Here is a 121,109-nt window from a genome sequence, read left to right as displayed (position 1 = left end):
CCCCCGGGGCCGTCCCGGCTTCGAGTCCCGCGCCGGGCGGCTCACCTGGCCGGGCCGGGCCGGGCCGGGCGGCGGTAGACTTTGCCTCCAGCCTCTATAAAAGGTAACGGCGGCGTGAGTCAGAGCCGCCTCCTCCTCCCCGCCCGCTCTCACGTACGCGCGCCCGGCCGGGCGGGCAGGCACGGAGCCGCCGCCGGCCGTCCCGCACCCGCGCACTTGCCGGAGATGAGCCGCGCCGCGCTGCGGGTCTCCCTCCTGCTCCTGGCCGTCCTGGGCCGCCCCGGCGCCGGCAGCGATCACGACCAGGAGGACGGCGGCGAGGACCCCCCGCACTCCCGGGAGAAAGGTGAGGAGGGGGTTCCCCCGTGTGTGGGGCGCCCCGATGCATGGGGCATGCTGCTGCTGGGTTTGGGGGTCCCGTATGCGTGGGGCACCTTGGTGCACGGTGCACCCCGTGCGGGGTTTGGGGTCTCTGGTGCCTGGGTACCCTAATGCATGGAGCACCCCAATACTGAGTTTGGGGTCCCTGATGCATGGGGTGCCCTCGTGCATGGTGTTTCCCTGCTGGCTGGGTTTGGGGTCGTTGATGCATGGGGCACCCCAGTGCATGGGGTGCTGGATTTGGGATTCCTAATGCTTTGGGGGAGGTCCCCGATGCTGGGGAGCTCTCCCCTTGCTTGGTTTGGGGGGGCTGCTGTACCTCCTGCTGCACCCTTGTTAGGGACCCAGGTGTGCCCCAGTGTGGGGTGCCTCTGTGGGGCTGTGCCCCCCCAGCATCGCCCAACTGCGGGAGCTGCCCCCCCCCCCAGCACGTCCCTGCCTTTGTCCCCGCTCCCGCCAACTCCTCTGCGGCCCGACCCCTGCCCAGGGGCTGGGGGCCCCTGCTTTGTTTGCAGCCCTTTTCCCCCACTAAGTCCTTTTTGCATCAGATTAGGGGGTCACGGCTGTGGGGTGGCCGGGGCTGTGCAGCAAGCAGTGTCTTGCCGGGACTGCCCGGAGGGTCCAGCCGCAGACCCCAGCGTGGCGGGATGGCAGCCGGACCCCTTTGTCCTGCAGCATGGCCTCTCCCCAGCGGGGTCCGCTGTGCCTGGCCTTGCATCCACGTTGTCCCCCCACAGCCCAGCGAGGACAGGGTCCGGCCCCACTGTGGAGTTGGTGGGGGTCTGCCCCATGGCTGACAGTGGGGAATGGGGGACATGCGTGAACTCAGGGCTGGGTGGTGGTGTGTGCCCCCCCACCCTGAGAGCTGTCTCGCTGGCTGCTTGGGGGCTTTCAGGTTTCAGGGTCGCTGTTTTGGGGGAAAAGTCCCAGGTCTTTGTCTTAGTCCCTTTTCTGACTGGGGACTGTGGCGCTGCCAGCGCTCAACAAGGATTTTGGGGCAGTGACTTGTGTTTGCTCGCGTGGGGCTGAGCGTTGCACTGGGACGTTCCCGTTGCTGGCTACGCTCCTCGTCCCAGCTTTGCCCGTGGGTTTGTTTCCCGGGCTCAGCCTCATAGCGTGTCCTTGGTTTTGCCTCTAGCAGTTGCCCTGACCTGTGCCAGGACAGCTGCCTTGTGGTACGGACCGGCAATTGTTTGGTGCAAGGAGCTGCTTTTGTTATTGCAATGAATCACATTTCTTACCAGAGCCGCTCTTGCTGGGCTGAGCACTGGACAGAGATGAGGATGCAGATGGTCCTTGCCACAGAGATGAAGTAACCCAGGCCACAGGGCGGGGGGGCGTCAGGCATTCAGCATACCGGTGTGGTGCGCTGGCAGCAAGCGGCTGGGCACTGCGTGGGGTTTGGGATGGGTGGGTGGGGAGATTGGGATGGAGATGGGAAAAGGAGGTGAGGGGTGGGAGGTGGCAGGGAGGTAGTTAGGGAACAGGCAGCCTGGACCATGCTGTACTGCTGTTAGAGGCTGAAGGTCTGGCTGGTGTCCCGTGAGGGAGCAGGTCTCGGCTGGGACCCACCACGGCTCCCGCCAGGCGCTACAAGCTGCATGTCTGGGCACCACTGCCACGTGATGTGTTGGCTCCCTCTTCCTCGAGGCTTGTGCACGGGGTGGGGCTGGTGGCCCCCCAGCCCTGGGCACTCAGCAGAAGCCGGGGGATTGTCACTGAGGCTTTGCCATGGGGCTGCTCTCTGAGGAGCCTCTGGCTTGCCCGGTGACGAGTCCTGCGTTATGGGCGTCTTGGGGAAACAGTAGCTCCCTTTCTCACTGCAGCCTGTTTCCTCTCTCCCTCCCATTCAGACCTGTCCTGCTCTCCGTGTCCTCTTCTTGCTCCTTCCCTGATGCTCTTTTCCTCCAGCTGAGCCCAATTCTCTTGCTTAATACCCCTTATTCATCTCATTCCCTAGCTGCAAGCACTGATGTGTCCCTGGGATTTCCCCATTTTTATCCCTTCTGCTGGGATGGCCCTTTCTCTGCATCACTCTGTGATTGTTTCCTCTTTCCCCTGGTACTTGCTGGGGCAATTGGGTTCACAGGGAGCAGGAATGTGCCCTGGAGTAAAGCCTGCCCTATGCCTTCCTCCACTCAAACCCTTGCCCCTCTGGGGGGGAGATGGCCTCTTGGTCCCCGCAGTCTTCCCCCAGGAGCACAAAGAACAGTCCCTGTGCTACCAGTGGCAGATTAAAGGCTGATCCCAAAGGCTTGCGGTGGGTCAGAGTTTATAAACAGAAAGGGGCTTTAATGCAGCCGATCTTGGGAGGGATCAGTGCCCCCATGGGCAGCGCACGAGGTAGTGTCCTGGGCTGAAAGGACACGGGGTATGTGTCTGGATGGAGAAACCAGGGCTGTGCTGGCAGAGGTAAGGCTAGGATGGCACAGCCCTCCTCTAGAGAGGCTCCTCGTGGGGCTTGGCAGAAGGATGCTCAGCTTGTGCACCCTGCTGCACAACCTCGTGCCTGTGCTGTGCTTGCCACAGACTGGCCTGGGGAGCTGGCTGTGAGCACAGTGGCACAGCCCAGATACTGTGATCAGGTTATTGCTTTCAAGGGCCATGGTGCTTGGATGTGTTTTGTAGGCTGGGACCTGGCTGCTGTGGCTGGTCCCTGCTTTGGGACCTGCATGCTGTGCATCTCTGCATGTCCTGGTACCTTCTGGCTCACTGAGCATCAGGAATAACGCCCCATTTTCACTCTTGTCTGGGCTGTGAGCTCCACTGGTCCCCCCACAGCCTGGGACTGATCTGCAGACAGGGGTTTCTTCCTCGGGGACACAGCCAGGTGGTCCTGCCCTGGCATCCCCTGTGAATCAGCCTGATCCCACAGGGCTCTGACCTGGGTCTGGCCCAGGGCTGGGTCCCCAGCAGGGAGAGGAGGCTCTGGCAGGATCCCAGTGCTCCCTGTGGATGAGCACAGGGCATCGTGTGCCCAGCTGGTAAGAGAGCAGGATGTCTGAGCTAGAAGTGAGCCCGCTGCCCTGCCTGCCACACGCAAGCCGTCGAAATTCTGCTGGAGTTTAAGGCGAGCAGGCAGCACTGATGGCCACGTTGCTGCCAGGCAGCATCCACGCTGTGAACAGCACACGCATTTCAGTGTTGTGAGGTGCCCTGCAGCAGCTTCAGGCTCTGTATCCCTGAAAAGCTGATGGGGACAGACATATAGGGGAGACCTTCTGGTCTCCCTCCGTATTGCCTAGCTCTGCTGAGGGGTACCTCTTGCTCTGTGCAAATGATCCTGAGTCCCTTGGGTGCATGGTCCATCCCTATGTCCCCATGGTGAGGTCTCCCGGGAGCAGCCTGCTGCATCGGTGCTTTTCCTATGTGGGATTAGCAGCGACCCACAGTTGTACTGGCTCCTCACCCTGCCAAAAGCTGCTCCTACCCTTCCTGCCGGGCTGCAGGACATGCCGAGCAGCACGCTGGTAATGGCAGCGTCTGCTTGAACTCGGCAGGAAAGTGTTGTTGGATGGTGTTGGATGTCAAGGAGGGAAGGGAGCTGGCACTTGCGGCAGCGCCGGTATCCCAAAATGGGAGGGCCAAGAGGGAGTGAGAAACGGGGAGAAAGCACAAGGGAGGGAGGGAGTGAAAGGGGGAAATTCAGCTGGATCGCAGGCTGCTGGGGGAAGGGGGGTGGCGTTTTGTGCTCAGCTGGACTGGAGGGGCTCTGTGTGGCTGAGCACAGAGGCTTTCTCGCCTGCAAGGGCAGGCAGCCCCTGTGGTACCCTACTACATTTTCCTGCCGGGATCCCTGCAAGGAGTCGTCTTCTTGCATGTTATCTCCTGGTGTGCTCATTGCAGCAGCAAGGTTGGTTCACCCCCATGTTTTTGGGAGTGCTTTGCAGTCCCTGCCGGGGCTGTGGGTACTCAGAGGTAGGGCAGGGCAGGCAAGGAGCTGCAGCACCCACTGCCGAGCTGCAGCCACGTCTGTTGTGGTGAGCGGCAGCAGTTCAGCAGAAAGGAGACCTGGTACCACGCAGCTTTCTGAGGGAGAAGACATGGTCTGGTGGGGAATGTGGGAGGCAGGCTGAAATTATGCAAATTGACATTTGGGCAGGGCAGTGGGTTAATGTTCATGGCAAAGGGCTGTGAAATTGTGAATGCCTCCACGTGGAAGGGACTGGAGTATTGCAGGGCTTCTCCAAGCCGTGCTGAGGCCGGGGCAGATGCCGAGAGCCTGACCGAGCACCAGGGCTGGGCTTGCCTTGATGCTGTCTTGCAGGGCTCAGTGCACGTGCCAAGGGGGCCCAACCCTGCGCAGCTGGGCTTGCAAGGTGCCTCCCCGAGTGGGTGGCCTGGCTGTGGCATAGCTGCGCCCAGATCCATGGGACGGGGAAACACACTCGGGTGGCTTCAGTGCGTGGATAAGTGCTCATGGGTCCTCTTGGCTCTGATGCCAAGAGACCCCCGGGGAAGTCTGTTGTGTTGGGATGGGCTGGACAGACTCCTGGGTGCAGCTGAAGCCTTCGGGGTGCTCAAAGCTGCTGAGCTGAGCTGGCAGGAGGCTGCGAGGAGGGTCCGGACCCCCTTGGTTGTGGGAACAGACGGGCACAGGGGGACGTGCGAGCCTGGGGTGGATGGCATGGTGCTGACACAGCAGGGCAGGTGCCAACACGATGCTATTACTCAATCTACGATATGATGTTTGAGTTGCTTTCTGTCAAGGCAGAGTCCCTGGAGGTGAGCAGAAAGCGGGGTGCTGGGGCAGGCCATGCCGGTTGAGGCATGTGCAGTGAGCCAAGGCACCGCATGCCAGCCTCGGGCTGCTGTGCCTTACCTGTGCCAGGACTGCCCCAATGTGAGTGCCTCTTGGGGGGCCTCCCCATGCTGATGGGCACCTGCAAGAGGGGAATCCTGCCTAGGAAGCAGCAAACATGGCTCTTGTGTGCAAGCCATGACCACCTTGTGCAGATGGTGCCAGGTGGGGCAGGAGAGTGGGGACAGGGTGGGGGAAAGATATATGCAGTGTTTCCAGAAGAGCATCGGTGTAATCTGGATTTTGGTGCATAATCAGTGTCTGGGGAGCAGGTAATTTTTGTTTGAGCAAGGTGGGCAGGATGCATCTCAGCTTGCTGCAGCACAGCTGGGTGCATCCCAGGGCAGTGCCATGCAAGCAGGCATGGAGAGGGCACTGCAGCCTGTCTCAGGGCACACGTGTTCCTGCCTGATGCAGGCAGCCATGGCTTGCCCAGCCCTCTGCTTGCTGCCCTTTCTTCATATGCCTTTGGGAGTACCCCATGCCTGGGCAAGTGACTCCCAAGCATTGCTCCTGAGCATCAGAAGCACTGCAGAGATGAGTCACCGGAGATGCCGGAGGGATCCCCAAGGGCTGTTCCCATCTCTGCAGCTCCGGGTGCCCCTAAGTACCCTCCAGCCCTTCCCAGCCTGGTTTTGCTGTGGCCATCCACTCTCCAGGGTGGCAGCTGCACTGAAGGCCATCAGCAGCGCCTATGCCTGAATCCTTGCTGAGAGGAGGGCAGGATCCCACTGGGCTTGGGGCCTCGCATAGGACATCTGAGCCTGGGAAAGTGTGCCTCTTCCTTTCTCACCCGTGAGCTGGAATCTGCTCCTATTAATAGCAAGTGGCTGTCGATAGCCGTTGTCAGCGGCAGGGATGGGGACTGGAGCAGCGCCTGCTGAGCCCCTCCTGCGTCCCAGCCAGGCTGGCAGGCGTTTGGCCCCTCCAAGAGACAGAGATGGTATCGGGGCTGGACTGCACCTGCTAAATGCTTCTCCACATCCTCGCACCCTGGGCAGCTGATGCCAGCGGGTGTAGATGCTGTCCCTTGCTGCTGCGTGCATGCACCCCTTCACCCCAAGCCTGTCCCAGCCTGGCACCCTCCACTCCTGCCCTCGTGGGCTGGGATGTGCCAACAGCCTGTCTGCAATGACGAGCATGCTGGTAAGGACAAGCCAGAGGAGGAGCCCCTGAATTACCTGTCATGCCAGTCAGGGCAGGGGCATAATCTGTATGGGCCATGTTCCTCTGCTTGGGGCAAATCCAAGCCCCACATCCCTTTGCCTGGGGCTGGTTGCATGTAGAAGGGCTGGTGAAAGCCAAGGTGTTTGGTTGTGGGTATCTGAGAAGAGGCTCTGGGGCACCTCTAAGACCAGCTCCAGTGATGTGCTGCGAGCCTGGGCTTTGCTGGCAGCTCTGGAGGAGAGTGATGGTGCGAGGGCCGATGTGTGGAGCACTGTTGTACCCTCAGGACGTGCCCCAGGAGGGCTTTGTTCCCTCTAGATCTGCACACCGGGGACACCCCCAGCCGTGGGAGGCTCAGGGCACACCACTGCCCTGCCGTGGCCACTGTGTGCCCTATGGGTGACATGGGACGTGCAGGGGTCCTGGCATGGGCTCCCCCATCCTCTCCTGCTTTTCCTTGGGAAAGGGTTTGTGGGTGGTAGGACCCTTATGCAGCTCTGCGTGGGAATTTGGGTGAGTTGGTGCAGGGGGCTGCCAGGAGCTGGGTGTTTGGTCTGGCACATTTTCCTGTGGCAGTCTGCCCCCATGGCAGGGGCACTTGCTGATGGGGAGCACCAAAACCTTGTCTTTGCTCCCTCTGCTGTGAGTCCTGGGGGATCCCTGGCTGCTCTTGCTTGCAGAGCCTGAGCAGGGAAGCTGCAGACCTGCCTCATTAAGTGCTTTGTCTTGGGACAGTGGGAGGTTTTGGCTGCTCCTGAGTAGCTGCAAGAGCACTGGTACAGCTGCTCAGTGACGGAAGCCAATATCTCTGATTTTTCCATTATAAGGATGACAACAGAGCGTCAAGCCCTGGGGTTTTCCCTCTGGCCAACAACTGCAGGAGACCTGACCCTGCTCAGAGGAGGCAGTGCCCTCTAGGAGCATCCCCCTCACAGAGGGAGGAGTGGGAAAGTAAAGGCAGGGACGGGGATTGAAGGCAGTGGGAGCCCAGAGACTCCTGCCAGGTCTGGGAGTGCTGCCTGGCAGAGGTGTGTTTGCTGCCAACCTTTCCCTTCCATTCATGTGGTTTTTTCTCTTTTTTTTTTTTTTCTTTTTCCCCAAGGTCCTGGTCACAGTCACTGGAGCTATGAAGGTAAATACCCTGCAGTTACTCCTGCTTTTTTCCTACCACCTGGCAGATTCTGGGCCTGAGCCATCCGTGGTTAATGATTATAGGGCTCCTGTGCGCACTCCACGGCTCACCCTTCCCTCCTGCCTGACCCTGATGCTTCAGCGGTGCCCATACCTGGGCATGGGTGGGCTGAAGAGCCGGGGGTTGCTCTGATTTGAGCAGGAAGCAGTGGCTCCGCTGGGGGTTTCCCCAGCCCCCTGGGTGCAGGGGAATGCCCCTCCGGGCAGGGTTCCTCCCTGAAAGGGAGCTTCCCTGATCCTCTGCCAAGCAGGGAAGCAGGCTGGGCTCTCCAGGCTGGACTTGCAGCCCGTCCTGGGACTTTGACCTGCCCAGGGATTAGCCTGTGTCCTCACCTCTGTCCTCTGTCACTCTCCCTCCATATCCTGCCTGGCCCTGCCCTCCTATCGTAGCTTGGGGGGCTTTTCCACAGCACCCGTGATGGGCATCACTGCAGTGCTAGCACAAATGCATCCCTTCCTTACTGCTGCAGTGGTGGACCAGGCCCCAGCACCATCACTCTGCCTGGTACCAGGAGCTGGCTTGGACCTGCTTAATGCCCAGCTCCATCTTTATGGGGCTCCTGCAAGGGGGTGCGCTGAGGATGAGCCTGGGTTTGCAATGGCCCAAGGCATGCTAGAAGCAGTCCCCTGCAGTGCAAGGGGAGGCTTCTGGGGCATCAGCCATGCTTACCCCAGCTATGGCACTGAGAAGAGGTGACAGTTTAACCAGCCGCCCCAACTGTGTGAGCTGGCCCTTTGCAGGGCTGTACCAGTGCAGTTAACAGCTGGGAACCCATCAGACCTGTGGCTGTGGGCTCATGTGATCCCAGTGGCACTGTGGTACCTTGCCTGAGTAGCAGCACGGGCTAAGTGGTGGGTCCATACCTGCCAGAGGCCAGGCTCTGCAAGGCAGCAAGCGTGTGATGAGCTGCAGAGCAGCAGCTCCTTGGCTTGCCAAGTCCACTTGTAAATGATCTTCTCGTGCTCTTCCCAAACACCCCAAAAATAGACTTTCCTGGCAGCTCACCATGCTCTGAGACCTTTCCTGATACAGCTGCATGGAATCACACGGTGGCACAGAGCTGTTCCCAAGCTAACTTGATGGAAACTAACCTTACATGCATAGCTTATTCCCTGGCCAGTGCCTGTCCCCTTCCCCACCACCCACCAAACCTCCTTTCTGGCGGGCTCCTTGCCCAGGCGGTCTCACTGGCTCTCCCTCCCTTCCTCCTTGTACCAGACCGGGAGCACTGGGGTGTGGACTACCCAGACTGCGCGGGCGCCATGCAGTCACCCATCAACATCGACACGGCCAAGACCACCTTCAGCTCCCAGCTGCGGCCGATCCAGCTCTCTGGCTACAGCCTGCCTGCCAAGGAGAAGCTCAAGCTGAGGAACAACGGGCACACAGGTGGGTGCAAAGGCACAGGCAGAGCCTGCTCAGCCTCTCCTGGTAGGACCAGACTTCTCTGACACCCTTCCCCTGGGCTCTGGGAAGGAGATTCTCTTGCAGGCTGCAGTCATGTCACCTTCAAGGCCAAAAAGGAAGCATCAGGCTGTTGAGCCTTTACAAGTCCATGTGCTTTCCTGTCTGGAGGGGAGAAACCAAGAGATGGAGGACTCGCCGCTCACTGGCTTTGGGAGCTGGCTCCAGGAATTTGTTAAAACACGTTTCCTTTAAAAATGTACCCCTGGTATTTCTGATGGAGGTTTGCAGCCACTGGTTCCTCCCCTGCATTTCACTTTCAAAGGATTAGTCGGTCTCTGATGTGACTTAGCCTTTAAGGTACCTATCCCTCAGTCTTTTAGGACACAACATTGGCCAACTTCTTTAAGTCTGTGCTTCAGGATGCTATCTCAAGATCTTAAGAAATTTTTATAGGTCTTTTTTTTCCCTTCTCCAATTTTAGAACGTTTTTTGGAAAGTCTGGATACAACTTATTTGCATTATTTTAGTATCGGTCTCACCATGCCAGATATGGAGGAAAAACTCCTCTCCCTCCCGCTCACCACCCCACAGCTGAGGATGGTGGTTCCTGGTTGCTACCAGCTTTTTCTGGGAGTAAGCTGTTTTGTGCACACTGGTGTCTGCCAGTCCCCGAGCTAAGAAAAGTTGGTGGAGAAAGGGACTTAAGAACTCGCTGATGGTGTGATAAAGCACCTCCTTCCCCTGGCAGCTAGCAAGATGGAGCTGACCTGTGTATACAGCAAACTCAAGAGGTCAAACTCGCTGTGCATGGTCAGATCAGCCACGCGGTGCATGCACAGAGCTTTATATTATGGACTCCTGCCCTAGCATGCCTGCAGAGTTAAACTAGTTGAGCTCAGTAGTTGCTATTTTAGACACCCTGGCATCTGGTGTTGCTTGCTGTTTAGAAAAGCAGTCAGAGCATTTTCATTGCAGGGAAGGGGGGGTGAAGTAGTTTATCACATGCTTATAAGATGCCTTTTTTCATTCTGGCAACTACTGGTCTGCTTTATTAAAGCCATAAATAAATAAAAAGTTGAAAGTCCAGTAAGATATTTGTATAGTTACTCCTTTTTGTCATATAAAGTGTAAACACTGTATAAGCTTTTTCAAAGGCCTGAAAATGACTCAGGTAGCTAGTAGAAGGAATGCGATGATTTAGATATACAAAAGAAATGTAAAAACAGACAAATACCCAGGGAGGGAGCAGTCTCCCACTTCCCATATTGGAGTTTTGTGTCTCTGAACCCAGTGGCAGGGAACACAGGAGAGGACAAATGACTCATCACAGCCCTGTTATGTGGTTAATCCTGAATCTGTGCCTGAGCTCGGTGATGTGACTAAGGGACACTTCACCTACAAAGAAGGAGGAGGGAAAAGAGTTGATATTAAAAATGAGGAAAAGGTGCTTAGAAGGATAGGACAGCCTTTCTCAGGGTCCAGGGGTGCTCCTAATATTTTTGTTGCATGTCCAGGTAACTCAGCTTTTAGATTTACCGCACTGCTGCATGAGTCCAAGATAGCTGGCTAAACCACATTAAAGTAAAAGGCAAAACCAAGTATGTATTTACCATATCCAAAGAGGCAAAATTTTAGCTCTAAATGCTTTCAGAAGATTCAGTGCTTCAGTGCTACCAGCTCCAGTGCTGTCAGGACACTCACAGGCTGCATTATTTGAAAGGTCCCAGCTCGCCAAGCGCTGCAGCTCTCTCTATCCAACTGCCCTGCTCTCATAGGTATTCACCACTCTGACAATATCTTTCTCCATGAATTTTGCCCATGTCCAATTTTGTCTCTTTATATTATTCTCACTTAATGAATAAATTGTTGGATAACATTCGGCTTTGAGCTAGCCCCTGGGAGTCTCTGCAGAGGGGCTCTTCACTTTCCAGTGTTTTCATAGCAGCTGTTTTTGAAGCTGATGTATTTACTGGGGTGTCCTACAACCTGAAGTGGAAAGTTGAACCCTGCTGCATTGGCACAGCTCTGAATATTGACTTGCCCATAGCCTCATGAAAGATGGAAAGCAAGTTTGTTTGTTGTGACCGATTTCCACAAGCCCATGGTCACTCTTTCCCTTGAGACATCTCTGTGTACCTGTGGGATGGGATGGGCTTTGTGTTTTGCTGACCGACCCCTTCCTTCTGCCTCTGCAGTCCTCCTCGAGCTGCCGGAGTCGCTGGCCATCACTGGCGGCTATGCCCAGCAGTACCGAGCTGTGCAGCTGCACCTGCACTGGGGCTCCCCGTCGGGACCCGGCTCAGAGCACACCGTCAACGGGCGCCGCTTTGCTGCGGAGGTAAGGAGCCCTCGTGGCGGTGGATGCATTCTCTCCCCTCCCAGTGCTGGGCAGGCATGGAGCTGGAGTGCTGTCTTGCTCCTAGCCCATGGCCCTGGTTGTCACTGGATGAATGCTGTAACCCCTGGCCAGGATCCCTGCTCCCTGGGGCAGCTCTGCACAGCAGAGTTCAGTGTAGGAGGCCATGCTTTGGTGCTGAGACAGACTCATGCTGCAGCCTGCAGTGCAGAGGCGAGGAGACCACCCACCAGGACACTCTGCCCACAGGTGGGCTGGTGCTGGCTGCATCTGGGTGCTGCAGCCTCGTCCTGGGCTGATGGAGCAGGAGCTGCGGCGGTCCGCGGGCTGGGGGAGCCAGCTCCCTGGGCAGCTGTGAGCAGCCTGCTTTGGGAGCTGCAGGGACTGTTTACTCTGTACACACTGTCCTCTGGCTCTGCCAGCTCCCATCTGGTTTTATCCCTCCTTCTCTAGCTGCTGTCCTCAAACTGAGCCTGGCTCTGCAGCACGACCCCCCCGGTATCTAGGGCAGAGTGCTGGTTTGCTGTCCCTGACAGAAGTTTGTGCAGGCAGACCTTCATGCTTGCTGCTTTGCAGCAGCACATTTTCTCAGTCCCACCAGCATATTCCCCTCCTAGGAGGGGTGCTCGACATGGGTGCGTGTCTTTCCCGGCCCTTGCTCTGGCAGGCTGGAGCTGTGTGGGGGTGAGAACTTCCCGGAGGTGCCCATCCTGCATTGGGATTGCATGTTTCCCTTCCAGATCCACGTGGTCCACTACAACACCAAGTACGAGAGCTTTAAGGAGGCAATGGTCCACCCAGATGGCCTGGCTGTACTGGGAGCCTTCCTGGAGGTGAGTCCCATAGATCGGCCCTGGGCGAGAAGGAGTAGCAGGGGGAAGGTGGGACTGGGGTGGGCAGAGTCAGGCAAAGTTTTGGGGACTGGCAAAGGTGCAAATGCTCCTGGGGAGAAGGGGAGAGAGAGGGCAGCCCAAAGAGCAGAGCAGCCCTGGTATGAGGAAGGGGTCACTGGGATAAGGTGCCTCTCACAGGGAAAGATACCTCCCCACTGCACTGCCATCACCAGCTGGTCTCCATTCAGCCCGTCCTTGTCATTACTGCGGGGTTTCTGTGTTGCAGGTTGGGCCAAGGGAGAACCCATACTATCAGGAAATACTTGAGCATCTGCATGAAATCCAAAGAGAAGGTAAGACCCTGTCCCACCTAGTACCTGTCTCAGGGGCTGCAGCCCAGCAGAGAAACCTGCTGCGCAGCAGAGAGGCTGCAGCAGGCATTTGCCATGTGTATGTGAGAAGGGGAGCATTGCACAGAAACAGCTCTCCGAGGTGCCCTCTGCTTGCACGTGTTTTCCCCTGCCTCCAGGGCAAACCCACTGCTCTTTCTCCAGTGCACCAGTGGCAGCAGCGTGGACCCTGGCGCACGCAGTGCCAGGCTGCCTGTGATCTCCATGGTGGCCCTGCCTGTTGCCCTCCAAGGGGTTGCCCTGGTCTCACTCCCATTGTGTTTCTTCTCCCAGGCGAGGAAGTCTTGGTGCCTGGATTCAACATTGCAGGTCTGCTGCCTGCTAACCTGAAACTCTACTTCCACTACAACGGCTCTCTGACCACCCCTCCCTGCTACCAGACGGTGAAGTGGACAGTCTTCAACCAGACCATGCTGCTTTCTCCTGACCAGGTCCGTCAGGGCAATGAGCCCTGTGCTGGGTCTTGCCCAGCCTCTCCCCGCAAGCGTGCACCGTCCATGCTGGCCCCCTGGGGCTCGCCTGGTTCCCGCAGGCGGGATGCACCCTGCTCTGCTCATGCCACTCTCCTTCCAGATGTCAACGCTGGTGATGAGCCTGAGAAACGACAACAGCAAACCCCTGCAGAACAACTACCGGCTGGCGCAGAACCTGCATGGGCGACAGGTGCTGGCGAGTTTCCAGACCACCCTCCTTTCAACGAGGCAGCTGCAGTTTGGTAAGGAGTGGGTGAGCGTGCTCGCAGTGGCAGGGATGCAGAGACGGGGCGAGGAGCAGGAGGCAAGGCTTTGCGGCTCTTGCAGAAATGTAGTGTTTGCATGGGTTAGCCATGCCCAGCATGTGACTTAAGGCAGCGCTGGTCTTGGGAGTCCTGCTCTCCCCCATTTCTGCACTTCTCTCACCCTGCCTGGGGAAGGTGGGTTCCTAGGAACTATTGTATCCTTGGTCTTGCAGAAATAACAGTAGCAGGACTAGGGGATGTATGGTCAAGGGCAAACAGCCAGGTCCTAGCATCCCAGCTAGCCGCCTCATCCCCAAACACAATAGCTAAATTCAGTAGGAGCTGCAGAGATACAGGCTGGCAGCGAGCACCCCACCACCAAACCCCGCGGGAAGGGCAGTGCAGGGGACCCCTCCTGAAGGCTGTGCTCTGCCAGTGGGGCCAGGCAGCCATCCTGGCCGGGCACACGGTCCCCTGCCTGAGGCGTCCCTGTCTGCCTGTCCGCAGTTTGTCCTTGAAGGCCTTTCTTGTGTTGGTGGTTTCCAGTGATGAGTAGAAATTCCTGTTAATCCTCAGGTGTGACTATCGGTCTGCATCACGGAATTCTTGCCCGTTGCTGCTCTCTGGGGTCAACGGGGTTTTTCTGTCCAACATCCTGTTGCTTTTCTGTTTTAACGGCACTTCCTACACCTTGTGTCAAGGTGACTAATAGAAACAGCACACAGGCTTGGTCCCAGGCCCTTGGGCAATGCCTCAGTAACCACACACCACGGTGCAAGGCACTTCCCTTCACCGTCCCACCTGCAGCCACCTCACTGCAGGCTTTTAATCACCATGGTCTTCAGCCTGGCTAGCAGTTTCCCATGTGGCACTGCATCAAATGCTTCAATGAAGTTGGGAGAGATAAAATCTACCACATTTTCTTTGTCTAGAATATCACTTATCAAAGAAGGATATCGGGTTAGGCTGGCATGCTCTATCTTTGGTAAACCTGTTAGATACTTTATCATGTTTTCCATTTACTTCCAAGCCTTTCTTTTACCACTTTCTTGCAGAAGCTGTTCCAAAGCCTCCAGCCGCTGAGGCTGGGGCAAGGGGGGAGTTCCCCAGCTCACCTTTTTTTTTTTTTTTTTGTCTGTCTGTCTTTTCTTTGCTATTTCTGTCCAACAACCCCCACGTTAACAAAGCCATGAAGCCCTTGTTCCTGGAGTGCCAGGACACTGTCCCAGTACTCCTGGATGAGGTTACTGGACCCCCACCTTGCGTGCATGGGGTTGTTGGGGTTTTCTCCCCGCCTCAGTGCTGATAACTGCCTGCTTTAGCCCTGGGACCGCTGAGTGCCAAGCTGGAGGGCTGTGGGATCACGTCTTGCTTTGCTTGCAGCTGCACCTCCTGCGCCCACGCTTGTTGATCTTTCCCCAGTCACCCCCAGTTCAGGAGAGCCGCTCCTGCCCCCGGCTGCTGGGCAAAGGCGACGGCTTCCCCACAGCAGCCGCGCAGCTGGATACAGCCTGCAGATAGTGCCACTCTGTGCGCGATACAGATGATAATGCAGCTGTTTAAAAGCCATGCTGTCACGCCGGGTAAATATTTGCCCAGCACAGCTCCCACCCAGAATGTACAGGCACCGAGCGATCCCTGTGCAGGGTACCCTGCTGGCAACGGCCAGCTGCTTTGTCCTGGGGAGCTGCTCAGCATCTCGCCGCAGGCGCCTGTCCCCATGGTCACTGCCTGGTAGACTCACCCCGTGCCCCTCTCCAGGGTCTCCTGTGGGGTTTGGTGCAGTCATGGGCTGCCGCCGTGCATGGCACCCTGCCCGCCTGCTTCCCACGTGGTGGCAGCAGCAATGGGGGAGTTTATGGCTGGGCTGAGTGAGGCTTTTGTGTGGTTCAGGGATCCCTTTTTTCTTTTTTTCCCCCCCCTTGATGCTTCTGGCATTGAGGCATTCTAGTAAGGGTTAGGCAAAAAGCTGTGAGCTGCTGGGGATCCGGCAGGCAGCTCTGCCCTGATCATGGGTGATGGGGAGTCTTGCAGGCAGCCCCACTTTGGCAGTGAGGCCTGAAGCCCTGCAGGTTGACACTTCCCTCCCAAACACCTTGGGTAACCTCTTGACTGTGCTGTCTCTCTTTCAGGTAATGATGGCGCAGCAGCAGCAGCAGCAGGTAGGTGAAGGGCTGGCCTGAAGGAGGAGAAGGTGGCTGGGGGGTGTACCTCCCTGGGGAAGGGGGATGCTGGCAGCCATGTGCTGAGCTGGGGGGCTGGCAGGCAGCCATGGTGGGTTTGCAGGGCTGCCCTAGCATCCCTGCAGCTGGCTCTCATCTTCTTGTCTTTGTCTCCTTTGCAGGACACTCCAGCTCTTCGTTTCACGCAGGTAAGTGTGCTCAGCTGAGGCTGCTGCCTTCATGCCCCCTCTGCCTTCATGTCCCCTCTGCTGGCCTGCTCCAGCCTTGCCCCATCTCCCTCTGCCAGTAGCCACAGAGGACCATCCCCAGTGTAACGTGCCTGTGCTTGGCTTGCAGGGGACCTGCTGGCCGTGCTCTTCGGGGTGCTCTTTGCCATCACAGCGCTGGCCTTCCTGCTGTATATCTATAAGCACCGCAGCCAGAATGCACGGTGAGCGATGGGGAGCTGCAGGAGGAGGGGGCACAGAGGGTAGCACAGGTCCAGGGCACGAGAAGGGGGGTTAAGGGTGGTCTCTTGGGCAGCAAGATGGGTTAGCAGGGCACCGCTGCCTGTACTAATGCTCCCCTCCTTCCTCCCCCGCCAGGCTGGACTCACCAACCAAATCCAAGGTCATCTACACCGCAGCCAGCACAGAGAACACCGTGTGAGCCGAACGCCTGTGCAACTGTCTCAGCACCACCAGTTCAGCCTGCCACCCCACCTCCCCGCACTCCCACCTTGGGTCGAGGGAGGGCCAGCGCTCCAGCAGCCCTCAGCTGCACGGGCTGCCTACACAGACTGTTTGCCTGGGGCAGCAGCATCTGGCCCCAGCAGATATTTTTGTTATAAAAAAAGGTAAAAACATATTAAAAAAATAAATAAATAAATAAAACCCTCCCATGGTGCCAGCCCTCTCTGCTGTCCTTGTGTGAAGCTGCTGGCCAGGAAAGGGCTCTGGTGAGAGGGGTATGCAGGGACCTTGTCCTGAGCGGCAGAGACAGCATTGGCCTCTGTGCCCTGGGCAGAGCTCCAGAGCAAGCAGCACAGGCCTCCTTGCACAGCCCAGCCCTGCCCTCCATCGCTCTGGGACTTCTTCCTCCTCTTATTTGTGCAAAGTGTTGGAAAAACATAGCTGCAGCTTGGTACGGCTGGAGAAAGGCAAAGCTGCAGGTGACAGAGCCACTCCTTCCTTGCTGGCCAGTCCTCAGCCAGCTCCCCTCTGGCTTTACCACAGCTGGAGCGGTCCCAGATTTACAGCTGCCTCCCACCTTTCCGGGTGGCTCCAGCCCCAGGGAGCTCTACAGCCACACCGAAACCAAGAGAAACGGGCCAGGTCTGGGAGAGGGGAGGAACCTGCAGGTCTCCAGCTCTCAGCAGCCTCCACCCGAAAGCAGTACTGGAGCCCAGCCCCTGTTAGGGCAGACAGAGCAGGAGCAAGACCTCCAGGCAACTGGGGTTTGCAACTGCCAGACCCTCCCGTGCAGTCACACCGGCACAAGCCACTGCCACCACTGCTGCAGGGTGCTGGCACCGTCCCCATGAGGGCAGCGCTGCTGGCCGCACACAGCCCCACTTGTCTGTGGTACTTCTTTTTATTAGTATAAAAGCCCACTGTGGATGAAACTGCCTTCTCAGCCCTGAGCCTGATGGCAGTTTCTCCCTCCCAGCCCTGTGGCACAGCATCAGGGCTGGTGCCTGCCTCAAAATCCCCATCAAAGTGCAGGAAAGGGCAATGATCCACTGGAATGGCCCCTTGAACCCCCTCCCCAAGCTGTGCTGGCAACAGCTGCAGGGTTGCATCTCTTCCTGAGCCCTCCACCACCCTCCATGTCTGCTGGGCCCTTTGGGTACTGGCTTTTCCCCATCCTCCTCCCATCCTGGGTGCCGTCAGTCCCCTCGGGTCCCCCAGCACCATCCTCCCTGCACTAGGATGCCGGCTTACTGCAGCTACCGCAGTCCAGCACCGGGGCCACGGCTCCCAGGGCAGCAAGGCTGGGCAAAGAGGCGGAGAAAGTAGCACCACAGGGGTCAGCCCTGATCCAGAGCACAGCAGCGCTTTGCAAAGCTGCTTACTCCACCCTGCGGTGAGGAGGCGATGCGGGACCCCCTCCCTGGCACAGGGGACGGCATATCTTCTGCGGTGGGAGGAGAAACGATGGGTTTCTTTGGGCTCAGGCCTCCGGCAGTCCAAGGTAGCATCCTTCCCAGGCAGGCTAACTGGGGATCCGCTTGTGGTGGAGCCAGCAAAGCCAGGTCCTCCAAAACTGAGCTGTTGTCCAGTGGCTCCCAAAGGGGTGCCGGAATGAGCCAGCCCCAGCCACACTGGTTGGCTGACTGCCACAGCCGGGCCCCAGCACCTACCCTGCCGGGACTGGCTGGGGTCCCCCAGTCCAGGAGAAAAGATATTGCAGAGAAGGTGATGGTCGCTCTTGCCACCGGGATGGAGGGGAGGGCAGGGGTGGCTGGGGACAGGAACATCCCACGGGGCCTCAGGATCCTGGCTGGGGGCTGGCTCCGCTCCGTAGACCTGTAGGAACCAAGAGGAGAGGGGGTCAGTTTTCACCAGACTTCATACCCCATCCACTTCCTCCAGGAGAGGCAACAACCCGACCACAGCCCCGAAACCTAGCTTCTCCTCCAGTCTGGCAGCCAAGGGGATGATGCCCTTGTTCCAGCCCCGGAGACACCCTCTCCCCATCCCAGCGCCGGTCCTGGAACCCAGAGGGACCCATAGGGTTCCCCATCCCCTTTATGGAGCAGGACTTACAGAGCAGGAAGCGCCGCAGGTTCTGGGCAGATCCCCCCGAAAGTAGGTAAGCCCAGGCAGCAGCAATGGCCATCAGCAGGTAGGAGGGCACCAGGCTGCCCACGTACAGCGGGTTGCAAAACGTCTGAGGAGAGAGGCAGAAGAGGAGAGGGATGAGCAGGCAGGAGAGGACAGGGACAGGATGGGTGGCAGTGTCACCGCCTCAGTGAGTGGGACGGGGACACCAGCTCCAGGATTCGGTTTGTGAAGGGCCAGCTGCAAGTCCCCCAAACCCAACTGCTTTGCTAGCACCAAAGGCTGTTCCCCCACTGGCACGGGGACCAGCACGCGCCCACAGCCATCCCCAAATATAGGTCCTGGCACAGAGCTCTGCTCCCAGCTACTCACCAACCCCGAAACAGCGAGGTGCATGACAACGACCACCATGATCTCCCACCAGCGCCGATGCTCACAACCGTGGAAGAAGAGGATCCCCCAGAAGGTGTGAAGGAAAATCAGCACCATGGTCATAAAAGCTGCAGGGAGCAGCAGAGGGGTGTCACCAGGGAAGCACCCACCCTGACCTGGCTGCAGGCTCAGGGAAGGATGGAGAGGAGCTAGGAAAGGGCAGTAGGGGCACTGCTGGGCCAGACTGGGAGGTGCTGGGGCAGACTCAGAGAGTGAGAGGGATGGGGGAGAGGAGCAGGGAGGGTCACAGGGGACAGAAAGAAGGGTTTGGCACAGAGAAATGTGACAGGGGACTGTAAGGGGCTCAGATGGGTAGAGGGTGCAGCACGGAGGGGATAGCATGGAGGGGAGACTCCAGCCCCCCCGGGTCTGCCGCCTCTGTAGTGGGGCAGAGACACGAGCGAAGAGTGCCGGTCGCTCACCTGAGGTCAGGAAGTAGAGCTGTGAGTCCCCGTGGATGCCCACAGTGCCAGGCCCTAACGCGTCTGCCAGCAGATTGATCATGGAGAAGGCGCCGCTCATGAGCCCAAAGCCCACGCCAGCCACTGCCGGGACAGGGACACCGTCAGGCCCTGAGCCTCCCAGGGCCACCCCAGGCACCTCTCAGCCAGCTTCGGTGTGAGAAACCTCCCCTTCCCCCCAGCACCACGCCCAGCCCTGCCCAGGCTCACCCCTGGCCCCACAGTCAGGGTGCCCTGCTCTGCGCAACACTCACCATATGCCATTTGCTGGATGGAAATGGGGGAGCAGCCGTCCTCGCTGAGGGCCACCAGCCCCTCAATGGCCTTCCTGTGGGGTGAGAGCATGCTGGAGCCCAGCACAGCCTGGCCACCTCTCGAGGCATGGTGCAGCACCAGGATGGAGCAGACGGGACTGCAGTCTCACTCTGCACCATCCCACCCTCCTGGTAACCTCCCCATCACCGAGCCGCAACACCCACCATGGAGAACATCCGCATGATGGCCCTGAACCACCGGACAAACCAAGCACGTGAAAGCCATGCAAAGCCACAGAGAAAGATTTTCCAGAGGAATGTGAGTGCCAGCCAGCCCGGCAGAGCAGGGCTGAGGGCGAGAGGGACATCGGGTGCAAAGCAAGCAGCACCCCCACATGGAAAGTGGCCCCAGTGCAGGCGTGGGAGGTGCACGCTGGGAGGGTGTACCTGATCTCCGCATTTATACTCCTAGAAGACGTTGAAAAAAAAAGGAGGGGGTGCAGGGAAGAGCTCAAAGAGCTAGAAAAATTCTTTGGGGAGAGAAACTGGGAGAGCTGGTCTTCATAATTTTTATCAGCTAGAGGTGTGGCGGGTGAGGAGGACGCCAGACGGCTCCTCAGTCCATGGAGGACAGCAGCGCTTGCAACCGGAGATCCGCAGGGCAAATGAAATGCAGTGGTTTGTGTTAGAGGCTGCTCCGCGGAGCTCTGCTACTCTGCCTGCCCGCCTCCGGCAGTGCCCTGCCGCAGGGAGCTGTGTGAGCCTGCCTACCCGGCCCCCCAGGTCTTCCCCCAGCCCCTCGCCAGTGTCCAGCCAGCCAGGAAGGCTGGGGGCTATGAGGGGTGCTGACCCCAGCATCGCCTCCCCTTGTCTGCTTCCCCAGCCCCAGAACAGTATCTGTCCATCTGAACATAGGCGGCACAAGCCCCCGCACTCCGGGCCAGCGGCTGCAGGGAGGCCGGGAGCTGCTGGGACTGTGCTGAGACTTTGCTTCAGGCCGCCCAGGGCACCAAGCACGGGGCTGGTGGCAATGTGCCACCCCACAGAGCCCCAGAACCACCTTCAGGCTGTCCCTGCTCACACAAAACCGTCCCTAAGAAAGAAACAAGACTTGCCAGGAGGCGAGGGCAGATCCCTAACCCTTCTCTGTCCCCCACACAGCAAAACGGGCATTTCCCAGTGCCTGGCTGCCCCCCAAGGTGCAGAAGCACTGCTGGTGCTACTCACCAGGGCAGAGAGGATGTGACATGTCCTGCAGCAGCCCAAATCCACAGCCTACCTGTCCCAAACTCAGGGAGATGCTACCAGCCACCTCAGCCCTGGGTCCTCCAGACCTTAGAGATGCTCTGCTCCACCACCTGCCACCCACTCGAGGTCAACATACCGATGCAGGTACCACCCGCGTGCTCCCAGCGAGGACTGAGGTGGCTTGGTGCCACGCTTGGTATCCCCCCCAGCCCAGGAGCTCCCAGCCAAAATCCGGAACCCGCCACGGCTGGGAGGACCATCCGGCAGCGCTGGAGCAGGGTGGGAGATGCCCTTACCTGAGGAGCTTGTAGTAGAGGAAGCGGAAGGCCTCCTGCAGCAGCACAGAGAACATCACCCCAAATATCAAGAGCCCCTTCTGCAACGCCTCATCCCGGGGGTCGCTGGCTTTAACGGCGATAAACCAGATGAGGGAGGAGAGCAGCAGCGACACCAGCCAGAAGAAAGCCCTGCAAGAGAGAGAGCGCCTGCTGGCACCGGTGCTGTGCTGGGACCAGCGCCAGTGCCATGCCTGTGCCCTTCGGCACTGCGCCTGCACCCCTCTGTGTTGGTACCGGCACCCGCAGCTGTGCCCTGGCCTTGCCCACTCCTCTACCAGTACCAGCGCTGTTCTGGTACCAGTGCTGGGCAGGCGGTGCCCATACTGGTACCGCTGCTGTGCCTGCACTCCTCCTCCACTGGTAACCGGAACTGGCACCAGTGCCCCCGTTGTGCCCATGCCAGTACCAGCGCCAGGCTCATATCCACACCAGTACCAGTTCCATACCCTACTGATCCCATAGCGGTACTGGTACCAGTGCCCCTGCTGCAGACATGCACCAGTACCATTACCGACCCTGCCATTACTGACACCAGTGTCCTGCCCATCATGCCCACGCCACGTGGTGACCACAATGGCACTAGTACAATACCACTACTGCTGCCCCTGTTGTGCAAAGAATGGCACCAGTACAAGTACCAGTACTGGTGCCCCTGTCATGCCCACAATGGTACCAGTACAAGTATGGATACTGGTGCCCCGTCACACTCACAAGGGTATGAGCACCAGTACTGGTGCTCCTGTCATGACCACAACCACCAGTATGAGTACTGGTGTCCCTAATGTGCCCACGATGGTACCAGTAAAAGAAAGAATACTGGTGCCCCTGTCATGCAAGCAACAGCACCAGTATGAGTACTGGTACTGGTCCTCCTGTCGTACCCACAACAGCAGCAGTACAGGTCCCCTGTTGTGCCTCTGCCAGTACCACTCATGTCTCTGTCACAACCATACTGGTACCAGTGCCCCATCACGCCCATACTGGTACCAGCGCCCCTGTCACACCTGTACTGGGACCAGTACTGAAACCCGTACCAGTGTCCTGTCACGCCCACACTGGTACCAGCACCAGCACTGGTACCAGCACGCCATTACGCCCATACTGGTACCAGCACCAGCACTGGTACCAGCATCCCTGTCACGCCCATACTGGTACCAGCACTGAAACTGCTAACAGCGTCCTGTCATGCCCATACTGGTACCAGTACTGCCACTGGTAGCAGCATCCCATCACATTCATACTCGTACCAGCACTGGCACTAGTATCCAGTGTCCCTGTCACACCCATACTGGTACCAGTACTGAAAGCAGCATCAGCACCACTGTCATGCCCATACTGGTACGAGTACTGAAACTGGTACCAGTGCCCCTGTCATGCCCATACTGGTACCAGTATCAGCACTGGTACCAGCACCCCATCACACCTATACTGGTACTGGCACTGGCACTGGTACCAGCGCCCCTGTCATGCCCACACTGGTACCGGCACTGGTACCAGTGTCCCTGTCACACCCATACCAGTACTGGTACTGGCACTGGTACCAGTGTCCTGTCACACCCATACTGGGACCAGCACCGGCACTGGTACCAGCACCCCTGTCATGCCCATACTGGGACCAGCAGCATCACTGGTACCAGTGCTCCTGTCATGCCCATACTGGTACCAGCACCGGCACTGGTACCAGTGTCCCTGTCACACCCATACTGGTGCCAGTATCGGACCTGGTACCAGCACCAGCACTGATACCAGCGCCCCTGTCACACCCATATTGGTACCAGTACTGAAAGCAGTATCAGCACCACTGTCACACCCATACTGGTACCAGTAGTGAATGTGGTACCAGTGCCCCTGTCATGCCCATACTGGTACCAGTAACAGCACTGGTACTAGCACCCCATGACACCCACACTGGTACTGGCACCGGCACTGGTACCAGTGCCCCTGTCATGCCCATACTGGTATCAGTATCAGCACTGGTACTAGCACCCCATCACACCTATACTGGTACTGGTACCAGTGCCCCTGTCATGCCCATACTGGTACTGGCACTGGTACCAGTGTCCCGTCACACCCATACCAGTACTGGTACTGGCACTGGTACCAGCGCCCCTGTCACACCCATACTGGGACCAGCACCGGCACTGGTACCAGCGCCCCTGTCACGCCCATACTGGTACCAGTAACAGCACTGGTACTAGCACCCCATGACACCCACACTGGTACTGGCACCGGCACTGGTACCAGTGCCCCTGTCATGCCCATACTGGTATCAGTATCAGCACTGGTACTAGCACCCCATCACACCTATACTGGTACTGGTACCAGTGCCCCTGTCATGCCCATACTGGTACTGGCACTGGTACCAGTGTCCCGTCACACCCATACCAGTACTGGTACTGGCACTGGTACCAGCGCCCCTGTCACACCCATACTGGGACCAGCACCGGCACTGGTACCAGCGCCCCTGTCACGCCCATACTGGGACCAGCACTGGCACTGGTACCAGTGCCCCTGTCACACCCATGCTGGTACCACCACTGGGACTGGTACCAGTGTCGCTGTCATGCCCATACTGGTGCCAGTATCGGACCTGGTACCAGCACCAGCACTGGTACCAGCGCCCCTGTCACGCCCATATTGGTACCAGTACTGAAACTGGTACCAGTGTCCCTGTCACACCCACACTGGTACCAGCACCGGCACTGGTGCCAGACCAGTACCGACAGCCGTACCAGTACCCGCTCTAGGCCCACACCAGTACGCACGGCGGCACCCGCGCCCCTCCCGGTGCCGGTGCGGGACTGACCCGGCGATGAGGATGATGATGCGCAGCGGGTCGCGGGCGATGGTGAAGAGGAAGAGGCCGAGCGCCGGCCCGAAGGCGATGAAGGTGCACCCGAAGAAGACGGCGAGCGTCATGGCGGCGGGAGCGGAAGCGGAGCGGGGCGGGGACGGGACCCGCGGCTCGGACCGGACCTACCGGCCCCGCCGCCCCCTTCCCCTCCCCCGCCCTTCCGGGGCCGCCTGACGTCACGCGTCGCCTGCGCGCGCCGCCGCCGCCGCCGGAAGGGGAGCGATGGGGCGGGGCTAGGGCCTGTCACGTGGTACGGGTGTGGGCGCGGAGGGCGACACTGGTGCTGCGGTCCGTACTGGTCTGACACTAGTGCTGGTGCTGGTCCCAGTATGGGCGTGACAGGGGCGCTGGTACCAGTGCTGGTGCTGGTACCAGGTCCGATACTGGCACCAGTATGGGCATGACAGCGACACTGGTACCATTGCCGGTGCTGGTCCCAGTATGGGCGTGACAGGGGCGCTGGTACCAGTTTCAGTACTGGTACCAGTATGGGTGTGACGGGGGCGCTGGCAGCATTGCCGTTACCGGTGCCCGTATGGGGGCCGGTAGGGTACATCCCGTCACCGGGGGTGGCTGGTCCCGTCACGGGTGGGTACAGCCTGCAGCAGGGGGCCACAGCCCGCACGGGATGGAGCCGGTCCTGTCATGGAAGGGCACGGGCTGTACCAGGGGCACGGCCCGCTCCCAGCAGGGCTCAGCCCTGTCGCCGGTGCCCTCACAGGGGCACCCAGTGAGGGGGGCCCCGCGCTGGCCCCAGGACCGGGGCAGCCAAGGGTGCCGGGGTTGGGTGAGGTGTTCTGGCTGTCCCCAAGGGTCCCCTGCTGCCTGTCAACCCGCCGTAGGCCTGCCTGGCAGCAGGGGGGCTCCTGGACCCCCTGCAGCCCCGGGGGTGTGGGGCAGGGGCCACAGGCTCCTCCTGCGCTGCCGGCTCCATGCTCACAGCTCTGGCAGCTCAGCCCCCGTGTGGGGTGCAGCACCGAGCGCTGCGTACGGGCGTACGTAGCTCCTGCAGAAATGAGGCAGCGTCGCGTGGTTATGGCCGTCCACGTTTTCCTCCGTCTGCCTTGTCCTCTGCTGGGATCAACAAATCGGTCAAATCCATTTGCAGACTGGGAGCTTTGTGCAGCGCTTGGGTTTAGGCATCCTGACCTATTCCGAAATCACCCACAGCCCTGCAAAACCCACACAGGTCGGCAACGTGGCTCTTCCCGCCCTCACCCCGGTGTCTCGGGCTGTAAATGCAGGGAGGGATGGGGGGTGGCGGTGGTCTGTGCCTGGCTCTGCACTGCTCAGCGTGTCTCGTCAAAATGTCTCTGCGATGCTCTTTGTGTGGTCCTTCCCCTCCACCGCCTAGGTCAAGGGTATAGAACAGGAGGGATTCAGAGACGAGGTGAGGCACCAGAGCGATGAGAAAACTGAAGAAGAAGGCAGAGCTGAAAGGCTGCCAGAGGTTAGTATGGTGGTTTATCAGTGGGATGGCAGCCCATGCCAGGGCTGAAAGCTCTTTAGGGAGATCTTTGGTCTCTCAGGCCAAGGTAAACAAATCCAAAGGTTGAAATTCAATGGGAGAGGTGCAAGGGGAGGGAGGGAGGAGGGGACAGGCACTGCGGTCCTCAGCGTGGGTCTGAGTGACGCATCTCGGGAGACGTGCCTCCAGGTCGAGCTCCCCTGCCAGCAGCTCCACAGTGCCCCAGCCTCCCAGGGCTTTCCCCAGCCTGCATCTGTCTGCAGGGATGTGGGGGGAAGGAGACGGGTGGGAGGATGGAGAAAATGCAGAGCTTTGCTGAACCGTGAAAGATAGGCTCATGTCTTTGGGGCAGAGCCATCACTTGGGAACAGCAGCCAGGATCCCACCGCCAAACCACAGAAAGGTCAGAGGAAAAAAAAAGGCCCTTGGACAAGGCAGGGTGTAAACAGTTAAGTTAAATGGACTGGTCCAAACCAGGAGGCAGCAGCAGTTCATGGGGAAAAACACTGGGTGTGAAAGGGCTCTTTGTCCCAGCAGGAAGGCAAAGGGTGCCTAGAGGCTGGGTGCTGGGGACGCACCCTGATAGGAGCGCAGGGCAGGCTTGTTTGCAGCACGGGGTGCAGGCTCCCGGAGAAGAGGTGGTTTTTACACTCTTGTTCCTTTGGCAGCCAGACAAGCTCCTGCCTGGAAGGTGCTTAGACCAAACAGCGGAACGGCTCAGCTGATGTGCTGCGGAAAAGCAAGGCGGACCCAAGGAGGAGCTCCAGCCCTTGCGCAGGGCCAGCTCGGTGGGCCAGGACGGCCGTGTACCGTCCTTCCTTCCAGCACGCCCAGGGCAGGAGGCAGCAGCTCACGGCAGGTCTCGCACCCTGGGAGGACAACCAGAAAATGAGCACCTCGTGCAAGGGGAGCCCTTTTCCCTGTAGGAGAAGGTCTTGGAGCCACAAACCAGAGGTGCCGAGGCAGGGGGAGGGCAGGAGGCCAGCAGCACCTGGGCAGGAAAGAGATGCAATCTCACCACGCTCCTTTCCTGAGCTGAGAGGCACGACAAATAAAGGAAAGCAGATAACGAAAGCTATCCCTGCCGGCCGCTCGCTGGGGCGATGGCCTGGCTCAGCAAGGGGCCAGCATGAATTATGTTTCCTGGCAGCATGAGGCTGTGCTTTTAGAGGGACATCCGCTGGGTAGCGTGGGACAACAGGGCTCGATGCACATCATGGAGGGGCCCAAAGCAGAGGGCAGGACTAGATCATGGCTTTGAGCATCCCCAGGGAATCCAGCCCATTCTGGTGGCAGCGATGAGCCACATCCTGCTGCTCTTCTCTTTGTGTTGGAGAAAATACAGCAAGCCAGGAGCAAACTTCCTGAATGCTTTGGGAAGTGGTTGCCTACTGCATTAATATTTGCTAGTTTATACAGCTATCCCTCAGGCAGGGATTCAGCAACTGGTAATAGGAAACACAACTAGTATGCGGGGTAAGCAGCTAACCACAGACCTGGAGAAGACCCTGATAACTAATAATGTGTGCATGCATGGTCGCACGCTTGTATGCATGCTCAGATGGCATCATGAACATGAACCATGAAGCAGACTCCATGGAGAGGTCAAAGACCTTGTGGTTACCCCAAGTAGGTAACGTGCTGGCTGTGGAAGGGGACATGTCGGTAACATATGTCTGTCACTGTGCACTTGAAGAGGATGGTCAGTTTGGACTGAGCTTGAGACGTGGAGGTTTCCTGTGCATCCCAAGGAAGTGATGGAGATGAGGGAACGCAGCCCAAACCATGTGCATTATTGCTCCCAGCCCCCCATGGCTGCAGAGGACATCCTTATGCTGGCCATACCCACCCTGGACCCACGCCCCTGCAGAGCCTCCTTGCACGAACTGGGCAGGGAGGCCCCCACCGCACCTCCCAGATCCACGTACATCCACAAGGACCAAGCACACCCATCCGTCTTGTCAAACTGCTTTAATATTTGGACATGAAGACAGGACAGAGCCAGTCAGGCTGTGCACAGATAAGACGCCCCCGAGCCACAGTCTAAGGCTGCAGGGCTTCCCTTCTCAATGAATGTGTGGATTTGGCCAAGACGCAGTTCAGCTGATGACATCCTGAGCATGCCAGTGGGGTGCATGTGTGGGGTAGGGAAGAGGGACGGGGGCTCCCCAGGGCAGCTCAGAGGTTGTTCAGCTCCAACAAGGTCTGGTCCAGAACCTGGTGGATGCCCACGTTCTCCTCTTTGGCACTGGCCAGACTCTCTGTGAATACAAGGGACACCCAGCCACGCACACAGACACAGCCCAAGTGTACCCAGGGTCAGCCAGACCCACACACACCACACCAAGCACAGACACACGCACACAGACGGACATTTCAGTATGGCGCCAGCCTCCAGCCGAGCGGGGCATCCCTGCGGAGCAGAGTCCACGAAAGCAGCCCCAGCACCGGCCGGGATGAACCCAGCCACTCCGGGACCTGCCGGGGCAGCCAGGCCAGTCAGGCCGGTCACTAGGGGCAGGCGGTCCTTGCTCTTCAGCATTTCCATCTTCCCATGGTGCCCTGTTGCTCATGGCCGGGCCCTCCACAGCGCAGGTACTATTCCCCATCCAGCCACCCGCACGTCCTGCCCGGGGGCATCACCACCGGCCCAGCTGCGAGCACGTGCACAAACCCTTGCCCAGCGAAAGAAGAGAGCCAGTGCCTGCTGCCTGGCCCAGCGGTGCTCCGTGAAGAAGAGGAGTGAGACAGCAGCCCAGGAAGGTGGGCAGAGAGGACAGCAGAGAGAGAAGGAGCAGAGCTAACGAGGCTGCAGGGACAAGCTCTGCCAGGCAGCCTGCTGCCGAGGCAGCTTCCTCCGGTGCTCACTTCCAAACGGCATCCTCCTTCCCTCTAAAGACGGGAATGGGACAAGAGCTCTGCCCACCCAGCCCCATCTCCCAGTGCTCCCTGCTGGGCTCTTCCCTGTCCCCTGCCCCAGGTTTGGGGCAGCAGGTGCTGCCGGGTCCCCAGCTCCTATCCCAGCCCTCCCAGCAGCCTGCAGGGACCCCACTCCAAGGGGATCCTCCCTGCACAGTCTGGGGTGACTGGAGTGAGGAGGAATAGGCTGGCTGCCAACTCCTGGGACAAGGGGAGGAAGGCAGCAATACAAACCACTGCATCCCTCCCCGGCAGGGCCAGGATGGTGCCGGGAGACAGCCATCACCGCATGGGCATCCAAGGACATCACAAAACCCCTCATTCCTCTCCCCTAAAAAACTAATCAGCTCCAGAGGGTCTCCCTGGCCCCCCAGGCAGGGCGGTTACCCCCAGGGGGATAAGCCAAGGCTCCACACCCCGCCTAGCCCCGGTGGGAAGCAGGCAGGGGCTCCCAGCCCTGAGCCAGCCTGGCCGAAATGGGGCAGGGAGGCTGCGCTGGGGCCGGGAGCTCTGGGCAGCTCAGTTGTTAAGTTCGGTAAGGATGACCCGCAGCTCGTTAGTGAGAACGCGGTTTTTCTCGGCCTCCTGCCGGGAGCGCTCTAGAGAAAACGGAGACATCAGCGCAGCAGAGGGGAGAGAGAGAGAAAGGCGAGTTAGTGGAAAGAGACGGTGTTCCCCAAAGCCCTCGCTGGAAATCCTGCAGCTGCCCAGCCAGCAGTGGGGACGAGCTGGGCTGGCAGGAGGAGGCAGCCACTCCTGGGGCAGGGACAGGGCTGTGGGTCCATCAATCTGGGAACTGGCTTGTAGGGCAGGGTAGGATGCTGAGGAAGGAGGAGGATCAGGGACCCGTTTAGGGATCACTGCTGAAGGGTAGGGTCAGCCCCTTCATCAAGGAAAGGTGATGCAGGAGAGATGCCAGGGCTGCGACTGCTGCTTGCAGGCAACAGCTGGGAGCAGGGATGGGGAATGGGCAGGACCAGGTCTAACCCTGCTATTTCAGGCCCAAAGAGTCATGGAGAAGATGGCACAAGATGAGGAAAGCTGTGTATGGGAGCTGGGGGGGTGGTGGGGGTCGTCCCGCAGGCCGAGGCACAAAGGGCCCCATCCTGCTCAGCCTGGCAGCGCGGGAGCAGCTTGGGGCTCAGCCACGGCCGTCCCGAGGGTCCCGCGGCTGTGAGCTGCCTGCAACCACCTCCTACCACCCCGCTGCCAGCACCCGCGTGAGACAGGCAGATGAGGGACAGAGCACCATGAAGAAAACAAAGGAGAAACCAAGGAAAGAAAATGCTTTATTGAGACCAACTCAGTAACCCAGAGGGACAGAACATAAAAGAAAAGTCATGAAATGCAAACTGAAGAGCAATGTGCAAAGGACAGAAGGGAGGCAGGGGCGAAGGAGAAGCCGGGGGTCTGGGGGCTGCCTGCCTGGGAAAGGGCTGCCTGCACAGCCGGACCCAACCCTCCATCCCCCGGGCCAAGCTTTGGCGGTGGAGGTTCCGCTTCCCCTGTGCGTGTCCTCCCCACCCCGGGCTCAGCAAGCAGCACCAGGGGGGCTTTGCTGGTGGGGATGTGGGGGGCAGGTTGCCCCCCAGCCCCGGAGCTGCGGGGTCCCCGGTGCTTGTGGTGCTGGGGAGCTGAGGAGGGAGCTGCTCAAGCGAAGGGCTCCTGGGCACAGGTCTGTTTGCCCCTAGGCAATGCTGGGGCACAAGCCTGCAACCTCATGGGCACTGTCTGCCCAGAGTGTGGGGGTCCCAGGGGCTGCTCCCCTGCCCTGCCAAATACCCCTAAGCACCTACACCTTGTCTCCCTACAAAGAGGGGTATTGTGGGAACACCCTGGGCCGGCTCCTGTCCCAAAGGAGCCGACGGACAGGCACAGGCTAGGAAGGACAGAGGAGGACAGAGCGGGCAGGGAGAGCAGTGGGACGGCCGGGCAGGCAGGCGGCTGAGCTGGGAAGGGGAGAGGCAGGCGGGGAGGGGGTGCAGTGCTGGTGCCCGGTGGGGGGCTCAGAGGGAGGTGATGTCATTAAGTGCATTGTCCAGCTCCTCGCTGATGGCTTTGTACTTCATCTTCTGCGCATACACTTCGTCTGCAGGTGGGGGGGGCGGGTGGGGGGCAGATGGTGGAGCAGGGTGGGGAGCGGGCGGCGGAGAGAGAGAAAGTGGCTGTGAGCGGGGGGCTGAGGGCAGCAGGAGCGTGCGGGCACAGGCAATGTGGATGCGGCCCTATTTCCCACCCGAGGGCAGAGCCCAGAGCCCAGCAGCTCTGCGCTCCCACACCAGACACCACGGCATCCAGCCTCCCCCCTCCCGGGACCCCTGCCCACCCCCTCACCCCGGCCAAGCCCTGTCCAGCCCCGCCAGGGGCACGTCCCAGCAACTGCTCCCCGGGAAAGAGGGACACAGGACCGGTGGGGACATTTTACCTTCTAGATCATCGATGGTTTTCTCCAGCTTTGCCACAGACCTCTCTGCAAACTCCGCTCGGGTCTCAGCCTGCGGAAGCGTGGGAGGGAGAGGGTGAGTGGTGGGGCACGATGGGGACAGTGCAAGCTGCACCGCACCCCAAATCTGCCCCGTCTGCATCTCCCGTACCACCCCCACGAGCCCTCCCCTGGGAAAGGCAAGGGACAAGGGCCTCGTGGACCCCCGCATCCTGAACTAGAGCAGGCTGATGCCCTCCACAGCAGCATCCCAAACCCAGTCACCTGCCATGCTGCACGGCTGCAGTTTTGGGAAGGGTGAGAGGACACGGGCATAACAGGGTCAAAACCCACACGGGACAGCAAACCCATGCCTGCACCGATGCAGTGCTGGCCCTGCACCCCTTACCTCCTTTAGTTTTTCCCCTAGAAGCTTGATTTCCTCCTCGTACTTGTCCTCCTTGGTGGAATACTGCAGAGACAGATGGGCACCTGTGAGCCCCAGGGAACGCCTCCAGCCGTTCTTCACCCCAGCAGGAGACCCCAGCACCCCCAGGCCCCACGCACTCTGCCCAGCCCCAGCAGCCCCGCCGGGTCCTACCTTGTCAGCCTGGGCCTCCAGGGACTTCAAGTTGTTGGTGACAATTTTCAGCTCCTCCTCTAGGTCACCACATTTACTACATCCCAAGCAGGGGCCGCCAGGAGGGGAAGCAGGGCCGAAGGGCAGGTGGAGAAGTGAGGGGGGAGCAGAAAGAGCAGGCGCAGGGAAGGAGGAAAGAAAGAGAGAGAACAAGTTGAGAGAGGAGAAAATTCAGCGCAGGTGGAGAAGGAGCAGAGCCGCTGCGAGCGGGAGCTGCTGGGACGCATCTGTTCATCCGTTCCTCGTGCCTCCTCACACGGACACCCTGTGCATCACCGCCGGCCGGGCTCCTGCCAGCCCCGCCGAGAAGGAGAGCAGGCACGGAGGGATGGAGGAGCGCGCCCAGCCTGCACCCGCCGGAGTGTGGGAGGCAAGGGCAGGTCGGTGGTGGAGGCAGCGGTGCAGAGAGGAGAGAGGTGGCTCGCACGGTTCGAGAGACAGTGACAGAGAGAGGGGGGCTGCTGCGCGTCGCCCCGTGCCCCTGCCCCAGTACCTCTTCCTCTGAGGCAATGAGGGATTTGAGGGTCTGGTCCATGGTCCGCAGCTCTTCTTCCAACTGTCTCACTCGGCTGGGGTGGATGAGGGGCACCCCGGGGGGGACAGCAGAGAACAGGGTCAAGGATGTGCTGCCAGCAGGCCGGCATCCCCCTGCCCCCAGCCTGCGAGCCCAGGGACCACCCCGATGGCAGACCCTGCCATTCCCTAGGAGGGACATCCCCATCCCCATGGCAGCCCCTTGGGGAAAGGGCTGTGCGGGACCCCCGCATGCTGCCTGCCCGGAGCCCCGCTCACCTCTCCGCCACCTCTGCCCTCTCCTCCGAGCGCTCCAGTTCTCCCTCAAGGACGACCAGCTTGCGGGCGACCTGTCGATGGCAGCAAGAGGCACGTGTTGGCCCCGCACTTGCCCCGGCTTGAGGCACAGCGCTGCGAGGAGGCGGCCCCGGGTGCTGCCGGAGGTTCAGGACTGGGGGAAGGGGACACGTGGGTGTGGGCACGCACCTCCTCATATTTACGGTCAGCCTCCTCCGCTATGTGCTTCGCCTCCTTCAGCTGCATTTCCTGGAGCTCCATCTTCTCCTCATCCTTCATGGCCCTGTTTTCGATGACCTTCATGCCTCTGAGGAAAGCCCAAGCCAGAAGATGTTACTGCCGTGGGTTGAGGTGGCACCTGCACCTCCTGCCTGCTCGCTGTACCCATCCGCCACCCCCAGAGACATGGGACATCATCCAGGGATGCTGGGACTTGCTGGCCACCCCATGCAGTAAAGTCACACCAGTGGTACACCAAGGATGCTCCTGCACACAATTAAAGCAGCGGAGCTGGCCCCAGGACCATGTTCCAGAGTGAGGAGATGTGGCTATGGTGCCTCTCAACCAGGCAGGTCCTGAACCCATCATTTTGGGGGGGAGAGTGTGTGCAGCCCAGGAGGAGACAGCCACAACCTTCACAAAAGCAGCCTGACAGGCCAGCAACCTTTACGAAATGCTAGAAAACATCCCGTGGCAAAGCCTTTTCCCATTCAGGAGTGACGCTTACTCACAGGGGGTCACCGAACCCCCGTGAACAGGGACACCTGGAGACTCTTCTCGTCTTGCTCAGATGCTGTTGCTCAAACTGGTCTTTGCCAATGGAGAGAAGAGCTCATGCAACTGTCAGGAATGCCATAACATGTCTGGGCACTCCCGTACAACCTGAGTGCCCTTGCCTGCACGGCTCCTGCCTGGGAAACCTGCTTGCCGCAAGGATGGGGCAACACACTTTGCAGGACTGTTTTTTTGAATGAGGCTGGTTCGTTCCCAAAAGCTGACTTTGGTTCCCAGGCACAGATGTCCCCTCCTGGGCTGTTGTTCAGCCCTTGAGTGTAGCAGGTTACTCTGGGGCAGAAAACAGGCTCCAAGCACCCTCTGGCTTTGGTTACAGCCTGGTATTTGTATAAAGAACAGATCAAATTTTTCAGGATTTTATGGGTGCCGTGGAAATTTCAAAGCCTTTTTAAGAATGTCTGTATCTGGGGGACTTCTCTGCATTGTGGCTTTGCTCTCTCCCTTTGGGGTGAAAACCAACGCAAACTTCATACGGTCACTTCAGAGGGACCCCACTGCGAAACCAAGGGGGCTGCCTGCAATCAACGGTGACCCAATGCCACCCCTGCTGTCCCTTCCCATCACACCTCTCGCTCTCATCAGCCGCCTTCTCAGCCTCCTCCAGCTTCTGCAGGGCGGTGGCCAGGCGCTCCTGGGCTCGGTCCAGCTCCTCCTCCACCAGCTGGATACGGCGGTTCAGAGAAGCCACTTCAGCCTCAGCCTGGGGGAGCAGAAACCCCTTGGTCACCCCATGTCTCATATATTTTTTTATATATATAAACCATTTTCAATGGTTACTTCTGCATTCGCTGTCCAGAACACCCCTTGGCACCATGCAACAAGGCAGCGCTCACTGGAATGGGATGCCCAGCCATGCATCCCCTCGCCTTTCTATAGGGACAACGGGATTTTCTCCATTCCTAGCACCCTGTTTGATGCTGGCTCCTCCTGGCCACGCAACCAGAGCCCAGCACATGCAGCCCCTCCACCACGTCCTCGCACCTCCAGCTCCAGCCCTGGAGAGGAATGCGGCGTGTTTGCCGGGGTAGGGTGGCCGGAGCAGCCATGCTGTCACAGGGATGGTATTTGGGGTTTGCAGAACAGTGAGTAAAGGGGGAGGAATGCCCTGTGCGGCTGCACTCCCGAAAAGGAGATCGGAGCTGCTTGTGGATTTCCTGTTTACGGAGGCGGCGGAGCAAGTCGGGAGCCTCTCCTGCGGGAACCCCCCCGGCCCTGCGCGACGGAGCTGAGCATGGGTCCCCCCACAGATGATGTACAGTGCAGCACCAGGGGCAGTGGAGCGAGTCGCTCTCGGTGGGATGGTGCCGGGCCAAGCTGCAGCCGCTGGGGCCCGCGGGACCAGGGCCCCCTGCTTTCCCAGGCTCCCCGTGCATGGGGCCGGGAGCTGGGGCCGGCTGGGAGCAGTGGCCCTGGCCCCTCGCCAGCCCCTTGACGCCTGGCCTGGTGCTCTTTCCATTTGGTAAAGGCCTCCTGCTCCATCGCAACCGCCGGGAAATGCTGCCTCAGCAGCTCCTGGTCCCGCTCTCCGCTGGGGGGGGCTACGGGAAGGACAAACCCCGGGTGCAAAGGGATGGGTGGCGATGAGACCTCACTGCGGGGAGCAAGCCCCGTGCACCAAGACACAGGCAGGCATGCAGCAGCCCAGGAGGTAATGTCTCCTGCTTATTCACAGGCTGGAGCAGGCCTGGCTGGCTGCAGCGCCCAGCCTTGTGCTCCAGCACTGGGAATACCCTGGGGGACATTGGCCAAGCAGGGGGACTGTGGGAGCAGCGAGGGGCTGTCACCCTGCGTGGCCCTGCTGAGCACTCACGGTCCCCCGTGGTGAGCCGGCAGGGTGGGGACGGGCACAGCCAGCACCTCTCCAAGCAGGGCAGCCCGGCAGCATTCCGGGAGGGTGGCTGGCCCCACGGCTGGCACAACAGCCACCTCTGAACCGTGAACACCCTTTTTTTCTGGACTCACCGAGAGCTCATCCCCAGCCATACCGCCCAACAGGGACCTGGGGCTGGCCCCCACGGGGCGATGCTCTGCCTGCGGTGTCTGCCTCACCCCGGTGGGAGTTTTTTTCCCAGGGAATCACCCCCAAAGTGGGTCAGAGCTTCCCGGATGGACACTTGGGAACATGAGCTCTCCAGCAGCGCCAAGTGACCGGGAACCCGATCTGCGGCTGCAGGAAGGGGCCATTTCCTCCACACACAGCCCGAGTGACAACAACCCGGGTACCGCACCCAGCTCTGCCGCTCCTGATATGGTGAGGATGTTAAAGGAGTGGGCATCGGAAAAAGAAAGAAAAAAACCCCAGCCCCAACAACAATGCAAAAGCCAAACCAGGAACAAGCTGCAGCTTGGAAATGCCGTCGCTCTGCCAGAGTGGAAATTTTGGCCTGTGGCAACACGAAGGGGTGGCTCATCCCCACGAAGGGACATGCTGGAGAGCTGAAGGCTCTGCGACTGCTGCGGCCCGGACCGCAGAGCCCGCTGGAAGCCAGACAAGAGCCTGGGCGTGGGACTTTTGAGCTGTGCACACCGCCAGCCTCCGAGGGAGGGGATCCTTTCCCAGGATCTGCCCAGACCCCGAGCAGAGCCGAGGCAGAGCTCGCCGCTGCCCCGCCAGCCGGGGAAGCCCAGGGGAGCCCCGCCGCACCGAGCATCCTTCGCAAGACCCATAGAGGAGGCAGCTGGAGGAGGCAGCCCGGGGGCAAGGACGCTGCCCGAAGCCCCCGGCCCCGGGGGCTCTCGCCAGCTGCCGTCGCACCCGGACGGCAGCACCCTCCGGGACCTGCCGGCCCCCCGCCCCCGGGGGCAGCCAGCCCGGCTTACCGGGGCGGAGGGCTGCGGGGGGGACCGGGGCCAGCCCGCGGGGAAGGAAGGATGCCGGCGGCGGGGAGGGATGCCGGCGGCGGGGCCGGAGCCGGTCGGGCGTCCCGGGGAGCTGCCGGGGCATCCCCGTGCCCCCGCCGCACCCTGCTCCCCCCCCGTCCCCGTCCTCCGGCGGCCCTTACCCGCTCCCGGGCCTGCCGCTCGGCATCGGCCTCCCGCTGCAGGTGCTCGGCGCGCTCCTCCGCCTCGTCGGCCACCTGCTGCAGGCTCTGGATCTTCTTCTTGACGGCGTCGATGGAGCTGATGCCGGCCATGGCGGGGGGCTACCGGCGGGGAGGCCGCGCCGCCGAGCCCTTTATGGGATCCGCCCGGCTGGAGCAGGAAGCGCTCAGGCAGCGGCCGCTCCCGCCGCCCGCCCTGCCTCCATCCCTTCCTGCTCCTCCTCCTCCTCCTCCTGCCACCCGCCGACCTGGGCCGCCGCTCCCCCGGGCCGGGTGCACGGTGCCCACCCCCGGCAGGGGACAGTCCCCACATCAGGAGGGGCGCACAGTGTCCGTCCCCGTCCGTCCCCCCCCCCCCCCCCCCCCGACAGGACACAGGGTCTCCCCCTGGGCAGGACTCACGGTCCTCCCCAGGCGGGGGTCACTGTTCCTACCCCCCCACACCCCCCCCAAGCAAGATGCGCAGTGGCTTCTGGGCAGGGCACACTGTCCCCCCACCCCGGGCAGGGGTGCACAGTCCCCATCGGCAGGGCACATGGCACCCCCAGACAGGGCACACAGTGCCCCCCAGGACATGGGACACAGCCCCACCCTGGCCAGGGTGCATGGTGCCCCCCGGACGGGAGTGCGCAGTCCCACTGAAATCCCCCAGAGCGATGGAGAGGAGCCCACGGAGTCCATTTCCCTGGGAAAAAAGGGGCCCAGGGAACCTGGGAGTGCCAGAGCCTGGCCCCTGTGAGCTCCCGTGGGCTCAGGAGCAGTGTACCCATGGGTGCTCCCCACGCTCTGTGCCCCATACCCCCTGCCGCAGAGCTGAGGGGGGTCATGGATTTTTGCCCTGTAGGGGCCATAGGTAAGTCAATGAGAGGCATGAGGCAGATGGGGCAGAGCCCGCTCCTGGGCACCCTCCCGGGGTACCTGGGGCTGGAGCCCCGGGGCACAGCCAGGTCCCCAGCGGCCATCCCGCTCAGCCCCTTGGCATCTGCTCCCCCAAGTGACGACCTGGCTGGCAGCCCCACAGAGACCCGTGGGGCCCACAGAGACCCCTGCACCCCCCAGCTGCCTTGGGGGCTCTGCCCTGTGGGGGAGGCCAGTCCCCCGCTCCCGGCCCTGCATCCCAGCTGGGACACACACCCTGATCCATCGGGAGGGGCCGGCGCTGGTGGCATTAAATCCTCGCTTAAGGAGCTCCGACAGCTCCCAGGCGGCCCTGGCTGCACTTTGCGCCTGCCTCCAGGGACGCCAATTCCCAGGCTGACCCCACCTTCGGCTCTGGGGCCAGGGGTCCTGGGGGGGACCCGGCCGTGCTGCCAGCAGAGCCCTGCATCCCCGTGTCCCCCTGCCAAGTGGCAGCGGAAGAGGAGGCGCTGAGGGTCCCTTGGGAGCACATGGCCTCGGGCTTGGCCTCAGTCCCGGTCGGCACTGCCCCGCTCCCAGCCAAGAGTGCTCCCAAGCCGGCGCGTGGGGCCTGGAGCTGAACCGGGGGTCCCCAGCAGCAATGGGGCAGGGGCGAGCTAGCTGCAGGCAGGCGGGGGGCAGGTTGGGGGGCAGGTTGGGGTGACTGCCACCCCGGTGCCGCGGTGGCCAGACTGGGTGCCTCCTGTTCTGGCCCCACCCAGGGATGCAGTCACTTCCCAGCACAGTCCCGTTCCCTCCCACCGGCTCGGGGAATCGCCAAATAAGAGCAAAGTCTCGGCTGGGGAGAGCAACCGGGGCGGGAACTTGGGTGAAGCTTTCGGGATCATGGCCTGGGAACGGCAGAGTTTCCCTAGGCCCTGCTGGGGTGGCCGGGGACAGGCCCCCGGCTGGGGACGCGGGGGGCTGGAGGGGGCTGCTCTGGCGAAACCTGCTGTCCCGGCTGCACCGTGCCCAGCATCCCCCGCCTGCATCCAGCCCTGGGCACCGCGGGCTGTCCTTTCTGGGGACAAGCGGTGGTGGGGCCACGGTGGCCTCGCAGAGCTGCTGGGAAGGGGCTGCCAGCACCGTAGAGCTGCTGATCAAGGGTCAGGCGCTCCCCGGTCTGTGCCACCATCTGACTCCCCTCCAAGTGCCCAGGGGGTCGCTTTGCACCCCTCAGTGCAGTCTCCGAGGGCTTCGTGCACTGCCACCCAGTGCCGGAGGCAGGGCAGTGCCAGAGCAGGGGGAGATGTATTCTTCTAAGGCATTTGTTGACATTTTTGCCGAGAGCAGGAGCCTGCCTGGATCGCTGTGACGGGCCCTGACCTTGCCAAGGGACGCTCCGTGCTCGCAGGCACGCGCTCTCCTGGCAGCCAAGGGGGGCACAGGAGTCCCGCGGTGGGCTCCGGGGGTCTACCCTGCGCTTCCTTCGCCGGAGCTGGGAGCTGCGCTGCACCTCGCCCGAGAGGAGGTGACACCAGCCCTGGCACTTAGCACTGTCAGCACGTTCAGGTCTCTGGCGTGGGGACCTGGTGATTCGCAGAGCCCCGCGCACAGCGCAGCCTGTCCAGGCTTCGGCACGGACCCAGGGTGGCGGTGCTTGTGATGGGCTCCGAGCCCTGCTTGCAGCACCCACTGCAGCCAGCCTGCCCTCCCTGACGCTGCTCCTTCACCATGCTTCCCCCTCCAGCCCTTCCCTGGAGGGGCTGGTGGCTCCCGTCCACCCGTATCTGCTGGGACAGGACTCTCCGTGCTGAAGCCTGCATATTGGCCAAGCTGCTGTGGACAGAGAACAGGGACACGCACCCTCCCTGCCCAGGACGGCGCCTCCCAGACCACTCCCAGCAGCAAACTACTCCACAACCCAAGGCCAGCGTCTGCCCCGTGCCACCGTTTGCGCATTCCTCTGAGCCCCACACTGGGGACGTCCCATCCATGCTCAGCCAGACCCCAGAGTTTGCCCTGTCCCGCACCGGCATGGATCCAGTCAGACCAGTACAGACCCCGCTACATGTGGCAGCCACCCCATCCAGCTCGATGTGCTTGCCCCATGCCAGGATAAACGTGCCCTTCCAGAGGACTGTGAATGTTTTAACTACTTGGTTTAGTATCTAACTAAACTGGGGCAGGTCTGTAGAGTCAGCAAACAATGCTGGGGAGCCCCCCAGCCGCTCCCCGGGGGCTCCGGGCTGCCCCAGGGACTTGTGTTGCCACTGCTTGTCCTTGTCTGCTCGCCCCTGTCCTTGGCGGCCTCCTTGGAGATTTGACGCATCTCCCCCATTTAGCTCCATAAACCAGCTGGGATTGAATTTTTTGTTCTCAATCCTAAAAAGCCTGGCTGTGCCCTGCTGGCCATGCTCCAGCCGGCTCCCCTTTAGCTTCTCCTCCAGTTTCCAGGGTTGGTTTTCATCAAAGAAGGACTGGCTATCAAAAGGAGGATTTATTTATAGGGTGTCAAATACCCTGTGTGGCACCGCAGGTCGTTATACCCTGTTGCTGAGCGGCTCTGTGGCCACACACAGCTGTTCCACCCTTCATCCTGGCCGGGCACAAGCCAATTTCAACACCTTCCTAACATCACCCCAGCAGGATCCATTTCCCAGGAGAAACATCAGTCACAGCACTAAATAAAACTCTTCCTGGCCTTGCCCTTCCTAGGGTACAGGGTGGCACGCTGGACCCCAAAATGACCAAGTCCCACACACACAGCCTAAGCATCCTTCCTTGCATCCAGCACTCTGGCCACGGGCAAGAGCTTTTTCCATTTCTCTACTCTTTTTCGCTTTCCTGCCACAGTTTAGCAAGTGCCACAGAGTTTTTCCTACAAGCATTGCAGAGGCACATGCCTGGGGACTGGCGACACAGCTCGGGACACTCGTCCCTGTTAGCTTTGGGGATTCAGGCAAGTGGCTGCCCACAAAGCTCCAGGCAGGACTGGCTGCCCGAGAGGTGCCCGCCGCAGCTGGCCTGGCCCCTGCACCCTGAGCAGGATCCGTCCAGTCCCTGCCCTGCATCTCAGCCTGGTTCAGCGTCAACGTCGCAGGAATGGGATCCTGACAGTCTTCCCCACGGACGCTTTCCATATAAGGCCCCCCTCTTCCTTCACCCCCCCCGAGGTCCGGTGCCTGCGCAGGGGAGGAGTTGCTCGCGCGCCTACGTACGTCTGTAGCTTTCTTCTCCGCCTGCTCCAGCTTCTCCTGGGCCTCCTTGACGGACTCGGAGTACTTCTCCACCTCATCCTCCGTGCCCTTCAGCTTCTTCTGCAGGCCCTGCTGTTCCTCCTCCAGCTGGGGAAGGGACAGAGGGCACGGGTCAGGGGGGATGGCGGTGCCCACAAGGCTAGGGGGGAATGGCCATCCTCCTCCTGGGGACACCCAGGCTGTGGGCACAGCAGGAGCACACAGACACACTCCCTCTGTCAACTTTGGGGCCATGCGTCCTTGGGGAGCCCTTATTCCCCAGGGCCAGAGCAGCCCACAGCATCCCTGAGCTCAGCGGGGGTAAAGGGGTTGTGGGCTCCCTCCCTGTGTAGGGGACTGGAGAGGTCCTGACCTGGGGACACAGCACCAGGAGGCACTGAGAAGGTCCCCATCTCTGTGTGGCTAGGGTGGGAGTAGGCTGTCCCCAAGGGCCTCCCTGGCAGAGGAACAGGGAGGTGGCACTGGGGTGTCCCGCCAAGATAAGGCATGTTTGAGGGGACCAACGCGAGTGGTCAGGGGTAACATGCTGGAGTGCTGATCCCTGGGGACAGGCACCCAGCAGGGTGAGGTCCCCAGGGGTGGGCATGCAGCAGGGTGAAGTCCCCAGGTACAGGCACCCAGTGGGGTGAGGTCCCCGGGAGTGGGGGCCCAGTGGGGTGAGGTCTCAAGGACTGGGTACCCCTAGAGCTGGGATCTGCAAGCTGGACGCCCAGCGGGACAAGTTCCCCAGGGCAGGACACCCCTAGGGCAGAGGATCCCCAGGCTGGACACCCAGCGAGATGGGGTCTCCGGGGCTGGACACCCCTAGAGCAGAGGCTCCCCGGGCTGGACACCCAGCGGGATGGGGTCCCTGGGGCTCAAGACCCTTAAGGCAGGGGTCCTCGGGCAATGCCGGAGGGGTCTGTGGGACACCCACCTGCTTGCAGCGGTCCTCCGCCTGCTTCTTGTCAGCCTCCGCCTGCTCGGCGCGGTCAATGGCGTTCTCCTTGTCCAGTTTCAGCATCTGCATCTTCTTCTTGATGGCCTCCATGGTGGCGGTGGGGCGGCGGCGGGGCGCGGGGCGGCGGCGGCGGCGGAGAGGCGCGGAGCACCGAGGGCGGCGGGAGCACCGGGGGCGGCGGGAGCACCGGCACTGAGCCCCCCGCCCCGCCGCACCGCCTAAGAGCCGGGGAGGGGCCGCGCCGGGCGGGGGCCGCCCCGGTACCTCCCCCGCCGCCCGCCAGCACCTTTTAGGGACAGGCTCGACACGGGCCGCTGCACCGAGCGGGACGGGACCGGGCGGGGGGGCGGCACCCCTGGCGGGCACCGCCGCAGCCCCGGCGCCGGGCACCCCCGGGGGCACCGGGCGAGGGAGACCCGGGACCCTGCGCTAGGGGCAGTGCGAGAGGGGCGCTCGGGAGCGCTGCGCTGGGGGCTCCCGGGGGCACCGGGTAAGGGGCACCCCGCGGCAATGCTCTAGGGGTACCCGGGGGCACCGCGTAAGGGACGCCCCGGGACGCGGCACTAGGGGTACCCTGGTGGCACTGGGCGAGGAACACCCTGGGACGTGGCACTAGGGGTGCCCTGGTGGCACTGGGCGAGGGACACTCCGGGACGCGGCACTAGGGGTGCCCCAGTGGCACTGGGCAAGGGACACCCCAGGATGCAGCACTAGGGGTACCCCGGTGGCACTGGGCAAGGGACACCCTGGGACACTGCACTAGGGGTACCCTGGTGGCACTGGGCAAGGGACACCCCGGGATGCAGCACTAGGGGTACCCCGGTGGCACTGGGCAAGGGACACCCTGGGACATGGCACTAGGGGTACCCTGGTGGCACTGGGCGAGGAACACTCCGGGACGTGGCACTAAGTGTACCTCGGTGGCACTGGGCGAGGGACACCCTGGGACACTGCACTAGGGGTGCCCTGGTGACACTGGGCAAGGGACACCCCGGGATGTGGCACTAGGGGTGCCCCAGTGGCACGGGGAGAGGGACATCCTGGTGGCACTACATTAGGGGTATCCTGGTGGCACTGGGTGAGGGACACCCCAGTGGTGCTGTGCTAGGGGTACCCCAGGGCACTGAATTAGGGACACCCTGGTGGCAGCGAGCGAGGGACACCCCAGGCCAATGTACTAGGGGGACCCCAGGGGCACTGTGCTATGGACACCTCAGGGCACTGCATTAGGGACACCCTGGTGGCACCAGGCGAGGGACACCCTGGAGCACTGTACTAGGGACACCTCAGTGGCACTGTGCTAGGGACAACACAGGCCACTGGATGAGGGACACCCCAGTGGCACTGTGCTAGGGACACCCTGGAGTGCTGCAGTAGGGGCATTTCTGGTGGCACTTCCCCAGTGGCAGCAGGCTGGGGGGGACGCCCTGTGGCCTCTCACCACGGTGGGGAACATGCCGTGTTTGGCCCTGCACTTGGGGACTGTGCTGGCAGCGCGCTCCTATTGTGCCCCAGGGACACCGCCAGCCATCCACCCCCAGGGCCTGAGACCTGCCTCTGCTCCGGCCAGAGCTGTCCCTGCACTAGAGGTTATCACACAGCTGGCACTGCCCTGGGCACAGCCCATGCCCTGTCACTGCACCCTGGGGCCTGAGGGACCCTGCTTGGTGGCACTGGCTTGAGGGCACCCCAGGGGCTGGCACAGCACTTGGGGCCACCCATGGGCTGGCACTGAAATCTTGGGGACACTCTCAGGCTGTGATTGCACTCAGGGATGCCCACGGGCTGTGATTGCAGCTGGGGACACCCATAAGCTGTGATTGCAATTGGGGACATCACAGGCTGGCGCTGCAGAGACACCCACAGGCTGTGATTGCACTCAGGGACACCCACGGGCTGTGACTGCAGTTGGGGAAACCGTGGGCTGGCACTGCCCACATGGGGAAAATCCCCTGGGAGAGAAGTGAACTGAGCCCCTGACCTCCCCATCCAGCTCCTGTGGGGCAGGAGGGCCCCAGCTCCGTGCAGGGTCCCTGGCACCCACCTCCCTGCTGCCTTGCACCCTGGTGCCACTGTCCCCAGCACCCACGGGGACACTGAGCACACGCACAGCCCATGGGGTGGCATTTCAGAGCGACACGGGGTGCGCGGGCAGCCCACCGCCCCCTCCATCTTTCTGTTCTAAATAAACTGTATTCCACAGGCAAAAAAATGCAAACCCTTCAGATCCTGGCTCCTCCAAAAATAACCCGTGCTTTAATAACGCTCGTAAATGCTTCTGGCGCATTCCCAGCTGCAGGGTGGGCTCCGGGCCGGGGGGGCTGGAAGAGCCGGCAGAGAGGCCGCGGGAGCCGTGCGGCACATGGGGAGGCTGGGATGGGACGGGGACAGGAGGGTTGCGCAGGCTCCCCCAGCCCATCGCCCCGGGGCCACATCCAGCCCTTGCCTGCTGCAACTTTTTGGCACCGGTGCTCCAAGCTGAGAGAAGTAAAAAGCTTTTAAGAGCTGGAGAAAGTGGCTTTCTAGGAGCTCTCAGCTCCGGGTTGCAGGGTGTGTAGGAGGGACGGGAGCAGCCGAGGACGGAGGGGCTGCTGGCGCCGAGGGGAAAGCAGCAGAAGAGCCGCTGCTGGACTCTGGAGAGTGGCTATTAATACTGACGAATTAGGCACATATTTGGACAGGAGAGTCAGTAACTGCCAGCACGTGGCTTCTGAGGGAAGGGGGAAGATCTGTCTCCTGTCATTCCCGGGCGAGGATGGATGGTTTTCTACGAGATGCTTCGGCCCAGAGCAACTTCATGGGCTCAGCGCATGGGGGAAAGATGACGATGTGCATGGTGCAAGCAGCCAGGCAGCTGCCCTGGAGCCAGGCAGGGCTTCAGACCTCAGATGTCCCCCCAAACACATGCAGTTTTCCCTTGCTGCCCACTCCCCTTTGCTCCAGGCATCACGGCCGTGTCCGACCAGTTGGGGCCACCCAGGTGCCCAGGCCCCCGAGTCTGCTCTCAAGGCTGTCCTCTGGGGTGACCTCTGGGACAAGGGGGTGCAGAGGCGTGTGGGTGCGCATCCCTCCCATTGCTGCCCCATGCCCAGCCCCGTCCCGGGCTAAGGTCTCTAAGGATGGGGACCCTGCCCCGTGCCCTGCTCTGGGGTCCAACTGCCCTCCCGGGGAAAGGCTTGTCCTGCTGTTCAATGGGAACTTCCCAAGTGCAACGTGTGCTGCAGCCTGTCACCCTATCCCTGGGCTCCCTGAGAAGTCAGGCTGTGGCTTCCCTGCTTGCCCGCGGCTTGGCTGGATTTGGTTCCCCATGGAGGTGCTGGTGCCTCGTGACTGTGGCATCTGTGGTCCAAGCCCCGGCGTGTGCTCACTCAAACCTCCCTGCCAAAATAACGCCTTCCTCCAGCAGAGGAGATTCAGGGGGGTCCCAGTCCCGTGTCCCTCTCCTGGTGTCTGTGCCACCTCCCCTCACCTGCACCCCAGCCTGGAGGACGTGGCGGGGGGTGCGTTTACAACCCTATACTGGGGGTGCCGGATCTCCCTTGGCCTTGGGATGCCGGGATAAGGCCAGGGCTGCTGCCACACCGCGCCCTCTTACTGTCCTTGCTCAGAGGGACCCTGTGCCCAGCTGGTACCTGGGTGAGAGCCTGGGGCCAGGTCAGGCCAGTGCAGATTGTCAAGGGACAGCTGAGAGGACTGGGATGCCTGCAAGAGCCACAAATCCACCCTGGAGCCCAGCCAGGGGTGAGTGTCCCAGGGGCAACAGCCCCTCCGCACCCCCAGGGACATGCCTGCAAGGGGGCAGGGGTCACCGGCCGGGATGCTGCGGGATGCTGCCCTCGCCGCTCGTGATGTTGGTCCCAGAGGCAAGGGACACGTGCCAGCCCGCCCGCGTCCCCGCTCCACCCCGCAGCATCCCTGCCCGCCCCGCCACCGCTCGGGCCCCCCGAACCCCCGCTGAGTGACGGGGTGGGAACAGGTGGGGACGCGCTCAGGGCAGCTGCTGCCGTGCAGGTCGGCCCCGGGGGGCTATTTCGGGGCGTGAGCTCAGCGTCGGCAGCCGGGAGAGCTCCGGCCACATTCCCTGACCCACAGCACGCCAGGCACTGCCGCTTCCCCACCAGCGGGCCACCAGTGACCAAGGGGTCCCCCACCTGCACCCCTGTAGCACCCTACCCATGGAAGTTTTCATCTGTCAGCAGGAATGGGGCCAGGAGCCTGGCTAGCCACCCCCCCCCCCAAGCCCAAATACCCCAGCAACAAAATCCCCAGGGCCCCCTCCCGCGGCAGCGGCCCCCCGGCAGCACCTGCGAGGGCCGGCACATGGCTGGCAGCGGGGGTCTGGACCGCCGGGTGCCTGGGGCTGGACGTGCCTCAAATATTTTCCGTGCTGTATAAGCACCCGTGCTACGCTCCCCCCTCCTCTGCAGAGAGGGCAGGCGCCCACGGCCCCCCTGCCCACCAGCCCTCCCTTTCTCTCCGCTGATACCCAGGCAGCAAGAAAGCAGGAAAATCATTTAATTGATGAATGCGTCTTTCCAAGGAGACATCAGCATCCCCCACCCCACCCCGGAGCCTTGGGGGGAGCTGGTTTCCTTCAATGTTTAATATGGGATGATTAAAGTATCAAAATAGTGAGAGAAGCCTCAGCGAGTGCAAAGGGGGAGTGATGGGGGTCCCGGAGCCAAGGAGGGGTGGGATGCTGGGCTGCAGGACCCCAACAAGAGCTGGGTGTTAGTTGGCAGCACACGAGCTGGGGGGGGTAATAAATGAACTTTGAAAGCTGCAGGCTCAATACTATAGAAATGGAAAAGTTACAAAAATACTGCAGATCTTGGAAAACGATGCAGGCACTTGGGAAGGAGGAGGAGGGCAGAGCTGGCTGGGGCCACGGGCGGGGGGAAACCCCGCGGGAAGGCAAAGAGCAGCTCCAGGAGTGAACCCATTGCATCCCCCCCATCCTGAGCAGAGGCACTGTGGCTTCCAGCCCTGCTGCTCCCCAGAGAGACCCAGGCTGAAGAAGATGCTCATGGAAGGGGCTCAGTGCCTCCCAGGAAAGCTGTGGAAGAAAAGGAAGAGGAGGAGGAGGAGGAGGAGGATTTAGCCAGCAATAAGGCATTGGAGGTTAAAGTAGGCTCTGTGCAAGAGCTCAGCGAGGGACCATGCTGCTCCTTGCACCCCTACGCACAGGAGAGGGCGAGCCGCCTACCTCGGCCTCTCCTGTGCAGAGGAGAAGAAAGGAGCATGAGTGGGAACGACAAAGGCACACAAATATCCCCTAAATTAGAGAGCTCCCCAGCCCCGCATCCCGGGGCTGTTGGGTGAGCCCTGAGCCGGTGCACCCCAGCTCCCACCCCAGCCTGGTCCCTCCGGGCGCTCTGGCCGTGCCCTGGGTGAGCGTGGGAAGGTGGGCTGGGAGGAGAAGCGGAGATGCTGCTGCAGCACCAGCTTGGAGTGGTGGCTGGGTTAGTACCGGCGCTCTGGGTGCGGGCAGAGCTCTGGTCTAGCCCAGGCAGCCCTCCGCTCGAGGCGGGTTGTCTTAAATAGGAGCGGGCGGGCGGGCAGCAGTCTGTGCAGTGAGCAGCGGGAGGGCGCGGGGCTCAGTTCTGCTCCTCGTCCCGCAGCTCCGAGGGCAGGAACTTGTACTGCTGCTGCCGGATCATGGCCAGCTTCTTCCGTGCTTCCTCCAGCTCCCGCTCCTTGCGCAGCATCTCCTCCTGGGCGGCGATGATCTGCCGGGAGAGAGCCCTGGGATCACATCTGCCTCTGACAGGGATGGCCGGAGCTTCTGCCATGGCAATGCTGCGCCCAGAGCCAGGCTCTTGGGCTCCTGCTTCCCCCCCGTCACGGCCACAGCCTCCCTGGGCTGGTGTGTCCCCGGGCACGAGGGCTGTTGTCCCTGTGGTGGGACCACAGTCCTCTAGAGATAATGGGGAGCAGCACAGCTCCTGGCGCTCAGCCCCCACGTGCCCTGTTCTCAGCTGCGAGCCTGTGGCCAGGAGGCAGCACTGGGACCTGTGGCACCCCATACCGGGCAGCTCTCACCCCTGAAGTGACGCTCTGCCCTTCACGTGTGCCATGGACACTGGGATGGTGTGGGCACTGCGCCAAGGAGAACCCAGAGCGTTATGCTCCTGGGAGCGTGCGCCATCACTGGCTGTGCCTGCTGCTACACGTGGCAGGATGAGGGGGAAGCCACAGTGTTCAACTGGTGCTGGGTGGGATGGGTGCACCCACAGCATTTTTGTGAGGGTCTCTGGAGACATGCCCCATGCCGGTGGGTGGCAGGACATGCTCCTGAGACAGGCACGCACAGGTTGCGGTGGCAGCCAGAGCTGCCCCTGCTCCATCAGAGCTGCCCCGTTCCTCACCTGTGCAATTCCTCCAACCATCTTCTCCTTCACCACCACCGTCTCATCGTGGTCCTGGAAGGCAGCTGCCTTCTGCGCTGCTTTCACCAGATTGTCCGACGCTCTCTTTACCGCATTGCCGGCGGCCTGCAGCAAGGGAAGAGTGGAGCAGCAGCCTAAGTCCCAGCCCGAGGGTGAAGGAACCCCTGCTCCAGGCCAGGCTGGCTGGCAGGAGAGGCAGCCAGGCGCGCTGGGAGCTGCAGGCAGGGATTCCTTTACATGGCTCGCTGCCTTGCCAGCCGCTCATGACCATTTCAGGCGCTGCTGCTCCCAGCTGGGCTCTGGCTCCTGTCTGAGCCATGGGGCAAGGACTGGGGGACAGCCCTGCTGACCCTCCCCAGCCCTTGGCCCCAAGGGACCAGCACTAGGACCTGTGTTAACCCCCCAGCGCATGGGCATTAACCTCTTGTGTGCCATGGCTTCTGAGTATTAAGGGTGCTACAAAATATGCCCCCCAAACATTAACCTCTCAAATGCCAGTGATGCAGTGCACACATTTCAGGCGTTCCTGTGCCAGTTCATCATCCCTGAACGCTGCCGGGCTCAGCAGCCCAGCATCACTCACACGCCTGGCACGCAGCTAGCGGCAAAGTCCAAGCGACCTGAAGCCTGTGCTCCGATGAGCTCGCTGTTGATGTCACGCAGGCAGAGAGAGTGAGCCCTGGGAAGCACCCATGTGCCCTCACCCCACTCCCACCCACCCCTCGAGCAGCTGCGAGGAGGCAGCTGGGGCTGGAGGAGCAGCCCGGGACTCACCTGGAGCCGCTTCATAGCCTCCGAGTCATGGTCAGCCTTCACCTTGCAGGCCACCAGGAGCTGCGCCGTGGAGGCAGCCACCTGCTTGGCGGACGAGATGAGCTTCTCTTCGCTGGCATGGCCCTGCACCGCTGCATTGGCGGCTTCGCACAGGTTGTTGGTGGCAGCAGCGACCATGCGTGCCTGTGGCGAGAGAGGCTGTCAGGCTGGGTACAGGAGCCTCCGCCAGGAGGGTATGCCCTGACTGGCCCCAAGGAGGTTGTGGGGCATGGGATGGCGACAAGCAGCTTCCAAGCCATGTCTCAGGTGGTGGGAGAAGGAGCAAGAGGCATGGCTGCTTCTTCCACCGAGAAGCGCAAGGGCAGAGCATCCTCATCTTTGCCATCTGAGCCAAGAGGAGGGACCCCCATCCCCTGTGCATGACCTTGATACTCACGGCTGAAATGAGTCCCTGGGACCACTGTCCATCATCCACGGCGTTGGCAGGGATGGCGCCCACCTGCGAGGAAGGAGAGGAGGAGTGAGGCTCACCGCCCCGTGCACCCCTTGCCATGGGGCACGAGGGCTACAAGCAGCCCCGGGAGAAGGGAGAACCCACCACAGCCCTACATTTCCCTGCTTCTTTCTCTCTTCCAGCCTTACCTTTCCTTGGGCCACTAATTCTCGCTGGGCCGCTGAGGCTGCCTTCACCAGGGCACTTGTGGCTGCAGCAATGGATTTGGCAGCTTCCAGGATCTGCTCCTCGAAGTTCAGGCTCTCGTCTGCTTGCTGCAGGGAAAAGCGAGGTGTGAGTCCCAGGCAGGGGTGCTGGGACAGACGGAGCAGAGCAGGATGATGGCTGCAGGGGGCTGAGGGGGCACATATAAAGCTGGATAAGGGCTGTGGGGTGCAGAAGGGCATGGGCTGCCCGAGGAAGGTCCAGCTGGTGATGTGGGAGGCAGCAGGAGCGCAGGAAGAGGGACTGGCTGCCGGATGGGGCTTCACATCTGGCTGAAGCACAGGCAGGAGAGCCCCAGCCCACCCCACGCTGAGGCGCAGGGGTCAGCCAAGGCTCAGCACCACTACCTTGGGCTTGGCTCTTGGTTTCAGCTGCTCCAGCTTCTTGGCTGCAGCCTCAATGGCAGCCGCTGCGCCCAGCAGCTCGTTCTCAGCGATGACAGTGGGGTCTTCTGGATCAACCCACTCCGTCCCTAGAAAAACCAGGAAGCGAGGCAGGTTAAACCTGCATGCAGCCTCATTTCTGCCTTGCCCTACCTCCTCTGTCAGCTGCTGAGCCCTCCACCCTAATCCCAGCCCTCGGTCCTGCCCCTTTGAGCAGGACCTTTCCTTACCTTTCATGGCCTCGGCTGCCTGGATGAGCTCGGTGACAGAGCTGGCCACACGCTTGGAGTAGCCTGCCAGCTGCTGCTTCAGCTCGTGAGTCGGCTTCTGCAGGATCTGTGGGGAAGGAGCAGATGTAAGCACCTGGAAAAGGGGGACCTCGTAGGTCTCTTCGGGGTGCGCTCCCCAGGGAAGGAGGGAGGGATCCCCCAGCTCCCCCACATGTGTACACATTCGGTGTTGTCTGAGATGCTTTCTCGAGTGGCCCTGGCCGGTTTCCTCCTGCCCGAGGACGGGATGAGCTTCCCCTTAGCCCTTCTGTATCCACAGCTTCTGGGACATCTTGCAGACACAAGACCCTCAGCACAAGCCTTCCTGCACTCACAGATACGCCCTCCAGGATTTCTTCCCCCCGCCCACAGCATTTTGAGCTCCAGAAGCATTTCCCCCTCACTGTCCCCATTTTGGAGATTTGTCTTCAAACACAAGCTGGGCAAAGTGGGGGACCCTGGAGCCACGTCCCAGCTCAGGAGGGCTGGCCCTGCTGGGACAAGGTGGCAGGCAGAGCCATGGGGGTCCTTCAGCGGGGTGGGAGGGACACATGCACACACCACAGCACACACGTGTGCACACACACAGGGTCTGTACGCACAAGCAGAGCTCACCGCTGGCCCGACTCGCACCGCACAGGCGGCAGCTGCCCATCAGCTAGAGCGGGTGTGAGTACATACGCACACACGCGGACCCCAGGGTCCCTGTGGACACACGCCAAGTGCCACCCCAGCACCGGGCTGGGCACGCAGACACGCCGTGAGCAAGGCTCATGCTGAGGTTAGACACCAGCAGGCACCCCAATGTCGCCTTACTCACCGGCTGACGGGGAGGGAAGGAGAAGAGAGAGAAGAAAGCAGTGAACGCCCTGGCCGGGACTCGCGGGCGCTGGGGATGGGGGGCACGGGGAGGGCAGGAGAAGGTGGGTGCTCTCCTGTGAGGGGTGAAGGGCAGCCAAGAGGAGAGGAGGTGGGAATGAAGGATCAGAGGTCCCGGGTGGGGAGCTGTGCTGCCATCATTAGCTCATACTTCAGCCTCGCAGGGCTGGGGGAGCCAGGGCACCTAGATGAGGCTCCCACGGCCGGAGGAGCCACCTACGCCCAGAGCAGCCATGGAGCCGCTCCCCTCCTCGCTCCCTTTACACCTTATTTCTCCCCACCCTGAATTGCTTCACTGCAGTTTTCAGCCACCGGATCTCTGCTTTTGGAGGGAGAGACCTATCGTTACCAAATACAAAGTCCCTGTGGACGTTCAAATTCCTTCCCCTCCCCAGTGAAATATGCAGGCTTTCCCACTCCTCTGCCAGGAGCCGTGTTTTCCATCCCGAGTCAAATAGCCCTCTTTCTTGAACTCTAACCATGCTTGTTCAGTCTCCGTGCAAGGCACTTGTTCCCATGGGGACCCAGCATACAGCAATGGACTTTCTGCTGCCGGGGAGCAAGGCAGCATCGCATCTGCCATCTCCCCTCCCCTTCCCCTACATCCTTCCTGCTCGCAGCTTTCCAGGAACCTGCTGCCCTCCGATAAATGTGACCCATGTGCTTTGCTCCTGCCTTCGCAGACCAGAGTGCTGTGGATGCTGCGGGGCCGGGGGGGGCATGGCTTCATTCTGGACTTGCATGGGGCCATCCCAGTAAAGTCACCGGAGCTGCATGTGGCTCGGAGTTTCTGAGCTGATGGCATACAGCGATGGCTGGTTTGCCCTCATAAGCGCATCCAGACTAAATGCCACATTATTAAGTTTGCTATCTGCTCCGAGAACGTGTTTAAAACTGCAAAATGGTCTCTGTCTGGAGCTGAAGGCACCCTGGAGGCTATGAGCTTACTAAGATGCACCTCCAGTGAACATTTCACGGGATGTACCAGTGTATGGTATTCAACAGATGCTGCATAGCAGCTGGACAGTTACACCCCAAATACAGGGGAATAGCATGTTGCTGTAAGTAGGCTGACCTGGGGCACTGCCACACTCAGTCATTAGCCCAATCATCTGTTAACAACAGGTCAGCCAGAGAATTTCTCCTCAGCACTCCAGCCTTGGCTGCCATGACTTACGTGTGGCTAAAGCATCTTCCACACAGACATCTGATCTATATGCAGAGCACAGAAAACTCACTGGTTGCCGTGGACCTGTACCCCAGTGGTTACCTCCTTCGGATAAAACCACCCTTTCACTTCCCCTCCGCCCAGCTTCAATGTCTGGCCATTGATTCCTGCCCAGCTCCTCTTTGTGCTGCCAGTGCTGGTTACCCTCTGCCTAAAGGGGCTTTCCCTGCAGGAAACCGCAGTCTGAGCTCCACCGCCTTGTACCTGGTGAACCTGAACGGCAGACTCTCACCAAGCCCTTCTAACCAGCTTAGTGAAACCTTGCCATGGAGCCGACTCGCCCTCAGTCTTTGTCCTGACCCCGGTTCGAGGGCTCTCGCAGCTCTGCAGGCTGGGTCTGTGTATCCCTCCAGTGCCCCTGACTCCACCTCTGTGATCTTGCTAAGGATGCAAACGCTGGAAGGACCTCACTGGAGGTCCTTTCTACCACTCTACAGTCTTAATTTGCTTCTTGTAAACTACGCTCATCTTGTAGGACAGCTAATGAAAGCAGCCAGCTGAAGTCCTTGGAAGGACTCAGATAGAGGAAGACCGGATCAAAAGAGTGCAGCTGGTACCTGCAGTCAACACCTCTGCTATCGCGGGCACTGCCCATCTCCCACACTGCTGTGACCTTAACAAGCTCTGTTTTCACACTGCCTGAAGTCTCTTACTCCCACCGCTTTTACTGGAAGCCGCTTCAGGATTTTGTTCCCATGTTGTCGAATTTCCCTCCTCCATATGTTTATGGCCAGTTAATCTCCATCTGTTGTTAGCCAAATACTTTTTTTCAGAGCCTGTTCATCTCTCTGACATCTGCTTCCACAGCAGGGGCTCGGCCATGTGCTGTGCCGGCACAGGCAGTGAAGGGAGACATGCAAAGACCTCAGCGGGAGGAGATGCAGAGCCCAGATGACTTTGGGAATTTGGGGAGCACCCTGGCATCCATGGGCAGCCTCTGCCCACCCTAGGAACCGGGGCAGGGATACTCACCACCAGCACGTGCTCCAGCAGCTCCAGGTAGCCATCAGCACACTCCTTGCCGAAGCGCAGCGCCCGCTGCCGCACGTCCCCGCTCACCTCTGGGTGGTAGGCGGCTTCCTGAAACACGGAGAGAGGGAAGCCCCGATTCACATCCAGCACCACCCCTGCCGGCACCCATGGCCACCCAGAAACCCGTGCTAGACCCACGTCCCCTGCCCGCCCCACCTTGCAGGCGCGCAGCATATCCGCGATGGCACGGCGGCTCAGGTTGGCCGTGGCGATGACATCCTCCTGTCGACATGAGTTGCCAGCAGCCACCGCTTTGGCCGTGGCCATCGTGATGCCTTTTGTCATACGGATGAAGTCCTCTGGGGTGGAGACCTTGGCAGGAGGCACGGGGGAGGAGAAGACCTGCAAGGCGAGAAGCGGCGGTGAAGCACAGGGCAGCCAGTGAGTGGGATGGCAGCCGCAGCACCGCGGCTGTACTCACTGCCAGCTCTTGGCGTATGTGCTCTATCGTGGCCTCCAGTGCCCGCGTCCCCTTCGTGGCCTCATCCTCGACGGCCTTCACTGTCTTCAGCAAGGAAGTGACGTTCGTCACCATCACCTATGGAAGGGAGAAGAGAGCCAGGTGAAGCCCCACACAAGCTCTGGGCTGCTGCTGGCACCTGTCTCTCCCTCGTGGTTTGGTCCAAAATGACCCTGTTCCCATACACTACTTGCAGCACCTCATCTTGTTCTCCCACCAATGCATGTTGTGCCCCACCTTTTATGTGCCCCTTCCTCCCCCACCTTGCCCTGACTGCCCCCCAGTTGTCCTCCTGCCCCCAGACAGGCAGAGGAGCCCCCCTGCTCTTTCTCCAGCCCCCCCTGGCCCCATCCTCTCCTTCCCATCATGCCCAGCACAGACCTTGGCAGAGTTCTTCAGCTGGTAGACAGCAGGGTCATCCCCAGCTTTGCCAGCAGCTGCCTTGGTGGCACCGATCAGATCCCCAAGTGCCTTGGCCACATCCTTCACAGCATTGATCAGGACTACCTGGGGAGAGCAAGACCAGGACAACAGCTTGGCTACAGTCACACTCAGGCTGGGGCTGGTGTGGCCCAGCGATGGGAAACTTGGGCAGCCCAAGACACACAGTATACATGTATACAGTATACAGCACAGCCAGGACAAACCAAAGCCCAGCCAGCCCTCTCCATGACACACAGAGTCCAGCCCAGAGCACCAGACAACACCTTCAACCCTCAGCCCCTTCAAGCAAGCTACAAGCAGCCTCTGTTCACTCCACACCTCCCAACCCACCTGAGTCTCTGGGTCCTCAGATCCCAGGCTGGCGGCACCCAGTTTCACCACCTCAGCCAGGCGGGTGATGGTGGACACTGAGGACTGGGCAGCCTGTGCTAATTTCTCCTGGCTGGCCGTGGCGTTCTGCACCAGCACCTTGGTGTCCTCCACCAGCGCCTTGGCTGTCTTCAAGATGCCCTCCCTGGGGAGAAGAATGGAGTCAGAGAGGACACAGCCCTCTACAGGCACACATGGTCCTTGGGGTGTAGAGAGACTATGGACCCTGCCTTCTGTATGCACAAGCTGAAGGGGAAACAGAGTCAGCGTGACCTGAACTTGCAGCTCTCCTCGGAGCTGGTCCACTGCTCAGAAAGATGGGAGACCACGGGACACAGTCTGACCCCCAGTCTCTGTCTGAGCAGAGGCTGGAGGAGGTGCCTGGGTACCTGTGGTCAGCGAAGGTCTCCGAGTTCTCCCGGTTGAGCGTTCCTGCCGTGGCAAACATGATGGTGGTGTCGAGGTCAGCAATGATGCCAGAGACAGCGCTGGCTGCTGTGATGCAGGCTTGCGTCCCGCGGTTCCCAGCCTGCAGGGCTGCCAGCACGTGAGACACCTGCGGGGTACGAGTAGGGTGACTGGGAAGCAGAGCAGGTTCAGGCAGCGCTCACCGCACACATCCTCTGACACCTCCCAGGATGGAGCCACTTCACACCAAGGAGGGGAACAGGGAATCGCATGGTCTGGACAACCCTTCTTACTTATTTTTACCCTGTACCTATCATGTTTGAGGGTCCAGGAGATATTGGACTGCTAATTTCCAAATGAATAAGGTTTGCATGATGGACATCAGAAGATTGCAGCTCATTCCTGCTTTAGCTGCTAAATGCAATTTCTGTACTTGGGCAAGCACTCATAGAAGAGCAAGTTTCCCGATGGAAAGCAATCTTGGAAAGGAAGGACCTGCAGGAGGTCCTGAGCATGTGGGCATGCGCCAGGCACTATGAACAAGTGCTTTGCTTTTCTACTCTTGCTTACAAGCCTTGCTGCTCTGTCACTGCCTTATCGACTAGCGTCTTTTAGCAATGTGTTCATCTGTTATTCAGAAGTATATTCTTTAGATTGACCGATGGACAGGACACTTTCCACCACACCAGCAAAAGATGAAGGGGAGATCAATCACCCAGCATGAGCTCCAGGCTTGGCTGGAGATGCAGCAAATGCTACACCCACCACTGCAAGAGCTGATTTGGAGACCGCTGCGCTGCCACCAGTGTGTAGATCAGTTTCCCCTGGCAGGCCATCATCGGCACGTTGGCAGGCAGCACCGGGACATCACACCCACCCACCACAGCACCAGCTGCCGTTATGGTGCCTGGAGAGGGGGATCCATCCTCCACCCCACCAGCTGGGCAGGGTGAGCGTGGCTGAGAGAGCCAGCAGAGCCCAGCAGGACCAGGGGAGAACCTAGCGTGGCAGCTCCAAGGGCACATGGCTCAATCCAGCATCCCTCCCACCTCGCCACACCATCATCCCTCTTTCGGGGCCGCTCACCTTCTCAGAAACCTTGCGCGCACTTTCTATCAGCTCCTTCTTGGTGTAGGCATCGCTGGGGCTGCACTGCAGGGCTCCAGCCTTGGTGACCAGGGCAGCGCAGCCATGACCCAGCTCCTGCACCCGGCGCTTGATGTGGGAGCCAATCTGGAGAGGAACGCGTGCATGGGAGAGCCAGCAGGGAATTAAGCTCTGCATCTGTGATACCCGCTGGGAAACGCCAGCCACCCCCACCCAGCTCCATTCTCCCAATCCTCCCACTCAGGAGGGGGAAAAAGGAAACACGGCTTTACTCCACGTTTCCACACCGTGTTGCAGGGGAGGTGTGAATGCTGCCTGTCCCCAGCTCCAACGGGAGGTTCGAGTGTCCCTGTCCTCTGCTCTCACACCCCAGCAGACCCTGCTCTGCCCCACGGCACGCTCCAGCACTCCCCCCCAAGCTCGCACCTCCTCATTCTCGGCGGTGAGCGCAGCCGGCTTCGCCTCTTGTGCCAGCTGCCCGTAGTCGTTGGTGAGCTGGTTGGCCAGTATGCCCAGCTCGTCCGGGTTGGTGGTGGATTTGGTGACCTGCAGATGGAAGAAGAACAGGAGTTGGAGGGGCCCTACGCTGGGACAGGCAAGCAAGGAGGGCGGTCGCCTGCCTGGGTGGCAGGCAGCACTTTCTGCAGTGACAGGCTTGCTTGCACCCACCATCTCCTGCACAGTCACTGCGATGGCCTTGGCTGTCTTCACCATCGTGGTCTGGTAGTCCACAAAAGTCCCCTCTGGCTCGCCCATCGGCCCCTCATCCAGCTGCAAGAGACCATCAGGAGACTCTGGCTCCAGCTCCAGCCCAAAGACCTTGTTTGTCAGGGTCTGACACTGAGTCTTCCACTCTCCCACCCCCAGCCCTGGCCCGGTCCTCTCCATGCTCCCCTCACCTGGTTGATGGCCTGGGTGATGGAGTCCACCATGCCCCCCACAACACCTGCAGCGCTGGCTGCCTCATTCAGGGTGGTGGTCAGGTCCTCCACCGCTTCCTTCATCATCTGCACGGCCTCCTCCAGAGCCTCCTGGGTGTGGGCAGCTTGCTGCAAGGACGAGCCAGAGTGAGGGAAGGCAGGCAGTGGCTCCCCTCCTGACAGGAATGCTGCACACACTTACCCGGGGTTTCGGTGTCTGGCACACGCATGTGCACCATGCAGCACCCACACGCGAAGGGGAGCACGCCGCTGACATGTGCCCCTCCTGCTCACCTTGGGGTTCCCACCCGCCTCCTTGGCCGTGTACAGCATCTGCAGGGCGGACTCGGCCAGCGTTTTGGTCTGGTCCAGGAGGTTCATCTGCTGCTGGTGGTTGGGCGTTTTGGAGGCAGCGCCGATAGCTGCCATAATGAGTGGCTCAAAGTACTGAGCCATCTGGGAGACCTAGGAAAGAGCAGCATCAGCACCAGCAGCTTCCAGCCCCGGCTGCCTTGTGCCTCTCCTCCCGCCGTGAGCTCCTCCACGCCCACCGAGCGCCTGGGCAGCAGCTCCCCATCCCCGTGGTACCTTGTGCCCCAGCTGCGAGGCCTCGGCCCGTGCCGCGCTGGCCACGGGCTCAATCAGGTTGCTGATCTCCTGGACAGCCGTAATCATCTGGTTGTGCAAAGCCTGTTGCAAAGAGAGGGCATTGCATGAGGCTACAGGAGGGCTGGGGTCACTGCGTGCCGCTGGGAGCCAGGGGGAAGGACACCTGCCCCCCGTTGAGCTTGCAGCAGCGCATCCCTGACCCACCTCCTGGGAGATATCTTCTCGGGGGGCCAGCTGCTGGCTGATGGCAGCGAGGGAGGCCTGGTCCACCTCCCGCATGCATCCGTTCAGGACTTCAATGGCCTCGTCACATTCCCGCTGTCCTGGAGCTTTGTCCCTGTGGGACAGATCGATCAGCCTAGCACCGGTAGGTGCTACGCAACCCCTTCGCTCCCAGCCTCGGCTGGTGCCGGTGAGGGGCAGGACCCCTCTCCCAGGCTTTGGGGCAACCCAGTGTCATGGAGTCCGGGCACGCCGGCACACATCCCCACCAACCCATGCCAGGGCTGCAGGAGCAGCTCCCACGCAGGACAAGAGGGTTGGCATCTTCCGTCCCATGCCTTGCCTCCTGCCACCAGCAGCGGCCAAGGAGATGATGAGCCAAAACATCCCCAGGGATGCTCGCTCAGAGCGGGGGTACCTGCCAGCAGGGACAGGGCTACAGTCAAGTGGGCAGGACTCTCCTCACCTCATGTTGGTGATCAGCTTCTTGATGGAGTCTGAGACTGTGCGAGAGTGGCCAGCCAGCACCGACCACTGCGGCGGGTCCTTGGGGTTGACAGCCAGAGAGCGGGCAGTCTGGATGAGGCCAGCAGAGCTCTCCAGCATGGTCTTGGCCGAAGAGACGATGGGCTCCATGGCTCTGCGCCCCTACACAGGGAGACGATGGGCCGGTGAGGCAAGGGACTGTGCATGGGAAGCTTCTGCCTCTCCTGCAACCCTCACTCTGGAGCAGCCCTCGAAGCCCAAGGCTTGCTGCCGCCTCCCCATCACACCCTGTCAAGGCACTAGCCCTGCACTGGGACTCCCATCCCAAGCTCAGGGGGAGGCACAGCTCCTCTCCACCCTACAGCAGCCCTTGTGACAGCCAGGCCACATCCTCCCTCCCCCTGCGGCATCCCACCTCCGGGCTGATCTGGGCAGGAACGGTGGCAAACTCCGGGTTGGAGGCAAAGGCCGTCAGGTTATCCACAGCCTCTATGAGAGGGGCAGTGGCGGCGCGGCACCGCTCCCGGTTCTCCTCATTGAACTCGCCATCCAGGGCCTGGTGTGGAGAGACCAGAGCAGTTATCCAACCCCCGCCATGCCCCAAATCCTATCCCCACCATGGTGCCCTGACAGGGAGACTGCACCTTGATGGTCTTCACCAGGTTGGCTGTGCTGTTGGCCACCTCCTTGGCTGACTGGACAAACTGGCGCTTGGCCACAGGGTTGGCGGTGCGGGAGGAGGCCAGGCGGCATGTGTTGCAGAGGGCCGAGGTGTGCTTCGCTACGATGGTGGCTGCTGACAGCACCTGTGGGGAAGAGCAGGGTAAGGCAGGAACCACCATGACTCCCCATCCCCACAGCAATCCCTTCTTGCCAGCCCCATGTGGGGCACCAGTGACCACAGGGGTCCCTCTTGGGATCCAAGAAGGATTGCCAAGGTCCTGCATGCCCATACAGCCCCCCATCTGGACTCTCACCATTGCACCAGAGCTGCCAGATGGTTCCCAGTACAGCTGATGAAGCCCAATGAGACACTAGCCATAATCTTGGCCAACTCTTGGGATGCAGCTCTTCCAACTAGCCTCACAATCCCTTTCGTGCAAGAAAATGCCCGTAACGGTGCCCCACCTCATGCTCACCTGGGACTGGGTACAGGCAGGGTCCACCAGGTTCTGGCAGGCCATCTGGATGGCTTGGTTAGCTCTGGCAAACTGAGTTGGGTCTACCAAGCCCTGTTGTCCAGCCTGGCTGTTGGGATCTGAGACCCCCACAAGGTAGGCAGCCTAGGAGCACGAGACAGGCAGTAAGAAAGAGCTTGCACATGGTGGGGAGGCTCAGAGCAGGCATGGGCTGTGGAGGAGGCTGGCAGCACTGTCCCATGGGGCCAGGCTTGGAGGGGCAGGGGAGAGGTGCGTACGGCAACTATGCACCAGGGATAACGCTCAGGGCTGGGACCGAGCGTGTCTCACCTGGGCAGCTGCCTCCGTCAGCCCGCAGAGAGCTTTGGAGGCGGCACTGATGGAGTCGCCAAACTCGGGCAGTTTGCTGTTCTTCGCGTTCTGGGAGATGCCAGCCATGGACTCGCCCAGCACCTGCAGGACACACCATGCACCGGTTATGGAGACCGTATCTTGCTGCCACAGCGCTCCCAGGCTCAGAGCTCACTGTGCTTCCTCGACAGGGGAGGAGGCACTTTTCCCTTTGCCCCCACATCCTTCCGAAACCTCCCATCCTTCCCCAAATATCCATCCCCAGCTCAGGGCTCACCTTGGAGTTCTCCATGACGCTGTCGAGGCAGTTGAAGTAGGACATATCGTTGACAGTCTGGGTGGGGTTCTCCAACAGCTCCTTCACCGTCTGCAGGAACACAGGTGTCACATCCAGGGGAAGAGTCTGTGCCCTCCACTTGCATCTCCTCTTTGCTTCCTCCTGCCCCCTCGCAGCGGGGTGCAGATCTCCCCTCCCCACCATCTCAGCACCCAGCCATCTCAGCCACTCCACTGCCTCGTCAAGATGTGGCTTCTCACCTCCAGCTCCCGCAGGGCGTTGTCGCACTCCTTCTGGCCTGGTGCCTGCTGGGTGCACATGGTGATCAGCTGGTTGATGCTGTCCGTCACGGCCCTGCCGGGAACAGGGGAGAATAACCCATGGATCAACGCCAGCTCCGCCACCCAGACCCACTGCTACAGCAAACACCTCACAGGGAGCAGTTCCTCCTACCGTGCTGCTGCTGCCAGCTGATTCTTGAGGTTGGGGGCTGCAGGGTCGGCGGATAGCGCCTTTGCAGCCAGCAGCAGCTTGCTGGAGGACATGGAGATGCTCTTCAAGTTGGACACCACCTGTGCTTGGTCTTCCTTATTCTGCAAGGAGCCAAGAAGAGTTACCTGCAGCAGGTTTCCAAGCTCCACACCCACCCTGGGTCTTCTCCGGTGGTTTTCAAGCTGAGCTGGTTCCCTTCATCTAAATCATCCACCGACAGCAAGGACATGGCAGCAATGCTTGCTGAACAAACCCAAGCCACTTTCTCCCTGCTGCTGTGGTTTTGTGCAGCCCCAGACCCCATTTCACCAGCTGCGTTGGCCACAGCCACCCTAACCACTGCTGCCCAGCCACTCTGCCTGCAGTCAGCCGCCTTCCCAGGCTCCCCAAACCTCTCACTGTACCCAGGATCCCTCAACAGGCGTTTGCTCTCACCGGGGACTGGCTGGCCATCTCCACTCCTGCCTGCAGGAACTCATTGAAGTCCTGCCCAAATTTGCCGGAGGACTTGGCCAGGTCTTGAGGGGTGCCACGAGACGCCTGCACCAGCTCGTTGGCGGACTGGTTGAGCCCGGCGGCTGCCTGGTTCAGCTGGCTCTGTGCCTCCTGGAAGCTCTTGGTGCTGGGAGGGAACTGGAAGCAGGGAGAGGGGTTAGGAGAAGCAGCGAGGAGGATGGAGATGGAGGATGGAGGTCTGGCACATGCTTGGGGATATGCTGCAGAGGAATCCAGTGGAGACAGACTGGCTCACATCCCTACAAGGCTTCCCCCTTCCCCTCCCGCCCCTGCTCAGCTCACCGAATCCGTCAGCAGCCTCTTGCTGGCCTCTCCCACCATGCGGATGGCAGCATCCACATCCCGCTGCCCCGGCAGGCAGTTGACACAGCGGCTCAGGGCCTGCGACACCGCCTTGGCCACCTGCAGAGAAGCAAAGAGTGGTCACGGTCCCCCGGCCAGCCCTATGCCCTTCCCATGGGCTGGCGGGGGTCCCCGGGGTCCCCGTTCCCCCTACCTGGGCCAGGCGCTGCTGGCTCTCTGGGTCCCCGGGCTTGGCCACTGCTTTCCGCGCCTCCTCGATGAGGTTGTTGGCTTTATCCATGACGTCGCTGGCGCACTCCAGCATGGCGCTCTGCGCCTGCGGGTCGGGGGTGCTGGCTGCCACGCCGCGGGCGGCCTGGCTGAGCGAGCGCAGGGCCTGGGCCACCTCTCGCGCAGCGATCCCTGGGGGGATGGAAAGGTCAGCAGCTGTCAGCATGGCCCCCTCCCCTCTCCCAGCCCCAGCGGGGAAGCTGGTACCTGTGTAGTTCTCATTGCCCTGGGCCACCTCTCCCAGGAGGTGAGCGATAGCAGAGCTGACGGCTTTCGTGCTGTTCCCCAGGTCCTGGGCACATCTCTCCATCTGTGGGGGGATAAGTAGGGACATGCTGATGGGCTGCACCTCCAGCTTCCATCCCCTGGGGCTCCCCCACCCCAGTGCCCATCCCACATCACCCCGCGCCACCCTTCCCCATGCCCTCACCGTCTCTCCCGGCAGAGGCTTGAGCTTGCCGTCGCGGGCAGCTGCCTTGGCTTCCTGCAAGTCCCTCTCCAGGCTCTGCACCAGACTCAGTGCAGAGTCTATCTCCAGGGGTCCGCATGCCTCCTGAGCCTGCGATGGGGGAAAAGGGAAGGTGAACAGGGCGACCACTGAGCCCACCCTGCTGGGGCAGAGACCATGACCTGCCACCAGGCCGTCCCCCCCCAGCTCTGTGTAGCCGGGGTCCCGCCGTGGGATGGGACCCAGCCTCTCACCTTCTGGGCAGCCGTGCGGAGCTCAGCCAGAGCTGCAGCCAAGTTCTTGGCACACTGGCTGAGCTGCATCGCGGAGGCTTGGTCCGTGATGGTGGGGACAGTGGCCTTGGCTGCAGCTACCATCTTCCCACCAGGCTGCCAAAACAAAAAGCAGTGAGATGGGGACAAACACGCAGCATCTCTCTGCTGCCCACGTGCAGCAGGTTTCTTAGGAGGGCCAGGCAGGGTACAAAAGCTGTAATGCCTGTGCCGGAGCTGGTGCGGGAGGCTCCGGGCAGCGCAGGTACCTGCAGGAAGTTCTGGCTGGCGGCAATGAGAGCCAGCTGGGCGCTGGGGCTGTCCGGCTGGGACTGGCTTCCTCGTACGCCCTGCACCAGCATCGGGATCTGCTCTGCCACCACCTGCCAGAGAGGGAGGGTCACTGGAGAGGCTCGGCTGGGAGGAGACAGATCTAATCCGGGACTAGTGACTGAAAGATCAGCTCCTCAGCGAGCTGCGTGAGGACCCCAAGGTCCTGCCTGCTCCCTGCGGCTGAGCACAGAGCCCCAGCACGGCTGATGGGAGAAGGGACAGGGACAGGCGGCACAGGAGACACCAGGATCAGGCCTGGGCTCTTACCTTGCAGCTCTGCACCAGCTGCTGCTGTGCGGCAGGGTTCTTGTTGGAGGACGCGGCGTGCTGTGCGGCAGCGATGGTCTGGGTGGCAGAGGCGGCGGCTTGCTTGGCTGCATGCTGGAAGGGGCAGGCATGGGTTAGCACCGGTGGCAGGGCAGCCTGTCCGTTCCCCCCCCGCCCCCCGGGCCCAGCTCCCCCTAAACTTCTCCTCCCATGCTTCTGCCTGCAACACTGAAGCACCCTCAGCACCCTCAGTGCCCGGCATCCCAAAGTGACACAGTGTGCACAAGGGAAGGGAAGGGAGCACCGGTGAGGTCTCTATAGGATGCAGCACGGACGCTGTACACGAAAAGGACTTTATCCCTCTGGGAAGTGCAGGGATGCAGTGGCTCCTGGCCAGGTCTCGCTCGCAGACCATGCCTGCTTGCCCTCCGCGGCCCCTTGCCCGATGTCTCACCTCCAGTTTATGCACGAGCTTCTTCTTGATGGCATTCTGGGCTGCGGCGTTGGTTGCCATGCGGAGCCCCTCTGCTGCCTCGCGCAGCCGCTGCTGCTGCTCCTCACTGTCTGGGTGGGCTGCGGCTCCCTGGAGAAAGCAGGAAACCCATCACTCCTTGCAGGCACCACCAGGTCCCTCGTCTGCACCGATGGCATCGGATGGGGCTGGGGGCTAAAGCCAGTGTCCATCCTCCCCCACACCACTGACCTTCGCAGCCTCCACCATCTTGGCGGTGGCATCAGCCAGGATCTTGGCCGCGCTCAGCAGCTTGCGTGAGTTCTCCAGGTCCGTCTCTCCCTCCGCGTCGGCTTTGATGGCATTGACGAGGTCGGAGGTGGCCTGGGCCAGAATACGAGCCTGCCGCACCATTTCCCCTGGGACAGAGAGGAAGGGTGGCCTGTTAGCAAGTCCCACGGGCTCTCCAGTACCTCCCCATCCACCATGCTCTACCCCAGGTGCCATCAGCTGCTCTCACCAGCATCGCCCATAGAGCTGAATATGTTCTCGGTGACGTTGAGGATGGTGTCGGTGGCCTGGTCGTAGCGCCCGATGGGCTGCCCGCCCAAGGCATGCTGCTTGATGTGCTGCAGCAGGTCATTCAGGGCCTGGGTGACGGCTGTGGCTGCCATCCCCACCTGCTTCAGGAGCTGGTCATCGTCAGTGGCCGCCTTGGAGGCCTCCACGCAGCCCTCCGCCGACTTGGCCACCAACTTGCCAGCCTCGATCAGCTGCTCCTGGCAAACTGGGGAGCTGATGGTGGGAGCCACTACCTGCAGGGGAGGAGAAAGCCTGGGCAGTGAGCGTGGTGAGCTCCTTGTAGGAGCTGTGCAGGGGACAGCTGTCCCCAACTTGTGCTCCTCCAAAGAGGATATTCAGCACTTGGGCACAGCGGCAGGGACCCCAGCCCGAGGCAGCCCATGCTTCTGGTGCCAGACCCCTAACATCCCACCTGAGGACATGTGGTCTTGGCACACCTACGACCCCACCAAGCCTTAACCTTGCTGCTTACCTTGGTGCAGGCCACGAGCTGGGAGGTGGAGAGGGCGCACTGGGTGGCAGCGGCTATCACCTGCGTCTGCAGTGCTGCGTCCTCCGTTTTCTGAGCCACGTTTTTGGCTTTGAGCACCAGCGTGGCAGCGGTGCTGGCCACCGCCTTCGCCAGCTGCATAAGCATGTCCTGGGGGGGGGACAGAGAGTGTCAGTGTGGGAGCCACGGTGGCAGGAGCACCTCTCGTGAAATATTCAGCAGGGAAACGTGAGCTCTCGGGGGCCTTTCATCCACTTTGTCTCAGCACCGGCAGCACTGAACATATGGAATGGCTGGCAACACCTTCACCCCATCTCTACTGTGTGCTACAGCCGGCGGAGAGGCTGTAACCTGGCCTTGAGCCACAGCCTGCACCACAGCACCACCACGAACACTGCCCAGAGCAGCTCGGGCAATGCTCAGCATCACCCCAAAACTCACGACCTGCTCACTGCCCACTCCCTAGGCAACAACCTGCGCCGAGGCCCTGATTGTACCACAGCAACAACCTGCTGCAAGGCACTGCCAGCACTGCCAAATGGCAAAAAAAAAGGACAAACCCCTCCGGCCAAATGGCAGGCACAAGCCGGCCACGACACAGCCACACCAGGGGCATCTGCCTGCCCACGGGCTCACCCCACCAGCAAGAGGCGAGCAGGAGATGCTGCCCACACTGGTCACCTGTACTGCAAGCATGACAGCTATTTTCTAGCTTGTTAGCGACAGGCTACATCTCTGCTGTCATTCCTGGGGCTAAAGGAGAGGTACAATGCAGCAACCAGCCTCCTCTCCCCCAGGGGCAGCAGGAAAGGCACCAGGCCGCCCTGCCAGCATGCAACAGGCACACAGCAAACTGCTTTCCCGCAGGGCATCAGACGTGAGAGCACGCTGCGGACATCAAGATTAGCTCCCGTGGCACCCTGCCAGTGAAAACTGGCAGCACCAGCGCTAGACAGCAATCGCTCGGGGCGAAGATCTTGGTATGCAGGGCAGCACTCTGCCTGCTGCGCCTGCAATCCTCCTGCCGTGTGTGTGCTCATGGTGAGCGGCCCCGCACCCTGCACCCAGCACCAGCTAAGTCTCTGGCCACCAAGCCAGAAGTGTCATGGCCTCCCCTCGCCTCCTGCAAGCCAAGACTACTCCCACTGCAATCCACCACCTTTCCAGACAGGAGGAGAGACCAGAGAGCGCATGCACCCAGCTCCAGAGTGCCCAGGCTGCTACATCTGAGCCCACGGAGGGAAGTAGATACACTCGGGTCTGGCAGCTGCAGGGCAGAGCATCCTGCTGCATGTCTGCAAATTTTCTTCCAGGTCCTAAATCCACCCCTTGGGGCTGCCCTGTCCTGGCACTGCCGCCTGGCCGAGCACAGCTTCCTGCCCTGGTGCTAGTTTTTCTGCTCCCCTCGGTTATCTTTCCAGGCTTTTCTGCTCGTGTTGAGGCTGTGTGACCATGAACAGAAATCTCTTCTTTCTGGAGTCTGTTTTGGTTTATACTACAGCTGGATCCTCCTCCCCAGCACGGTGTGCTACCTCCCTTGGGCTGGAAGAAGCAGTCGTGGGAAAGCAAGCTGGCTGGAAGTCAGCCCAGCCAAAATAAACCACCCGACAAGGCTCCAGCCACCCTGGGTCTCCAATGGGGGCAGGCAGGCAGCTCCCACAGGCAGGGAGCGGCAGGCAGGAGCCAAGGCGGCTGCAAAGGAGGACTTCCAGGGCAGCGCTCGCCCAAGCGGTGACCCGAGTGCATGGACTTCTGAGAACCAACCACCAGAAAAGCAGATGTTTGACAAGAGCCCCTCTCCAAAGAGTTCAGCTGACAGTCCCCAGAGGAGCACTCCTCACGGTGGAGAGGGCAGGGACCACCAAGCCATGCCTACAGCCCCCTTTTACCGTCTTTGGGTCAGAGGCAGGCAGGATCCAAGCACGTCGGCTTTCTGGGATCTACACGGGAATCCACAAGATAAGAGGCGTTATATCACAGCTGGTCTAGGGACAGAGATGGGCAATGGACTGTCCCCTCCCTCAGCAAAGTCACCGCCGGGCACTGGCCAAGCTTTGGCCTGGAGCAATCCTGCAAGGTCCTGTGCAAAGGCTGATGGTTTTAGGGAGCAGGCATCCCTGGGTGCCACCAGGTGCACTCACCTGGAACCGAGGGTCAGTGTCGCTCTCCCCGATCTGCTGCAGCAGCTCCCCGCTGGTCTGGCCCACGAGTCCGGCAGCCTGCAGGAGATTCTGGCGAGGCTGCAAGAAATGAGGGAAAATCAACACCAGGTTCGTGAGCAAGCCCTAAAACCTCACCCGATGGTTCCCCTTGGCTTCTACCCTCCTCTTGGCCCCACGACCCCTCCTGCTCCCCACCTCAGCGCTGGCAGGCTGTGCCGTTTTCAGCAGGTCCGAGACGGCGCTCGCCAGGTTCTTGGCTGCCTGCAGAAGCTGCCGCCCATTCCCTCCCTCATCCTCCATCAGCGCGGCCAGCAGCTTCACGCCCTTGGACATCTCCGTCAGGTTCGAAGAGATGGTGGTGACAGCACAGCCCACAGCGGTGTAGTCCGTGTCCGCTGGATCCCCTGCACAGGGAGGAGAGAAGTCAGGATGGGACGTGCTTCAAGTGATGCTCCAAGAGCAACCCTGCGCCTGTCACCGATGTGGTTCTCCTTCCTGGGAGCGGGGGGAGAGACCCTCTGGCTCCTAAGCCTGAAAGATGGTTGCATCAGCTGAGTATGGGCAGGAAAGCCTGGGGAAAGAGAGCTGCACCGTGCCATGGCTGTACCCGGAGCTATGGCAGGGACCGGTCAGCCAAGGACTAGAAGGACTGGGCTGGGCACAGGCAGGGATCTAAAGGCAGGGTGAGCTGTGGGGGCATGGCCAGCTCTACAGGCATGTTAGCAGCAGTCGGGGCTGATTTAGCTGTAGCTGGGTCAGGCTGTCTCCTCCAGTCTCTGATGGAGAGCAGGAGCCACGACTTTCAGCTAGACAAGAGAGACCAAGCCTTCTCCAGAGATGAGGCATCCCTCTTCTCCAACCCTCCACACACCTGCAGTGAGGTTGACCACCGAGGCTGTGCCAGCAGTGATAGCATCCACTTGGGAGTGGATCTCATGCTTCGACTCATCCATCTTGTTTTTGCGCCAAGCTTTGGATGCCTGAAATGGGGAGAACAGGGTCAGGAGACGGTGGTGGAGGTGGTGGGTAGCTGCACCCATGCTCACACAGAGAGATTCAGGAAAGAGGAGACAAGGAAGAAGAAAGGGAGAACTGCGACCACCCAAAACTCCCCAGCCCATCCTGACCAAGCAGCGTGACCAAGCATCCCCTCCACTCCTGCCCCCAGAGTGGGATACAACCCCACCTCTTTGCAGGCAGCAGATCTTCCCAGGAGCTGCTGAAACCTCTCCTGGGAATGTGGCCAGCCTCACCCAGCCCAGCCAACAACCTCAGCAAGGTCATCCTCCCCAGCACCCCACCTTCACCCAGCACTCACAGCATCCTGCCCGAGGGGCGGCAAGGTCTCGAAGTCATCCAGCGTGGCCTGGGCTGCGTGCACAGCCTGCATGCTGGAGTTGATGGTGCCGGTCAAGGCTTGCTGGGCTGAAGTCTGCAACACAGGGACAGATTGAGGTGCGCCGGGGCTCGAAATCTAGGCTTAAAGATTTGGCTCACGCACCGCCCTCCAACATGGTGTAACTGTTGATGACAGTGCTCTAGGCAGGCACCTCCACAAAGCAGGGTGCACCTACCAAAAGGGGGTCTCGCTTCTGCACCTCGCACTGGGAATGCCCCGTCCCACCATGGGTATAGATGAGTCTCACAGTTAACCAGCTCTTGGGGAGTGGGGAGCAGATGCAGTGGGACCTGACAAGGCTTTTACAGCAAGCCCCACAGCAGGCTGAGCGGGGCCAAAGAAAACAGCCTCCTTGTGGCCTTTTCCAAGCACTTCTCCAGCTGCAGAGAACACGGAGGCCGCCAAAGCCAGGCACAGAGCTCTGCTGCAAACCACGCACTGGTGGGGCTGGCCAGGCACAGCAGTTTGGGGCAGCTCAACCTGAAGGAGAGGCTGCAGCTGCCGGCCAGGGGAAAATGTCAGGGTGTAGCTCAAGTTTGCAGGGAGGATGCCAGCTCAGCCAGGCCAGCAAGCACATGAGGCCAGCGGCACAGAGCCCCTGCTCTTCATAGCAAGCCAACGCCTGGCCACAGACCCAAATGGATGGGTCTACACAAGCGTGAGGGGCACCTTTCAGAGTTTGTGTTCTATGGTGGGCACAGGAAGAGCTTACCAGGGGAGGCATGTGCCCTCGGTGCATCTGGCCACTGGTGATTTGCAGTTGAGGCTGTGGCATCGTGCCCACCTGGAAATTTTCTGGCCCTCCAGCCCCTGTCCGCATGATGGCTGGCAGGGCCACCGAGCCCAGCTCTGCCTTGCCTACACGGTTAAACTGCTGCTGCAAGACAGTCGACCTGAATCGGGGAGAAATACCAGGTCAAGGGATGCCCATGGCACCGGCACCAGGCTCTGCGGGAGTGCTGCCACCGAAGGACTGGCAGCCCTTCCTCCAGACACACTGTGCTGCAAGCTTGGCTGGAACCCGCTTTCCATTCAACTTCTGCTTGGCAGCTAACTTGCTCCTGTAGGACTTACTTCTTTGGAGACACGGAGTCTTCCAGCATGGTGGACTCCTCATCCCCCTCCAGTCCAAAGTGGTCTTTGCTCTTTTTCTGCAGAGGGAAAGAGAAAACGTGTGAGCCAGCACATACCTCCCAGCCTTCCCATCCTCCTGCAGCCCAGGCACCGTACCGGGGCCACAAGGTCCCCCTGCCCCGTCTCCAGCTCCCCCAGCAGCACCGTGTGCCAACGGCTGTCTGGAAGCAGCTGGAAGAGGCACCCTGCACCCCTCTCCAGAGAGGAGCCAGTTATCACTGCCTTTCTCAGCATGGCCTCACCTTTTTGAGGATGATGTCGATGTAGCCGGCAATCAGCTGGGCAATCTGCTCCCCCTCCGTTGTCTGCACTGAGTAGTAACCATCCTGGTAATCTCCAAAATCCTGCAATGGCAGGGCACAGGGTAGCACCGGAGCTGGGCACTGGCGGCCATCCTGAGCCCCTCTGGTATGTGCTAAGCGCCCAAGCGCCAGCCTTTGAAACAGCAGCCAGGAGAGGCACCAGAGGAGGGCAAGGCTGTCCCTCCGTGGGGTAAGGCTGTCCCACCGTGGGGCAAGGCTGTCCCACCGCGGGGCAAGACCCATGAGAGGGGTGGGTGTGAGAGAAGCCCCCTATGGGGTCACCGCTGGGAAGGGGGGCGGGGTGGAGGACCAGGACTGGTCCCTACCAGGGTGAAGCTCTTGGGCGAGGCTGCCCAACGCTTGATGTTGGTCAGGCTCCACTCCTGGATCACTTCCTTGGTCTTCTCGTCCACGCGCATCACGCACTCCTTGGTGATCCCCAGCAGCCGTGGCACCAGCTTGTTCTTCCCCTTCATCTTCTCCTGCAGGCCACAAGAGAAGGCTTGTGGGCTGTCCCCGGGATGGATCCATCCAGCCAGAGACCTTTGAGGCCTGCTGTGGCTACCGAACACCCTCAAAGCCACACTTTCTGGTGGTCACAACCACGACATGGGGCTTGAAAATGAGAAAAAGCGTGAACCAAGAAGTGGGAAAACAGTGCACAGGGAAAGGCAAGAAGAGGCAGACAGTGGAGACACAGGGAGTACTGGAGCAATGTGTGTTGAAGGGTAGCAGCTGGAGACACGAGGGATGGATGGATGCTGGATAAGAGGAATTTTGGCCGGTGAGAGGTGGGACTGGGGGAAGCCACTGCTCTACCTTCACCAAGAAGAAGGAGACTCCGTAGGTCTTGAGGGAACGGGCAAGTTTCACATAGCGAACTTTGGCCTCGATCTCACTCATGTTCCCACAGTTCTTGTGGGCCTGTGACAGCAAAGAGGGAACATCACGCTAGCTTCACAGTCCCCTGGCTGTGTCACCATCGCCCTGTCACAGCCTTTCCAAGCTCTCCCCGCCCCACCGGCATCCCCTGCCCCTGCTGCAGCATCCCTCTGACCTCCGGGACCTCAGGACCTGCCTCAGGAGCTGCCTTGCCTGCCCACCTCAGCTTCCTGCTCCTGTTTCTCACCCGCCAAGCTGCTACGTGTTGCCTCCAGAGACAGGAGCAGCCTCAAGCTTTGGCAAGGAGAAACAAGCAGCCCAGGTCTCAAAAGCCCCCCTGCACGTACCATGAAGATCTTGCGCTCCCCTTTCTGCTTGATGTACTCCTTGGGCAGGAAATCCTTGAGTCTGCCAAGAGACAGCCAAGCCAGCTGTTAGCAGCAGAGCTAAGCCAGCATTTGTCTTCGACTACAAAGAGGCCCAACCCAGAGCCTCGGACAAATCCCTGCCAGGGCATGGGCTGGAAGTTTTTGGGAGCAGGAAGGATGTGGGAGAGGTTACTACAGTAATGAAAGCTGCCCCAGGAACTGCCCTGCTGAGACTGGGGTGGAGGTGCCAAGGATGCAGCTCTTCATGCAGCATCAGGGGAGACGGTATGGTGGGCTGGGATCCCCCGCCATCAGAGCTGGCTACATGTCCTGGGGGGTGCCAGAGGGAGCAGGAGGTAGGGCTAGCACCCCTTGCAGCCGGCGTGGACCTCCACGCTTGGGCACCGTGCTGCAGGGAGGAGAGGGGTCGCACCAGAGGCAACCGCATCCCCGGAGCCCCGTGTGCTGGTGTAGTGCTGGGGGCTGCCAAGCTGCTCGAGCCACCTGGGGCTCCCCACGACACTCACTCCAGAAAGCCTGGCTTGTGCTTCTGTTCGTTGTGTGACCCGAACTGGATCTGGCACTGGTAGCCGGCAAATTCACAGGCTTTGTCAAAGGAGACAGGGTGGGAACCGTTAAGGATGTCATCGCGAGCCTGCGTGGAAAGAGAAGACACTGCCGTGGGCTGGGCAGCCATGCAGCCCTTCCACTGCTCCCCTCCATGCTGGGCAGGACCTGTTTTCCAGACAGAAAAGAAGTGGCCGTGGAAAAAAGGAGGATCTAGGGGCAGGCTGTCCCCTGCAGGGACCATCACCATGCCTGGGAGAGGAACAGCAGCTGGACTTCAGGATGGTTCCCACCAGGCAGAGGAGACATGGGATCCCCTGGGGAGCTCCGGAGTATGCAGAGGGCAGGGCTGGGATTGCCAGTGTTGGCTCTTACCCAGGAGATAACTGGGCATCCTGAAGTGCCCCCCCGTGGTGGTTGCTGGCCAAACCTCTCAGCCACCAGCCCTGGCAGGGGACTGGCATGGGGCAGCGGAGCCAGGCACTCTGGAGAGCTGTACCTGCACGTAGAGCAGGTTGAGCTGCACCGGATCTCGCGAGTCCACGTTCTGGTCGGAGTAGAAGAACTTGCGCCGCAGCAGCAGCGTTTCATTGTCGTCGATGCCTTGCTCGCGCAGGGTCCGGCCGTGGTCCAGCCAATTCACTGTAGGCAATGCCAGGGCGTGAGCAAGGACGGGCGCCCAGGCAGGGTCACTCCCAGCCCTGGGGCTGCTCAGGCGGAGCAAGAAATGGATGTCCCTCTGGTGCATCCTGGCTCTCACCCCTCTGCCCTGGGCCTCCAAGCAGGAGACACCCCAGGGAGTGTGGGCACATGTCCCCTCATCACAGTCCTCTCCACTGTCACCTCCGCTCCCCTGCATTGGGTCTTCCCCTTGCCGGGGTCCCTGCCCCCCTCCCCGCTGCCCTCGGCACGGGCTGACCCTGTTCCCAGATCGTGCAGGCACGTACACTCGTCATCCGTGTGCAACTTCTGCTTGAGCTTCTCCATCTTCTTCTCATCTCGCAGCAAGGTCTTGTCTTTCTTGAGGGTACCAGTAACCTCCTCCTTCTTCTCTTCCATAATCTCCCGAACAAGCGAGTACTCATCGTAGTTAGTGATGCCTGCAGGAGAGCAGAGGACCAAGCTCAGCACGACATTGCTGCCAAACACAGAGCCTGGAGCGATGCAGGAGTGCAGAGCAGTGTCCCCTCCCCAGCGTCACGCACCCCTTGGACATCCCCGCTGCCAGACCATCTGCCGCAGAGCTGCTGCCACTCCCCCAGTACCCCCATCAGACGCTGCCATCTCTCCCCACCTCCCTTCCACTGCCCTGTCGCTGCTCCCTTCTCTCACCGATCCGGGCACAGATTGTCATGAGCATGTCCGTGACTGTTTTGGAGTCATCCACCATCACCGTTTTCACTGTCCCATCCAGCATACGGATCTTCAGGGGCCGCTGCTTCTTCTTGTACTCCATGGTGTCCTGTGGGCACAGCGGGGCACAGCTCCCAGCAGTGGCACCGGCGCAGGGCGCCCAGATCCCACCATCACGCCAACAGCTCCCTCTCCCCAGTGCAGTTGTGGGGGGGACATGGGGTGCTGTGGGGCCCAATGCAAGGCAGCAGGGCAGGCACCCACACCACCTCCACACCACAGGCACATCCAACCGCAGAGCCAAGGATCAGCTGGAAGCACGTGGGATGGATGCTTACCCCATTGCGAAGCATGTAGTAGTCCAGAGCCTTCCCAGCCTCCAGCCAGATCCCCTTCTTTGGGTCTTCATCCGAGAGGAACAGCCCAAAATCATTGGCTGAAAAACAGGTAAAGTCTCTGCCAGGGTAATCCTCAGCAGGACAGGGACACAAAGATGCCAGCCTGCACCCAGGGATGTGCATTGGTGCAGCCCAACGCGTGAAGCACAGCAGCACGGTGAACGCTGGAGCCTAAACCTAATGAGTGGGCAAAAAGCTGGCAAGCAAGCTTCGAGGTTCATGTTTTACCAGTTATCTACGGAAAAAATCATCTGAAGCATGCCTACGCAATGTTGAACTTGGAACTGACAGTCACAACAGAAGGAAAAGCTTGGAGTTGTGGTTGACAGCTCCCTGAAATCTTTGGTGCAACCTGTAGCAGCAGCCAAAGCAAGGTAGTAAAACGCTGGGAATCACCAGGAAGGGCACTGGGAATTGGTCTATAAACCCTAGACACATCCACACTTGGAGTACTCCGTGGTGGTGTAGTCTGCATCTCCCCAGAAGGACACAGCATAGTTTGAAAAGATAGAGAAAGAGGCAACTTAAATGACGGAGCCTTTGTATGAGGGACTAAAGGAGCTGGGACTCCTCCGTTTGGGGCAGAGGAGGCTGAAGAAGGATGGGATCAAGGCTTACAAGGTCTCAGAGGGGGTGAATAGGTGGTGTTCACCAAATCGTGCCACCTCAGGGCTGGGGTAACTGGTGAAAGTGCTGCTGCTGGAGCTTGGGCAGTGGCACCCCAGCTCAGACCCACAGGGACAGCCCCGTTTTCATGCTGCAAGAGGCCAGGACCACACCTGGCTTTGCCCTGGGAAAGGTCCTTCTCCACCTTTCCAACAACCCCACGCTGCACGCCGCCTTGTCCGGCTGCTAAGTTTATAAGGAGTCATCTCGTTGGCAGCTCTCTGTGGGGAGGGACAAATTCCTGAGCCGCCCCGCTCCTGCCTGGCTAACACTGCCGTTAGGATCCTACTAAACAGGGAACAGAAAAATCACAGAGGCTTTGCATTTTATTTTCAAATTTAAAAAAAAAAAAAAAACAACCCTATTTTCAAAGCAAATTCCAAGAGGATAACTCTTAAGCGCTGAAAACTGAGCAGCTTGCCCCAGATCCATAACTTGGGCAGGCAGAGGTGCCTCCCGAGACAGAGCAAGAGCAGAGCTGGAAACCTACACCGAAGCTCCCCCAGCCCAGAGATGACAAAAAAACAGGGCAGCTCAGAAAGGGACCCCCGAGTGCCACTGGGTAAGGAGAGCAAAGAGAAACAAAAGCTGCAAGGAACTGATAGGAAAAGAAAAGCTGTGAGCAACTGAAAAGGAACTCAGGAATAAGCAGTTCCCTTTAAGGCATTCCCCTTGCCTTTTTTTGTAAGCAGGCTGGCTCACGCCCAGCAGCAGGAAATGCAACGCTCCCTCCAACATGGCTACAGCCCCGCATCCACATAAACATTCAGTCCCTCTCCAAAACCGAAAGCTGTGGTCCGCCGGACTGCTGGCCAGCCGGGCACGGCGCGAGAAGGCATTTCCTTTCATCCTCAAGGAATTTGCTGCTCCCAGATGTCGCCGCGCTCCCCCTCCTCTTCCCACGACTCCTGACCTCCTGTTTGCTGCCTCTCCCCCGTGGCACAGCTGCTTTTGGAGGCGGCAGGGACCCAGGAGAACCCCCGAGATGTTGTCCCAGTGCTCCAGCCACCCCCACACACACCGGGGACAGGCCACGTCCGCATGGGCGTGAATCACATCATGAGCTCATGAGCCATAAGCTTAATTTTGAGCCTGGCGGCAGCAGGAAGCTATTAGAGCTGAGAAGGCTTAGCAAGGTAATGGAGTACCGACACGGGTCTGGCGGAGAGCTGCCGGTAGGGGACAGACCTGACAAAGAACTATATATCCCCCAAGAAAGAAAAAATTAACTTATATGGTTTATTAACACTCGCTACAATCCCTGCAACTGTTTAAACCCACCTAGCCCTGGCTAGTAGTGATGGATGCGAGTAGGAGAGAGGAGCAGAGACAGAAAGGGCAGCAGGCTCAAAGAGCTTGATGGGTATTTCACTTCCAAATGTGGTTTCCTACCTTCCAAACCCCAAATTTCTTCTGGGGTGTTGAGGAGGGAGCCCAAAGAGCTCAGCTCCTTGCCTCAAGTGGGCAGGAGGACTTGGACCTGTCTCCCCTCACCCCACCCCTGCTCTGGGAAAGCCCAGATGGGCACAGAAACAGGAGAGGAAAGGGAGACCAGTGAAATGCCAGGAGCTAAGCCGGGGTGGCCCTGGCACGACAGCCAGCCCCGCCGTGGACTTACGCTGTCCCATCTGGGCCTCGGGCACCCGCTCGCGGATCATCCGGCAAGCGTCGTACACCATGGTGGAGGGCTCAAACTGCATCGTCTTCACCACATTGCCGATGCTGATTTTCAGCGAGAGGGCGACCATGGTGGCGGCTGGGCTGTCCCCACTCCTGCGTCACCTGCTGGAGGAGACAGGCGGGTTAGCTCTGACTGCTGGCCCCTCCGGTGTGCAGGGTCCTTCCTCCTCCTCCCTTCTGGCAGGACCTCTGCTCCCCGAAAGCCAGGACCCAGCTTCTAGCGGCAAGCAAGGGCTGCACCCCGTCCTGGCGAGCTTGCAAGGGCGTCTCGCTTTCCAGCCCTGTGCTGACCCCGGGGTCTCTGGCCAGTGTTGTCACCCTTGTCTCCTTGTCCCAAGGTCCCAAAGCCTGCTCGCCCGTGGGAGCAACAGTAGCTGGTACTCGGCAGAGATGCTGCCAACAGGGAGGAAGCAAGCGCATGGGAGCACGCAAGATAAGCCGTGAGAGCGCGACAGACGGGGTTATAATTAAACCTGCCGTGACATAGAAGCCACAAGAGGAAAACCAAGGTTTGACCCAGAGCTGGCAGGGCCCTGCCCTGGCTATCAGGGCCCCCCATGTCACCAGCAGACAGTGCTGAGCTGGCAGCCTGAGCACAGACGGACCCGGGGGACGGAAAAGCCTGGAGCCGCTCGGGGAGGTGAGATAAGGGCAGCGGGCACCAAACCCACCCGTTAAAAATAATTACCCGGGGAAAGCACCACTCACACCCAGTGAGTGCTCAGAGGTCAGGGTCTATGGCAGCAGCTGCTGCACAAACCCAGGGCCAGAGAACCCCTGCACAGGATGATGTGCAGAAAGGCAAGGGACCAGATGCCGCAGGTTTCGCTGCAAAGGCACACAAGAGCTGCACCACACCATCTGAAACAGGCCCCAAGCCGGGTCCAGCTTGAAGGATCAGCTTCAAGCCTGAATGATTGCGTAGATCAGCTTCAGAGCAAGTACTTCTCAACAGAGCTTCGACACACCAGGTTTAATAATGCTTAATTAAAACAACGATATTCTTACAGCAGAGCAAATTGAGAAATAAATGACAAAAGTAAAAGAAGATTGTAAATAAGCCCCCCGCTGCCTGCTGCAGCTTGTAGGGCTTGTAGAGCCTGCTCCTTTGGGTTTACCCACTGTGCAGCAGCTTTCAGCTCTTTCCCAGGTTGCTGCACCCCTCAGGGTCCCTGCACCGGGTCCTTCTCCCTGCCCTTCTCAGCATCCCTGGTCCCTAGCCGGCCCCAACCCGACACTCTCCAGCAGCGACACTCCTTCTCCTCTCCCCAAGAGCCTGCTTGTGGGGAAGGAGTCCCCTGCTCTGCTTTGACCCAGGCTGCCTTGTCCTTAAACCCCAGCTGGTGGGAGGATGCAGGAGTGCTAGCTGGGATGCACCATATCCGCTTGTTCTCTTTTAGATTGATTTTCTCCTATTAGGCCTCCTATTATGGCTGTCAGGGAAAGGTTGCTGGCCACGTGCACCCTCCGCCTTCCCGGGGAAGGTTCTTGGGCAAGGCTTGCTGGCAGCCTCCCTCGCCTGCTGTGCACTGCAGCGGCACACGATGAGCCTGTGCATCCCTGCCCAGTGCTGCCAGCTCCAGTCCCCCGCAGAAGGGTACACCGGTGTGGGCTGTTCCCAAGCACAGACCCGAGTGGGCTAGGGGCAGGATCTGCGACGGATAAAAAGCTCCTACATCTGATTTTGGCCAGGAGCAAGTCAGAGGGCAGAGGTCCTGCTCCTGCAGAGCCATAAAGCCATGCTGGTGGTGCAGGGAGGGAGGCAGGCATGGAGGAGCGTGCCGCCTCCGCCAGCACATGGAGCGGCTCCAGCTCTGCATTCCTGAGCCGTTCGGCAATGTTTCTGTGGAGGCCCACGGCCCCCACTGGCTCCGCTGACGAGGAATGAAATGCATTTCGGGTCCGGAGCGAGGGAGCCCGGCAGCAGTAGGAAGGAGGCACCCGCCTGTGCCATTGCTGTCCATCCAGAAACACCAGTGAAGCTGCGGAGCTGAAGGGACGAGGAACACCCTGACATAGAAAGGGCTTTCCAAATATTTCATATGCAGGGCGGGCTGCTGTGGTCACCAGGCCATCTTCTCTATATCTAAAAATATTCTTGAGTTGAGCATAAAGCTGCTTTCCGTCCCTCCGCAGGAAAAGGAGAACATGCCACCGCCAGGACAAGGTCAGAGACCACGGAGGAAGGGGAGGGGAGGACGCCGGATGGCAGAGAGGAACCGAGAGGAGCCAGGCCATGCCCAGCCATTTCTGCAGCCTCCTCTTGCCCTCCCAAAGCCAGCCAAAATCAGGTGCTGTGTCGGAGGCACCCCTTAGCACACCCTTCACGGGGGCCACCATGCTTTCCAAGACCCTGCAGAAGGATGACTGCTCAAGCCTTCCTACTCCTGAGCTCTTACAAAACCAACAGAGTTCGGCAGGGAAGGCGCTCACAACATCAAGGAAGCCCTCAGAGAAAAGGGAGAGGCTTAATTTTAATTCCTATATTCTACGGAAACAGTTCAGGCTCCAGCAGTTGAACTCTGCTGACATCAATGTCTACAGCAGAAATGCTCTCTGCTGCATAAGAAGTGCACCTCCTCAACCGTGGAGAGATTTGTCAGCAAACGTGGCAATTAATCACACGGGGTTTGCAAATCTGCTTCCTTCTCTGAGGGCACCAACACAGGGCTTGGCCCCCATGGACCTCTCCCCTCCGGCTACCATGTGGGACAGGAAAAGCCAGACTAGACATAAGGGATGAGACAGCATGGGAGCCCAGTGCTGCAAACCAGAAAAATAAAGGAAAAGGACAGCGAAATTCAAGCTGTCCCTCTGGAAAGGAAAAAAAAAAAAAACAAAAAACAAACAAACCAAGTCTCAATGAACACATACCGAATTTCTGTGCTGGCTCACCTCCAGAGCAAGCAAACCCATTCTCAATCGGTTGTCAGTATGCAAAGGCAGATAAGGCACCGGAGCAGCCAGCCGGCAGCCAGATTAACACACGTCTGCATTTTATAGCAAGCTGTGTGCAACCCTTTGAGCCACGAGCATGCTGCTGAGCCATCCCAAAATGGGGGGGGGGGGCGGGAGGAGGTGTTTCTTGATGGGGTCCAGCCCTGCTGGGAGCCATCCCGGCTGCCTCCACCTCACCCCACACGAGGTGTGCAAAACCACCGCGGCGGCAGAGGTCTCTGGGCTCTGCTTGAGGGCAGGGGCAGCGCAGGCGGGGACAGCTGCGGGCAGCGCCGCGCCGGCCCGAGGAACCACCGCGTCATTGCCGGGACCACTGAGAGCGAGTTTTCCGTCACGTGACGTAACTGCTATATTTGTATCGGCTGAGTTTAGTGCTGCAAGAATGGTTACAGAGGAGGTTTTATATCTTAAAAGAAAAAAAAAAAATCAACAAAAATTCGATAGCAGCCTGCTGGTGCACTCGCGGCAAGTTTCCAGAACAAGCGGCAAATCTTCAGATGCGACAATTTTGCCATTTTTAACATGCTCTTTCGAAGGGAGACTCCGGATGAGGTTTGGGTTTGTTGGTTGGTTTCTTTTTTTTTTTTTTTAACAGCAATGCTGAATTTCACTTGGGAAAGGCCCCACACCGGACCACCCCTAGGCTGGGAGTTGGTTGCAGGAAGCTTTATCAGCTGCAAACCGCACCACTGCCGGGGCTTTCCGCAGGCACGGATGCGGCTGCCGTCCCGGCCAGCGCAGCTGCCGGCACAGCCAGGCAAGTACCAGGCCATCGTGATGCTTGCCAGCGGTGGCTTTGCCGGCACATGGGTGTCTGCACAACAGCACGATGAACCGGGTCAAAAATTAACGTGGCAGGAAGATGGACCAGGCTTTGGCTGGGTTTTCCAGTACGGGACCAGTATACCAGCCACGGCAGGCACCGGGGGCATGGGTGGCTCAGCCCTGCGCCGATGAGAAGGCTGAGCCGGCAGCCCCGGTTGGTGATGGTACTGCACACTGCTGAGCCCATTCAGCCCGGTTCCTCTTTCCCAGCCATGCATCCACGTCGGATGGGAAGATAGTTTCTTCCAGCCGAGGCTGAGCTTGCTCCCACGGAGTGTGAGCGGCCGGCAAGGCGATCTCCAGCCCCGCGGCACCCCTGCAACCACTTGGCTGGGGCAGGAGCATCCTCTCGTCCCCGCAGGGAGGGCAGCCCCGCTCGGCGTGGGAAACGGGCAGGGGACGGGCAGCGGGGCTGGAGGATCACAGCCGCAGACTGCCTGCCTGCATGCTCCCCCATGCTGAGGAGAAGCAGCTCTGGCCATTAACTGCTGGCGTTTCCCACCCATCCCCGGGCCTGTCCGCTCCTGCCAGGCATCCCCTGCCCTCCAAGGGAGGGGGCACAAATGGTGGCAGCCTCTCCTGCGTCCTTAGTGAGCCGGCCCTCCAGCACAGCACCCCAAAAGCAGCACTTGGGGTGCAGTGGGTGCTCTCACGGCCTCTGGAGGACACCAGGCACCCCGATGCGGGCACTCGCGCTTGCCAGGGCAAGTGACTTGCCTGTCGCCGGCCAGGCAGAAAGGGGAAAGTGACAGGAGAGCATGGCTGGGTTTTGGGGGGTGTTTCTCCACCTAGCAGTTGGCAAAGCTCAGCTCTGGAAAGGAGGCTGCCCCACAGGTCCCTCTTTCCCCTTTCTCAGCTTTCCTACTCCCCTTCTCCAAATCTGCTGAGATGTGCCGCTTCGGGACGCACCAAACTCCTCCTGCTGCCGTTGGGCGAGCAAGCTGCCTGCACGGCCGGTGCTCGCCACGCACCATCACCATCATTTAGCGCTTGGGGGGTTTCACCCCACGGTCTGCAGGGGGGGGTTCGGACCCTTTACCAGGCAACCCGCAGGCTCTGGCAAAGTTAAAGATCCCAAAAATATGTCCCCTCCCCTTCTCAGCAGCGAGGCTCGGGGAGAGAGGAGAAAGGAGTAAACAATTATTGCTACCAAATATGGGTCTAACAGCCAGCGATGAAGCCACGGCAGAAGCATGTAGACATCCTGCCGGCAGATTCAAAGGAGCGGGGAGCTTGCAGGGGTGCGGGCAGAATCCGGCAGGGAGCAGGGAACAGGCAGAGGATGGGGCAGGGTTTCCCCTGCCCGGTTAGCCGCTCCAGCCGGGGCACGGTGGGAACCCGGGCTTTTCCCCGACGGCGGTCAATCCCGCCCCACAGCACCCGCCCCAGCCCCGCGTCTCCCACCCCATCGCCCCGTCCCGGGGGGCCACGACCAGTTCTCCGTCCCGGGAGGACGGGCGGCAGCTGCGGGGCCATCTCCCCCGGCTGCGGCGTGGCCGCGGGCAGCGTGTCCTCCAGCGTCCCCACCCAACGCCGCGCCGCGGGCTGCCGACACCCTTCCCGCTCGCCTTCCCCTGCCTGCAGGCAGGGTGGGCAGGGGGACACCTTCCCCGCCGTGCCCGCCCGGCACCGCGGCTCGCCCCCGTCCCCCCCCGGGGCGGTGATGCCGGCCCCGGCCTGGCGAGCGCAGACTTTGGGCCCAGGCCTGCAGCGGCGGCGGTTGCTTTAGGGCAGGGCAAGGACAAGGCCGGGATTAACGGGGGCCGGGCCCAGCCCGGCTCTGCCTGCCCGTGCTGCCCCGGCACCCCGCGGCGGGTGTCGGTGCTCCGGTACCGCCGGTCCCGGGGGCGACGGGGCGCGCCCCAAAACCGGGCCGAGGCGTGACCGACCCCCGGGAGACGCTGGGTCGCGGCAGCCCGGGGCAGGGCGCCCCGGCGGGCGCGGGGGGCCCCGGTAAGCGGGGCGCTGGTCGCCCCCTGCCCCCCGGTAAGCGGGGCGGGGGGGGTCCCCCCGGTACATCCGTTTCCGGCACCCCCGGGAACCAGGCCGCTACCGGTCACCCCGTGCTTCGCCCCCCTCCCCCCGCCCGGTTACCGGGACCCCGTCTCTGCCCCGTCCCCGTACCTGTGCGCGGGCAGCAGCAGCGCGGCGGCCGCGCCGAGGCTCTGCGGAGCGGAGCGGGGCGGCACCGCCCGCTTCCCGCCCCGCCGCCCCCCGCCGCGCATGCGCCGGCGCACGGCACAGCTCGCCACGCCGCGGTGCCCCGGGGCCGCGCTCCGCCCGGCTTCCCCCCCACCCCGCCCGCACCCCGCGTCCCGGCCCCGCGCCCGCGGCTGCCCGCTACCCGCGCCGCCCGCTACCCGCGCCGCCCCACCCTGCGCCCCGGGGCTGGGCACGGCTCAGCGCCGCACCCCGCCGCCCTGCTCCGCCCGCTGCTCGCCCGCTCGGGCCTCCGCAGGGCCCGGTGCTCCCCGGGGCTCGGCCGCCCCCGGTGTCCGTCCCCCGCCCCCCCCCCCCCCGCCCGGTCGCCGCCGCCGCCGCGCGCTCCCGCCCCGCCGCGTCACCCCCGGGAGGGGCGGGGCCGCCCCGGGCGCGCGGGGCAGGCTGGGAGCGCGCGGCGTCAGCGGCGGCGCGGTGGAGGCGCTGAGGTGAGGGGCGGGCGGGGGCGGGCGGGGGCGGGACGGGGGCCGCGGGGGTCGGGGCCGCCGCCATCCCCTCACCCCGGCCCGGGGGGCCCTGCGGGGCGGCCGCAGCGGGGAAGCGCAGGTGGCGGCCCCGGCGCTGACAGCCCGCCGGTGCGGGCCGCGGCCCTCCTCCTCCTGCGGCACCGGGCCGCCCGGTCAGGCCTGGGGCTGTGGTGCCCGGCGGGGAGCCGGCGGCTGAGGGCTGCGCGGGCCCCGCTTGCCCGCGGGCCGGCCCCACGGGTGGGGCGGTGAGAGGCTTCCCGGGGGCGGGTGTCCGGGGAGCCGGCCCGGCCCCGCCTGCTGCCGGCGCCCCTCCTCCCGTCCCGCTTGCTGCCGTCCCCCCCCCACCCCCCCCGCCCTCGCCGCCTGCCCGGCGCGCGCTGCCGGGGGAGGGAGCCCCCGGTGTCGGTGGAAGCACCGGGCCGCGGCCTTGCCCGGGCTCTGCCCCGCTCCCCCGCCGCTCCGGGGCAGCCCCGCCACCGGCCTCCCGCTCCCAGGCAGCTGGCACAGCAGCCCTGCGGCTGGGCCCTGCTGGTTTTGGGTGGGGTTTTTTTGGTCTCTGGGGGGTTTTGGTTGTTTTGGTTTGGTTTTTTTTTTTTCCGGACTGCGGCACCTGCCAGCTTAGTGAAAGCTTAGCGGTGCTAATGGGGAGGTGTGATGGATGCCCCCCCTCTGACCGAGTGAGCAGTGCTTTGGTTCAGGCATCAGCGACAAGCGGGCCTGACCGATAGCAGCCCTGCCAACCGTGAGAACCGCATCTTCGCAGGGACTGAGGAGTCTAGGCCATGTCTTACTGGGAGATAACAGCAGCCCGAGCTGGGACTAGGCAAAGCTAAAGCTGCCACAGCTGTGCACCTGCACAAACACCAAGGGGGGGTTGACTGCGAGTCCGTCACTTTACGCTCCACGTGCCTGTAGCCTCCCCGAGCCCACTGAGCTCCCCCGCACGGCAGCGATCTCCCCCTGGAGCAGGGACGCCTCTCACGGTTGCTCCTCGAGGCTGAGAGACCCTTTGCTTGGCATCTGATATCTACAGCGAGGTAAGCAGCGCTTTACATTCAGCCTAAAAGTATATTGTATGCTAGCGACATTGAGATATATATGTATCCAGCTTAATTATTAGAAGTGTGGTCAGAGGTAGAGTGTTTGACCGCTGCCTAAATTATTGTTTAAATCATCGCTTAAATCATTGTCAAATCACTGTTTAATTACCATTCAATTATTTCTTAATCACCATTTGATTGCCATTTCATTTTCATTCAATCATCAATTAATTTGACCATTGTTTAATCATTAACTTCAGTTAACCCCACGATGATGACTTCTCTTAATAATTTGCCTGCAATAGGAGGCTGGCCCCACTGGCTGCACGCCGGGGGTACGGCACCTTCAGGCTTCAGGGGAACGGCAGGATCTTGCATGCTCTCCACAGCAAAAAGCCTGGGGCCCTCCCAGTTTCCTTGTCCTTCCTGCAGCTTTTGTGTTCTGGGTCGAGCAGGGCTTCTGTGGCTGGGTCCCAGTAGTCTGGTGGGGAAACTGTGTGTGGTGGGGCCACCAGTGCTGGTATGGTAGCCTTGCTGGGGAAATACTCGTGGGCTGGTCGTCGCTGCAGGGCCCTGGCAGCTCTTACCGTTGCACGGGGAGACTTTGTCTGTAGGGTCTGAGGGACATCTCAAAGGAGTGCTGATGTCTGCTCCTGTGCCTGTGCTCACTTTGGGTGTCCTGCTCAGATGTCACGCCCAGAGGAACTGGCTGCTTTGGCAGATGAGGACCTGCTTGACTTCCTCCTGAAGGATGATGCTCCCTGCCCTGAAATCCCAGGGGAGGAGAACGGTCTGCTGGAAGACTGGGGCCTGCCAGAGCCTGAGGTGAGTTCTTTGGGAGGAATCGCTGCCGGGTTGTGGTTCAGGAGGTTTGGCTTCCTGCTGAGTAAAAGCTTTTTCTTCACAGCTCCTGGACAAGGAGATGGATGTCTTCATCAGCTCCCTGCTGAGCGCCTTTGAAGATGAAGCAGGCACGCTGCAGGGTTATTCACCTGCTGACAGTGACAGCGGCATTTCTGAGGATCAGCATCTGTCCCATAGCCCTGGCAGCGACTTTGCTGGCAGCCCTCGGAGCTCAGACATTGTGCAAGTTGATCACAACTATTCCCTCCATCAGGATTGGTCTGCACTGGAAAGCGTGAGGTCTGACATGGCAGAAGGAGATGTTTCCATTGACCTTGGTAAGTGATGTGTGAGGGCTCTTTCGCTCCTGGGTGCAGGCAGAAAAGCAGTCCCACATTCGTGTTTTTTGGGTGCGTGCCAGGCGGTGATGGAGAGAGCCGAATTTAGTGGCTTTCTGCTGCTCTAAAGTTGCGGTTTCATGCTATTCAAAGTTGGCTGGTCAGGTGCTGCCTCACTGAGGCCCAGCGCTGGACTCTCCTTTCCTTCCCCAGAGACATGGACGGGTTTGGAAGGCACAAGCAAGGCTCTGGAACAGAGCTCTGGTTTCCCCATTGCTGTTGCTGTGGATGCTGAACCCCAGCTTGTACCTGGAGCCATCATGCAGGTACTGATGGCCATGCCTGTGGGCCTTTGCTTCTGGTCTTTTCCTCAGATATCTCTGAGGAAAGCATGATGCTGCTTTGGGAGAGCTGATCCCGGTTCTGTGTGCTTTCTACATGCCCTCCCTGCCCTGGAGTGGACTCCCTTTACTTTGCATTCTCAGCGGTCGTATTTTTCCTGTTTTCTAGTCCGACTTCCCAGAGCTGGTCTTGACAGAGGAGGAGAGGCAGCTCCTGGAGAAAGAAGGCGTTTCATTACCAACCTGTCTGCCACTGACCAAAGTGAGTCCTTGCTACAGCCTGTCACTCCCAAATGGACTTGGACCACTCGAACGCTTCAGCCAGAGCAGGGCTTTGAAAATACAGGGTGGTGCCTTGATGAGAGCATGGGTGCCCAGGTGCTGTGTTCAGGGCAGCATGCGGCAGGGCTTGGTGTCCTCTTCCTTTCCTTGGTGTGTGTCCGCATGCACAGCAGCCTCTGCTTTGCTAATCACGTAGAAAAGCTGCATGCTTTTCATCTCCCTTAGGTATGCCTCACTTTTGCTACACCAGAGAAGCTGCTGGCCGCATCAGCAGGCCAGAGTTTGCCTTGCAGCCCCTGCAGTTCATTCAGTGGTGTGGGAGGGACAGACGACAAAAGCATGCGGGCCGAGCACTGAGATGTGTGCAGGGTTTGTGAGGGCTGGATTGCCAACGCCTCTGGGGTTGCTGCTAATGAGAAATGACCCTTGCAGGCTGAAGAGCGGCTTCTGAAGAAAGTGCGTCGGAAGATCCGGAACAAGCAGTCAGCCCAGGATAGTCGTCGCAGGAAGAAGATCTACGTGGATGGCCTGGAAAACAGGTATGGGCACACAGCAGCGTCACCCAACACTGAGGGGACAGACAGGTTCTTTTAGGGATCCTTGGCAGAATGATGATGGCACTAAATCGTAGTTTCAATTAAAGCGTTGTGTTCTTAACATGTTATGATTAATGTAGCACAGAATTTTTGATTAGAATGGCACAGGATTTCTACAAGCAGAATCAATGTAGTACAATCTATAAGCAGCGTAATACAGAATTTATAATACAACTTAATTTACAAGTTCTAGTCACCTAGATCCTATATACAACTGAACTTATGGTTTCTAATCACCCGGACCCTCTGCAGATCAGGTCGGGTCAGATCTTAATACTTGGTTTTTTGAATCAATATAATGATCATAATCTAGACTTGACAATGACATAAAGGAATACGAGTCACTCCCTCAGTCATGGGAGGAAGCAGATGACAGTGGCAGTGTCCGTGGCCAGGGCGGGTCCCGGGTCTCACTGTCCAGCAGCAGCTCCAGTCCAAGTTACCCCTGAGGACTTGTAACTGCTTGATTTTATGGACAGTGCTCTGTGTGCTGTTATGCTTCCCTGCTCTGTGACAGGGTTGTCAACAGCACCGGGCTGGCCGGCTGCCTGGGACCTTCAAGGCTGGTAAGGAAGGGAGTAACTGGCCCGGCACCCAGGAACCTTGAGGCTGGTAGGGAAGAAGAAATCTGTTTGGTTTGTCGACTTGGTGCCCAGGACCTTCAGGGCCTGAGAATGAGGGGAAGGGAACGAATACGTGACCCGCTCGGTCACAGAGAATGTCTGCTCCCCTCATAAAGTGGCGCTCGTTGTGCTGACCACATTGCCAGGGGTCGGGAGCAGGGGGAACCGGTCACAAGCAGCTGTGCTGTGCTGCTGATGGAGTCTTGCCACCCCGGGCAGAAAGTGAGGCTGACCTTGTGGGGCAGCAGCTCTCCCTGATCAGGGGGCTCAGAAGCTTGTGGCATAGCCTGCCCTGCTCTCTTATGCTTGGAGATGGCCCAGAGCTTGCTCTGTTCAAGCCGGGTGCTGGCCTGCCAGGTCCAGCGTGTTCTCCAGGTCAGGCTAGTTTGCAATACAGCCTGACGTCGTGGATCTGCAGGGCTGGTGTGCTGCGAGGAGCGAGCATCCTTAGGGATTAGTCTGGTGCTTCTCTGTGGGACTGGGCAGGGCTTACCCCTCCTGAAACCTGGTGTGAGATGTTGCTCTCTGGACTTCGCTCCAGGTAGACCCCAGGAGCAATTTTATCTGCCCCGGCCACCCAAAGGTGGTGGCCGATTACCTGAGGAGAGACTCTGGTGAAGTCCCTGCTGTTGACTAACAAAAACCTCTCTGTTTTTCCCCTGTGCTGTTCGTCTTTCCTGGGAAGGGTGGCAGTCTGCACAGCGCAGAACCACGAGCTGGAGAAGAAGGTGCAGCTGCTGCAGAAGCAGAACATGTGAGTTCTTACTGTTGGACGTGGCAGGAGATGTGGTGGGGAAGGCTGTTCCTCTTCTTGGGATTGTGGCCTGTCCTTGACTGCACAGGGGGGAGGAGGGGAGCGTGCAGCTCTTGGTTCAGCCTCTGCGCTAACCTGCGTTGCCTGCTCTCCTGCAGGTCACTGCTCGAGCAGTTGCGGAAACTGCAGGCTTTGGTGAGACAGTCCACCACCAAAACTACCACAGCAAAAACCTGCACCATGGTGAGTGCCCTCAGCCCCAGTGTCTGCAGAGGCATCTCTGCTCTCCGTATAAGTTTGGGAGAGAGGTGTTTATTGCGGCCCATGATGCCTTTTTGTGTCCCATGCTGAAGTCTGTGCTGATCTTTCTGTTTCCAGGTCGTGGTTCTGTCCTTCTGCCTCATTCTCTCCCCCAGCATTGGCTCGTTTGGGAGCAGAGAGCCACAGCCAGAGCTCAGAGGTGAGTGCCGGGGGGCTGAGGCATGGCTCCAGGTGAAGCGCGGCCCTCCAGGGCAGGCAGAGCACCTTCCTCAGAGGCAGCCCAGACTCTGGGGCTCCTCCAACCCAGCAGCCCCTTGCCTGGGGTGATGGCTAGCTTTGGCTTTGCTGTCTCGCTCCAGCTCTGGACTCTTCCTCAGCTCTGTTGCAGAGGCCCGCCTGGGGGTAGGGCCCTGGACCAGGGGCGGTACAAGAACTGGGGGGATCAGGTCCCCCTCGGAGCACAAGCTGTGCTTCTGCCTGGCAGCCATGCAGCATCCTCTCCCCGCCTCCCCTGGGAGGAAGCAGCCCTAGTTGAACAGTTTGTTCTGCTCTCGTGGTCTCTGCGGCAGCCCGTGCTCAGAGCAGGACGGTGCGAGGCTGGGAATGACAGGGCTGGCTCTACCTCTCTTGCAGTGCTGTCACGGCAGATCCGCGAGTTCCCAAACCAGGTGGCACCTGATGTGCAGGAGGACGCCGTGCTGGAGGGGTTCGGCCCAGAGCCTGAGGACCCCTCGCTGTTGGGCAGCCTCAATCAATCACGGGATGAGGGGCAGAGTCCACCCAACCCCGATCCCAGATCTTTAAACAGCAACTCATCCTCTGACCCTCCAGTGGCAGCGGGCTCCGAGCTGGGCCCTCCCCAGCCACAGGAGCAGCGTTCCCAGAGCGACCCTTTGCAGGCAGTGGTCCTGGCCGTGGGGAAAGCGAAGAGGCCGGAGTGGATGGAACGCGCTGCCAGAGTTGTCATCCAGCAGCACCGAGCCGATGAGATGTGACCACCGCCGCCTCCTGCATCTCGGGGTGACGCTGGGCACCCTGCCGGGCAGGGACAAACAGAGCTGCATTAACAGATAATTTATCAAAGCAGATTTTTCTGAATACTCTCCCGATTGCTGGCAGCTCAGAGGGTTTACTGGGGAGGAATTGTTTTAGGGTTGACATGTTCTGACGCTCTGCTCTGTGTATCTATAGCAGGACTCTATCCCAGACGGGGTAGGAAACTCTGGGAACGTTGCTACGGCTGCTGATGTGGCTCTGCAGCCCGGGGTGCATCCCGTGGCTCGCGGGGATGGGCTGTGGCATGGAAGGTGAAGGCGGTCGGGCCTGAAGGCGCCCGTACCTGGTCTGACTGGATGCAGTTGGTGACGGAGGCCACTGCCTTGCTTCTTCCCTGCGCAGGTGGAGGTGAACAGGCTGGGTCCTGCACTTCTTACTGTGTCTGGTGGCCACAAGCATCTGTCCCTTGTCCTTCCCCCTTAATCCTGCAGCGTTACGTGATTTCTAGCTGTGAGATAGCTGACCTTCAGTGCCCTCACAGGGAGCGGCCCTGCCTTTGCGACAGACCCTGCGTGTCGCCTGTTCCTGCTAGCTTTTGAGCCACAGGCACAGCTCCTGGCGCGGCTGGGGAAGGTAACGTGGAGTCCTTCCCGAGCCGTGTGTGCCGTTTCCCTTCCGTAGGGGCTGAGCCTTTCATCTCACACAGCCCTGGGAACGGGGCTTCTGGGCCTCGAGCTGGACTGCTGAGGGGGCGTGGAGCAGAGAGCAGCAGAGCTGCTTGCTCTTCTGAAGGCTTTCCTGGCCACTGGGCAGTTTCAAAGCTGTGTCCTCGTGTGCCTGAGCTTTGCTGCGCTGACCGGTGATGCAGTCATCTGGCTCTAGTTGCTCCCCGGGGCTGAGCAGAAACACTTTGAGCTGGTGAGCAGTGTCTTTCCTGGAGTGAAGCTTAGTGGTACATGTTGCGCATCTCTCCTCATCCTACTTCAGGACATTTCATAGAATCCTATAGAATGGTTTGGGTTGGAAGGGACCTTTGCAGATTATCTAGTCCAATCCCCCTGCAATGAGCAGGGACATCTTCAACCAGATCAGGATAATTCATAATTTCTGCAGTAATAACGTGTAAATAAATAGTAATCACGTGTGACTGTCCCCTCTGCGGTTGTTTTGGTGAGGGGCTGCGCCAGGGGCTGGGAGGTGACCGATCGCTCCCGCAGCCTAACGGAGGGGAGAGGGTGCTGCATTCCCTTCCCGCGGCTACGGCTGTGCAGAGGAGCTTGTTGAGGCACGGTGCGAGTTTGCAGGCCGGTTGCTCTGCTCTCACCCCCCTTCAGGGGTGCGAAAACACTCTTGAACCACCTCTGCAGACAAGTGAGTGTTGTGAGCACCCAGCACCCACGTGTGACCTGCATGCACCCAAGACGCCGGCGCCGCGGAAGCGAGCAGCTTCCCCGGTAGGAAGCGCGAGGAGCCGGTGGCTGCCCCCACCACCGCTTTCGTAACGGGGAGCTGCACAATCGCAGGAAGCGGAGCAGAGCCAGGGTGGTGCAACGGCCCCGTCCCCTCGGCCGGGGGCCGCAGGGAGGGCCCGGCCTGCTGGGTGGTTGCTAAATCGGGGCTGGGCCCTGGGTTGGGATCGCTGGGTCCACGGGAGGCACTAACGGAGCCTGAGCTCAGGCTGCGGAGCCCGGCGTGGGGTTTGGGGGCGTGGGAGCCCAGCGAGGCAATGGGTCTGCACCCACGCGGGAGGCAAAGGGTCTGCACCCACGCGGGAGGCAAAGGGTGCTTGTGCAGGAGAACGAGCTGTAAAATTGAATGTTGTGCCTCTGCCCTGGGGAGGAGAGACCGCCAAGGGGAGGCTCACCCACGGGCCCTGTCTTGGGACAGGCAGCAGCACGCTCGTAACAGGGTCAGGTCGCAGCTCTGCCCTGGCCGGGGCAGGCAGCCCGTGGGCATCCCCGGGGAACCACTGCACCTTTCTCCCCAGGAGCCGTGCGCGGTGGCAGGAAGGGCTGGGACCCCGTCCGCGCTTTCATTTCATTTTTTGCAGTTCAAGGCTGGGGTGCGTAATGCCACTGATGTCACCTGGAGTCGCTGGCCCAGCGCTAAGTGGTATTGCATAAGTCATCTGAAATAAAACACAGTGGCGTTGCCAGCAAAGCAGGGAGTGGCCACTGGGGCCGGTGTTTGGCCAGGGGCGATGGGGTCAGCACCGCGCTCCGCAGTGGTCTGGCTCACGCAGCCAAAGGTCAGGAGGGGAGAGAGCTCTGGAAGAGCGGGCAGGGAGCCAGGCGAGCGCAGCGGGCACCTCATCAAACGCAGGCGCTGCCTGCACCAGCCAGCACAGCCCTTCCACGCAGAAAGCTTGCGGCAGAGGCTGGGATATCGCAGAGCCTGGAGCTGGTCCCCGTACTGCACTGGGGATGAGCCTGTGCTGGGAGTTTTGGGGATGGCTGCTCCACGGTCTCAGCCCGTGCTGCCCCAGGGCTGTTATTTTTCACCGTTTTCTGTGTTCTTGTGCCGGTCCCACAGTGGTTAGCTCTGAGCCAGCAAGAGGAAGGAAGCCCAGCCTGGGCCTCACGCCTTGGGTTAAAGGGCAGCAATGATAAAAATGCCCGGAATGAGTTCTTTGGCCGAGGAGGAGGCTCGCACCTTGTTTCCATCAGGCAGAGGAACAGGAAGAGCCTGGTATTTCTGCCACGCTGCTCCTCCTCCTTGCCGCAGACCCTCCACGACACCCGTTTCCCTCGCACGCTGCAGGGATCGGAGTGCAGGCTGTGTGTGCATCGGCGTGGCTTGCACGCACGCGCGGCCCCGCACTCTGGCTTAGGTCGGTGTTACAGCCCGTGCTTGCCCTCCCCGCTCTGTTCCCTCTGTTATTCCCAAGATCAACCTGCATCCCACGGATGTCCCGGCAGGTGCCTGCATTGGCGTTGTGGGAACACACCAACAGAGCAGAAACATGAGCTTTTCAGGGCAAAATATCCTGTTCAGCCCTTGGCAAGTCCCATCTGGGTGTTGCTGAATGGAATCCCTCTCTTTTTTGCGTGGTGACTCCCTGAGTGTCGGTAGTGCCATCTCCTTTCCACCATAGTGACATATTGGCAGTTATGAAGGCATGAAATGAAATTTGCCTCCTGTTGCTGAGGAGGTCCTGGGCTGTGTGGCCAGTACAAAACACCTCCTGCTCGCCGCTTTAAAGGAATGAGGTTTTCCTTTTTTTTGTAAAGGATTCAGGGTTTCTCGGAGAGGTGGGAATTTCAGTCAGTAGCAGCAGTAAGGCACACCCTCCTTTTCAAGGGAAACCTAAACCCCCTGTCAGCATCCATCCTATTTTTATCCACTAGCACCAGCTGCTGGATATTGGTGGGAGCAGAAAATCTCACAGAAATCTGAGCGCCTGGTTAAAAAAGCAGCTGGAAATACAGCAATGGAGCCATCGTCTTCCCCCAGCTCCTGCAACCAGGCACCTCAGCCCTGGGGCTGCTGAACCCCCAAAGGAGCCGGTCGTGTTGGGACCGCTTTGGCAAGGTGTCTGAGGCAGAAAGAAGAGAGGTTGGGCTGGGATGCCCAAAAAAAACCCAGCCAAGGCCAGATGCATCCTCCCCCTCTTCCCTTTCCCTGGCCACGCACGGTGCAGCAGGGGCTTGGCTGGAGAAGCCGATGTGTGTGTTGCTTGGGGGACGCGTCCGTGCTGAGGAGCCTCTCTTGGGACCAGCTGTTTGGGAGCTTTCCCCACCCCTGGGGCGGCTGGCAGCCAGCCGCCGCAGCGCATCCGCCGGGGCTGGGAACGGGAGGCTGCCGGCTCTGCAAAAGCCATTTGCAACTGCTCCGTGCATTCGGGCACCTGAGAAACTTCCTCTGCTCCGCTCGCACGGGGAAGGCTCTGCCTGGAGCCTGCCCTGCGTCCCTGGGACATGCTGCCCGCGGCAGGCCACCGAGGCTGTGCCTCATCCCACTGCCTGGTCACAGCCCAGTTTGGCCCGCACCCCTGGGGACATTTGGGAGGGACCCCGAGGGACAAGTTACCCACAGCACAGCGGCAGGTTTGCAGGCACAGCACTGCTGCCTGCTGCCAGGGAGGGGACATGGGACAGCCCCCATCCCCAGGGACCCTGCTGCCCTCAGCGATGCTGCACGAAACCTCCCCATGGGAGGGTGCTTGCGGGTCAAGACAAACCCCGTGGGTTTGAGGCAGGGCAGAAACCAGAGCCAAGCCCTGCATCCCCACAAAAACCCTTTATTTTGCACCTCGTGCCCAGCCTTCACGCTGGGCTGATCTTGCCTGGGAAAGCATGAACCTGTGGGCTGAGAGCTGCTGAAATACAGCACGTCAGCATGGGCAGAGCCTGGCTGGGGGAAGCACCGTCTCCTTGCTGTCCTGGGCCTCCTGGATTTCCCCACTTGCTGTTATTTTATCCGGGTGAAAACACTGGTGCCAATCCTGCAGGAAACCCCAGATCACAGTGGTTCATCCATCTGGGGTCACCTGTGCTGTGGTGGAGGGTACAGAGGGGAAACCCGAGGGTGGGCACTGTGTTCCCTGCTGCCTCACTGGGTGCTGGTGGGATGCCCTGGGCTCCTATACCCTGTAGCAGAGGCTGCACCGAGTGCTGGCATTGTGTCCTGCTCTCTCCCTGCTGGGGAAAGTGCAAGGAGAGTCCTTGGGCCCTGTCCTGGGGTCACCCACCCTGGGGCACGCCTGGGATGCAGGGGCTGGCCAGGTCACAGGGATGCTCCTTAGCCCCTGCTCGTCACTGGTGACAAACCCATTTCACCCTCGCAGTCCTGCCGTGCCTCATCCTGGGGAATTTCTCCCTTCTCCAGCCTGGGGTGCAGGAAAGTTTGGCACAGTGGTGGCCGGGACCCAGTGCTCACCGGGTGGCTTTCCAGTCCTCAGCGGGGCTGTCGGCTGCCTCCCGCAGGAGCCACAGGGCGTGCAGGGTCTCCTCCCCGTTGGTGCCCACATAGCACTGGCCCAGGAAGGCAGTCGTCTGGGCTGCCTCTGAGCCTGGAAGGGTACGAGGTGGCATGAGTCGGGGTGGTGAGGCACAAAGCCACCCCCCTGCATCCCGCTGGCATCCCTGCTGCAGGGTGATGGCCCCCTCTTGCCTACCTTGGAGCCGCCAGTGCACGGTGAAGGAGAAGGTGGGCTGTGGGACCAGCCCTACATCCTGCTGGGACCCCTCCAGTGGCGAGGTGAGGATTTCGGAGTCACCGGCGGCTGGACCCGGCAGGTAGGAACCGGAGAACCTGCCATCCTTGCCCAGGACAGACACAACCATCCGGCAGCCGGTATCGCTCCGCCACGACCCAGAGAGGAGGCACTGCAAGGCCACAGCTGTGTCTTGGGGTGCCCGGCCAGGCAGGGGGGGCATCCTGCTCCCACCTCACCACGCTGGCTCTGCCTGGGGATGCCTACAGCAGTGGGGGCCATGCCATGGACCCTGTGTGAAGTGGGTGCCACTGGCGTCGCCACCATCACACCCGTGGCACTGATTGCCTTCAGCCCAGCTGCTGCTCTGGTCTGTCTGCTGCTGCCACCCAGGGAGAGCGGGTCCTCCCCATGACAAAGCAGAGGGTGCGCTCCTTTCCCTGCGTGCTTGGTGGGAAACAGCCTTTCTCCAGGGCACAGCTCCATTTGCCTGTCTCTGGACAGATTCCTGCAGCAAAGAGCATCCTCGCAGGAGCACTGCCTCCCTCCCAGCCTCTCCACAGCTTCCCTCAGCACTGTGTAGTGCTAGCCCCACCAGCTCCGGCAGCCCAGCCCCGGCTCCCTGCTGAGCACCACAGCCCCAGCAACAGCCTTCGGGGTCTAGCAGGGTGCCAACACCACATCCCCATCGCCACCCATCCCCGTACCTTCCTCTCCGCAGGGCTGACGCACGCCACCAGAGCCAGGGCAAGGATCAGGGCAAAGGCACTGCTCCCCATGGGGCTGTGAAGGGCCTGTTACGGCTCCCTCCCGGCCCCGTGCCCTGGCCCCCTTTATAGGGCTGTAACTGGAGCCCCGCGGGCACCGGGCTGGCAGCTGTGGGGCGGGTGGCCGGGTGGCCGGGTGGCAGGGAGCCCGGGACAGGACAGGCGAGGTGAGGAGGTCTGCGTGACCTGGGCAATGCCAGAGGAATGTGGGGATGAGCACGGCTGTGGAGAGAGGCAGGGGCACGGATGTTTTTTTTTAAGGCCCTTATAGCAGCCTGGAAAGCATCAACTACCTTCCTTGGGAATCTGTCTCCTGTGCATGCAGGCTGGAAATCATTACCTGTTTAAACATTTAACTGCTCCCCACTTTGCTGCTGCCGCTGCCCGAGCAGGGTGCCACCCAGGCGGTGCCAGGGCACCCCTGGCAGAGGCAAACTGCAGCGGCTGCAGCGCTGCACGGGAGGGAAGGCTGGCCCTGCCTTCTGCTTTCGCAGCAGTAACGTTTCCCCAGCATCTTCTGGATATCAGCTGCTAATTCTGCTGCGTTTGCTCTTACAGGCGTTAGAGGAAGAAGTAACCACAGGGGGGCACTGGAGTCCAGGCGAGTGTGTTTGCAAAACACACCCAGCACGCCAACCAGCCTTGTACTTGCACCTCTTCTTTGTGCGGGCTGCTCTTAGGGGCTTTGGATGTAGAAAACACAGAGTGCGCTGTCCCTGTGTTCCTGAGCTGCTTCTCTGCTCGCTGCAGCGCCTGGAGCAGGCTTGGGCTGTGGGCAACTGAAAATCAGGGTGGGATTCGGCTGCATAAACAGATGCTGCTCCTCGGACAGCAGTGTCTGGGGCGCTGGACGGCAGCAGGGCTGTGGTGTTGTGCATACTGGGGGTGGGGGACTCCCACCCTGGGGTGACACCGCTCGGTGCCCACCACGAGCCCCGGCACAGCCTGGGACCCCGCCGCTGCGGCTGCTGCTCAGCGCCTCTCCCTGTGGTCTGGGTGGCCTCAAAGGCTGGGGCGAGCGGAGACCACCCCTCTCCTAACACACCACTCCTCCTTGTCGCCTTTTACAGTCCCAAACTCACGGGCTTATCATAGGGGCCTGAGAAATCCTCCCCCCCGGGGGATCTCTTGCCCTTGCCCTGGATGCTACACTCCATCTTTTTGGCCTGGCACCAGCCCCTGCCTTTCTGCGCTCTTTGGCAGGGACAAGCTGCCCCGTGCGAGGTGCCAGGGAGGTGGCAGCCACCACTCCATGTCATGGCAGCGTGCACCGGCCTCACTGGGGCTGGGCCAAGCTCGATGGACTGTACGGCTAGTGTGCTGGCATCCCCAGGCTGGATTCTGCTTGTAACACTTCTGCAAGAGGCTTCGTCTTCACCCATGGACCTGCCAAAAACTTTGCGTCGAAAGAGCTGACTAACTTGGCAGGTGTCCACGGAGGCAGATAGAGTGGCACTGCCAAAATGCAGTGGCAGAGAAGGGTAAAATCCCTCGTTGTAACCCAGGGGGATGGGATGGGATGGGATGGGATGGGATGGGATGGGATGGGATGGGATGGGATGGGATGGCATGCGATGCGATGCGATGCGATGTGATGCGATGCAATGGGATGTGATGCAATGGGATGGGGACTTTAACTGTGCACATTTTACTTCGGGTCCTGTGCAGCACAAGGAGGCACTTTTCCGGCATCTCCCATCTACCGATACCGTTACCTCCATCACCCAACCCTACGGAGCATGGAGTCCCGGGACTGGAAAGGCGTCTGGTGGGGATGGGTATGAAAGCACTGCAAGGAAGGCAGCTGGATTCGGGGTGCTAATGCCACCTCTGCCACCAGCAGGCAGGCAGGGAGTGATGGTGCAGGGTGGAAGTTCGGGTTAGGATGAGGTGGGAAATGAGCCCAGGGAACTGGATGGAAGGAATCAGTGAGGGATGCAGATGTCCCTGGGGAAGGGCAGTGGTCAGCCCTTGCCTCTGGAGGGGTACCCCTGGGAACAGAAGGTGCCTCATAGGGGGAGCGAGGGCATTTTTTTAAAAAAGACTACCACAGCAGACAAGATTTTTAAATTTTATTTTTATGTGAGAGGCCGGTTTTGCTTGCCTTGTGAGGACCAGACTACAGCCAGAACATGCCATCATGGGGTGGGCCAAGACGCATCCTCACAGGATGGGGACAAGCTCGGCAGGATCTTTCCTTTCGGGATGCGTTTGCGTGTGAAGACGTTTCTGCCCACCCTGTGGGAAGCAGAGAGTTCCTGTGGGATGACCTGCAGGCATGGCCCACTCAGGGCTGCCAGTGCCGGCAGGTGACAGGGGTGTCCCTAAATGCCCCACAACTTGCCTGGAGCAGCTGCCCGATGCCCCTGGGCAGGGGAAGCCCCTTGCCAGAAGGCATTGGCAACCCCGCTGCAAACCCACCCTGGGGGTTTCCCAGGGGTGCTCCCCTTGCCCAGGGGGATGCTCATCCTCAGGGGTCCTAGGGAGGGCCCCTCTGTGGGGCCACTGCCCCCACATCCCCCCACTACCTCGTGGCTTTCCAGTCCTCCTTGAGGGACCCGACAGCTTCGCGCAGCAGCCACATGGTGGTCAGCGTCTCCTTCCCGGCCGTGTCCACGAAGCACTGCCCCGCGAAGGCGGTGGTGGCGTCTGGGGAAAGGGGTTGGTGGGGGGCTGGTGGGGACAGCACCCACATTCACTGGCTGCTTCCCCCTCCCTGGGGTCCTCCCAGCCACAGCCGTGTTCCCGCTCTGATGGCTGCCCAACCCATCCCAGGGGGACCTGCCCTTCCCAAGCGGCTCCTTCGGGTGAGGCAGGCTCTGCGGCATGGCATCCCCCATGCCCTAACAGGGTCCGGACCCACCACGGTCACCTCGGGCTGCCTGGCAGGGATGGATGCAAAGGCGCTGGGTGAGGAGAGGCTGCCCATAATGCATTGCCCATTAGCCACATGCTGGGCAAGCACCGCTGCTTCCCTCTGCTTAGCTGCACCACAGCATCACCCAGCAGACTTCCTGGCAGAGGAAAAATCCACCTGCGCGGCTGCCGGTTTCCCCGCGGTGCCGTCCCCAGGTGTCCCAGCACTTACTGGAGAACTTGTCCCAGCGCACGGTGAAGGCAAAGGTGGGCCAGCCCCCCTCGCCGGGCTGCTGCTGGGCGCCTTTCAGGGGGGAGGCACGGGCGCAGCCGCCGGTGAGGGTGACCCGCGTGAGGTATTTCCCATGGAAGTCCCCGTCGTCCCTCACTGCCGAAATCTCCATCAGTGAGTCCTGGTCATTCCTCCAGAGCCCGCTGAGCCGGCACTGAAGGGACATGGCCACAGGCCCTCTGACCCCGCACATGGCGCAGAGCGGGACCCCATCCCTCCCACGGCCGGAGCCGCAAGCCTTGCTGCCAGTGTGACTGCGAGGCACGGCTCTCCCCATCCCCAGTTTGGGGAAATGCTCCCCCAGGTGCTGCTGGCTGCCGAGTGGATGGTGCAGCGAGGCCAGCACGTCCCAGCCCGTCAGCACACGTGCTACAGCCAGACACAGACCCCATGGGAGGGAATGCCCTGCACACTGTACCCCCTGAGCACAGACCCCGTGGGAAGGGACGCCCTGAGCATGGTACCCTGGACACGTATCCCATGGGAAGGGATGGCCCATGCACGGTGCTCCCAGGCACAGACCCCATGGGAGGGAATGCCCTGTGCATGGTGCCTCTGTGGGAGCAAAGCTGTGTGGAGGTGGTCCCAGGTGGCTGGGGGATGACCCAGAGATACCCTGCCCATTACCTGGACTAGGTGCTTGCAAAGTTCTCCTGCTTGTCCCAGCCTAAAACAGCATTTAAGAGAGAACCCCTGGCTGCCCACGCAGCATCCCACTGCCATGTCTGCCACGTCCCCATCATCACTCGTCCCCGTACCTTCCTCTCCACAGGGGTGACAAATGCTGCCAGAGCCAGGGTGAGGACCAGAGTGAAAGCACCGCTCCCCATGGCCACGGGACTGCAAAATGCCCTGCACGGTTCCCTCCCAGCCCCACACCCCAGTCCCCTTTATAGGGCTGTAACTGGAGCCCCGCGGGCACTGGGCTGGCAGCTGCGGGGTGGGTGGCCGGGTGGCAGGGCGCCCGGGACAGGACAGGCGAGGTGAGGAGGTCTGCGTGACCTGGGCAGTGCTGGAGGAATGTGGGCATGAGCACGGCTGTGGAGAGAGGTGGGGCACAGGGGTGGTTTGCACATCCACTCTCCAAGAGGCTCTGCCAGCCCATTCCTTGCTTGGCAATGGAGTCCTTGGGGTGGGCACAGCCTGGCGCTGCCCCACCGCCACTGTCCCAGTGCTGCCATCCAAACACAGCACTGCAGCAAGCACAGCCTGACCAGCTCTTCTCTGCTGCACTGCGGGGTGGTGTGTCTGCGCACTGGAGCTCGTCCTCGTGGCAGTCCCCTCCTGCGTTACAAGTTTCTGCTGTGCTTTCTAGGCTGTTTTTTCTCCTGGCTGTGCTGGGCTTTCCCTGGGTCTGAGAGCTGTGACTGTCACTGCAGTGGGAGCTCTAGGGCACCTCAGAATTAATTCCTCTTGTCAGTACAGAAAGGCTTTTCCGGAAGACAGGTAGGTATTAAAATTTGCTTGTTCCTGTGGAGGGGATGCCCTGTGCATGGTGCTCCCATGCACAGACCCCATGGGAGGCAATGCCGCATGCATGGTACTTTGAGGCTGGGCAGGGTACAGCTCCAGGGCAGAGCCCTGTCTGAGCCCTCCCAAGGGGTCCCTAATGATACAAGAGTGTAGCAAGGGTGGGCAGGGGTCCTTGGACCGCCTGGCTCTTGCACAGGGACATGGCACAGCCACCTCCTCCAAGATATCCCTGCAGCTGGGTAAACACATCGCTGCTGATGCTGCAGAGGAAGACAGAGCTGGCAGCTGGCTGCGTCCAGTTCCGGAGGGATCTCTCTGGCCCCTGCCCTGCACAGGGGATGAGCATCTGCTTGGAGCATCCTCCAGAGACACATCTGCCCCGGGCTTGAAGACACCAGGAGGGCCACTCTCCTCTTCCCGGGGAACAAAGCATGGCCCACAGAGGTGGTGGTGGAAACCGCGGGGAAGGGGTGGGAGGTGGGAGAGGGTGCTGGGGTGGGGTTTTCTCTGTGTTAGGCAGCCAGCTTGCCAGTTTGGGAGTGGAAAAGGCTGCTTGTGGGTGGGCGATGTTTCCCTCCCCCACCTCCTGTCCTGCTGGGACCAGGGACACGGCACTGGACAGGCATGGGATACGCAGGACGTGGTGGGATGAGCCCAGCTGAGCCTGCATCCAGCTCTGCCTCACCTCGTCCTGGGCAGGATCTGCCTGGACAAGAGCCAGAGGTGGGGATCAGGAGATGCCAGCAGCCATGCAGCTCTGGGGTTGGGGATGGGGGAGCACTGGGGACAGTGCAGGAGGGGAGGGGACCATCAAGGACACCACAGGGAGGGCAGGGGAGCTCTGGGGACACTGCAGAGATGGGGAAGCATTGGGGACACCACAGAGGAAGGCAGGGGGTCATCAAGGATGCTGCAGGGAGGGCAGAAAAGTATCAGAGACATCCCAGGGAGGGCAGGGGAGGTCTGGGGACACTGCAAGGAGGCTGGGAAAGGAGAAGCACCTGAAAAGTTCCAGTTGACGGTGAAGCTGAAGGTGGGCTGGCTCTTCTGGTTCATACAGTGCTGGGACCCCTGCAGTGGTGACAGCCATGTCTTGTTCGTGGTGGCTGTCTCGGGCATGTGGTAGGAGCCTGCAAAGTCACCTTTTCCATTCATGGCCCCGACGGTCGTGTTAGAGCCCAGGTTGTTGATCCAGTACCCGGTCAGCACACACTGGAGTGGAGGGGACTCAGCGTTGGTGCCCCAGCACAGCCCAGGTGCGGGCAGGGTGGCAGGAGTGGGCACCCCCAGGAGCCTCAGAGGGGAAGCCGTCCTGAGACAGATGATGTTGGGCACTGAGATGTTCAGTGTTGAGACATTTTTGAACAGTCAATAGGAACAGGCCCTGCAGAAATGGTTGCATAGGATGGTCTTCTGCATACGATTAAGACATATAAGTGCTGGAGGACCCCTGCAACAGAGACTCTGTCTCCATCCAGGCGGTGACCAGCTGTTTGAGGGATTTGATCCCCTATGTGAGCGTGCCAAGATCCCAATACATTAGTTCTTCTTTTTTTAATGAATACACTGTGTGAGCACCTGTGCAACACAGACGCAGCAGCAGTGATACACTGCGTGTGACTGCAAGAGGCCTCCTCCTGCTCCCCATGCCCCTGAAGGCATTCATGGGGAATGACCATGACCAAGGCTTGCCGTAGAGCGGCAGTGGCTGGTTTTCCTTCCAGAGGGAAGTCTGCAGCGGGGCTGAAGGGGACCTCGCTGCTCACCTTTGCTGTGCCAATGAGCTCGAGCTGGAAGAAGGCAAATAGTGCCGGGTTTGCAGCTCGGAGAGGCAGAGCAGACACAAGCAGCGTGCAAAGCACTGTGAGCAGGTCTTGCAGCTGGGTAAAACCCAGTGCTGATGAACGCCCAATGCCCATGGGGAAGCATTCTCAGCCACAGCACCCCCCCGGCCCCTGTGTGCACCCCTGGCACACCATGTCCTGTCACCTGCCACCCCAAAAACGAGATGCTGCATGCGTCTTAGCCTTGCTGGGCGCCCCGATAGAGGGACTGGCCTTGCAAACAGCTCTGCCAGTCCATGCCCACTGCATTTCTCAGCGGCACCATGGCTGCCTGCAAGGCTTTGCAGACTGCTCGAACCGTGGTCAGCGCTGCTGCCTTGCTGGAGCACTCCAGAACTGCTGCACAGCCTCCGAGGAGTCCTGCCCCAGGGAAATGTTGACATGAAGGCAATAATAAAATCAGGAGGATGCATGCAGTGAGGATGCATGCAGCAAGGCTGCAGGCTTAGTGGGACACCCCTCCACTGAGCTGGCCACGCTTCAGGGTGAGAGCAGAGTCCTGTGGTCCCTCTTTCCTGATTCTCAGGTTCCTCTAAAGCAGGTAAAAGGCTGCACAGGCCAAAGGACACCATAGCAGAGGGCTGAGGTAAGAGCATGCTGCTCAGAAAGGCTGTAAGGGAGCTGAAAAAGCTGGAGAAATTCCAAGGAGGCACCGTGAAAGAAACAGCAGCATGGCTCCAGAAGCAGAAGATGGAGCCAAGGGAGAAAAACGTGAAAAGCAAACAACATGCAAGACTGCAATGAGGTGGGCTAAAACACAGAGCAGGTGGAAAACTTACTAAAGCCTTGGATGCTGTTAGCAAAGCTCTCCCATGGCATTTGTGGCAGGAAAACGGGGAGCAGTGGAAGGTGGCAGCCCTGCCAGCCCACTCCTCCCTTTCGGCTGCTTGCATCCCAGGCAGGGTGCCAGCGTGGGGCGTGCAGCACCATCCGGGGTTTTTTTGGGACTGGACAGCTTGAAGACCAAATTTCAAATTCAGACCTGGAGCTGAGTTTCCTGGAAATCATTCCTTTTGGCTGGGAGGGGTGACTGAGGCAGCACGGGCACTGCCCATTACAGTAAGTCACAAAGTCTGGCAGGCAAGGGGTTTGGGGCTGGATTTGCTGGATGTCCACTTTCCAGTAAATCACACACGTTTTCCTAGGAGGAGCTTTGGAGCTGGATGTGCTGCAGCTACTGGCGCTGTGCTGCCGGTACGAGCAGCCCTCGCCGCTCACCAGGTTTGCGGACACAGCCAAGCCCCCGCGCCTGCCTGCCTGAGGGCTGCCTCGGAGCCAGGGGGACTCCCAGCCAGCTTTTTGGGGTGCAGAAGGGCCCCCCAGCTTCCCCTCCCATCATGTTCACCTGGCATTGAGCAGGGAAGAGCCAGTGCTAGCCCGTGCTTGGTGTGAGAGGGTCACTTTGGGGACACACCATCCCATTTGTGCTGGAAAAGGGACTTCTTTGCAGATGGTCTCTTCCTGGAATAACAGGGTGTTAAGTCCCAGTCTGATTGTCAGGCTCGGGGAAGGTTTGTAATGATCCCAAGGGTGAAATTAAGACACAAACGAGGTCATATGCCGCCAATCAGACATTTTATTGGGTAAATATAAAAGAGTAAAGCGATAAGAAAGGCAGGAAATACTAGCAGGAAATTAAGCAAGCATTCAGAGAGATAAGCAAAGGGCAGTCACCACCATGGATCCAGCGGCATCCCGTTCGTCCTCAGTCTTCAGTTTTTCAGTGGTGGATGGCCACACTCAGGTTTCGTTGTGCCGTCTTTTATCTGGTGTTGGAGAGGGAGTTTGCCCTCTCGTTTCCGTTTGGTTACCCAGGGCGACATCCCGGACCCAACACATGCACATCTACTGGTGGGGCAAGCGGCCTGACCCGGATACCAGTTGGTGTCCTATTCCTGGTGGTGCCTGATAAGCCAAAGAATGGCCTGCTGCTTCAGCAAGTTTGCACAAGTTTCCTTGCCAGATGGTGGTACTTGATAAGCCAAAGAGTGGTCTTATAAGACAAAAGAGTGGTCTACTGTCCGGTTTTATCAGATAAACACACACAAGCAAGCTTTGAGACAATTGTTCTTAACACTTCAGTCTCTTACACAGGGTGAGAGCTTCACCCCACACCTTCTGCAGTGCTTTAGCCTAGCTGCTGGACATATCCACAGACTGCACAAGGTTGGGTTTAAAGGAAAAAAAAAAAAATTATTTGGTTTTGGGGGACACCTTCCCCCAGAGCTGCTAACAACCCCGATGCTGGTACACACTGATGCTGCTGAGGGGTCTCCCAAGCCCAGCTGAAGTGAGAGGGTTCTCCCTCCTCCTCTGAGCCCATCCGAGTGAAGACGTTGCAGCCGGTCCTGTGGGGAAGCAGAAGCCCATCGGTGCCCAGCTGGCAGAGAGGCAGGAGTCCCAGGAGGGTGTCCCTTGGCTCAGCTGGTGGCTTTTCAGTCGCTGGGTGGGAAGACTTCTTCCAGTTGATGATGAAGCCGAAGGCGTACTGCCTGTCCTCATCCAAGTGCTGGGAGCCGATGTGGGGGGACGGCTCGATGGGTTTCTGGGCGCTCAACAGAGTGGTGTGGTACTCGCCGGAGAAGTTGCCCTGGCTGTCGACTGCAGACCCGTGCGTCCTGGAGCCCAGCTCGCTCTCCCACCAGCCGGCCAGGTCGCACTGCTGTGGGACAAGCAGAGGTGTCCCCAGGGGCTGCCTGCACACAGCCCGGACCCCTGCCCCGCGGGCTGACCCCCTGGCAGCCACACAGCAGGGTGCCTCCAGGCCCCCACGTGTGCTCAGGCACTCATTTTTAAGAGACATGATTTATAAAGTCTCTGCCACCTCAGCCATGTCAGGAGGGCCAAAAGCTGGGGTAAGCCAAGCAGAAGGGGAGAGGTGAAGAGGAAAAGCTAAAGGCAGGAGCCCCAGAGAGGTAGGACCCCCGCTCCAGCCCCACCAGGTGAGCTGTGTGACCCAGGACACATCTGCCTGTGCGTGTTGGGGATGTGTGCTGTGCTCAGCACCGATGTGTGGCATGAGTGGAGAGCCTACTGGGAGGGGCAGAGCCTTTGGGTTCATGGTGGGCTCCTGCACAGCCAAGCAGGCAGCACAGCCAGTGCCCTGCAGCATCCCACCTGCAAGGCTTCAGCTGCTGCTGCAAGCGCTGCCTGTCCTCTCCCACACCGCACCTCGCCGGGCAGGTGCAAGCCACCCCTTGGGGCAGGGCCCCTAGGTTATCCCTAAACCAAATCCCCTGCCTGTCTCGCCAGGACAGGTCCCCACATGCATGCCCCCCTACAGCAGGGAAGGGATCCCCATGCACATCTCTCCTAGGGACAAGGACGACACCCGGAGCATCGCCCCCTGCCTCAGGCTGGGATGGGGACGGGGATGGGGACGGGGACGGGGATGGGGACGGGGACAGGGATGGGGACAGGGATGGGGATGGGGATGTAGACAGGGCTGCCCGGAGCTGCCCGCTGACAGATCCCAGCCTGCGGGTCCCTGGCCTGTGTCCCAGTGCCTCCTGGCTGAGGGCTGTGCCTGGGCTTCACCCCTGCCCTGCAGGAGCCCCTGCACCCCAAACCATCCCCAGGTTACTACAGGGGACGGACAGAGGGACAGGGAGTCGCAAGGGCAGGGCGAGGGGTTGTGTGCGGGGAGGGCCGGTGATCTGCAGTGGGTGCAGGGATTTGACAGATGAAGGAAGCGAACCTGTCCCAACAGCAACAGGAAAACCCCAGGGCAGCCGTGCTCACACGGAGCAGGCGAGAGCAAACGGCCAGTGAAGGTCAGGGCAGGATCGGGCCCGGGTGGGCTGTCGGTGCGGGGAAGCAGGACAGCCGCTGAAGGAACAGGGCCGGGGCCGGATGGGAAGCAGGGCCAGGATGGGGGACGGTTGGGACAGCTGGCAAGCGTGGCGTGGGGGGCGGTGGCGGTGACACTGTGGGTGCTGGCTTTCTGCAGACCGTATGGTTTTGCTTTCTGTTTCCGTTCCCCTGTTTAGCAGGCAGGAGGCTTACATCATCTCCTGTCCCGTGGGCTGCCTTCTTAGGAGACCCCAAGAGGCAGGGAATTTGCAGCCGTGGGGGTGCTGAAAGGACAGAGAGGAAGTCTTGCTCCCCGGGGGTCCCATATGGCTCTTGATGGCCCCACGTCCCCTCCCGCCACCAGGGCTCCCAGCCTCGTCCTCCCACTCCCACTGGGGTCCCAAGGTTTTAACCTCACAGCCTGTTTGGAGAAGCGTTTGGGGACCCACTCGTGCTGCCAGTGGCAGCCACAGCGGGTGTTTGGGGAGGGTGAGAACGAGCACTGGGTAGTCAGGGCAGTGCTGAGGATGCCAGTGTGCAGCGGGGCTGAACTGCGGGGCTGCATGTGGAAGGCAGGGGTGAGGATGAGGGTGCAGGGGTGAGGATGAAGGTGTGGGCATAAGCGTGAGGATGAGGGTGCAGGGGTGAAGATGAGGATGTGGGGGTGAGGATGAGGGTGCAGGGGTGAGGATGAGTAAGCAGATGTGAGGATGAGGATGCAGGGTTGAGGATGAGGATGCAGGGGTGGCTTTCAATTGAAAGCTGAACCACCAGGCGTGTCAGCCAGTTGGGCTGCTGCCCCCAGTGAAAGGGTTAAAGCCAAGATAGACAAAGCCACTGCATCAAAATGCCTCCTGAAAAGCCATGGGGCAAGGAGGATATTTAAATATCTTAGTCACTTAAGTAAGCAAAAGAAAGGCCTTTGTGATTTAGGGAGTAGTTGAATGCTTTGAAGATAAGGGGGCTCCAGGGATAATCCCATCTCAGACAACTGGGCCTTGGGAGAACAGATGCATGGAAGATAGGAAGTCACAAAAGAACGACAACAGCCTTGAAGGACAACGTCTACCTGATCCTAGGACTGAGCTTGCGCAGAAGTGAAGGTCAATCAGGGAACACAGTGAAGACGACTACGAGCCTTCATCTAAAGACCACTTGAAGACCACCACGGGAGACGACTGCGCATGCGGATCGGACATTTGCATATGTTAATTAGTTCCGGGAAATCTCATGTTTATGTAAATGATTTCCTGGAAATCCTACGAATATGTAGGATTTTATAGTATATAATCTCGGAAAGTCTACCAACTCGTTGGAGCACTTATGGTGGAGAATCCCCAGTGCTGCCCAGCGCTGCAATAAAGCATGCCTGCTTAATAGTCACTTCGTTGCTATTGAGTTTCATTTTGGGGACTCTCTGAATACTCCGTTTCTCCCCTGGGGAGATTCGGGCTGTGAGGAGAAGCATCTGTGAATTTTTGTATCAGTTTTGGTGACCCAGGTGGGACCCTCTCTGCTCGGCTGCAGGACCCCTTGAGAACGGGACTCCCTAGGGTACCCCCGGAAAATTTCCAGCGCGACTCCTTGCCGCCATCGGATCGCTGCGGGAGCAGACAAGGACCGTCTTTGGAAAAAGGTCTTCTTTCTTTAATTTGGTTTGGGACTAGTCATTTGTCGGAAACCCCTGTAAGCCGTGAGTGGTTCACGCTGGGTGGAGTTTACCGGGCTGCTAGCGCCTTAAAGGTATGCACTGGGGAGCACTTTGGTGCTCATTTGGGGGCACTTCGGTGCTCATTTGGTGGTTATTTGGAACTCTTGCATTTGGGTATATTGGATCTTGGCTTTGGAACTCGGTTACTTGATTTGGGGGTTGGGTTTGGCACGTTATAAGGACAAGTAGTTGCTCTGTGTTTGCTTTTAGGATTTTTGTTCATTGTATTGGTATGTGAGCGTTTTGTTGTCAAAAGTGTCTATGCTGTCCTGTGCGTGTGCGAATGAGACGTACTCTTAGTACGAAGCGAGTGCGGAGTCCTGATCCGCGGTTGCGTTGTCCTGCGAGGGAAACGGCCGGAGGCAGACGAAGCGAAAGAAAAAGGTTGTAAGGATGTAAACCAGTAATTCTGTAACCCCCTAAGCGGTAAAGTGTGGAGCGTGGAACTAACAGTTAAGATACTGCGGGAACAGAGGAGAGAACTGGGTTCAATAAAATGGGAGGGTCACAGCCAAGTAAAGAGATACCAAAGAAATCTCCATGAGGTTGCATTTTATATCGCTGGAAGGAGGTAGCGGGTTCTCCTGGGGGAACTGTGAGCAAGAAAACTCTAATTAAGTCTTGTAATCAGTGGTGGCCATTGTATAAATTAGATGATGAAGAAAAGTGGCCTTTGAATGGGACTCTGAAGTATACTGCCTTGCTGCAACTCCTGTTATTTTTAAGGAGGGAGGGAAAATGGGACGAAGCTATGTATGCAGATATGTTTTTCACCCTCCAAAATCACCCTGAGTGGCAGAAAGACTGTGGTTTTAATTTTGCTCCCCAAGATCCCATGGTGTTGTCTTTGGAAAAGGAAAATCAGAAAGAGTTAGGGAAGCTGAAGCGGTGTTGTTCAGCATGTAGTATTGGACAGAGGTGTTTGGAGGTGAGAGAGAAACCCAGAAAGGCGGAGGAAGGGATAGAGGAGTATGTGGCACCCGCGGGTCCGGGACCAGCTTCAACTTCAGCCTCTCCAAGGGTCCCAGACAAGGAGGAGGAGGTTTCGGGAGGAGACGCGGGACCCTCTGTTTCCCCAACCACGACCAGGGCCCGCAGTAAAATGAGACCGATTACCGAGGCGCCTGTAAGGCAGGCAATGGGCCCTGGGGGACCCCGGGCAATAAGAGTGCCTTTCCAGGTGGGTGACGTGGCTAAGTGGAAGGATGCAGTTCAGGGGTACGGGGAGGACCCAAGTGGGGTTGCGAAAAGGTTGGAGTGGATTACTAAGAATTTGGAGCCGGACTGGAAAGGTGTGGATCTTATGCTAGATGCTATGACTGAAACTGAGAAGCAGCTTGCCTTAAAGGCAGCCCGAGCTCATGTAGAAACGCAGAGTGAGGGAGGAGTTTTCCAGGGCACGGCCGAAGATCCTGTGCCCTCCAGGGACCCGGGTTGGGACCCTCAGGATCCAGCTCAGTGCCGTTTGTTACAACGATACCGAACCCGGATCAAATTTGGAATAGAACACGCGATCCCGAAGGCCGTTACCTGGTCTGCTCTGTATGCTATCAAGCAGGGGCAGACTGAAACGCCCACGGAGTTTTTAGATCGCTTACGGGCTGCTGTGAGAGGATTTGCTACCATGGGACCGCAGTCCGAAGCTGCCACACAGCAGCTGGTATCGCTGTTTCTGGGACAATCCACTAATGATACCAGAAAGAAACTTCAGAAAGCTAGGGAACCAGATATAAGGAATTTAGAAAAGTTGCTGGAGGAAGCGTGGAGAGTATACGGGAATGGGGAGGGGGAGGAGAGAAGGAAAGTGGGAAAGGAGACAGTGGCTGCGTTAGCTCAGCAAAGTTTGGAAAGAATGCAACCAGGAGGAGCTGGGCAAGTAGGGCGAGGAATGAGTAACAGAGGTAAGGGTAGTTTGAGATATAATCAATGTCAATCAAATAGTTGAAGATTTGTATCCGGTAGTGGCAAACCCATATACTCTGCCGACCAGTTTAAAGGAACCCTATGAATGGTTCACTGATTTAGACTTAAAGGAGGCATTCTTTTGCCTTACCTTGGCTCCAGAAAGCCGCAATTTATTTGCCTTTGAATGGGAAAAGCCTGACACAGGACGAGAAACCCAACTGACCTGGACGCTGTTACCCCAAGGATTTAAAAACAGCCCTACCATTTTTGGAACTCAATTAGCTAAGGAATGAGAGACCTGGGAGAGGCCCCCAGGAAATGGGATTCTTTTGCAATATGTGGATGATATCTTAATAGCCACAGAAAAGGATGAAGAGTGTAAGGAACGGACTGCGAGCTTGTTGAATTTTCTGGGATTAAGTGGTTATCGAGTCTCGTTACACAAAGCCCAAATCCTGAAGAGGGGAGTAATATACCTGGGATCTGTGATTTCTAAGGGACAAAGACAGCTCGGGAAGGACCGAGGGGAAGCTACCTGCAGAACTCCAGAACCGACCACGGTCAAAGAGCTTTGAACCTTGTTGGGAATGACAGGTTGGTGCCGATTATGGATCTATGATCATGGACTTTTGGTTAAACCTCTATATGAACTGTTGAAAAACAGCCAGACACAATTAATACGGACTGATGAAGCTCAGAGGGCATTCAAGGAAGTGAAACTGGAGCTAATGAAGGCTCCAGCTTTGGGCCCACCGGATGGAAGGAAACCTTTCTGGCTGTTCTCGCATGAAAGGCAAGGAGCGGCTCTGGGAATTCTGGCCCAGAAGCTGAGTCCTTATAAAGGAGCTGTCGCGTACTTCTCTAAACAATTGGATGAAGCAAGCAAAGGATGGCCGGGATGCCTTTGGGCAGTGGCCGCCGTGGTTTTCATTATCCAAGCAGCTCGAAAATTTACTTTGGGACAAAAGATGATTGCGCACACTGCCCACACTCTAACCCCCATTTTAGATGATGTAGAAATCATAAGCGACAAAGAGGAAATGGAGACTGTCGTGCATGATTGTATAGAAACTATAGAAACTGTATATGCAAGCAGACCAGACTTGAAGGAGGAGCCACTGGAGGAAGCCGACCGAACGTGGCATACTGATGGGAGCAGTTTCGTTACTGATGGGAGCAGTTTTGTAAAGAATGGAGTTCGTTTGGCAGGGTATGCTGTAACCACCACCAACCAACTGGTGGAAGCAAAGTCAGTCCCTAAGGGCACATCTGCACAGGGAGCTGAAATAAGGGCCCTAGTGAGAGCATTGGAGCTGGCCGAAGGGCTGCAAGTAAATATTTGGGCGGATTCAAAATATGCCTTCAGTGTAGTCCATGCACATGGAGCAATTTGGAAGGAACGAGGACTCTTGACTGCTCAAGGAAAAGGTATAAAACATGCTGATAGAATTTTGCGACTTTTAGATGCTGTATGACTTCCGTCAGCAGTGGCGATGATGCTCTGCAAAGGGCATCGGAAAGGTAACACTGACAGGGAAGTGGGAAATACATTGGCTGATCACGAGGCAAGGCGAGCTGCGGAACAAGGTGAGGTATTAAGTTCAATGCCTGAAAAATCTTTGCCGCTACGTGAAACGATTGAATATGATGAAAAGGATCAAAAGCTGATCACTAACTTAGGAGCTGAAATCGGCCCATCAGGATGGGCACTGTTGAAAGGTAACAGAATAATAGTTCCCTTCAGCATGTTATGGAAACTTATAAAAACAGAGCACGACAAAACTCATTGGGGAACTGAAGCCTTATCTGAATCTGAATTCTCTCAGTGCCAGGAGGCACACAAGGCGCGAACATCGTTCTTCCACTTCGATCGGTCTGCGGCTGCGTGCTCTGGAGTCCAAGGGCCACAGCACAGTCTTCTGTTGTTTTTTTCCTCAAGACATGACCGATCCAGTTCCTTCTCCTCCTCCTCACTTCGTTACTGATTTTCTCCATCTCCAAGTTGATGCTCATCGTTTCTGCAACTTTTTATTTTTTTTCCGGGAGGAGGTAGTTGGCCTCCTGCCCAACCCCCATGACTTGGAGGGCCAGTGGTTTTTCTGTCAGGGTGGCCTTCCCTTAGGCTGCGTTGGTTCGCGGCACCTTCTTCAGTTTTATCCGGTGCACCCTTCAGAGGGGGATCCCCTATCCACCACCCAGGGGACGTGCCTTCTAGCCGTGCAGCCCCAGCCAAAGGACTGAAGCCTTATACTACTCTCTTATTAAGCAAATTGTAGCTAGAAATTTATATCAGACTCTAAAGAGTGTAGTTAATAGATGTGAAGTATGCTTAAAGAACAACCCAAAAGTAGAAAACCATGTGAAATTTGGAAACATCAGCAGCGGAAATGTTCCAGGTCAAAACTGGCAGATAGATTTCTCGGAACTCCGCAGAAAAGGGGAATATAGGTGTTTGCTAGCACTAACTGACGCTTTTTCTGGATGGCCTGAAGCCTTCCCTTGCAGAACAAATAAAGCCCGAGAGGTAACAAGAAGTCTATCAAAGGAAGTTATTCCTAGATTTGGAGTACCAGAGGCGATGTCTTCTGACAGGGGACCACATTTCGTATCACAAGTGGTCCAGCAAGTTAGTAAGATTTTAGGGATCGGTTGGAAATTACATACAGCTTATCGCCCGCAAGCAAGCGGGCAAGTGGAGAAAATGAACCATTTAATAAAAACACAACTAAGTAAAATTTGTCAGGAAACCAATTTAAGATGGGACCAAGCCCTCCCTATTGCTTTGCTAAGACTCAGAACCAAACCAAGGACTGAGGAAAAATTGAGCCCTTTTGAAATCCTATATGGGAGACCATTTCAAAACAGATATCAGGAGCAAGATCTTACCCAGGTGGGAGAGGTTAATCTGCAACGATATTTAATAGCATTAGGGAAACAATCACAAAAGGTAAATGAATTAGTGATGTCCAATAGAGCATAGGGTTTAGACTCCCCGATACATCTGTTTAAAGCTGGAGATTGGGTTTATGTTAAAAATATTTCAGGTGATCCCCTAGAAGAAAAACGGAGTGGCCCTTTCCAAGTTCTGCTCATGACCTACACTGCGGTCAAGCTGGAGAAGCACACAGCCTCATTTTCCCAAATATGGCAACAAGGGAGTGCCTTTAATAGGAATACCAATTCCTTTCAACCCATCCCGGAATAATTTGTGGATAAATCCCAAATTCACCAAAAAGCATGAAACTAACCTTCAAATTTGGGATGTATGGAACCCTAATCTTTCAAATGTCAAGTGCGTAACGACAAACAAGACGGGAATGGGTCCTATTTCAGCAGGACATTACCCATATTGCGATCGGTCGATGCAACTACGAAGAAAGAAACAGCAGAATGATTATCGGAATGTTCCTAGAGGTAGCGGTTGGTATTGGTTATGCGGTGGCCAAGCCCGAAAAGCCTTGCCTCCAAATTGGTGGGCAACATGAACACTAGGAACAGTGGTCCCTAACATGACAATATCAATAGGTGACAGGAACAAAGTGGTTGGATAAAAACCTATCTATCTTAAACAAATTAAAAGGATTCATAATGCCGTAGCAGATCGCCCTTATACTTTTCACAGCTTTGCAAGATGGTTCCTCCCTTGGCTTGGAGCAAGTGAGCTAGAGAAAACAATCGTAAACATATCTGCTGCAATGGAAAAGATAGTAAATAGAACCAGAGACGCCATACAGGCGTTACAAATCGAAGTGTCCAGTCTGTCTCAGGTGGTGTTACAAAACAGAATGGCCCTTGACTTATGGCTGGCCTTGCAAGGGGGAGTCTGTGCTGTAATCAATACTGGTTCTTGTACGTATGTCGATGAAAAGGGGGGGAATCTCTACGGATCTGGCAGAAATTCGGGAACAAACGGAAGTCTTACATCAGACTGCCCAAGACAACGCATCCTGGGGTTTTGAAGAATTATGACATGATCTTACCTCACGGCTACCTAATTGGACATGGCTAAGGAATCAGTTTGTAATGGGGATAATGGTGATCTACGTATGCATCCTAGGCTGTGTTATGATACAATGCTGCTCTTGTGTTTCCAGTCTCTCTAAACGTTGATTGAGGCTCTAAAGAGCTGCAACCCTCAGTTGGTAATGGTGAAATGAAAGGGCTAAAAACCACAAGAGCAGGAAAGATGTCGTAAATACCTTAGCCACTTAATTAGATCAGAAGACATCCTGGTGTGATTTAAGGGTGTTGTGAATGCCTTATGGTTTGTTGTGATTTACGGAGTAGCTAGAAGAATAGTTATAGGATAAGTGGGGGCTCCGGGATAATCTTGTTACAGACAGCTGGGCCTTGGGAGAACAGATGCATGGAACCATGAGGACAGGAAGAAACAGAAGAATGGCAACAACAGCCTTGAAGGACCACGTCTACCTGATCCTAGGACTGAGCTTGCGCAGAAGCAAGGGTCAATCAGTGAGCACAGTGAAGAAGACTACGAGCCTTCATCTGAAGACCCCCAAAGACCACTTGAAGACCACCACGAGAGATGACTGCGCATGCGGATCGGACATTTGCATATGTTAATAAGTTCCAGGAAATCTCATGTTTATGTAAACAATTTCCCGGAAATCCTGTGAATATGTAGAATTTTATAGTATATAATCTCTGAAAGCCTACCAACTCGTTGGAGCACTTGTGCCTGGTGGAGAATGCACAAGTTGGAGCACTTGAGCACGGTGGAGAATCCCCAGTGCTGCCCAGCGCTGCAATAAAGCATGCCTGCTTAATAGTCACTTCGTTGCTATTGAGTTTCATTTTGGGGACTCTCTGAATACTCCGTTTCTCCCCTGGGGAGATTCAGGCTGTGAGGAGAAGCATCCGTGAATTTTTGTATCATCACCAGGCTGCCCTTACCTTCCTGGCAGCAGCGGCGTGGGGGCCAAGCAGGGCCAGGGCGAGCAGGAGGCAGCAGCTGAGGCTCCCCATGGCAGCAGCGGCGGCAGGAGCGGCCGTGCGTGGTGCCCGGGCTCTGCCTGTGCTGCTGCCCTGCACCCGCTCGGCCCCTTTTCTAGAGGAGGGGGCTGTGGCTGGGCAGCGGCCGCCCACGCCGGGCCTCCTGCCAAAGGCCACCCTGGTGGGAGATGGGCCACCAGCCACCGTGTCGGACTGAGCGGGGTCCTGCTTCCTCAGGCGAGGCAGGGATCCCAAGGGAGCACGGCAGGGCAGTGGGGGCTGCGACGGAGGAGGCCGGGCTAAAGGGGGGTTCACAGCAGGGCACACACACCAGACATTGGGAACGGTGACAGGAGAGCCCATGGGATGCCGTGGCGGGGATGGGGGAATGTGGGCACTGAGCCACGACAGGACAGGAGCCGGGTGGGTGTTTGCAGCAAAGCTTTATTGGAAGAAGCAGGTGGTGGGGCAGGAGGGGGGCTCTGGACTCCCGGCACCGCTGCCGGCCAGGGAACACCCCGCGCCGCCGCCCTCACTCCTTCTGCGGCTGCAGGCGGACGAAGACGTTGGTGCCGACCCTGCAGGGACAGAGCGGGAGGAGACATAAGGGTGGGAAATGCACCCTTGCACAGGGCGAATGCACCCTCCCAGTGCTGAACGCCCCCTCCCACCCGCCAGCAGCATTTACACCGTGGCAGGACCCCCAGGGAGGCCGTGCACAAGCACCCCATCCCCGGTCACCCCCACGCTGGCAGCAGCTCCGACGGGCGCTGAGCACTGCGGGGTGGGAGAGCCCCGACCCCCCGGGGATGCGCAGGGGACCTGCATGGGGCAGGGACAGGGGGCTCACCTGGTGGCTTTCCAGTCGTCCTTGATGTTCTCCACACGTGACCGCAGGAGCCACATGGTCTTCAAAACCTCCTTTCCATTCTTGTCCACAAAGCACTGGCCCGTGAAGACAGTGACGGAGTCTGCGGGGACGGGGAGGGGGTCAGTGCCGAGATGTGGCCCTGCAGCCTGCCCCAGCACACTGGACAGTAGCCCCAGGCTGTCCCTGCCCTTGGGGACGGCGGTGATGGGGAAAGCAGGCAGGAGGGGGTCAGAGGGCTGGGGGTCTCACGTGGAGATGGGCAGACAGTGGCGGGCTTCAGCCCCCAGCGCGTCCTCTGTGCCCTGGGACTGGGAGATGACACCAGCCAAGGAGCCCTGGGGTCAAGGGTGGGGGAGCTTGAGGGACACCACAGGGGATGGGACAGCAGTGGGGACACTGCAGGGGAAGGCAGGGGATCATCAAGAACACTGCAGGGGAGGGGAGGGGACCATCAAGGACACCACAGGGAGGGCAGGGGAGCTCTGGGGACACTGCAGAGATGGGGAAGCATTGGGGACACCACAGAGGAAGGCAGGGGGTCATCAAGGATGCTGCAGGGAGGGCAGAAAAGCATCAGAGACATCCCAGGGAGGGCAGGGGAGGTCTGGGGACACTGCAAGGAGGCTGGGAAAGGAGAAGCACCTGAAAAGTTCCAGTTGACGGTGAAGCCGAAGGTGGGCTGGGTCTTGTTGTTCATACAGTTCTGGTACCCCTGCAGCGGTGACTCCGTGGGCTCGTTTGTGGTGGCTGTCACAGCTGTATGGTAGGAGCCGGTGAACTCGCCTTTTCCATTCAAGTCCTCGATGGTCATGTTGGAGCCCAGGTCATTGGTCCATTTCCCGGTCAGCACACACTGGAGCGGAGGGGACTCAGCGTTGGTGCCCCAGCACAGCCCAGGTGCGGCAGGGAGGCAGGAGCGGGCACCCCCAGGAGCCGCAGCCCTCCTGCCCACTCTGCCCCGTGCACCCCAGCCCTGCCGTTACCTGTCTTGAGGAGAGACCGGGAGTCACCAGGGCCAGGCTGAGCATCAGGAGGAAGGCAGTCACTTGCACCATCTCTGCAGCAGGCAGGCAGACAGCTGGCGTACCCGGGGACGTGCTCCTTGCAAGACTCTGCCAATGTGCCTGCTCTCCCGCCTTTTTATTGCTGCCAGGGCTGCAGGTGGCAGCTCTGGCCAGAGCACTGTGCAATCTGGGTGTTTCCCAATTTGCAGCTCCTGGTGGTTACAGAGGCTGCAGAAAAGCCTGCTGAAACTGTCCCTCTTTGCTCATTCCTCCCTGGCACCTCAGGGGGAGGCCCTGGCTCCTGCAGGGAGCCACCATCGCCTTGCCACCATCCCCTTGCCATCACCTGGGTTCAGGGAGCTCACGGAGGGATCCTGTGGCTACCGGTGGGCATGGGGATGAGTAACACAAGGTCTCCGTGCTGGCAGCGCTGCTGGTGGCAACCCACAGCTCATTTACAGCCGTAGGTTTATTTTAGCGTCACACAAACAATATTGGTGCTATCTGCCCATGACCTTTATTTTTCCTGTATTTAACAATCCCTATCCCAGCAGCGTATCTTGCAGGTGCAGGGATCAGCTCAGTGCTCCAGGAGGTAGATTTCTTGCCCAGCCTCAGCCAAGTCAAAATTAAAACAAGCCAAGAGCTGGGGTACCTCCGTGAGGTTTGTACCCTCCGAAGGGCAGCCAGTGAAGCGGCTTGGGTCTTCATACAAAAATTCACGGATGCTTCTCCTCACAGCCCGAATCTCCCCAGGGGAGAAACGGAGTATTCAGAGAGTCCCCAAAATGAAACTCAATAGCAACAAAGTGACTATTAAGCAGGCATGCTTTATTGCAGCGCTGGGCAGCACTGGGGATTCTCCACCATAGGCGCTCCAACAAGTTGATGAATTTTTAGAAAATATATACTACGCAATCCTACATATTCACAGGATTTCCGGGAAATTGTTTACATAAACATGAGATTTCCTGGAACTTATTAACATATGCAAATGTCCGATCCGCATGCGCAGTCATCTCTCGTGGTGGTCTTCAAGTGGTCTTTGGGGGTCTTCAGATGAAGGCTCGTAGTCTTCTTCACTGTGCTCACTGATTGACCCTTGCTTCTGCGCAAGCTCAGTCCTAGGATCAGGTAGACGTGGTCCTTCAAGGCTGTTGTTGCCATTCTTCTGTTTCTTCCTGTCCTCATGGTTCCATGCATCTGTTCTCCCAAGGCCCAGCTGTCTGTAACAAGATTATCCCGGAGCCCCCACTTATCCTATAACTATTCTTCTAGCTACTCCGTAAATCACAACAAACCATAAGGCATTCACAACACCCTTAAATCACACCAGGATGTCTTCTGATCTAATTAAGTGGCTAAGGTATTTACGACATCTTTCCTGCTCTTGTGGTTTTTAGCCCTTTCATTTCACCATTACCAACTGAGGGTTGCAGCTCTTTAGAGCCTCAATCAACGTTTAGAGAGACTGGAAACACAAGAGCAGCATTGTATCATAACACAGCCTAGGATGCATACGTAGATCACCATTATCCCCATTACAAACTGATTCCTTAGCCATGTCCAATTAGGTAGCCGTGAGGTAAGATCATGTCATAATTCTTCAAAACCCCAGGATGCGTTGTCTTGGGCAGTCTGATGTAAGACTTCCGTTTGTTCCCGAATTTCTGCCAGATCCGTAGAGATTCCCCCCCTTTTCATCGACATACGTACAAGAACCAGTATTGATTACAGCACAGACTCCCCCTTGCAAGGCCAGCCATAAGTCAAGGGCCATTCTGTTTTGTAACACCACCTGAGACAGACTGGACACTTCGATTTGTAACGCCTGTATGGCGTCTCTGGTTCTATTTACTATCTTTTCCATTGCAGCAGATATGTTTACGATTGTTTTCTCTAGCTCACTTGCTCCAAGCCAAGGGAGGAACCATCTTGCAAAGCTGTGAAAAGTATAAGGGCGATCTGCTACGGCATTATGAATCCTTTTAATTTGTTTAAGATAGATAGGTTTTTATCCAACCACTTTGTTCCTGTCACCTATTGATATTGTCATGTTAGGGACCACTGTTCCTAGTGTTCATGTTGCCCACCAATTTGGAGGCAAGGCTTTTCGGGCTTGGCCACCGCATAACCAATACCAACCGCTACCTCTAGGAACATTCCGATAATCATTCTGCTGTTTCTTTCTTCGTAGTTGCATCGACCGATCGCAATATGGGTAATGTCCTGCTGAAATAGGACCCATTCCCGTCTTGTTTGTCGTTACGCACTTGACATTTGAAAGATTAGGGTTCCATACATCCCAAATTTGAAGGTTAGTTTCATGCTTTTTGGTGAATTTGGGATTTATCCACAAATTATTCCGGGATGGGTTGAAAGGAATTGGTATTCCTATTAAAGGCACTCCCTTGTTGCCATATTTGGGAAAATGAGGCTGTGTGCTTCTCCAGCTTGACCGCAGTGTAGGTCATGAGCAGAACTTGGAAAGGGCCACTCCGTTTTTCTTCTAGGGGATCACCTGAAATATTTTTAACATAAACCCAATCTCCAGCTTTAAACAGATGTATCGGGGAGTCTAAACCCTATGCTCTATTGGACATCACTAATTCATTTACCTTTTGTGATTGTTTCCCTAATGCTATTAAATATCGTTGCAGATTAACCTCTCCCACCTGGGTAAGATCTTGCTCCTGATATCTGTTTTGAAATGGTCTCCCATATAGGATTTCAAAAGGGCTCAATTTTTCCTCAGTCCTTGGTTTGGTTCTGAGTCTTAGCAAAGCAATAGGGAGGGCTTGGTCCCATCTTAAATTGGTTTCCTGACAAATTTTACTTAGTTGTGTTTTTATTAAATGGTTCATTTTCTCCACTTGCCCGCTTGCTTGCGGGCGATAAGCTGTATGTAATTTCCAACCGATCCCTAAAATCTTACTAACTTGCTGGACCACTTGTGATACGAAATGTGGTCCCCTGTCAGAAGACATCGCCTCTGGTACTCCAAATCTAGGAATAACTTCCTTTGATAGACTTCTTGTTACCTCTCGGGCTTTATTTGTTCTGCAAGGGAAGGCTTCAGGCCATCCAGAAAAAGCGTCAGTTAGTGCTAGCAAACACCTATATTCCCCTTTTCTGCGGAGTTCCGAGAAATCTATCTGCCAGTTTTGACCTGGAACATTTCCGCTGCTGATGTTTCCAAATTTCACATGGTTTTCTACTTTTGGGTTGTTCTTTAAGCATACTTCACATCTATTAACTACACTCTTTAGAGTCTGATATAAATTTCTAGCTACAATTTGCTTAATAAGAGAGTAGTATAAGGCTTCAGTCCTTTGGCTGGGGCTGCACGGCTAGAAGGCACGTCCCCTGGGTGGTGGATAGGGGATCCCCCTCTGAAGGGTGCACCGGATAAAACTGAAGAAGGTGCCGCGAACCAACGCAGCCTAAGGGAAGGCCACCCTGACAGAAAAACCACTGGCCCTCCAAGTCATGGGGGTTGGGCAGGAGGCCAACTACCTCCTCCCGGAAAAAAAATAAAAAGTTGCAGAAACGATGAGCATCAACTTGGAGATGGAGAAAATCAGTAACGAAGTGAGGAGGAGGAGAAGGAACTGGATCGGTCATGTCTTGAGGAAAAAAACAACAGAAGACTGTGCTGTGGCCCTTGGACTCCAGAGCACGCAGCCGCAGACCGATCGAAGTGGAAGAACGATGTTCGCGCCTTGTGTGCCTCCTGGCACTGAGAGAATTCAGATTCAGATAAGGCTTCAGTTCCCCAATGAGTTTTGTCGTGCTCTGTTTTTATAAGTTTCCATAACATGCTGAAGGGAACTATTATTCTGTTACCTTTCAACAGTGCCCATCCTGATGGGCCGATTTCAGCTCCTAAGTTAGTGATCAGCTTTTGATCCTTTTCATCATATTCAATCGTTTCACGTAGCGGCAAAGATTTTTCAGGCATTGAACTTAATACCTCACCTTGTTCCGCAGCTCGCCTTGCCTCGTGATCAGCCAATGTATTTCCCACTTCCCTGTCAGTGTTACCTTTCCGATGCCCTTTGCAGAGCATCATCGCCACTGCTGACGGAAGTCATACAGCATCTAAAAGTCGCAAAATTCTATCAGCATGTTTTATACCTTTTCCTTGAGCAGTCAAGAGTCCTCGTTCCTTCCAAATTGCTCCATGTGCATGGACTACACTGAAGGCATATTTTGAATCCGCCCAAATATTTACTTGCAGCCCTTCGGCCAGCTCCAATGCTCTCACTAGGGCCCTTATTTCAGCTCCCTGTGCAGATGTGCCCTTAGGGACTGACTTTGCTTCCACCAGTTGGTCGGTGGTGGTTACAGCATACCCTGCCAAACGAACTCCATTCTTTACAAAACTGCTCCCATCAGTAACGAAACTGCTCCCATCAGTATGCCACGTTCGGTCGGCTTCCTCCAGTGGCTCCTCCTTCAAGTCTGGTCTGCTTGCATATACAGTTTCTATAGTTTCTATACAATCATGCACGACAGTCTCCATTTCCTCTTTGTCGCTTATGATTTCTACATCATCTAAAATGGGGGTTAGAGTGTGGGCAGTGTGCGCAATCATCTTTTGTCCCAAAGTAAATTTTCGAGCTGCTTGGATAATGAAAACCACGGCGGCCACTGCCCAAAGGCATCCCGGCCATCCTTTGCTTGCTTCATCCAATTGTTTAGAGAAGTACGCGACAGCTCCTTTATAAGGACTCAGCTTCTGGGCCAGAATTCCCAGAGCCGCTCCTTGCCTTTCATGCGAGAACAGCCAGAAAGGTTTCCTTCCATCCGGTGGGCCCAAAGCTGGAGCCTTCATTAGCTCCAGTTTCACTTCCTTGAATGCCCTCTGAGCTTCATCAGTCCGTATTAATTGTGTCTGGCTGTTTTTCAACAGTTCATATAGAGGTTTAACCAAAAGTCCATGATCATAGATCCATAATCGGCACCAACCTGTCATTCCCAACAAGGTTCAAAGCTCTTTGACCGTGGTCGGTTCTGGAGTTCTGCAGGTAGCTTCCCCTCGGTCCTTCCCGAGCTGTCTTTGTCCCTTAGAAATCACAGATCCCAGGTATATTACTCCCCTCTTCAGGATTTGGGCTTTGTGTAACGAGACTCGATAACCACTTAATCCCAGAAAATTCAACAAGCTCGCAGTCCGTTCCTTACACTCTTCATCCTTTTCTGTGGCTATTAAGATATCATCCACATATTGCAAAAGAATCCCATTTCCTGGGGGCCTCTCCCAGGTCTCTCATTCCTTAGCTAATTGAGTTCCAAAAATGGTAGGGCTGTTTTTAAATCCTTGGGGTAACAGCGTCCAGGTCAGTTGGGTTTCTCGTCCTGTGTCAGGCTTTTCCCATTCAAAGGCAAATAAATTGCGGCTTTCTGGAGCCAAGGTAAGGCAAAAGAATGCCTCCTTTAAGTCTAAATCAGTGAACCATTCATAGGGTTCCTTTAAACTGGTCGGCAGAGTATATGGGTTTGCCACTACCGGATACAAATCTTCAACTATTTTGATTGACATTGATTATATCTCAAACTACCCTTACCTCTGTTACTCATTCCTCGCCCTACTTGCCCAGCTCCTCCTGGTTGCATTCTTTCCAAACTTTGCTGAGCTAACGCAGCCACTGTCTCCTTTCCCACTTTCCTTCTCTCCTCCCCCTCCCCATTCCCGTATACTCTCCACGCTTCCTCCAGCAACTTTTCTAAATTCCTTATATCTGGTTCCCTAGCTTTCTGAAGTTTCTTTCTGTATCATTAGTGGATTGTCCCAGAAACAGCGATACCAGCTGCTGTGTGGCAGCTTCGGACTGCGGTCCCATGGTAGCAAATCCTCTCACAGCAGCCCGTAAGCGATCTAAAAACTCCGTGGGCGTTTCAGTCTGCCCCTGCTTGATAGCATACAGAGCAGACCAGGTAACGGCCTTCGGGATCGCGTGTTCTATTCCAAATTTGATCCGGGTTCGGTATCGTTGTAACAAACGGCACTGAGCTGGATCCTGAGGGTCCAACCACCCGGGGTCCCTGGAGGGCACAGGATCGGCCGTGCCCTGAAAACTCCTCCTCACTCTGCGTTCTATCAATGAGCTCGGGCTGCCTTTAAGGCAAGCTGCTTCTCAGTTTCAGTCATAGCATCTAGCATAAGATCACACTTCAGCCGGCCATTTGTAATCCAACCTTCGCACCACTTCCGGCTCCAATTCCTTACCCTGTAACTGCATCCTCCAACCTTTAGCCACGTCACCACTTGGAGGTCCTCGTATACCCTGACGGGTCACACTTAGGGCCCAGGACGTCACACCTGCCCTAGGGGGTAAGGCACTAGTTTGCTGGCCTTACAGGCAGCTCGGTAATCGGTCTCATTTTACTGCGGGCCCTGGTCGTGGGTTGGGGGAAACAGAGGGGTCCCGCGTCTCCTCCCGAAACCTCCTCCTCCTTGTCTGGGGACCCTTGAGAGGCTGAAGTTGAAGCTGGTCCCGGACCCGCGGGTGCCACATACTCCTCTATCCTTCCTCCGCCTATCTGGGTTTCTCTCTCACCTCCAAACACCTCTGTCCAATACTACATGCTGAACAACACCGCTTCAGCTTCCCTAACTCTTTCTGATTTTCCTTTTCCAAAGACAACACCATGGGATCTTGGGGAGCAAAATTAAAACCACAGTCTTTCTGCCACTCAGGGTGATTTTGGAGGGTGAAAAACATATCTGCATACATAGCTTCGTCCCATTTCCCTCCCTCCTTAAAATAACAGGAGTTGCAGCAAGGCAGTATACTTCAGAGTCCCATTCAAAGGCCACTTTTCTTCATCATCTAATTTATACAATGGCCACCACTGATTACAAGACTTAATTAGAGTTTTCTTGCTCACAGTTCCCCCAGGAGAACCCCCTACCTCCTTCCAGCGATATAAAATGCAACCTCATGGAGATTTCTTTGGTATCTCTTTACTTGGCTGTGACCTCCCATTTTATTGAACCCAGTTCTCTCCTCTGTTCCCGCAGTATCTTAACTGTTAGTTCCACGCTCCACACTTTACCGCTTAGGGGGTTACAGAATTACTGGTTTACATCCTTACAACCTTTTTCTTTCGCTTCGTCTGCCTCCGGCCGTTTCCCTCGCAGGACAACGCAACCGCGGATCAGGACTCCGCACTCGCTTCGTACTAAGAGTACGTCTCATTCGCACACG

General features: G+C 58.9%; 8 protein-coding genes across 19 annotated transcripts; 2 read left to right on the top strand and 6 right to left on the bottom strand.

Moving 5' to 3' along the window:
* Positions 1-225: 225 nt before the first annotated feature.
* On the top strand, positions 226-16,227 carry CA9 (carbonic anhydrase 9; the record flags this gene model as incomplete). The annotated part of the gene is made up of 12 exons (XM_082335610.1): positions 226-346; positions 7,452-7,481; positions 8,760-8,930; positions 11,144-11,286; positions 12,045-12,137; positions 12,424-12,490; positions 12,821-12,978; positions 13,121-13,262; positions 15,398-15,427; positions 15,610-15,636; positions 15,785-15,878; positions 16,033-16,227. The coding sequence occupies 12 exons, from the start codon at positions 226-228 to the stop codon at positions 16,094-16,096; spliced, it is 1,140 nt and encodes a 379-aa protein (XP_082191736.1). The 3' UTR covers positions 16,097-16,227.
* Positions 16,228-17,040: 813 nt separating this feature from the next.
* LOC309602293 (gamma-secretase subunit Aph-1b-like) lies at positions 17,041-23,943 on the bottom strand. Of its 2 annotated transcripts, XM_082335750.1 has the most exons (7): positions 23,750-23,943; positions 20,902-21,072; positions 19,358-19,431; positions 19,065-19,187; positions 18,583-18,710; positions 18,196-18,319; positions 17,804-17,955 (listed from the first exon to the last, which is right to left on the bottom strand). In XM_082335750.1, exons 1-7 carry the CDS (start codon positions 23,860-23,862, stop codon positions 17,918-17,920), a joined length of 771 nt encoding a protein of 256 aa, XP_082191876.1. In that variant the 5' UTR covers positions 23,863-23,943; the 3' UTR covers positions 17,804-17,917. The 2 variants fall into 2 exon arrangements, with proteins under 2 accessions (XP_082191875.1, XP_082191876.1); XM_082335749.1 differs by lacking the exon at positions 18,583-18,710 and having other exon boundaries at positions 17,041-17,955.
* A 3,278-nt stretch (positions 23,944-27,221) lies between these two features.
* Positions 27,222-41,058, bottom strand: TPM2 (tropomyosin 2). 6 transcript variants are annotated; one of them, XM_082337341.1, is made up of 9 exons: positions 40,906-41,057; positions 39,951-40,076; positions 33,418-33,551; positions 32,246-32,363; positions 32,039-32,109; positions 31,208-31,283; positions 31,016-31,078; positions 30,610-30,679; positions 27,222-27,526 (listed from the first exon to the last, which is right to left on the bottom strand). In XM_082337341.1, exons 1-9 carry the CDS (start codon positions 41,017-41,019, stop codon positions 27,444-27,446), a joined length of 855 nt encoding a protein of 284 aa, XP_082193467.1. In that variant the 5' UTR covers positions 41,020-41,057; the 3' UTR covers positions 27,222-27,443. The 6 variants fall into 6 exon arrangements, with proteins under 6 accessions (XP_082193467.1, XP_082193464.1, XP_082193465.1 ...); XM_082337338.1 differs by lacking the exon at positions 31,208-31,283 and adding an exon at positions 31,740-31,815 and having other exon boundaries at positions 40,906-41,056; XM_082337342.1 differs by lacking the exon at positions 27,222-27,526 and adding an exon at positions 27,533-30,273 and having other exon boundaries at positions 40,906-41,058.
* A 4,370-nt stretch (positions 41,059-45,428) lies between these two features.
* Positions 45,429-80,721, bottom strand: TLN1 (talin 1). Of its 5 annotated transcripts, none has more exons than XM_082335486.1 (57): positions 80,636-80,721; positions 74,667-74,833; positions 72,323-72,420; positions 71,964-72,093; positions 71,579-71,731; positions 71,131-71,273; positions 70,592-70,719; positions 70,044-70,104; positions 69,634-69,738; positions 69,141-69,296; positions 68,755-68,856; positions 68,453-68,529; positions 68,091-68,271; positions 67,298-67,411; positions 66,851-66,959; positions 66,175-66,383; positions 65,959-66,057; positions 63,800-63,967; positions 63,266-63,560; positions 62,998-63,164; positions 62,749-62,877; positions 62,295-62,408; positions 61,964-62,077; positions 61,677-61,811; positions 61,405-61,533; positions 61,182-61,284; positions 60,898-61,106; positions 60,684-60,803; positions 60,321-60,518; positions 59,847-59,986; positions 59,654-59,747; positions 59,394-59,483; positions 59,096-59,218; positions 58,766-58,909; positions 58,271-58,432; positions 58,042-58,182; positions 57,607-57,788; positions 57,123-57,255; positions 56,898-56,999; positions 56,604-56,774; positions 56,289-56,438; positions 56,059-56,160; positions 55,816-55,935; positions 55,369-55,515; positions 54,264-54,430; positions 53,836-54,019; positions 53,443-53,568; positions 53,023-53,139; positions 52,758-52,943; positions 52,542-52,649; positions 49,424-49,529; positions 49,158-49,282; positions 48,735-48,860; positions 48,529-48,591; positions 48,093-48,275; positions 47,298-47,423; positions 45,429-46,658 (listed from the first exon to the last, which is right to left on the bottom strand). In XM_082335486.1, exons 2-57 carry the CDS (start codon positions 74,794-74,796, stop codon positions 46,527-46,529), a joined length of 7,626 nt encoding a protein of 2,541 aa, XP_082191612.1. In that variant the 5' UTR covers positions 74,797-74,833; positions 80,636-80,721; the 3' UTR covers positions 45,429-46,526. The 5 variants fall into 5 exon arrangements, with proteins under 5 accessions (XP_082191612.1, XP_082191613.1, XP_082191615.1 ...); XM_082335487.1 differs by having other exon boundaries at positions 74,667-74,830; positions 80,636-80,717; XM_082335489.1 differs by lacking the exon at positions 80,636-80,721 and adding an exon at positions 75,020-75,116 and having other exon boundaries at positions 74,667-74,830.
* A 383-nt stretch (positions 80,722-81,104) lies between these two features.
* On the top strand, positions 81,105-88,373 carry CREB3 (cAMP responsive element binding protein 3). 2 transcript variants are annotated; one of them, XM_082336731.1, is made up of 11 exons: positions 81,105-81,159; positions 81,962-82,235; positions 82,926-83,063; positions 83,146-83,419; positions 83,633-83,745; positions 83,930-84,022; positions 84,475-84,581; positions 85,947-86,015; positions 86,174-86,258; positions 86,394-86,475; positions 86,910-88,373. In XM_082336731.1, the coding sequence occupies exons 3-11, from the start codon at positions 82,926-82,928 to the stop codon at positions 87,269-87,271; spliced, it is 1,323 nt and encodes a 440-aa protein (XP_082192857.1). In that variant the 5' UTR covers positions 81,105-81,159; positions 81,962-82,235; the 3' UTR covers positions 87,272-88,373. The 2 variants fall into 2 exon arrangements, with proteins under 2 accessions (XP_082192857.1, XP_082192856.1); XM_082336730.1 differs by having other exon boundaries at positions 81,108-81,159; positions 81,884-82,235.
* A 3,309-nt stretch (positions 88,374-91,682) lies between these two features.
* LOC309602083 (avidin-like) lies at positions 91,683-93,206 on the bottom strand (the record flags this gene model as incomplete). Its single annotated transcript, XM_082335388.1, has 4 exons — positions 91,683-91,716; positions 92,151-92,283; positions 92,389-92,599; positions 93,135-93,206. 4 exons carry the CDS (start codon positions 93,204-93,206, stop codon positions 91,683-91,685), a joined length of 450 nt encoding a protein of 149 aa, XP_082191514.1.
* A 2,126-nt stretch (positions 93,207-95,332) lies between these two features.
* Positions 95,333-97,172, bottom strand: LOC309602078 (avidin-like; the record flags this gene model as incomplete). Its single annotated transcript, XM_082335383.1, has 4 exons — positions 95,333-95,432; positions 95,723-95,843; positions 96,283-96,496; positions 97,101-97,172. The coding sequence occupies 4 exons, from the start codon at positions 97,170-97,172 to the stop codon at positions 95,333-95,335; spliced, it is 507 nt and encodes a 168-aa protein (XP_082191509.1).
* Positions 97,173-112,455: 15,283 nt separating this feature from the next.
* LOC309602132 (avidin-like) lies at positions 112,456-113,984 on the bottom strand. Its single transcript, XM_082335458.1, has 4 exons — positions 113,875-113,984; positions 113,534-113,744; positions 112,871-112,991; positions 112,456-112,598 (listed from the first exon to the last, which is right to left on the bottom strand). The coding sequence occupies exons 1-4, from the start codon at positions 113,944-113,946 to the stop codon at positions 112,553-112,555; spliced, it is 450 nt and encodes a 149-aa protein (XP_082191584.1). The 5' UTR covers positions 113,947-113,984; the 3' UTR covers positions 112,456-112,552.
* Positions 113,985-121,109: the final 7,125 nt, after the last annotated feature.

The sequence above is a fragment of the Platalea leucorodia genome (assembly GCF_965183815.1).
Source record: "Platalea leucorodia genome assembly, chromosome: Z".
Lineage (NCBI taxonomy): Eukaryota > Metazoa > Chordata > Aves > Pelecaniformes > Threskiornithidae > Platalea > Platalea leucorodia.
This window is presented reverse-complemented; position numbering and strand designations above follow the sequence as displayed.

Excerpts from the sequence above, each read along its gene's own strand:
- LOC309602293 (XM_082335749.1), bottom strand. The coding sequence starts at position 23,862 with ATGACGCTCGCCGTCTTCTTCGGGTGCACCTTCATCGCCTTCGGGCCG. Across the intron at positions 19,432-20,901 it reads CTCTACTACAAGCTCCTCAG|GAAGGCCATTGAGGGGCTGG; the intron begins GTAAGGGCATCT and ends CTCACCCCACAG. Across the intron at positions 18,320-19,064 it reads GCTCTACTTCCTGACCTCAG|ACGTTTTGCAACCCGCTGTA; the intron begins GTGAGCGACCGG and ends CTCTCTCCTCAG.
- TPM2 (XM_082337342.1), bottom strand. The coding sequence starts at position 41,019 with ATGGAGGCCATCAAGAAGAAGATGCAGATGCTGAAACTGGACAAGGAG. Across the intron at positions 40,077-40,905 it reads CGGAGGACCGCTGCAAGCAG|CTGGAGGAGGAACAGCAGGG; the intron begins GTGGGTGTCCCA and ends TCCCTTCCCCAG. Across the intron at positions 30,274-30,609 it reads AACCATCGATGATCTAGAAG|ACGAAGTGTATGCGCAGAAG; the intron begins GTAAAATGTCCC and ends CCCCACCTGCAG.
- TLN1 (XM_082335486.1), bottom strand. The coding sequence starts at position 74,796 with ATGGTCGCCCTCTCGCTGAAAATCAGCATCGGCAATGTGGTGAAGACG. Across the intron at positions 55,516-55,815 it reads TCACCGCCGAGAATGAGGAG|ATTGGCTCCCACATCAAGCG; the intron begins GTGCGAGCTTGG and ends GTTCCTCTCCAG. Across the intron at positions 47,424-48,092 it reads AGGCTATGAAGCGGCTCCAG|GCCGCCGGCAATGCGGTAAA; the intron begins GTGAGTCCCGGG and ends CCCTTGCTGCAG.
- CREB3 (XM_082336731.1), top strand. The coding sequence starts at position 82,926 with ATGTCACGCCCAGAGGAACTGGCTGCTTTGGCAGATGAGGACCTGCTT. Across the intron at positions 86,016-86,173 it reads CTGCTGCAGAAGCAGAACAT|GTCACTGCTCGAGCAGTTGC; the intron begins GTGAGTTCTTAC and ends GCTCTCCTGCAG. Across the intron at positions 86,476-86,909 it reads GCCACAGCCAGAGCTCAGAG|TGCTGTCACGGCAGATCCGC; the intron begins GTGAGTGCCGGG and ends CCTCTCTTGCAG.
- LOC309602132 (XM_082335458.1), bottom strand. The coding sequence starts at position 113,946 with ATGGTGCAAGTGACTGCCTTCCTCCTGATGCTCAGCCTGGCCCTGGTG. Across the intron at positions 113,745-113,874 it reads CCGGTCTCTCCTCAAGACAG|TGTGTGCTGACCGGGAAATG; the intron begins GTAACGGCAGGG and ends CCTCCGCTCCAG. Across the intron at positions 112,599-112,870 it reads GACGACTGGAAAGCCACCAG|GGTCGGCACCAACGTCTTCG; the intron begins GTGAGCCCCCTG and ends CTGTCCCTGCAG.